Genomic DNA, 144179 nt, shown 5'->3' with positions numbered 1-144179 from the left:
CTAATTGTTGTCATCATTGAAAGAACTATAAGGATAGAATTTCTAATGCCAACCCTAAGCCAAGTCTTCTAAGGATTGATTGTTTGTCTTCTATTTTGCTAAAACCTTCAAAGAATCATAACAAGGCTTTCTAATCAATAAGGTGCACACTCTAGCAATTCCAAGGGAGGACGACTCGGGAGACTAATACTCTCGGTTATAGATTGTAGGATTGTTTGGTGTGAAGTTTAAGTGTCGATTAGGCTATACTCACGATCATACTCATCATTGAATTCTAAATCGACATGCTAAATTTCGTTTATCAATGATTTATAAATGAATGAGATATGTGACCCTAGGTAAGAGGCAGTGGCGTTGTCCACTTGCTACGAGAAAGAGATGAGGAAGAAGAATGATGAAAACTGAGTTTAAATTATGTAATTAAATGAATATGATAAATGAGGATGATTGATGATGAGTATGTCTGCATTTTCTCTCTGGTTGTAAGGGTGACAGGGCACATAATTTCTTTAATGGTAACAGGACACATAATCCCTCTAATAGTGACAGAGCACGTATTCTCTCTAATGGTAATAATGTGCAACAGAGAGACAGTATCCAGATTAGCTACCAGACATGTCGAGTTTGGCTATATAATCGACAAATGATCTTATTAGTCATAGGACAAACATGCATCATACTTGTTTGTGTATATTTGTTTGTGAGAGTGTTTTCTGTGATTGTGGGTGTGCTATATGTTAGTTTGATTTTTGTGTTCTTTATTTGTTAAATCTAAATGTATTCTATTGCCGTTGCTGTTAGCTATGGCAATAAAATGAACATAATTATACACTCTGATCCTACTAAGAACTCCACAGTTCTTACCCCTTATATTTGCCCTTTTCAGCTACAGGTGCAAAGGTTTAGCGCGGAGTTATAAGAGCATAGAAGAGTATGTTTACAAGTTGAGTTTTGAGAATTTATTTTTTCCCTCGCCTTGCTAGTTAGAGTTTTATTTATAGGGGTGGATTTTATAATTAATTTTGTATATAATGTATTGTTAACATTAAGTATGTGAAAATATGTTATTTGTTCTTGTTAAAAAAATTTTAAGTGTTCAGTGAAATCATTGGTGGATTTATGCGTAGAGGCTCATACATTATTATTAAATATACAAGAGTCGTCGTAATACTCTTGGTATTAAAGTGGTACACTCAAAAGCATGACATTCTAATAATAAGAATGTTACAAAACACATATAATTTCATAACATAAACTATTAAATAACATCAATTCATAACATATTAATTCATATAATAGGTTATATCAATGTCCTATCTAATAAATTTAGTTCATAATAAAATGAAATTAAATCAAAATTATAATTAAAATTGAGACTTGAGAGAAAGAAGTACATGTGATTGTAGTTGACAAGAATTTAACTCTAAGTAGTTATAGTGATGTTTTTATTTCTATAAAAAAATTTAAATTAACTTTCAAATATGCTATATTTTTCTTTGGTTTCTCACTTCTCTTTCCTTTTTTATTTTTTGTGTGGCTCTTTTATACCCAAATGAATAAAACATTATTATAAAGCTCTATTCTTACTTGATTATCATTTGTTTTATGTTTAATGAAAAAGTATTATAAAGACAGGCTAATTAGAAGAACTATGAGATTCGATTAGAATAAATATAGGTTTTAGCAACATCAAAATTTGCAAAGCCTTAAAACCATTTTTTAGATGTTTTTAGACAATAATTTTTTATTTTAAATTATTTTAATTTTTAATTCTGATTTAGGGTTGATTTATTTTCTCTGTAATTTTTTTGTAATTTTTTAATATTTATTTCTTAATTTCTAATTTAGTGTGCATGTTAATTTTTGTTATAATTTTTAATGTATTCTTGATTTTTGGTTGGGATATTTTTTGCAATTTTTCATACTTAAATTTTGGCTAAATGGATATTATAATAGCACCCCTAGATCTCATGATACTGAAGCTGCAGGTAATTTCTTTTTCACTTTATATGTATATCTATCAATCTATGTCTGTAATGTACTAATCAATTACGTTACGTTTGTTTTATGTATGTATTAAGACATAGATATTGAGATATAGATATTTGAGACATAGACATAAAATATTTGTGTCTATGTATGCTGTTTGGATATGATAGACATGTTATTAGTATAATGTCTAATATTATGTTTGGTTTACAAAGAACAAGACACTACCTAATTGAAAATGACCGTTTTGTCCTCTTAATTTAAATTAAAAATTAAATAATTAAAAGAAAGAAAAAGGCAAAAGCTATTCAAATTCCCACTTTTCCCAAATTGGTTCGAGGGTTCCCCCTCTATCCCCAGAAATCTCTCTTCTCCTTAGTTGGTGACCTCATTCTTCGCCTTTTTTTAGATCTTTTCGGTGCGGTTCTTCTTCATCAAGGATCAGTCTTCTTCGAGGTGAATCTCTGTGATTCTTCTTCTGCTCTTTTTTTCTTTTTCTCCTTCTTCTTCTTGATTGTTGTGCGGGTGTTCGCAGATCCACTTTTGTTACAGTGCGTTTGATGATTTGTTTCTGGATTTAGGATATCGGGTTCAAGGATGGACTCAATGTGGACCCTTCAAAACTCCAAATTCTCCTGGATTCAGCTGATCTTCCAATAGTTGGGAAGCCTTTATATGGACTTGTTTCTGATTTAATCCACATTTCTGACCAGCATCAAGTTTCCCACACAACCTTTGGAGGTAAGAAGCCAATATTTCGTTTTGTTTTTCTATCTGATATTAGTCACACTAACTCCAAGTTTGGCAATTTGTTAGTTAGGAACTTCAATAATTTGTTTTTAATTTCATGGTATTAGTGAAAACAGAGAGAAAATAAAAGAGATTGCTTTCATGTGATTATTGTTATTGTCATAAGAATTGATTGAAACCACCTCATTAGATGTGATTTTTTGTGGGCTGATTTTGAAAAACACTACTGCATAAAGGAAAAAAAATGGAAAAAAGCATTAGGATTAAGAAACTTATTTGATATTATCTCTTAAATTAAATCTGATTTTTTTTTTGCTATTTTTATTGATGTCTTTTAATACTGTCATATATTGCAATGCAATTAGTCATAATAATATTAAAAAAGGTGTTATGGTTAACACCTCAAAAATCTTGTTTGTGTCTCTACACGATTCATTCCATTTTTCTAATAAGATTAATGTATCTAAACCTACTCTTCTTTTCGCAATTATTTCCTATGTATGTTGGGGTAAATAATTAATCAATTTTGGTGGAAACATCTTTCTAATTTCTAGATTGTTAAATCAGAATTGGATGAAATGTTCATAATACTTTTTCTCTCTATTTAACATCTAAAAGTCTAAAACTGATGCTTTGATTTCTATTAGGTTTTTTGGATTTTGTCCAAGCATCTTCTATGTTGGATAAATATAGATAGTTTTCAATTGAATCAAACAAAAGGCATTCACACTTGTTGTTGCTATATCTATCAAATCTTTGAATTATTTCCATCATTATAGTTTGTTGTATTTTAAGTTTTTACGGATGAAATAACTAATTCCTAAATTCCCATTCACTTCTATATGCAGGTTTCTTGTAGGCATTGTCATGGTTAAATGAGGTCAAAAAGGTATTGGGTAGTTCGCTCTCGGCAGCTGCTAAATCTTCCATGTCAACATCGTCTCTGCCTAAACCCAAGCCACCAGATGTGGCCGCAGCAAATGTAGAGCCCGGTGTGACATCTTCTTCAACATCTTTTTCACTGCATGCATCAAGACCAGTAGCTCTATCATTGTCAAAAATGTTTCCAAGATGTTCAAACAATGAAAATGACTTGCCTGGAGTGTAAAGCGTAACATTGCGACCCTATACCACATAAAAAAAGTGTACATTATAAATGCATATACGTACAATTACATGAAAATTAAAAAATACTTGTAAAAAGAATGATTAAATGTACAAAAATTCACACCTTTTCCCATGCTTCTAATACTTGTTTACTATCCACTTCAACACACATGTTTTCAGAATTCCACCCAAAACCACTACAACTCAACATCTCAGCTACAAACATGTATTTTTCTTTGAGATGCTTGTGTTTATTCCTGATGTGCTTTACAGTGAGACCACATCCAGAAAACTTCTCATTCATTTTGTCCGCCAGCTTTTAAAATGCCCCTAGTTTAAATTGACCGGTATCTGCCCTCTTGTCTTCAACACCAATTCCTCCATGAACACCACAAATTGTTCAGTTTCTTGTTTAGTCTATTGGCGGGGTATGGATGCCATTTGCCGCTACATAATATTTATGCACAATAACAAATAAAGTAAATCATAGCAGTAGAATTATCTTTAAAATTACAGCAAAATTGCTATGCCAATGACAACAAATTTACAACAGATTAAAACAATTAAAATAAACACTTGTCTACTTATATGTTTAATTAGAATACAGGTTATGAATCCAAATTGGCAAATACATATTACACAAAGAAAAAGACTCAAATGAATTCAAATACAATAATTTATAGTCTAGGAAAATTACATACATAACAAAACTAGCAAAGATAAAAACTCTACACGCCACGTTCTCCTTTCCATATTTCCCACATCTCGATTGCTAGGTCCTCATGCCATTGAGTCCACTCATGGCTACTTTCCACAACATCAATTGTGTTAGCTTCGTCAACTATAGTGTCATCTCCTACGGGTATATATTTTGGTAAAAGAGTTGCATCTTCTTTAGGATCAACATCCATGTTCATACGAATAAAATTTTGTAACAAACAACAAGCAATAATAATGTGGCTTTGAACCCTAATAGGATAGAATGAGGGACTTCGTAGAATTGCCCATCTTTTCTTAAGCAACCGAAAATACTGCTCAATCATGTTCTAGCCAAAGAGTGTTTCTTATTAAATAACTTTAGACGATTTTGTGGTGCCCGATGACCTTGAACCCACTCATTCACATGATAGCGGACATTTCTATAAGGAGATAAAAATCCTCTCCCATTAGTATAGCCAGCATCCACTAAGTAATAACACCCTAAAACGGAAGGATGGAGAAATATAAGAAATATATTGTAATTCTCATAATAAATAGTTATTATTCTTTTCAAAAGATTGATTTAGACATACCAACAGGTATTTTCAAGCCATTACGTCGACTAATAGCATCCTTAAGTATCCTTGTATCAGATGTCGATCCTTCCCAACCGCTAAGGACATAGACAAAATTCATGTTCCGATTGCAAACCCCTAAGACATTGGTGGATATTCTAGATTTTCTCGTCCGATATCTAAATTTGTCACTCTTCGGGATTGTGACTTCTATGTAAGTTCCATCTAACGCTCCTAGACAACCCTATCAAATGTAAAAAATAAAAAATAGTTATTACACGCACAGTTAACTTGACCAATAAAAATTGGAGCTACATACACGACCTATCTTGAACCATTTCCATCTTGGATCTACACAATCTTCCAGTACAGGGTCTGCCTTTACAAATAAGATACTTTGGACATGCAAAACCGAACACAATACCTTGTGAAAATACCTACTAATAGTTTCACCAGACCTATAGAACCTAACTTGTAAGCTGCGATTTTTGGTATGGTGAGCTAATATGATTAAGAAAGTAGCTACTTGCTCGCCTATGCCAACATGACCGTCTTCGTCTAATCCACCATGAACTTGTAGCAATTCACATAAAGTTGCAAATGCATTTAAACTCATTCTTAACTCCCATATGCAATTTCTATCTCCACCTTCCCCAATGATATTATATAATACATCTCGCCTTAATGGCAATGTGTTCACTCTTCAACCAATCGAAGTATGACCCCACCTTCTATTCCTAATATACATATATATAAAGTAACTAAAAAAAGCAGCATTAACGTGTCAAATTGCATTTTCACAATCCAGTAATATCCAACACATAACTTAATTTGTTCATGACGATCCATCATTACTTCCTAAGAAACAATAACAAGTAAATACATAAATGGAAAACTCTAATAACTTGAGAGAATAGGAAAAACACTCAATTAAACTAAAAATAGGAAAAATTCACATTACATAAGCATATACTCACAAAATCAAAATCAAAGCATACTAATATATTTCAAAATTAAATACATATCAATAAAAATATCAGCCGAAAAAATAATTACGAGTTTTAATATGTAATTTTATTAAGTAAAATAAAGGAAATAATACTTTAAGATAGGTGATTGATAACTTTCTAAAACAGAATTGATTCTGACTACTATCACAATGAAACAAGATCCAAATTTGTAAATTAACATATCAATTTCTCCAAACAATTAACATTCAACTTATTCAATTTCTACAAACACATAGTACAAACAATTTTATCAACAATTTAGTAAGCAGTTTAATAAGCAATTTTATAAACATAATACAAATAAATTTCCCTCTAGTATTCCTCAAAGATAATAATTAAAAAGCTGACCTATTAATAATTTAATAAGCAATTTCATTAACATATTAATCAGCAATTTGAACAATATTTTTTCTATTAGTTTTATCAACAATCAGGTCTAACAACAAGAGCAGATAGATAGCAGAATTTCATTTATCACAGCAGCAAAAACTCCTTCTACAACTCTTTTTTTAATGACTTAAGCAATTTTCTTAAACAAACGGGCCCATTCTTTTCTTTGTTTAGGCTGTAGTTACACCCAGGAATTCATTGTCTTACAATTCGATAGTCCACATACCCAAACACTAGAATAGCACTCAATCAACAATAACACATATTATCAATAGTCAAAATTAAAACAAAAATATCACAAGAGAAAATATCAGAGGCAACGACACAAAACACAGTTACGAGAAGGCTAATGCGGCTGCGGGACGAAGAGGCAAAGGTGGCAGAGCAGCAACACAAGCTCACCGCTATCGAAGCACAACCCGCAATAATCAGAGAAAAGAGTCGGTGGAAAACGGAGACGATGTGCGACGGTGATACAACTTCAATGGTGGAGAACAATTGCAGAAGAAAAAACACTGGTTAGGGTTTATAAATAAAAAAGGGAGATATTAGGAATTTCAAAAAATGAATAAGGTTAAAATAGTCTAAAAAAAGAATTTTCATCCGTGTCCTTCATCCGAAATTCGTGTCTCACCATTTTCCTGAGACATGAAATACATGTATCTTGTGTATATTTATATGTAAGCGTGTCCTTCTGATTTTTGTATCTCACAAACCAAACAATATATATGTCCTACCGTGTCTATGTCTTGGTAAGACATGTACATTAAACAAACGGAGTCTTAGAGTTGTTATTTTTATTTACTTAAGCATGATGTAGAATAAAATATTTTTTTCAAGTAACAAATGTTGTGTAAATGGACCTATTACAACACATATGACTTATGATTTGAAAGAGTAAGCAATGAGTTACCCCAAATCCTTTTAAATTCACTTCATACACCTACTACATGATTTATTGTATACTTAGCTAAAAAATGCAATAGTAGTATTAGGTATCAAGGTTTTTTAATTAATAGCAATATTAGATATGGTCTTTCTCAATATTTTGAGTATTGAACTAAGTAAGGAGCATCTAGGCCAAATTAAGTATGAAAAACAAGTTATTTTGGTGTTAATAATTGTGTTGTGACGTTAGTTTATGCCTTTTTGAAATTAAATTTGCTATTTTGTTAATTATGTATTAATACCTTGATAACTCTTTCTTTTCCATTTTGATATCTTGTTTCTTATTGTTTTTAACATAACTTGATTGAATTTTAATGATGTTGCTATTATTGCCTTTGAAAAATTGTAATTAATTTCTGCTGTCAATTTTCATATATGTCAATTTCTTTATAACTAAATATATGTAGCACTCCTGTTTTCATGCATAAACACTTGTCCCTTTTATCTAGTAATTTATATTGTATGTCTTGAAACATATACTTAATCTCATTTTTATAAGCATAATTTAGTTTGTTGACTAATGCAACTAAGCTCTTTCTCTTTCTCTCTTTCTTAACAAGCACTGTTAGCATTAGAAAGCTGTAGTTTTATATTTGATTTATTTTTTTTTGTTTTGTTCACAAAAAAATATTTTAAAGAAGAAAAAAAACTTAATTAATGTTATAAAATTTGAAGATCAAATGCCCGAAAGTAAAAGTTATGAAGTTGTGGACATAGTAAACCTATGTACATGCTACTTAATTACTTAAACTCTTTTTGTTATTAAATATTTTGTAAAAATGATATAGTTAGAGGTTGTTATGACTTAAACTAGTATTATGGTATTTTGCAATGATGATCTAATGTATGTGAATTTTATAAAATATTTTTTGAATCGAATTTGATGGTAAATGTTTTATTAGTTTTTTTTAGTAATTTGATTCAAATAGTTAAAGTTATTTATTGACACTAAATTAATAAAAAATTGAAATACTAATTTTAATGCAACATGAGAAAACCATTGGAAATAAAAAAAGAGTAAATTACTAATCATGTCCTTGAATTTGAAAAACACTGATGACAATAATGACCCTAATAATTATTAACGACAATTATACCCTCGAAAATTTTAAAAACGCTAAAAATTTGTCCAACCGTGAGGAGAATCCTTTTACGTTAAACGGAGCTTGGTGATGGGCAAACGGAATTCTAACGTGGCATCCGTTAAGGGCTTCAATCCCATTTCTACTGTATCTCTAATTCATAAAACTCTAATTGCCCAATTCAAATTAAATGACCAAATTAACCTTAAATGAAATACCATATTTAACTATGACTATTTAGGATGCGCGAAACTGAAGAGTTTTTTGGTGGTGGTCTCTGTTTATATTCATCTCTTGTGTCTTTGTATTCGTCTCTTGGAATTGATAACGTCACATGCAATCTCATGTTTGGCATTGATGCTCAGTGAAAAAATCTCCATCGAACAACCAAGGTTTGGGTAAGCATTTTATGTTTCCGTTGTTCTTATTATTAGTTCGTTGGGGTTTGCAATGGAGGTTCGATGATGGTGTTTTGATGTGTTGTTTTATCTGATTATGACTTATTTGATGATTTTTGTTAGATAGCAACTCATATCACATTTGTTTATCACCATCAGGGTTGGTTAGAGAAGGATGCGAATGGTGTGCTGAAGTATAATGGTGGTTTAGTGAGTATCATCGAGAGGGTGCATGTTGATATATGTAATCTATTCCTTGTTGAAGGCTTGTTTCTAGATTTAGGTTATACTATGTATAATGAAGTGTATTGGTTGGAGCCAGGGATGGATTTAGCTAACGGGTTACGGGTGCTGAGAAGGGATACCGATGTGGTTAAGTTGTGTGATGCTGCACTGATGAAAATAGTATCCACTTGTATTTTAAGCATCATGTTGATGCCGACCCAGAGTATGTTAATGAGGCTGAGGTTTTTTATGACGAAGAAGTTGAGGGACCTCTTTCAGAAGATCAGCAAAATCATTACCAGGATCCCCCACAGCATGAGGAGCATGGAGGACCTAACAATATAGAAGTAGAGGAAGCTCCTTCAGAAAATTAAGGAAATCATCAAGATGATCCCCCACAACAGAGCAAAATGTGCTACCCATGAGCTCAGAAGACATGTCAAACTCAGAGCAGGAGAGATTTTGGGAGGAAACCATGGATGCAATAGAAGAGGAGCTCACACAAGGCCACCCACACTTTGAAGCTAATGAAGAGGTAGTACATATCTCAATCACTGCTGTTTACAGTAACTTCACATGTAGTAATTAGAGTTAATTTATTGTAAACCAACATGAACATATCCGATTCAACAAGTCATGGTGCTGGAAGGAGAGCTGCTAGATCCAACCTTGCAAGAAGAGCATCCAGATCTACCAAAAGTGCTACATCAACTCCTAAAACTCCCTCCAATACTGCTGGTGTCACTGCTGCATCTACTACCAGGGAAAGAATCAGGGTAAAGATGCCTATTATGAGGCCCCTATCAGCCCAACCCCATTTGAGGCCCACAGCTATAGCTCCAGCAGCCCAATCCCATGTTAGGCCCACAGCTCCAGGTCCAATAGCCACTCTAATACCCAATCCATCATTTAGGCCCCCACAAATAAGGCCCGTTGCACCTGCTTCAAGTGCTACTACTAGTTCAGGAGTTTCAGACTCCACAAGGACTTTAGTGGTGTCAAATGAAATCATGAATGGAGCAACTAAAGCAACCACTTCTAGATTCTCTAAGTTCATGCCAAATCAGTTAGCTTGAAGGAGACTGCTGTATAATTAGTTCTTCTTTTGGGTTATAAGTTGATGTTTAGTTGCAATGGTTTTTCTACTTCTTGGGTTGTATGTTAAGGTTTAGTATGGATGGTTATTGTCTTTTGTTGGACAATTTGAGTATTTTGGTGTCTGGTATTAAGACTAATTAGCCAGTATACAGTATTTTGGTTGGAACAATTTGTGCTAATGCTTATGTTATGCAGACCAATTATTTTGGTTTTAATCTTGTACTTTTGGCAAATTTAATTTCTTAGGTCTATTTGAACTTAGTTAACATATCTGAGTTTTCCTTTTTAGTTAGTTGCACTTCACTCCATTCATGCTTCTGATAGTGATACAATCGAATTTAAGACACAGATCCACTTCATTAACAAGTAAATAAATAGCCACAACAATGTCAACATAACTTCTAGACAATAATAACACATAACATTCATTAATAAACCCTGTCCTGCATGCATCCCTTGTCCTATCTAACCAAACAAATCAAACTCATAATCAAACTTAGTATAAGTCCACCCAGAATGATACATAGAAGCAATTCAACTCTCTTCACGTGCTCTATCATCATCTTTCGATCTCTGTGTATCGTCTCAGTCTCAACACTGGTAAATATCCCTTTTAAGACTCCACATGCATTGCATACTAGTGTGCCATTCTTAGAGCATTTCTCCACCCCAATTGATTCCTCATTAGTTTCGTCCATCCACTGAAAATAACGACACCCAGTGTTCTTCGTCTGCCCAGCACAAAAGCCATTCATCAAGCTCAATTGTCGATAGGGGAGACAAATGAAGCAGAAAATTCATACATACCTTCCACAGAGGACACCTGAAAATCATCTTCCTGGGTTTCTCCTCGTCTTCGACTTCAACGCCACCACCTGAAGACGGCAGAAGCATGTCCCGTCATATGGCTTGCTCCCATGTTTTTCGAGCCCTTCAGAGCTACTATTTTCCATAGACTGTGTCCTTCGATTATTATTGGACATGCCTCTGCTTCCACTATGCATGGTAATGGTTAGGGTTTTGCTTTCTGGTGAAATTGGGGAAAACGTTCTCTCTCAATTCCATATAAGGGAGAAAAAAGGATTGAATCCCTTAACGGATGCCACGTTGAAATTCCGTTTGCCATATCACCAAGCTCCATTTAACGGAGGTATAATTGTCGTTAACAAATATTAGGGTTATTATTATCAGCGTTTTTCAAATTCGGGGGCATAATTGGTAATTTACTCTAAAAAGTATATATCTATAAAAAATTATTGTCAAAAGTCATAAAAGACAATGGTGTTAAAAATGTTGTCAAAAACAACTACAAAATGCCGATGATATTAAAACCATTCTTAAAAAAAAAGCACAAAAGACAATGATTTTTAAACTGTTGTCCAAATTAGTAATAATATAACGATGTAAAACCATTATCTATCCTATTATATTTGTAAACCATTATTTAAAAATTATTGTAAAAATCGTTGTCTATTAGAGTAATAAGGGCAATAAATTTTTTTGTTGCCGTTGCCTTAAATAAAAAACCGGTCAAAAATCGTCGCCAAAAAATTGCCTAAAATTTTAAGAACGGTTTTTTTGATTTACGCAACGGTTTTCAATCATTGAAAAATTCTTATTTATTGTAGTGTTTTTTTTTATAAAAAATGAGCTATAATAAAGTGAGTCAACAAAAATAACATGAAGAATAAATATGGAATGAATTGTTATATGTGCTACTCTTTTTTAATTTTTTTTTATTTGAATTATAATTAAAAGTAAAAAAATTATGAAATAAAATTAAACAAAATAAATATTTTATTAAAAAGCTTTAAAATTGAAATAATTAATTATTTTAAATATAATAAAACTTAACTCTTATCGAAGAATTATGCAGCAGTCCATATTAAAAGACCATTAAAAATAATAAATGTAATTATAAACTAAAAGTAGTGGATTATTTTTTTTAGAGGAAATTTTCTCAATTTTTTTAATTATTTAATACTTTTTCATATATTTTGTATAGATTCACTTGAAAAATAGAAAACATCCATTCTCGACTACTTCTAATATGGTTCTACCACCTAACCCGAAGAAAAATTCCCTTTTCATATTATATATATATATATATATATATATATATATATATATATATATATATATATGTAAATTGAGGAATTTAATTTAAATCATATCAGATACCACAAATCACTTATTAGAGCGTAGCTTGCACGGCTGAGACACACAAAAATTGGGTGAACTGATTCAGTGCTTTATTACATAAATATAGGAAATAAATTTTTAATTAATTAATATTAGTTAATTTTTTAATTATCAAATTTTTTATTTAAAAAATTTAAAATTTAAAATTAAAATATTTCTACTAAAAAAATTATTTAACATCTATTTATGATCTATTTATTATAAAATATAATTCTACTTCAGTTTTGTATTATAATTATTAAATAAAAAATTAATCTGAATTGGTTGATTGGTTAGTTCATTTGTTTTTTTAAAAAAGTATCAAATATTTAAATTTTATCTTATCTATGTAATAATTTATTAGTTTGTGATAAATTTTTAAATAAAACTTAAATCCGTAATAAATTAGTTTTCATTCTACGAAATTAAAAAATAGAACCAAAAACTATTAAATAAGGACAAAATTATTCGCGAGTTACTGGCCATACTTCCAGTTAGCATCACAATTTGTATTATTAATTAATTGATGCAAAAAATAATAAATTTTAATGATTTTTTAATATACATTGGATGGAATATATTATTAAATTATTAGATTAAAAAAATTAAATTAATAACTAAATAATAATTAAAAGTAATAAATTTTAATGGTTCTAATACTTTTTGTAATAATAATAATAATAATAATAATAATAATAATAATAATACATATATACATAATGCATACATATAATATTAAAGGGACACTTAAATAAAGATGATTATTTTATTTTTTGTTAAAAATATTTTTGTATTATATTTTAATTGATTTCTGTATAATTTATTTGGTATTCTTTGTCACATAGTATTAAATTTTTAAAAAATCTCCTTTTAAAAAATAATAAAAAATATTTAAATTGAGTTAAAACAAAAAAGTAATAGTTTTTTTCTGAAATAAAATAAAAAAATCATTATTTTTCCAAACAAGATTTTTGAATGTTAATTTTCAAAATACGACTTTTTTTTTATTTAAAGCAAGTTCGTTGCATCCCACTGTGAACCATAATTATAAAAACCGGACCAGACCGGCCGGTTCGATCGGAAAACCGGTGAACAGGATTCTATATCAGTCCGGTCCGGTGATTGAACCGAACAAGGAATTGACCCGGTCAAAATCGGTGAAGTGGTTTGACCGAACCGTTTGGGAGAAAATATTTCTAAAATGCTTGAGGTAGAGTTCGAACTCCTATCCTCAAGGAAACCAAGAGGCTCCACAATTACCACACCACTATTTTTTCTATTAAAATTTATGCAAATTATAATACATATAGATATTTTTCATCAAATAGTTTACTTTTATTTAATTTATTTTAATTTTAATTATAAACTCACTCATTCTTAAATTAATTATATTTTTGTTTAACAATAATTATAAACTCATTTATTTTTTTATAATTATATAATATCTATTAATATTATTTTTTAATAAATACTTGTAGTATATAATAGTATAAAAGATATAAAATAATTAATAAATTATTAAAATTTAAAAATAATAGTTATTTTAATATAAAAACAAAATAAAAATATTGATGATAGAGTAAAAATAATAAAATATTTATTGTTCATGTTCAATATTATTTTAAAATAACTTGATATTTTAAAATGTTAGTAAAAATATGTATTTTAAATTTTAATTTTAAACTTTTGACTATTTTTTATTTTTTATTTACATAGGACCGAGTCAACCGGTTCAACCAGTAACCCAACGGTTGAGCTAGTGACCCAGTGACCCAATGACCTGATCGGTTCGATCACCGGTTCGGTTCTGACAACTATGCTGTGAACTCCAAAAAAATGATAGAGTTGGCCTTATCCCTAGCAAACTCTACTCAAATTTTTTAAAACCCACGCTATTAATCCATCATTGTCTCCAAAATAGTATATAGATTTCCAAACAATGTATAAGAATATATAAAAATACACGGACAAGGAATATAGCTTCTTCAAGAATTTTTTTTAATTATAAATTTAAAGAAACAAGCATATTATCATTGTCTCAAAAAAGATAGAGGTGCATCGGAATAAACCATATTTAACAAGAATTTTTTTATTTATAAATTAAATAAATAATTATTTTTCAAAAATAAAATATGATTTATTCGTATTTACTCTGCAGGCGATGATAATGATTACCATTGTTAATACGATTTTTTTTATTTTATTTCAGTGGAAAATCCAGAGTAATAGATTAATTTTTAATTAATTAATATTAGGTGAATGTTATCTTACCCTCCCTAAAATAACATATAAGTTACCCTCTCTGATGTGTCACATTTTAATTGGGTATTTATTTTAACCTGAGTTACATTTTCCACTCTTTCGTCGTCGTTGCGCCTCCCAAGTATCACCGTCTCATTGGTATTTCGTTTTCTCTTCCCAAATCATAGAAAAGGTACTCCAACTCTCTCTAATTGCATTTTCTCCTTCCCACTCTTTTGTCGTCCTCATTACGCCTCCCAAACATCACGGTCTCGTTGTGTATCTTATTTTATCTTCCCAAATCATTCTTCTAGAAAAGGTAATCCAACTCTCTCTAATTGCGTTTACTCCTCCCCATTGTACTTTTTTCATCTTCGTCGTTATGCCTCCCAAACATCACCCTCTCATTAGGTGTTTTGTTTTCTCTTCCCAAATTATTCTTTCAAAAAAGGTATTCCAACTCTCTCTAATTGCGTTTATTCCTCCCCACTTCTTTGTCGTCGTCGTTGTGTCTCCTATGTATCTCCGTCTTATTGGCCGTCACCGTCTTCCACAGATTAAAGTAACTCAGGTTAAAATAAACACCCAATTAAAATATAATATATCAGACAAGATAACTTACATGGTATTTTAGAGATGGTAGATTAACATTCACCTTAATATTAATGTGTTTTAGAGAATTAGAGACAGCATCGCATTCTCAGCATGTGCGTTGACTTGATTTGCTTCACAAAGAAGGTATGAAGTCCCTGTTTACTTCTTCTCTAACTTCCTACGAACTGACAAAAGATCTTCCAGCCTCCTCCTTAAGCTTCCTAAGCCTCAGCTTGTATACTTGAGTCAAAGCATCACTTTTAACCAATCGCTGCTATGTCTTACCAAAACCAAGAATATAATGCATACATTAGTTCCGGATTGTCCTTTCGTGATCCTTTTTTTTCAGGTCTCTATCATGCACTCAAAAGTGTTGGACTGCATGTTTTAGCAGACCACACCGATCCCAAGACTAATAAACTTTTATTATCTGGTGCAATCGAACGATGTAGAGTTTCTATCATAGTTTTCACAATAGCTTATGCTGGATCAACCTTTACTTGCAAGAACTCGTCAAAATATTGGAGTGTCATCGGAGGAAAGATCAGAAGGTTGTGCCCGTGTTCTATTGCTTAGATTCCTCCGAAGTATACAGTCTGAGCGGTTATTTTGGGGTGATTTTGTCGCGAACTCTGCAAGGAATCCCAAGGGATGAAAACAGGATGTTGAGTTATGAGACCGCCCTACGACAAGCTGCTTCCATTTTACCCAGGTTTCTTCCAGATATCTGGTAATTAAATTCTCCCATGTTTTTTAATGCTTTGATCTTTATTCTTGATCAGCCATGACCTTTTGAGTATCTTTGGCTTGTTGGAGACTAGAGTGGAACGTGATTTTGTCATTCAATTCTTATCCTGTTCCTCTGATAAATGTGCATATTGAACAATGTTTGTGAAGGTACCAAAGCTGAGAGGGTTTGAAGAGAGTTGGGAGAGAAAACAAAGATAGAGAGAACGAGTTAAACCAGCAATACTATGTGCCTAACAAAATTTATTATTTTTTTTGTTAACATTTGACTAATTCTAAACTAAATCCTAAACCCTAAATTCTAATTGTATAAAAAATTAAAAATAAAGTGTTGGCCCAAAGTATTGGCTAATATTGATAAAAAATGTTGGCCCCTAACATTTTTCATCTGTTGTTGACGACAATGATTGATGAAAAGTGATTGATACAAGTTGGGTACTTAGTATTTATAGAGGGATTAAGGTGCTGCTAACTAACTTAACAATGGCATAACTAGTGTAAATCTCCATAATAGTCCTTGAGATTTACATGAATACTAATAGTTCTCAAGATTCCAATTTCCTTGTATTAGTCCTCGATAGAGCTCTGAGCACTCATACTGATCTCTAAACATATTTCTGGTGATGAGTCATCATCGAAGTGCTTACGTGACATCGTTTTGCCATGTTGGATGGCTCCAATGGCTAGCTTAACTGGCACGTTCCCAATTTATACCCACGTTGATCCCTCCCTCTATATTTAATCCTAAATTCCAAAATCCAAATCCCTAATCTTCTTGTAGGAGGAAGCTCTCCTGCCATGCTTCCATTGCCCTTGGCTGTCTTTGTGAGCCTTACTATTACCTACAAACTAGAAAGAGATGCGGAACGTTTTCTTAATTTAGCTGGCCCAGCACTCGAGTCCCTTGCTGCAAGTTGTCCATGGTCTTGCATGCCAATTGTGGGTTCCTTGTGGACACAAAAGGCAAAACGTTGGACTGACTTCCTTATCTTCTCAGTATCAAGAACTGTTTTCCTCCACAACACTGACGCAGTTGTCCAACTCCTTAAACGCTGCTTCACAGCTACCCTTGGTATGAACAGCTATCCTTTATCATCCAATGGTGGTGTTGGAGCTCTCCTTGGCCATGGATTTAAATCCCATTTATGTGGAGGGATTTGCCCTGTAGCTCCCGGAATTCTCTATCTACGTGTCTATCGATCAGTTAGAGATGCCGTGTTCCTGACTGAAGAGATTCTCTCAATCTTGATGCACTCGGTGAGGGAAATTGTATCCAGTGGCCTTCCAAGGGAAAAATTGGAAAAGTTGAAAGTAACCAAAGGTGGCACAAAATATGGACAGGTTTCACTTGCTGCATCAATGACCCAGGTGAAGCTTGCAGCTTCCCTAGCAGCTGCTCTAGTGTGGTTATCAGGAGGGTTAATGCTGGTTCAACTACTAATGAAAGAAACTCTTCTTTCATGGTTTATATCTGTTCACCAATCTCAGATGGAAGAGAAATCAGATGGAATGGTTGCAATGCTTGGTGGATATGCACTTGCATACTTTGCAGTACTTTGCGGGGCTTTTTCCTGGGGGGTTGATTCATCTTCATCTGCTTCAAAGCAACGTTCACACATATCAGGCATCCACATGGAGTTTCTGCCAAGTGCAATTGATGGTAAGATATCGCTCGGGTGTGATTCAGCTACTTGGCGAGCTTATGTGTCTGGGTTTGTGATTCAGCTACTGGGAGCTGTTGGAGAAGAAGATTAGGGATTTGGATTTTGGAATTTAGGGTTAAATATAGAGCCAGGGACCAATGTGGGTATGAATTAGAAACGTGCCAGCTAAGCTAGCCGTTGGAGCCATCCAACGGGGCAAAACGACATCACGTAAGTGCTCCAATGATGACTCATCACCAGAAATATGCCCAGGGACCACTATGAGTGCCCGAGCTCTATCTAGAGGACTAATATGAGGAAATTGGGATATTGAGGACTACATTGAGTATTCACGCGAATCACAGGGACTATTACGAGGATTTACTCGGCATAACTACCTAACAGCATAGTGACAGCTATCAATATTTCTAACAAACTTTCTAACTTACTAATATCCCTAATCATTTGTATTATTGGTTAATGATTCTGCTTTATATTTATATTTTTTTCAGGAATAACAGAAGAGTTATGAGCCATATAATTGGACATGTCACATCCTTGATAGATTCAACGAAATTATTCATTGCAAAGCATCCGGTGGGAGTAGACTCTCGTGTGCAAGATTTGATTCAACTCTTAAACAATCAGAAAGCAGATGGTGTCCTCATAATAGCAATATGGGGAATGGCGGTAATAGGTAAAACTACAATTGCCAAAGCCCTCTACAATCAAATTAGCCACAATTTCGAGGTGAGGAAATTTGTCCCAGACATCCAGGATAGGGAGGGGGATTATCCAAGGGGGGAGCTTCTTTCGTTTTTGGGAGACCAAGTTAAAACAAAAGCGCATAACTTTGACTCAAGAAATATATGGTGGGAAGGACTTCGTTGCTTAAAGGTACTTCTTATCCTTGATAATGTGAGAAGTGAAAGAGAGCTGGAGGTTTTGCCAGTAACTCATGAAGTCTTTGGTCCAGGGAGTATAATAATCATCACAACAAGGACTAAACATGATCGACTTCAAGAGACTAGAGTTAATCATATATACAGAGTGAAAGAAATGGACTACAACGAATGTGTTGAGCTTTTTAGTTGGAGCGCATTCAACAAAGCCACTCCTGAAAGAAGTTTTTCTGGTCTTATTAATTATGCAATTGAATATTCTGATGGACTGCCACTGGCTCTTGTGGCTGTTGGCTCTGCTGTGTCTGAAAAAAGTATAGAAGAGTGGGAGAATGTTTTGGACAGCTTCAAAAGATTCCCGTTTCAAGATGTATGGCAGGTTTTAAAAGAAAACATAGATTCTGTTGGATCTGAAGAAAAGGAAATATTTCTTGAACTAGCCTATTTGAGTCATCTCTTAATTGGAGTGGACCGAAATGATATATGTCAGATATTACAAGGAGCTGGACATCCCGATGCATCGAGAGCAATTAAAGGGATTGAAGAGCATAGTCTTGTGTGGTTTGACGAGGACAAGCTTTGCATGAATCGTTTGCTACAAGGCATCGGAAGAGAAATGTATATGAAGGAATCATCGATTAAGCCTCAGGTTTGTAGGATGTTATGGTTTATGAGCACATAAATTGATTTATAGTTGCCATTTGTTTTTGAAACTCTTTTTGGAACATAACAAAGAAAGAAAAAAAAATTGCAACTCCCTTAATCCTGAAATTTCACTCCTCTCCACCCTATTTTTAATAATTATGTGATGTGCATACTGAAAATCAGCCACGAATCAGCCACCCATTTTACCAAAAAAAATTCATTAATAATAAAAATAAACTTTTAATATAATAAATGTTAAAAAACTTTTAATTAAGGTGAATGTATCCTACTATGGAATAAAAACTTTTAATTCAGTTTATAGTGTATGCTGCATAGATTTAATACTTGTCCAAAAGTTAGTTCAGTGTGTTTTATTTTCAACATCTAAAAACTAATGCAGCAAAGGCCATATGATGTATTCTTGAGCTTTCGAGGCAAAGAAACTCACTCAAAGTTCATCTCACATCTTTATGCATCTCTTGAAAATGCTGGTATCTATGTTTTCAAGGATGAAAACGGGCTAGCAAGAGGGGAAAATCTCTCAATCTCGCTTCTGAAAACAATTGGAGAGTCTAAAACTTCTATCATTATTTTGTCACCAAATTATGCATTTTCAAGATGGTGTTTGCAAGAGTTGGAAGACATCATGATATGTTGTAAAAACAAAACTCAAAAGGTGCTGCCAGTATTCTACCATATAGATCCCTCGGAAGTGCGAAATCAGACTGGTAAGTTTGGACAAGCTTTTGATAATCTTATGAAAAGATACCCGGATAAAATAAAAGGCAAGGAGCAGAGTTGGAGGAAAGCACTCCGTGAAGTTGGGTGCATTGCAGGGCTTGTCATCCGAAAATCCAAGTAAATTAATTAATATCCTTCATATTTTGCAGGAATCTCTCTATTCTATCTACAGGTGTTTAAATATATAAAGTTTGGACAAATTCTAAATTTAAGAATTGCATACTAAGATTCTTTTTCTTTAAAATTTCTTCCGATATAAAAGCATTTGAAATTCTTACTGATATAATTCAACTTAATTTTGTCTAACTTGCGTGTGTTTATTTTCTTTAAGCAACATTATACTTACAATGAAACTAAAACACCTTGAGAAAGTTGTAAATCTTCTCTTACTGTGTGTATAATCTCTAGTGCCTACGGTGCAGGAATGAAAGTGAGGATATTAAAAACATTGTTGAACAAGTTACTCATATGCCAATTTATGAAGGAATTGTTCATTGCTAATCATCCCGTAGGAATTGAATCTCGTGTTGAAGAGGTGATTCAACTATTAGAAGACCAGCAACAAGAATATCCTCTACTACTTGGTATATGGGGCATGGGAGGGAGTGGTAAAACAACCATTGCCAAAGCGGTTTATAATAAAATTTTCCCGTGAGTTTGAAGGTCGGTGTTTCCTCCTAAATATAAGTGAAGTTTGGGATCAAGATAATGGAATTCTTCATTTACAACAACAACTTCTTTCTGCTATCTACAAGACAACGAAAATAAAGATTGAAAACACTGAATCTGGAAAATCAATATTAGAGAGAAGACTTGGCCAGAAAAGGATACTTCTTGTACTTGATGATGTGGACAAATTGGAGCAGCTAAATTCCTTAGCTGCAAGTCATAAATGGTTCTGTCCTCGGAGCACAATAATCATCACAACAAGAGATGAACATCTTCTTCGTTGTCTTAGAGTTGATAAGTTATATAGTATGAAAGAGTTAAATGACAAAGAATCCATTGAACTTTTTAGCTGGCATGCATTCAAAGAACCATGTCCAAAAGAAGAGTTTGCTTCACTTGCTAATGAAGTTGTTTCATATTGTGAGAGATTGCCACTGGCTCTTGAGGTAATTGGGTCACATCTGTTTAATAGGAAAGTATATGAATGGAGGAGTGTTTTGAATAAACTCAAAACTATTCCAAACAATGATGTACAGAAGAAGCTTAAAATAAGTTTTGATGGTCTAAGTGATGATAGGGATAGAGAAATATTTTTTGATGTAGCATTTTTCTTTATTGGAATGGACAAAAATGATGTAACTGATATATTAAATGGCTGCGGGCATTCAGCTGAAATTGGAATAAATGTTCTTATGGAACGATGCCTTATTACTGTGGACACTAAGGGAAAACTTGGTATGCATGGTTTGCTGCGAGACATGGGAAGAGAAATTATTCGCGAGAGTTTGCCAATGAAACCTGAGGAACGCAGTAGATTGTGGAATTCAGATGAAGTGCTTAATGTATTATCAAAAGACATGGTAAGAATTTCAAGTATGTTTTCAAATTCATATAACAACAATGATATATTGTGAAAACTTTTGTTTCATCCTTTTTAATTATATTTTCAAACAAGGGAGTGGAACTTCAATTATATTCTATTCTTTTGAATTTTTATCATTCCACCTGATTGGAGTTTTAGTTATTTGACTATCTTTTCAAGTTTTTAGTGCTCTTTTAGCTACCCTTAATCCAATTTTGCTTTTTGGTTCCTATAATTTATAGGGAACAAAAGCTATTGAGGGACTTGCTTTGAACCTGCCAAAGTCACTGAAGGCAACCCACTTAAAGACAGAAGCATTTAAGGAGATGAAGAGACTCAGATTGCTTCAGTTTGCGAATGTGCAACTTATTGGAGACTTTAAATACCTTTCAACAGATCTTCGATGGTTGTGCTGGCATGAATGTCCTCCAGAATATACAACTGCAAACTTTTATCAAGGAAATTTAGTTGCCATTGACTTCAAATATAGCAAACTCGACCTAGTATGGAAGAAGGGTCATGTATAAATTCTGAGTTTTATTTACTTTTGTGGTTGGACATAGCAAACCTCAGACAAAGAAAACTTCAAGAACAAGTGAGAAAAACAAAGCTCATTATCTTTTTAGACATGTTGAAAAATTGGAGAGCTTTGCATTTTTATAGGTGTTTGTTTTGTGTTTTGTTTTTTTATATGGGAACCCTATTCCCCACCTTTTCTGTATTTCTGTTTTCTCATATTAATGAAATTCTTATAAAAAAAGTATATACCTATTAACAAATTTCTAAAAACAATTCAAGTGAATTTTCATATATTCAAATCTAGTTTTTTTTTTTTTTAGTTCTTGAATTCATCTCCTTAAAATTCTTGCAGATGATGAAGAATCTAAAACTTCTCAATCTTAGTCATTCTCAACACTTGACACAAACTCCTGACTTTTCAAATATGCCCAATCTTGAAAAGTTGATACTCAGATATTGCCCAAAGTTGACTTCGGTTTCTCATACCATTGAACATCTCAAGCAAGTTCTTCTAATCAATATGAAAGGGTGTTCAGGGCTTCGTGTACTTCCAAGAAGCATCTACAAGTTGAAATCTCTCAAAACTCTCATTCTTTCAGGATGTTCATTGATTGATAAGCTAGAGGAGGACATAGAACAGATGGAATCATTGGCAACTTTGATGGCAGATAAAACTGCCATAACACAAGTGCCTCATGCACTACTAAGATTAAAGAGCATTGTGTATATTTCTTTGTGCGACTTTGAAGGATTATGGCGCAATGTGTTTCCTTCAATCATTTGGTCATGGACCTCTCCAACAAATAATTTCTCACCCCAAGTGCAAACATTTTTGGACTTGTCAAATATTGTTTCCTTAATAGTTCCAAATAGAAATTCTGAAGGCCTATCATCCATCATCAGAGGGCTTCCACAGGTTCAGAATGTTGGGCTGGAGTGTGGCTCACAACTTCAAATAGCAGATGTAGCTTCTGATACTTTTAAGGTCACAAACTGCAATGAAATGATAGTAACATCAAGTGCTTCAAATGTCTCAAAAAGGAGTACCTTATCATTAGCTGGTTGTTGCAGCAAACATGACATTATTGAAGCTGAAATTTCCTTGAATTTAATTTTAATCCAAATGGGAATGAGTTGTGCTGTCACAGCGGTACTTAGAGATAATATTTTTCAGGTTTGTCTCTATTGTCAACCTATTCACTTGATTCAAACTTTAACTGTATGAGATTTACACCTTATATTTACATTCCAATTCTAAAGTATGTTTTTTTGATTGTGCAGAAATTTAGTGCCAGAGTACCTAGAGATTGTTGGCTTCCTGGCAACAAGAATCCTGATTGGTTAGCATACAGTAGCGAAGATTCTTCTGTAACTTTCCATGTCCCTCAAGTGAATGGGCGTAAGTTAAAGACAGTGTTGTTGTGTATAGTCTATTCTTCTTCCCCAATCAATGTACCGTCAGAAGCCCATATTGTCAAAAATCTGTTTATCATAAATCACACAAAAACCACCCCTTATGTCTATGATGGAGATACACTGGCTTCACTTAAAGATGAGGAGTGGCAGAAGGTAACATCAAACCTTGAAGCTGGTGACAAAGTGCAGATTGTTGTTGTTGCGGGGTTAGGATTCACAGTGAAGAAGATAGCAGTTTATCTCGTATATGCAGATCAACAAGCTGAAGGTATTGTTTGTGCTGATGATATGGTAGCATATGCAAATTTCACTGTTCATGGTGGAGATAACAATGTAAGTGCTAATTGTCTAAGTATCTAGGAACATTATTTTAAAGTATACAATTTATTTTGTCCATGTTATGTTGCAGGCTAAATTTGATAGAGTTTTTAAAGCAAAATTGCACTTTAAGGACCTGGTTATATTTGCATTTTTATTTGACTCCTATATTTTATGTTACTACTACCTTTAAGTTTATCTTGGGAGTGCTGCTACTATTTTGAACTTCAAATTAACTGCTGCTGAAATTATCAACTTGTAGAAAGTCTTTTCTGCTGTCATTAAAAATGTAAAAGTACATTTATTCATTTTGCCACCTTATATAGTATGCTCACACTCGCCTATACTATAAAGAAGTATGTAATTGTTGAAACTTCATATTCAATTACACATTAGTTCTCTCCTCTTTTACTTTCTCTATGCTTTTGTACCTGTTTTGTTAGTTTCCTCTGCTGATTCTGTGTAAAACTAATGCTCATATCTTATTTTCAGAAAAATTTGAACTCACTTGGAAAACGAAATTCCAAAGAGTATGATCATCAAATAGTCAAATAAGCACAACCCACATTAAGTCTTTTCTGAATTAGATTCATGAAGGCCAAGACACAAGTAACGAGCTTCATCTGGATAGAGAAGGTGATAAGATACCTGGCATAATTATCGTTCTCATTTTAAACTACAGCTTGTTTATTTACTTGTTGTTAGATTCGTAGCGAAAATCCATGATACAAGAACCGTGCTGTACGCGCAGCAGGGCTATGAGGCAAGGAGCCCAAGGAGACTCGGCTAGGGGCTTGCCTAACTGGCATCATACCTTGAAAATTAGATCTTAACTTGTTACAATTTTGCTCTGTTGCAGTTGAAGCAATTCAATTTGTCCAACAACTTGAACTACAACAACCAAAATGATAACAATTATGCTTATATCATAAAATAGAACGTAACAAACTTACATCCATGACACTTACTTTTTTATCTGTGCTGGAAACTGAAATCTTATTACTGATTGCAGGTGTAGCATCAACAGCAGGGACACTGAAATTCTTATCTCTCATATCATCAACATTAGAAGCATCTTCTTTCTTACCAACAACCATGCTATTCACAATGACATCTTCTTGGCATTCATCAATGTTTTGGTCGATCGACTCATCATGAATGAGGTAAACTGCAGTGTTCTTCGCAATGATTCCATCCCCCAAAACAACAACCACCTGAACTTTGTCACCAGCTTCAAGATTTGATATGACACTCTGCCAATCTTCATCTCTAAGTGAAAGCAAGGTATCTCCCTCATATAGATAAGGAGTGGTCTTTGTGTGATTAATGATCAACAGATTTTTAAGAATTAGGCCTTCATATGTCATGATATCTGGGGAGGAATAAACAATGCACAATGTCACTGCCTTCAAATTATGCCCTTTCACTTTAGGGACTTCGAAAATCACAGAAGAACCTTCACCATTGAAACTTAACCAATCAGTATTGTTGTCACCAGGGAGCAAACATTCTCCCACCTCGCTGGTACTGTCAGCCAGTTTCTGTATGATTAATGATTCACAATAACATATGCTTGGTTAAGAATACAAATTTCACTTGTTCAAGTAATAAAGTGTATAAGATATGGCAGAGTATATTTTAATGATTTGCAAAGTTAAGTGTTAATTTCTCTTTGCAGTTGATTATATAAACAATTCATTGGTTAGTTTTCTGCAAATAATATTTGTGCCTAAAGTCTTTGTTTGCTCTTGTTTTCTCTCTTTCTAAATACTCTCTAGATTAATTCCAGTTTTACTCACCTAATTCCAAGAGTTAGTTTAAGAGTTGAGAAATGCCTTATAAATATCTTGTAATACTACTTTTGCTAAAATTCTTTATAAAAATAGAAAGAATCTATCTATATATATAGTAAACGAAATAAATTAGAAGAAAATAAAATTTGATAGTATGAAGACAGATATCACAAACCTGTGAAATGCTTTCTCTGAGTATTTTTGTGACAGGACATTTCATTCCCATTTGAATTAAAACGAAACTGACAGTAGCTTTTGATCTAGACATGTCACCTTGACTGTGAAAATCAACTAAGGCTGAGGTATCCATATTTGAAACATGTGATATCGCTGATTGTGCTTCCAGTTCCTTACAATTTTTTATATTGATGGCATCCAAGGTAAAATCTCCGGTTGTTTGTATTTGTGAACCGCTTTCCAACCTGATACCCTGAATATTTGGGAGCTCTCCGATAATGGATGATGTACCATGGAAGCTATTATTTGGCACAGTTAAAGAAACAAGACATGAAACATTTACATATGTTTGCATTTGGGGTGAGAGGTTATTTGTTGGGGAGGTCCATGACCAAATGATTGAAGGAAACACTTCACGGGACAATCCTTCAAAGCCACACAAAGAAACATATACAATGCTTTTCAATCTTATCAATGCATTTGGCACTTGTGTTATAGCAGTTTTATTGGCCATCAAAGTTGTCAAAGATTCCATCTGTTCTAAATCCTCTTCCAACTTGTTAATTTCTGAACATCCAGAAAGAATGAGAGTTTTCAGAGATTTCAACTTGTAGATGCTTCTTGGAAGTATTCGAAGGCTTGTGCAACCTTTCAGATTGACTAGAAGAATTTTTTTAAGATCTCCAATGGTATCGGAAAACAAAGATAGCCTTGAACAATATTTGAGTATTAACTTTTTAAGATTAGGAATGTTTGAAAAGTCAGGAGTCTCTATCAAATATTGAGAATGACTAAGATTGAGAATTTCCAACTTCATTAGCATCTGCAAAAATTTCAATAATAAATAAATAAATAAATGAAGAAGCTACCTGCTCTATACTATACTGGTGGCTGATTTTGGTAGGTGATTTTAAAATACACCTAGCCTAATTGTTTATTAATCGTACCTGCCTCTTCTTCCATACTAGCTGGAGATTGCTATATTTGAAGTCAATGGCAACTAAATTTCCTTGATCAAAACCTATAGTTGTATATTCTGAAGAACATCCATGCCAGGACAACCATCGAAGATCGGTTGAGAGATATTTAAAGTCTCCATCAAGTTGTACACCACCAAGTTGAAGCAATCTTAGTCTCTTCATCTTCCTAAAAGCATTGGTCTTCAAATGAATTGGTTTCATCCTTGACAACTTCAAAGCAAGTCCCTGAATAGCTTTTGTTCCCTTTAAAATAAAATAAACAGAAAAACAAAATGCCATGGTTAGATAATTATTTGTAGCCTCTAGTGAGTTGAAATGATTTTTGAAGAATCAACATACAATTCAAGAATCAAATAAAATCCATGAGATTCATACCATGTCTTTTGATAAGACATCAAGCACTTCTTCTGGATTCCATAATCTACTGCGTTCTTCGGGTAAAGGTAGATTCTCACGAATGATTTCTCTTCCCATATCTCGCAACAAATAATGCATTCTAAGTTTGTTCTTAGAGTCAATTGTTACAAGAGATCGTTCCCTGAGAACACTGATCCCAATTTCAGTAGAATATCCACAGCCATTCAATATATCAATTACTTCGTCTTTGTCCATTCCGATAAAGAAAAAAGCTATATCAAGGAAAATTTCCCTATCTTCATCATCGTTTAAACCATCAAAGCTTATTTTCAGCTTCTTTTGTATTTGCTTGTTGGGAATGTTTTTGAGTTTCTCCAAAACACTTATCCACTCTTGTATTCCCCTTTTAAACAAATGTGATCCAAGAACCTCAAGTGCTAACGGTAATCTCCCACAGTAGGAGACCACTTTACATGTAAACCCGACAAATTCTTCAATAGGAAATGGTTCCTTAAATGCATGCCAACTAAAAAGTTCAACAGATTCTCTGTCACTCAACTTTTCCAGCCTATATACCTTGTCAACTCCAAGCCAATTAAGAAGACGTTGATCTCTTGTTGTGATGATTATTACACTCCCTGGGCAGAACCATTTACGATTTGCAGCCAAAGCATTCAGTTGCTCCAATTTGTCCACGTCATCAAGTACAAAGAGTATCTTCTTTTGGCCAAGTCTTTCCTCTAATATCACTTTTCCAGATTCCACGTTTTGTATCTTTAGTTTCATTGTTTGGTATATACTGGAGAGAAGTTGTTCCTGTAAATGAACTCCGCCATTATCTTGATCCCAAACTTCCCTGATATTTAAGAGGAAGCATCGACCCTCGAATTCACGACAAATTTTGTTGTAAACTGCTTTGGCAATAGTTGTTTTACCGATCCCTCCCATGCCCCATATCCCTAATAATAGAGGATCTTTTGTGTTTTGATTCCTCAACATTTTAATCACCTCTTCAACCCGAAGTTCTACTCCCTACTGGATGGTTAGCAACAAACAGGTCCTTCATGTCTAGCATCCGAGTGACTTGTTCAATACATAATGCACTACATCACTTTTGATACATTTCTTTTTTCCTACTAATGTCATGTCAGCAATATTACTTATTTGACATAACTTTACAATCAACCACTCAATTCTTGCCAAATCAACTATTATTTCCAAGTCAGCAAAAAATTAAAATATACAAATAAAAAACTACAAAATAGAATCCAATAAATTTGTAACATCTAAATATATTGAATTCATATTCCTATATTTATTATATCTTACCATTATAAACAATACAATAAATTTATAACCGCAACAATTAATTTATAAATTAAAAATTTAAAAAATAAAAATTATATTTTATTATTATAATCATTTTAATTTTTGCCAATGAGTTATACCTCAAATGGCATAGTCTCCCATATTGGTCGCGAGTTCGAGTCTCTATATTTTTGGTAAAAAATTAATCATTTTAATTTTTAGAAGTAACACTAGGTACAAAGAATTATTATTGTAGTTTTTACTTATTATTAAAAACAAATTCTATTTTATTTTACCAATATAAATTTTAAAAAGAATATTTGAAAACTAAAAAAAATTTATTAAAAGAGTATCAAAACGAAACCAAAAAACATATGATATTAGACATACATTTTCATATTAGATATATTCGTAGTATATAAAATGCATCATGCATGCATGTTTACCTCAAAACACTAATTAACTATTTTCTTTTTTTTTTTACTAAAAATGTTTAACTTTTAGCTTTTGTTGCATATATTTATACATATAAGATGCATCATGCATGGATACAAATCTAAATATATAATTATTACAATAATTATGTTGACCGCAACTCCATAAGTTTAGGTTATTGACTACGTCAATTGCATTGCCAACTTTAGAATAATTATTATTTGGCACAACTTTAGAATCAACCACTCAATTCTTGTCAAATCAACTATTATTTTTAAATTAGCAAAAAAAAATATACAAATAAAAAACTAAAAAATAGAATCCAATAAATTTGTAACCTCCAAATACATTGAATTCATATTCCTATATTTATTATATCTTATCGTTATATTTATAATCGCAACAATTAATTTATTAATTTTTATAAATAACTCACTAAAGGTAATAAACATCCATATTACAAATGTCATAATAATATTATTAATCATAATAAATTTTACGTTATAAGTATTTAAATTCCATACCATTGAAACTACATATATAAGTCTCTTATCACTATTCCTTCACATAACATCAAATTTAGCACAAAAAAATTATTTTCGAACTGCACATCTCAAACTTACTCAATAAAGCATCATTCTTTCAGAGCAGAACGATTAGAAATCGAATAACTATCCAAGTTCTAATGGTCATGCAATGAGAATCTGATGATCAGGTATGACAAAAAAAAATCACAACATGCATCATACATTCATACTTACTCAAATACCATATACCTAATGATAACATAAATTAAATATTAGAATAGAAAAGGATCTTTACAATTTTAGCAACTATAAACGAAATTGATGACAAATTAGGATGGAACTATGTTAAATGTAAAAAGTGTCAGAAGAAAGCATATAAAAAAAGAAACAACTACATTTGTGGCACATGTAATCAAACACCACAATATCCAACAATAAGGTAACTCTATATACTTTTCATAATCTCATCTATCAAATTATTAGTTGCTAGTCCAATACTTATTTTAGGTTCAGAATTCAATTAAAGGTTTTAAATCAAAGTGTTACAACAACTTTTGTACTATTTGATGGCGACGCAAAAAATTTATTGGGCACAACTGCTTCAAATCTAATGACATTTCAGAAAAATAATGACATTGAAGTACCACCCCATCAAGAGATTAAGGAGAAAGAAAACTATACAAATTCAAAATATATATTTGAAAGAAGCATACATACAAACATGGAACCAAATAACACAATAAAAAGTACATCAAACTTAACAATTCTTAAAGAACATATCTTTGCAAGAACCTACGACAAAAAGAAGAAAATACCAACTCTAACAAACAACAAAAAAAAGGAAGACGAGCGCCACATAAGATGACTAAGTCCATCAACTAAAATAAATGCAAAAATTAAACCACCAAATAAAAATATCACTTTGTACAACTCCAACATCCAAATCTTTTGTACTACAAATTATTTAAAATAAAACACCTTTTAAATTTAAATTCAATTTACATATATTTAATTTATTTCTATAAAATATAATAATTTTTAATATTTATTATATATTATCATTAATTTATCGTCCCACGCATCGCGCGGGTCTCATTCTAGTTATGTTCTTAATAGCCTCACTTTCGTTTCTGTAAAATATAAACCAGATATAAGAGGTACACTTACCACTTTGCATTGGCAACATATATATGATTATGAAATTCTACAAAACCAACATTTTCTCAATAATTGACCAACATACTAAATTCTTTACATTCTCACATTTTCTACGTACATGCACCTGCACTATGAATCTATTTATCCGTCTATCATTTATCTATTATAATATATAAAAAGCGAAAATTTATTTTATACATTAAAATTAATTACCAAAATTAGTCATCATGTATTTATAAATAAATATATGTATAATTTAATTATTTTTAATATATATTTTATATTTTAACTTATATTTTATATTAATAATAACTAATTTTAGTATACACTTAATATAATTATATAAAAAAATTTAAAATAGTGTTATAATAAGTAAATAATATATAAATTTTTAAGTCTCATAAAATTATCGTATATCATCCATAAACTTAGTTTGCAACAACATAAAAAAAAATAACTATCTTAAAATTATATTTATACTGTCATAAAAATTAGTATCTATATCATTAATCTAGCATTAATTTCATAATTTCACACCTTAAATTATCTAATTCTATAAAAAATTGTAGTATAAACAATGTTAATTCATATCAATGATATAAATTCTAATACTATATATCTTATTTAAAGAATAATATATAATAAGAATCAAATAATGACACAATAAACTCTTGACATAATAAATAGCTTTTAATATTTTCATATAAACATTTTAGTAAAATTGTCATTTATAATTTTTTTTATCATCACATCACTTTTTATTCCTCCTACATAGTGTTTAGTCTTACATTTTTATCTCTTTTTATTCTTTATTTCTATGTAAATTACTTTTTGCCTTTAATAGTAATGTTATTTTTCTTTAATAGAATAAATTGGTTAATAAAACCAAATTCATTCTCTTTTTTATTTTCATTTCTTCTTATAGTTACTATATAAATTAACATTCACTTCACACATCTTTTTTATCTCCTTTTATATAATCTTATGCATTTTGCTCTTTTTCCTATATCCTTGCTAATAATTATTTGCACAATTATTTAAAAAATTTAGTTGATAATGACAATTCTTTATTTTAGTTTGTTAAATAATTAGCTCACTATATGTTGGAAAATGAATTCCTAAAATACTATATTGTATGATGTCCTTATAATTTTTTAAGTTCTTTTTTTACCTAATTATGTTTATCAATTATATATTGTTTTTGTCACTTATATATCATTTTTTCAATAATTAATATTTTTAAAATTATTTAATCGCAATAATAATATTAAAAATGCATAATTTCATGATTTATGAAAAAATAGATATTATTTTTAATTATTAAAATATTATATTTATATTTGTATTACATCTAATAACTTTATTCTTGCACTATAGTATTTAAGTTTAATAGACATATATATTAAGTAATAAACTCTTTAAAGCACTAAAATATATAATTTCCTTATAATTTTATTTTTTTTGTTTTACCATTTTTGGCCTAATCGTATCTTTATCAGTTGTCACCTATATATTACAATTTTTTTCAATAACTTATATTTTTTAATTATAATAATATTATTAAAAATATATAATGTCATAAATTATGAAAAATAAAATTAGAAATTGAATATTATTTATACTTGCATTTTGTTTAATATATATTTTTATTTTTTGTACTGTAGTATTTAAATGTAAGCTAAAAAGACAAAAGAGAATAATAAATAAAAGTAATTATTTAAAACAAACAAAGATAAAGATTATACGAAGTCAACTGAGTAAAAAACTATTCAATATTTTCAAAAGTTTACTTATAGATCAATTTATGCATAAATTTTTATTTAAAATTATTGAATTTTAAATTAATTTTATATATTCTATGTATACATTTTCAATTTTAATATTTTCAAAACGTGATTCTAATTAGTGATACTAAGATTCCTTTTACTTCATTTACTCTTTTTAGCAGGGTGAATTTTAATGATGATGATAATAGGTTATGAGAAAATTAACATTAACAATACTTATTAAAATCTAATATAAAGGATAATTATTCAGTGATACTAAAAAATAACAAGAAAGTTTATATTGCTAATTCATTTCTTTGCTGAAAATGATCATTATTTTAGAAAAATTAAACTGGATTTTATTATAAAAATATGAGAAATAAAGACGCAAATTAAACAAGAGGACATCAATTTAACACAATTGTGATTCTAAAATTTTTCGGCAAAAAATTATTCACAATTTATTAATATGTATGTTCTTTTGATAAAAATTACTAATATATTTTAAAATTTTAAATACAAAATTTTACCAAGATAGAAAAATAAAACTTTAATGAAAAATCAATTTAGAAGCATTATAGAAAAATATATAATTTTTAATAAACACTAAAGTTTTTTATTCACAAAGTGTATTTTTTTCTAATTCTTAAAACTAATCATTATTAACATACACATTTATATTTACTAAAATCATATTTAAATTCACAAATTATTTATTTTATGCAGTAATTGATATACTTTATTCTTTAATTTTTTTATGTATAATTACAAATATAAATGCAACTCTATTTCTTTTTTCAATTGCATTTATATATTGATATTATTATTAATATTTTTTATATGAGTAACCATAGTTGATAATATTTATCTAACTAATTATAATTATTTTTACGTTACAAAAAGCCAATAGCATAAATTATTACCTTTAACTTTACAAATATAAACCATTAGTTAATTTATATAATAGTAATTCTAATTAAATATAATTTTTTATATAATTTAATAAAAATATATTTATTTAATATTAATTTTTAAGATTTGTTTATTAAATATTTTTTATATATAACAATTAATTTATTTTAATTTCGTGCAAAGTGTGTAACACTCATTATTTTCGGAAAATTTAATTATGAATAAGTTGTGTTTTATTTTATTAAATTGAACTTTTTATTATGAAAAATTATTTTATTGAAAGTATTTAAATTGATTTTTATGTACTAAAAAAATTAATTATGTTATTTTTAATTTAAAAATTAGAATAGCTATTTAAAATTAATTGACAAATTTTTAAATAAATAGTATTTTCAAAAGTAATTATATCGAACTATATTTGATTTTTAATTATTACTCTACATTACTTTTTTTACCTAATCCTAAACTTCTCTCTCACACACCCTAATCCTAACCCACCCCAGCTGCCAGGCTCACTCCTATTCACTTACACACAGGAACGGACTCAGGAATCTAATTATGGAGGGTCGAAAATTAAAATTTTTTATAATTAAATATAATATTATATATTTGATAATAGATATAATTATAATTAATTTTTAATTAAAAAATTAATAAATACTTGTCAAATAAAAAGAATGATCCCAATCTTTATAATTTTTTCATAATTTTTTATGATTTTACATTTAATAAAATATAAAATTATCTATTTTAAAATATTTTGTTAATTAATTTACTTTAATAAGTATTTATGTGTCACAAATTAAATTTTTATGTTTTATATAATTATAAAATATGACATAAAATAATATAAATTAATTTTACTAATAATTTTGTTATGTAAATTTAAAATATACTAAAGTATTTTTATATAATAATAGAGGTAAAAAGTAGTAATAGAAAAATAATAAAAAAAGAAATAACTAAATTTCCAACTAAAAAAATAATATTATTATAAATAATATTAAAATATTTTTTATATAATTATAGAAGTTAAAATTAATTATAAAAAATAAATATAAAAAGAACTTTAAATTAAATAAAAAAATACAAATAATATAAATGTATATAAATGTATGTAAAAAAATTTAAATTCTAATACATAAAAAATATTAACTCTTTTTATTATTACTACACTATTAAATTTTACTCTATATAATACATCTATTATAATAATATAAATTTAAAATTTGTTGGCAGCCAAGCTATCACTTGCCCCTTTAAATTCGTCCCTGCTCACACACAACGCACTCCACCCACACATATGCGCAGATTAGAAGAGAGGAAGGAAAGGATGGTGCGGTGTTGGCAAGGAGCGTCGTCACCACTACTGTCACGAGAGGGAGAGACGCGACGGACGAAGAAGAGGAGAAGGAGCCTTAGCCGATGCCGTTGAAGTCAGCCTTGCCGTCATTGTCGAGCGACAGTGAAAGAGAGAGCTTGAGGAAGAGAGTAGGCAATGAATTATCCCAAATCCCTTTAAATTCACTTCACATTATATTTATTTTGGCATATTGATCATACACCTACTACATGATTTGTTGTATATTTAGTTAAAAGATGCAATAGCAGTATTAGGTATCAAGGTTTTTTTATTAACAGCAGTATTAGATATGGCCTTTCTCAATATTTGAGTACTGAAATAATTAAGTAAGGAACATCTAGACTAAATTAAGTATGAAAAACAAGTTGTTTTGGTGTTAATAATTGTGTTATGACTTTGAGTTATGCCTTTTTGAAATTGAATTTATTATTTTGTTAATTATGTATTAGTAATTTAGTACCCCGATAACTCTTTCTTTTTCATTTTAATATCTTGTTTTTCATTGCTTTTAATATAGTTTGATTGAATTTCAATGTTGTTGCTGTTATTGCCTTTAAAAAACTGTAATTAATTTCTACTATTAATTTCTGTAGATGTCAATTCCTTTATAACTAAATATATGCAGCACCCCTGTTTTCATGTATAAACACTTGTTCCTTTTATCTAGTGATTTGTATCGTATGTCTTGAAGCATGCACCTAATCTCATTTTCATAAGTTATAATTTGGTTTGATGATTAATGCAACTAAGCTCCTTTTCCTTTTCTTTTTTTTAAGCAAGTATTATTAGCATTAAAAAGGTGTAGTTTTATATTTAATTTACTATTTTTTATTTTATTTTAAAAAAATTATTTTAAAGAGAAAAAAAATTTGATTAATGTTATAAAATTTGAAGTTCAAATGTCAGAAAGTAAAAATCATGAAATTATGGACATAATAATAAACTTAGCTACATATTACTTAATTACTTCAACTCTTTTTGTTATTGAATATTTTGCAAAGATGATATAGTTAAAGGTTGTTATGACTTAGATTAGTGTTATAGTATTTTAGAATAATAATTTAATGTATGTGAATTTTATAGAATGCTTTATGAATCGAATTTGATGGTAAATGTTCTATTAGTTTTTTTTAGTAATTTGCTTTTAATAATTAAAGTTATTTATTGACACTAAATTAGAAAAAAAAGTTAGAATGCTAATTTTAATGCAACCTAAGAAAATCATTAGAAATAAAGAAATACATAACTACAAAAAAATTATTGTCAAAAGTCATAAAAGACAATAATGTTAAAATCATTGTCAAAAACAGCTACAAAATACCAATAATATTAAAACTGTTCTTAAAAAAAAGCACAAAAGCAACGATTTTCAAATTGTTGTCCAAATTAATAATAAAGCTACAACGGCATAAAACCGTTGTCTATCCTATTATAATTTAAATCGTTGGTTGATTTAAAAATTATTGTAAAAATCATTGTCTAATAGAATAACAAGGGCAATAGCTTTTTTTGTTCCTATTACCTTAGGTAAAAAACTGATGTCTATTAACATTGTTAATGGTCGCATATACTACAGGTTAAAAACCGTTGCCAAAACGTTTCTTAAAGTTTTAATAATGGTTTTCTGATCTAGACAACAGTTTTCGACCGTTGTAAAAATTTTTATTTGTTGTAGTGGTTTTATGAAAAATAAGTTATAATGAAGTGAGTCGATAAAAAAACATGAAGAATAAATATGGAATGAATTGTTATATGTGCTACTCCTTTTCAGTTTTTTTTAATTGTATTATAATTAAAAATAAAAAAATTATGAAATAAAATTAAATAAAAGATAAATATTTTCTTTAAAAACTTTAAAATTAAAATAATTAATTATTTTAAATATAATGAAAATTAACTCTTATCGAAGAAGTATATATGCAGTATGTAGTCCATATTAAAAGACTATTAAAAATAATAAATGTAATTATAAACTAAAAGTAGTGGGTTACTCTTTTTTGGAGATAATTATCTCAATGTTTTTAATTGTTTAATAAAATATAATTTTTTATTATTTAATATTTTTTTGTATATTTTTTATAGATTCGCTTAAAAAATATAAATTAAGATATCATATTTTACTAAATAATTAAAAAAAATAGAAAACATCCGTTCTCGACTACTAATATGGTTCTACCACCTAACCCAAAGAAAAATTCCCAATCCATTGATTAGTGATTAGACTATATATATGTAAATTGAGGAATTTAATTTAAATCATATAAGATACCACAAATGGCTTATTAGAGCGTAGCTTGCACGGCTGAGACACACAAAAGTTGGGTGAAGTGATTCACTGCTTTATTATTTTTACCAAAGATAGACAGATAGGAGACTCGAATTCGTAACATCTTAATTGAGTATGAAGAGATTATACTATTTAAGTTATAATTTATTGGCATTCAGTGCTTTATTATATAAATATAGAAAATGAATTTTTAATTAATTAATATTAGTTAATTTTTTAATTATCAAATTTTTTATTTAAAAAATTTAAAATTTATAATTTATAATTTATAATTTAAAATTAAAATATTTTTACTAAAAAATTCTATTTAATATTTATTTATGATTTATTTATCATAAAATATAATTCTATATTAATTTTGGTATTATAAATATTAAATAGAGAATTAATCTGAATTAGTTGATTAGTCATTTCATTTATCCTCTTAAAGAAGTATTAGAAATTTAAATTCCATCTTATATATGCAATAATTCATTAGTTTATGATAATCTTTAAATAAAATTTAGATTCATAATAAATTAGTTTTGGTTCTACAAAGTTTAAATGTAACACCCTACCATACAGAGTCTTATGCTTAAGTCATAAATCAAGATGGCAAAGTATTACGACCTCTAAAAATGAAAATTTAGTACATATAGTAGTATGAATGATTGATTATAATTAGGAGCCTTTGTAGAAAAAGGGATAAACAAAAATCGCAACTCAAAAGCGCAACACTCCGATCGATAACGTAACGAATAAGGATAACCATCGCGACATTATATATATACAAAGGAGTGTCAAAAACAGGAATATCAAGACTCAAAATCCGGATGCGAAGATAACCGGTCCGAGCATAGCAATATATATACATATGATAAAATAAGGAAAACCCCAAAGGAAACCCAAAGGGACACAAATACATAAACCTATTCTCCAAAATCTCCCATAAGAGGAGTCATCACAGTTTGTATTATTTAATGGAGATAAAAGTATCTAAGCAAAACATATAAACTAAACAGAGTCCCCAAGAACAAAGGATCTTCGCTAAACCAGAAGTCTCCAGCAGGCCTCAGCGGAAAACCTCACGTCCTGCATCTGAAAACCACAAAACACGCATGGGTGAGAACCAGAGGTCCCCAGCATGGTAACAACTTCCACATCTATAATACATAATAATGGAGGAAAGCCGAAGGCAATCCTAGAACTTCCTCCAGATAATTCAAAGCTTATAAACAAGCTAAACCATAAAGGGCATCTGACTAAAGATTCTTCAGTCTAACTAATACTTTCCTTTCCAATTCCTTCACACCTCCCAACCACCAATAGGAGTATAATGTAGCAAACACAGTTATAGAGCCAACCCGACAAGTCCTGGTAGCTAACCATTGGACTGTCCCTCTATTACGCATCCCCAACTCGAGTTATACTCATCATAAATTTGATCATAATCATGATCTATATCCATCACCTTCACTGGTGAATATCTACGGGGGCGAGCTCATCCGGGTCTTTCACAGTGTCCGGCCACACTTATGACATAGGGTCAAAAGAGCTTCGAGTCTCAACCTGGAGCACGTGGTGGCTAGCCACTGCTTCCTTCCAGGGAAACTCTCATCTCCAACAGTGGAAGTGCAACATTCACAATTCATTCAACAGCATATATGCATTTATACATAGCCATAATCATGGCTCCGCCGTAACACGGCAATAATCTAGCCATCCGGCTCACGATTAAATCCATAACTAGCCAATCGGCTCACGGTTAAATCCATAACCAACCATGTCATTAACAATTACGGCCTTTCGGCCCATGGCATAACAAGCACTTCCACCGCCATCCTCCGCCTCTCACATAATCATCTTTGATCCTCATTGATCATTCATTTTTCCCTTGCTTCACTCGCAAGTTACCACATCTCCTAGCTCCTTTTCTAATAGCTAGGCATATCATAATGATTTAATATATAAGTGGTGAGATCGGAGGCTTAGAAGTATGAGATTTGGCTTTTAAAACTCAAAAATCAACTTTGGGATGAAAACAGGGCCACGCGTACGCGCACTCCACGCGCACGCGTGGATGGCCACAAAACCCATCGACGCGTAAGCGTCATGCACGCTAACGCGTGGGTTGAAAACTAGCAAATCGACGCGCACACATCAACCACGCGTACGCGTGGGTGCTCTTGTGCCCCAAGCACAAAGTTGGCACAGTTTTGGCACAACTCTCTGGCAAAATGGCTGGGCATTGGGTGCAGCACATCGGCGCGCCTGCGCACATCACGTGCACGCGTGGATGGCACTTTCTGGAAGAATGGCGCGTACGCGCCAAGTGCGCCTATGCGCGAGGGGTCATTCTGCTAAAAAATTTTCTAAGTTAAAAACTGCAGAATTCACAGATTCAACCCCCAATCTTCCGACGGACATAACTTTCTCATTTTAAATCATTTTTCACCCGTTCTTCGAACGGCATGGACATCCCGGATCCAATTTCATTTCTAAACAGATTTGGCATAAAACAGAGATCCGTAGTCCAAGTTATGTCCTGTCAAAGTATGCCCAAAAACCATGTTTTTCATACAAAACCACAAAGTGCCATTTTCAAAACAAGCCATTTTCAACTCTTTTCAAAATCAATCAAAACATGCCAATTTCATCCCTTTTCTTTGAAATCCATCAAAATATATCAAATTCAACATCAAGCCTCCTCAACTCACACATTGACACTTTACCACAATTCACCAAAAACACTATCCCATCATTTTAACCCACTTCACCCAAGTGGCTCAAACTCAAACACATTGATATATCACACACTCTTCCTCATGCCAATTTTCAACAACACCAATTCCAATAAATTATCATTGTACACAATCATTATCATACTCACCATCAACATGGTTCAACCCACAATTCAACCATAACCAATCATCAAGCATATATCACAATATGCATATTTCTCATACATCATACCATCAAGGCATCAATAATCATCATCACATATATGACCACATCATATATATCAACCATTCAACATCATCAACAATTCAATGCCTATCTTAGGGCCTCTAGCCTAAGTATTTCCTACCACATTACATATTAGATACGAGAAACCGAAACTATACCTTAGCCGATTTCCCAAGCTCCACCGGAGCACCTCCAAACCACTTTTCCTCAAGCTCTCAAGGCCTCAACACCTCCAAGAACAGATTTTTCACCACCAAACCCTTTTTCAAGTTTTTCAATATCACCAATCAAGCTCCAATATTCACATATACACAACCTAAGCCACAATCATCACACCCATACACAACATCTCAAAACCCAAACATCATAAAATCACAAATTACACTAGGGTTGAGAATCTTATCACACCCAAGGTCCAAGGAGATAAGATTAACCTTCTCCTTCAAGAGAGTTGGGTCCTATAACATCAAAGAGCCCCAAAATCTCAACATTTTTGCTCATAAAACTCGAAAATAAGACTGGAAATTCGAAGAGCAAAACGTAATTTACCTCAAAATTGATTGTATGGGTTTTGTAGAGCTCTCCGCGGTAAACGCGTGGCCACAAACGGAGCGGCAATCGAAGCTCTAGATCAAAAGTTATGGTGGTTTGAAGATCAAGTGAGAGAAAGAACTTGAGAGAGTGTTCTTCCTCCCTTCTCTTCAATTTTAGCGTGAGTTTGAGTGTTGTGAGGAGAGAGAGTGCTGAAAACTCGGGTTTTGGTTTAGTTATGTTGGGCCAAGGGCCCACTTTGGGTCCGGTTGGCCCGGTTTGGCCCGTTCGGTCCAATCTTGGTCCGAATTCTATAAAATTGGTACCGAAATTCTCGTCTCAATCTCCTCTATCATATTAAGCCATAAAAATCACATTTTAGGCTTTCTAGAATAAATTCTCATTTATGGGTTAATTAGCCATTAATTAACCGGGTTTTACATTCTACCCACCTAATTGGGAATTTTGCCCACAAAATTCAAATGCAATTACCTGAGAATAAGTGCGGGTAATCCGTTCGCATCTCTGACTCAAGTTCCCAAGTGTGTTCCTCAACACCGCCTCGACTCCATGCCACTTTGACTAATGAAACCTCTTTTCCACGCAACCGTTTGATACTAGTATCATCAATTCTGACCGGAGCCACTGGAAGCGTCAAATCTTCTCTTAACTGAACCGATTCAGGTTCCAACACATGGCTAGCATCAGGAGTGTACTTCTGAAGCTGCGACACGTGAAAGACGTCATGTAGGTTTGAAAGATGAGGTGGTAGAGCCATCCGATACGCCACCGGTCCAATCCTCTCCAGGATCTGAAATGGACCAAGGTATCGAGGATTCAACTTCTTTGCTTTAATCGCCCTACCTACTCCCGTGGTCGGAGTAACCTTAAGGAAAACATGGTCTCCTTCCCCAAATTCTAAGGGCTTTCGCCTCTGATCCGCGTAACTCTTTTGACGACTCTACGCCGTAAGCATCCTATCTCGGATTTTCTTGACTTGTTCAGTGGTCTCAGCTATCATCTCCGGCCCCAACAAGCCCTTCTCTCCAGCCTCATACCAACATAGCGGAGATTGACATTTTCTCATATACAAGGCCTCATACGGAGCCATTCCAATGCTCGCATGATAACTATTATTGTATGCAAACTCCACTAATGGCATATACCGATCCCAACTCGCCGGTTGGTCCAAAACACAAGCTCTCAACATATCCTCTAGTGTTTGGATCGTCCTCTCAGATTGACCATCTGTTTGAGGATGGTAAGCCGTGCTCAAGCTTAATCGGGTTCCAAAAGCTTTCTGAAATGCACCCCAAAACCTTGAAGTGAAACGAGGATCTCTATCAGAGATTATAGTAGCAGGTACACCATGAAGTCTCACAATCTCCTTTATGTATAACCGTGCTAGCTCCTCAAGGGTGTAAGTCATACGAATGGGTAGAAAGTGAGCTGACTTCGTCAGTCGGTCCACAATCACCCAGATAGCATCAAAATCAGCCCTAGTCCTTAGCAATCCCGACACAAAGTCCATTGCAATACTTTCCCACTTCCATTGTGGAATCTCTAAGGGTTGTAACATCCCGGACGGTCTTTGATATTCAATCTTTACCTTTTGACAAGTTAAGCACTTTGAAACATATTCCGCCACATCATTCTTCATACCCGGCCACCAGAACATCGCCTTTAAATCATGGTACATCTTAGTACTTCCCGGGTGAATGGAGAATCCGCTTTTGTGTGCCTCCTTTAAAATATCTTGCCTCAAAGTGCCAACATCCAGCACAATGATCCTACCCTTGAATCTCCATAACCCATCTTTTTCTTCCGACACTCTCCACTGTTTTCCTTGCTCAATAGCCGATAACACCTTCCATAACGCTTCATCATTTTGATGAGCCTTTAGGAGTTCAGACTTAAAGTCACTTGAGATTTCTAATCGGTTCAAACATAAGGTTCCGGATACTTCTCGAGCACCAATTTTCAGACTCTCGAACCCCTTGAGTAACTTCTCCTCTTGAAGCATCATCCAAGCCGCATATAACGACTTCCGACTTAACGCATCCGCCACTACGTTCGCCTTTCCCGGATGGTAATTCAACTCAAAGTCGTAGTCCTTCAACAATTCCATCCACCTCCTCTGCCTCATATTAAGCTCTTTCTGATCAAAGAGATATTTCAAGCTCTTATGATCAGAGAAAACTTGGAACTTAACCCTATAGAGGTAATGCCTCCACACCTTCAAGGCAAACACAACCGCAGCAAGTTCCAAATCATGCGTAGGATAGTTAACTTTATGCAGTCTCAACTACCGTGAGGCATACGCCACCACATTATGATGCTGCATCAGTACGCACACCAAACCCTTTAATGAGGCATCACAGTACACCTCAAATGGCTCATTCGGCTCAGGTAACACTAACACAGGTGCAGTGGTCAACTTTTTCTTCAATGTATGAAAGCTCTCCTCGCACTCAGGAGTCCAAACAAACAGAGTGTCTTTGCGGGTTAACTTTGTCATTGGCAAGGCTATCTGTGAAAAGCCCTTGATAAACCTTCGGTAATAGCCAGCTAAGCCCAGAAAACTCCTTATCTCTGTTACTGTGGTTGGTTGCTTCCAATCCATCACAGCCTCCACCTTAGTTGGATCTACGGCTATTCCCTTCTTACTCACCACGTGACCCAAAAACTTCACCTCACTCTTCCAAAACTCGCACTTAGACAATTTTGCATAAAGTTTCTTCTCCTTTAGAATCTGTAACACGGTCCTCAAGTGTTCCGCATGCTCTTCTTCAGTCTTGGAGTAAATCAGTATGCCATCAATGAAGACAACAACGACTTTATCTAGAAACAGACGGAAAACTTTATTCATGTAATCCATAAACACTGCAGGAGCGTTTGTCAATCCAAAGGACATCACAGTGTACTCGTAATGACCATAACAAGTCCTAAAAGCGGTCTTAGGGATATCCTCACCCCTCACCCTTATCTGGTGATAACCGGATCGCAAATCGATCTTGGAGAAAACTCCAACTCCTTACAACTAATCCATGAGATCATCAATCCTCGGCAATGGGTACTTATTCTTTATTGTGACCTTGTTCAGCTGCTTATAATCCACACAGAGCCGCATACTTCCATCTTTCTTCTTTACTAGTAGCACTGGCGCACCCCACGGGGAGACACTTGGTCGTATAAAATTCTTTCCCAACAAATCATCTAACTGAGACTTTAGCTCGTTCATCTCTAACAGTGACATCCTATAAGGAGCACTTGAGATTGGGCCTGCCCCAGGCACCAATTCAATAGCAAACTCAACCTCTCGATTAGGTGGAAACTCATCAATATCATCAGGAAACACTTCCGGAAACTCACACACAACCAGAATCTGCTCCAACCTTTGATCATCACCCGAAACACCCGCGGTTAATAACAGGATACCCTGACATTCGGTTCTGGAACAGTTCACCATCATCGAATTCAAGTAATAATTATTTACCACTACCGGCCCTTCTATATCTTTCGGCATAAAGTACACCGACTTTGTAGAACAATCAAGCAGGACATGGTTCTTAGATAACCAGCCCAATCCCAAGATAAGATCAAGACTGATCATCGGCAAGCAGATTAAATTATGAATAAAATCACGCTTCTTGAACCTAAAGGAAACTTTCGGGCATCCTAGCCTAGTTACCATGGCTTCATGGGTAGCATTATACACTTTTAGGTCATATCCTAAGGTTACGATCTTCAATCCTAACTCATGGGCTTTCTCAAATGCAATGAATGAATGCGATGCTCCCGAATCAAATAAAGCATTTAAAGTTTGACCAGCTATTTCACAGTTACCTCGAATGAGTGTCTCAGATCCCTCAGCACCTATAGCTGAGGTGGTGAACACCCGACCAGTCTGTTGTGCCTTCCCAGCACCTTGTTTCTGCTTCTCCGGACAACTGGCGGCTTTATGCCCCGCCTTTCCATAATTGTAGCACAAACCCCATCCGGCCTTGCATGGTGCTCTCGGATGGTGACTCCCACATCTAGTACAAGCTTGATCATTCTGAGGCTGCTTCCCAAACTTCTTTCCTTGGGAGTTGTTGTTGTTGGGCCTCCTGAAAGAGCTTCCCCTCTTGAAAGACGGACCTCTAGGTGCAAAGCTCTTCCCTCGGTTCAGTGGGAATGATTCTTTGTGACTCCCTTTCTCAGCGGCTACCCTTTTCACACACTCTTCAGCAACCTTACACTTGTTCACCAATTCGGAGAAAGTCCTGATTTCCATTGGTCCTACTGAACTGAAGATATCACTTCGGAGTCCTCCTTCATACTTAACACACTTCCATTCCTCATATTCCACCGGAGTCCCTTGACACATGCGAGAGAACCTGAACAGCTCCTCAAACTTGTCAGTATACTCTGATACGGACATGGTACCCTGCTTCAGCTGTAACAATTCAAGCTCCTTGGCCGTCCTAGCAGAAGTCGGAAAGTACTTCTTATAGAACTCTTCTTGGAAGACATTCCAGGTGATATAGTCATCACCCTGCTGCAGAAGACGTCGGATACCTTGCCACCAATGCGACGCTTCACTGGTGAGCATATAGGTAGCAAAATCGACATGCTGTCCTTCAGGCACCACTTGTGCTTGCAGTGCTCGCTCTATAGCCTGAAACCATGTATCAGCCTCAGTCGGGCTAGTAGTTCTCTTGAACTTAGGTGGATTACCTTCAAAAAGTTTGCCAGTGTCATCGGGCCCTGAGCTCCACCTCCATCATTACCATGGTTGTTCATCTGTTGACCAAGAGTCTCAGCAGTGGCTTGCATAGCAGCAGCCATGTTCTCCAACGCAGTCATAAAGTTCACCGGGTCATTAGGGTTATTCTCCAGCGCACGAGCATTCGTACGACCTCTCACACTACCTCTACCGCGTCTACGAGGCGCCATCTGGTTCCTATACACACCAAACAATCGATATTAAGTTGATCAGTCTCAATATCGGAAGTCTAGTACTTCAAGGTCCCAAATGCATGCTCATGAACGTTTATGCCAATTATATCAAGCAGATATACTAATAGCACATAACACACATACAGAGAATACACAGAAGCATAGTCAGTCCGTCCCTCAGGCTCTACAGGAACGAACTGCTCTGATACTATAATGTAACACCCTACCATACAGAGTCTTATGCTTAAGTCATAAATCAGAGATGGCAAGGTATTACGACCTCTAAAAATGAAAATTTAGTACATATAGTAGTATGAATGATTGATTATAACTAGGAGCCTTTGTAGAAAAAGGGGTAAACAAAAATCGCAACTCAAAAGCGCAACACTCCGATCGATAACGTAACGAATAAGGATAACCATCGCGAGATTATATATATACAAAGGAGTGTCAAAAACAGGAATATCAAGACTCAAAATCCGGATGCGAAGATAACCGGTCCGAGCATAGCAATATATATACATATGATAAAATAAGGAAAACCCCAAAGGAAACCCAAAGGGACACAAATACATAAACCTATTCTCCAAAATCTCCTATAAGAGGAGTCATCACAGTTTGTATTATTTAATGAAGATAAAAGTATCTAAGCAAAACGTATAAACTAAACAAAGTCCCCAAGAACAAAGGATCTTTGCTAAACCAGAAGTCTCCAGCAGGCCTCAGCGGGAAACATCACGTCCTGCATCTGAAAACCATAAAATCCGCATGGGTGAGAACTAGAGGTCCCCAGCATGGTAACAGCTTCCACATCTATAATACATAATAATGGAGGAAAGCCGAAGGCAATCCTAGAACTTCCTCCAGATAATTCAAAGCTTATAAACAAGCTAAACCATAAAGGGCATCTGACTAAAGATTCTTCAGTCTAACTAATACTTCCCTTTCCAATTCCTTCACACCTCCCAACTACCAATAGGAGTATAATGTAGCAAACACAGTTACATCAAACAAGAAATATACAAATAGGAATAATTAAGGCATTTAGACAATTAGCAAGTAATATGCAGTCAAATAGGCAATCTCAAACAATTCATATAGTATGCATATGATGAATGCCTGTCCTTAGTGGCTGATGATATCATCTGTCGGTTATAGAGCCAACCCGACAAGTCCTGGTAGCTAACCATTGGACTGTCCCTCTGTTACGCATCCCCAACTCGAGTTATACTCATCATAAATTTGATCATAATCATGATCTATATCCATCACCTTCACTGGTGAATATTTACGGGGGCGAGCTCATTCGGGTCTTTCACAGTGTCCGGCCACACTTATGACATAGGGTCAAAAGAGCTTCGAGTCTCAACCTGGAGCACGTGGTGGCTAGCCACTGCTTCCTTCCAGGGAAACTCTCATCTCCAACAGTGGAAGTGCAACATTCCCAATTCATTCAACAGCATATATGCATTTATACATAGCCATAATCATGGCTCTGCAGTAACACGGCAATAATTTAGCCATCTGGCTCACGGTTAAATCCATAACCAGCCAATCGGCTCACGGTTAAATCCATAACCAGCCATGTCATTAACAATTACGGCCTTTCGGCCCATGGCATAACAAGCACTTCCACCGCCATCCTCCGCCTCTCACATAATCATCTTTGATCCTCATCATCTTTGATCCTCATGGATGCAATGAAAAAGTGATAATCTTACCTGATATGAATGAAAAGGTGATGCTGCAACTTTCTGCATAAAACCCTTCTGATGAACTTCAAATGCTTGCTAATATAGCCAATGTAATTGCTTTCTGTTTCATACTTTCTTCTCAAATAACTCAGGACTTGCTTAGGGACAAGCAAGTATTAAGTTTGGTGTTGTGATGCCAAGGCATCTTAGGCTAGTTTCACTAGCATTTTTCTGTTAGTTTTAGTTGTTTTATGCATTTTCTTGAGCTTAAAGTAACCAAGAATGGTTAAATGAACAACAAAGCAATGAACCATCCAAACAGTATGATTTTGATGCAAATTCCATGAGTTTTTAGTTATATTACTTGAATGCTATGAATGGAAGATTTCTCATGAAATTTTGCAAGACTTTGATGCAGTTGTTTGGATGATTTCAGGGAAGAAGAGGCTAGGCAAGGAAGCAACAAAATCAATAAAGGAAGCTTGAATATCACATGTGGAGTTTAAGTTCCAGTTTAAGCTTAAACTGGAACTTAAACTGCCAAGCCATATAATGCTGGGAAGTGGCGTTTAAGCTCCAGTTTAAGCTTAAACTGGAGCTTAAACGCCAAAATCATGAAAGCTAAGAAAAGCTGAAAGTGGCGTTTAACCTCCAGTTTAACCTTAAACTGGAAGTTAAACGCCAGAAATGAGAAATGCACCAGGGAGCATTTCCACGTTTAAGCTCCAGTTTAACCTTAAACTGGAGCTTAAATGTGTTCGACCAAAATTCTCCTCCAGGGTTGCTTTCTTCATTTCCACGTTTAAGCTTCAGTTTAACCTTAAACTGAAGCTTAAACGTGTTCGACCAAAATTCTCCTCCAGGGTTACTTTCTTCATTTCCACGTTTAAGCTTCAGTTTAACCTTAAACTGAAGCTTAAACGTGTTCGACCATTCCACACTCCTGGGTTGCTTTCTTCCATTTCCACGTTTAAGCTTCAGTTTAACCTTAAACTGAAGCTTAAACGTGTTCGACTACTTTACGCTCCAGGGTTGTTTTCTTCCATTTCCACGTTTAAGCTTCAGTTTAACCTTAAACTGAAGCTTAAACTGCAACTTAAACGCCATTATTTGAAAAGGTTTATGGGCCAAAGATATTGCAGTTTAAGTTAGCATTTAAGCACAAACATTAACTTAAACGTACTCTGGTATGAAACCCAATTGAATATCATGGTTTATGGGATTGGGCCTGAAGAATTGATGAGTCTGGAATTTCAATTTGTTGAGTCATGTGTCATTACTTGATTATCACTAAGTTGGCTCAATGAATGTTACAGAATTGGATCAGCAGCCTCATCAGGATTATGGATCATAAACCCAAAGCAAAAGGAAATCAGGGAAGGGCCTCAAAGCCCAAGAAACACAACAGAAGCTCAATTTAGAAAGTGTATAAATAGGATAGGATTTAAGTTAAGGGGAGACTTTTGGGAACTTGGGATCATTTTTGCTAGTTTTCATACTTTTGTAATTGAATTCAGAGCTATGACTCACTAAACCCCTTTCATTGGGTTAGGGAGCTCTATTGTAATTCAATGAATCAATAATAGTTTTTATCTTCTTCTTCAATCTTTTCTCTTGAATTTTGTTAGAAAGCTTCTCGATCTAATTCCATTGGTTAGTTGTCTTGGGAAAGAAACTATCCATAATTGGAATCCTTCGGAACCTTGGGAAAGGAATGGAGGATTCATGCTAGAGAAGCTTTCTCACAGTGAATTGGATTGGGGTTTGGATGGATATTGTGACATGTAATCCTACCAAATTGTGGTTCATGAAACTGTGTGGTATAATCAGTGATCGAGCATCATCTCTTCTTATGAACATTTAAACCAAGGGATTGGGAATTTGTTTGTTTTTAGAGAGAATTGGTGAGCCAAGGGATTGGGATCCAATCATATAAGATTGCCAAGCAAAATTCAATGAATGCATTGGTTGAGGAAAGGATAAAAATGTTTTGATTCGGAGATCTCAATATCTCCTGAACCCCAATGAATTCCCCATTTCTGATCTACCACTTTCTCTTTACATTCTGCAATTAAATTCATGCAATCACCCCGATTTTTTTTTTAATTTCAGCAATTTAGCTTCTCGCTCTTTAATTCATGCAATTTAAGATTCCGCAAATTTCAATTTCTTGCCATTTACGTTTCTTGCCAATTTTACATTCCGCAATTCTCATCTAAATCTTGATTCCGCTCAACTAGAACACACTTCTAATCCGAATTGCTCACTCAACCAATCCTTGTGGGATTCGACCTCACTCTATTGTGAGTTTTTACTTGACGATAACCGGTGCACTTGCCGGAAGGAATCTCGTGGTAACAAAAATGTATTGTTCTGAGGTATATCAAGATTCAATCTTCGATTCAGATTTCGTCGACCAATCCTTCCTAATTCACATCGTGCGGCGGTAAAAAAAAACATGCTTTCTTGGAGAGAGATACTATTCCACCAATCGAGTCACAGGTATCTAACATATTGATATCTAACCATTTTCCGCAAAGTGGTGACGAAGGGTATAACTTGTACAAATCTTTCCATTTTCCAATTCGATTCGATCCATTCGTTCGTAGAGCTATTTACTCGATCGCAGACATTTCGGGAACACCTCTAACAGAGCTAGAATTCTAACCTTGTGCCAGGACCTACGGGCCAAGGGACAGTCTCAGGTAGACAGTTTCTATGGGGCGTAGGCCTTCCAAAAGGTAACGGAGGTTTTGCCGATCGTGCAATTTCCTAAAATCGTAGCATCACAATCATCACACCCATACACAACATCTCAAAATCCAAACATCATAAAACCACAAATTACACTAGGATTGAGAATCTTACCACACCCAAGGTCCAAGGAGACAAGATTAACATTTTTCTTCAAGAGAGTTGGGTCCTATAACATCAAAGAGCCCCAAAATCTCAATATTTTTGCTCATGAAACTCGAAAATAAGACTGGAAATTCGAAGATAAAAACGTGGCTTACCTCAAGATTGATTGTATGGGTTTTGTAGAGCTCTCCGCGGTGAACGCGTGGCCGCAAACGGAGCGGCAATCGGAGCTCTAGATCAAAAGTTATGGTGGTTTGAAGATCAAGTGAGAGAAAGAATTTAGAGAGAGTGTTCTTCCTCCATTCTCTTCAATTTCAGCGTGAGTTTGAGTGTTGTGAGGAGAGAGAGTGCTGAAAACTAGGGTTTTGGTTTAGTTATGTTGGGACAAGGGCCCACTTTGGGTCCGGTTGGCCCGGTTTGGCCCGTTCGGTCCAATCTTAGTCCGAATTCTATAAAATTGGTACCGAATTCTCGTCTCAATCTCCTCTATCATATTAAGTCATAAAAATCACATTTTAGGCTTTCTAGATTAAATTCTCATTTATGGGTTAATTAGCCGTTAATTAACCGGATTTTACATTAAAAATATTGTAAACAACAAAAAAATATTAAATAAAGACATAAGTATTTGCAAGTTACTGGCAAATCTTCTAGTTAGCATTAGAATTTATTGGTTAACTGATACTAAAAATAATAAATTTTGATAATTCTCTAATATTCATTGGATAGAATATATTGTTGAGTTATTAAATTAAAAAATTGACTTAATAGTTAAGTAATGACTAAAAATAATAAATTTTAATGGCTCTAATAATAATAATAATAATAATAATAATAATAATAATAATAATAATAATAATAATAATAATAATAATAATAAAATAATGCATACATACATACATAATGCGTACCAACACAACTAGATATCCTTTAAAAATTATCCATTATTCAGTCTTTAGAAAAAAGAGAAACAAAAAAATAAATAACTTTCCATAAAAAAATAACTTCCTATAAAAGTGAGTATTTAAATTAATTAAATAATGTTATTTAAATTAAAAAGTTGGCTAAAAACTAAAAATTTAAAGGACAAGTATAGGGATAGCAATGGGTAGGGTAAGGTAGGGTTTGGATCCAACCCTAACCCTACCAACGGGTTGAGATTTTTATATAAACTCAACCCAACCCTACCCGCGAAGTAACATCTTGAAATTCTTTTTAAAAATAGTTTACATTTGATTTTTTTATTACTATCCAACCCTCCAATTTTATCAAAATTCCTACACTACCTTTATTTATTTTATCAAACCCTAACCCTAATTCCCAAATTAAACCCACTAACACTCACTCTATCACATACACCCCCACCCCATGGACAGAAAACAACAAAAAGAGAGAAAGAGGAAGGAAAGGGAGAGCAATGGAAGAAGGAAGAGAAGAGGGGAAGAGGGAGGCAGCACCGGTGGGAGTCACTGCCATTGCCATCACCATGCTTGAGAGGGGCCAGAGGAGTGCGAGAGAGAGGACGTGATGGCCAGAGAGAGAGCAGTGCCGTTGTCGTCGCTGTTGGGGTTGTCGCGGTGGTTGCCGTCGTCACTGAATGAGCTCGTCGCTGAGCTGCGGTGTTGCCGCTGGAGGAGAGCTCGTCGAAAAGTTGATGTCCTGTCTGGCCGTGCTCTATCCTCCATTCTTCCTCCACTGGTTCCGCCACTATCCTTGCCCTTGAAAATGTCGTAGGAAGCGTTTCACACCTCTGTCAGTTCTATTTCACCACCGTTCTAGCCTGGTTAGTGTTGCTTGTTCTGTTTTGTTTCCGCTATTGTTTGACCACAGCTGTTGAAGTTGTCATCGTTCCTCTGCCTTTAGCCATCGTCGTTTCTGTTCTGTTTGTGCCCAAGTTCACTGTTCTGCTTGCCTGTTGGAGCTGCCGCTGCCTCCGTCCAAATTTTTGCGCTCTTTCGTATCCTTTAGTTTGGTACTTCGGGTTTGGTCTCTTCAGTTCCTTGGAATCAAGCTGTGAGTAGGCTTTATGTTTATAACTATTTGGTTTTACATCTATAATTATTTTGATATATGCTACTTGAATTTATGACTATACTTACAAGTTACCAACAAAGGATTTGAATTTGATTTTAATAATGGATTTATTAGAACTAAATGTTTATTTTCGTGAAATTCATATTTTCAATCTACACATAAGACTGTATACATGTTTGATGAAGTTTTGTATTATTTTAGAATGTTTGATTTTATTTGAATATGTGTTTTTGGAACATTAAAGTATTTTTTATACTTATATACTCTAAATTTGTAAAGTATATTTGACATTTCATATGATTGAAAATGATTTTTAATGAGAAAGTATTATTTGATTTGATTTGATACTGTATATATTTGAAAGATCTAAGATTGGTTGTATTTGAAATTATATGTTTCGAATTGGTTTGGGAGGCTCGTATTAGAAAACCATAGTTAACGGCGGTTATGACGTTAACTTAGATGCATCTGGCTCAGACCTCAGCTAGCAGGGTGATTGCTAGCCTAACGTGTAGGCCACATGTTGGATCTGTTATTTCGTACGGACACACTAGAGGATAGAGGTGGAGCCGCCCAAGTGTGGATTTTTTATTTGACTTCTGTATGAGAACTCCTCATTGATTCACATATTATTATCAACCATTATTTTTCAATTGAAATTACTTTGATAATAATGTTTATACGGTCTCATGTCGATTATAGATGTATTGTCTAGTCACTGAGTTACAAAACTCACCCCGTTTTTCTAAAAGTATTTTTCAGGAACAAATACTTGACTATGTGAGACTTTCTATTCAAGAATAACAATCTGCAATGAGTACCTATTCATTGTCGAGTTCCTAGATGTATATGCTCCATATGCCACAGGTAGGATCCAACAATTCTTAATTATTTTAATTTTGTTAAAAATAAACAATTATTTATTTTAGAACTTGTAAAATATTTATAACTTTCGTATTCAACTTATATTTGAGTCGGTTAGGCTTGCTAGGAAACTATTTTCCTGAGCGCCGGTCATGGCTTATTTTGGGCCCTGACAGAGTGGTATCAGAGCTTTAGGTTAACCTGTGAAATATGGAGCAAGTATCCTATGATAGGATCACAATTATATAAATAGAAGTGCGCCTATTTATACAAATTGTGGCACTATCAGAGGCCTATAGAAATGTCATCCTTGTCATTTTGTCATTCCTGTCTTCTGATTCTTGTCATCATGAGTCATCTGTCGAATCTTGGCACCTCTTTCCTCTTCTTTGTACCCAACCTTGAGTTATTATTTGATAGATTTTCTTGAACTTGCTTTTGCAATGACTTGCTTTTGTGAATATTTGCTTTAATCTTTTTCATCTTCATATTGTTTTTTATGGTTTCCGATTTCAAGATTTTATCCATTATCTAGAACATTAGATATTTGTTGCTGTGAATTATTATCTTATTCCTTTTATAGAACTGTATTTGGATTTGTGGATTGAGGATTTACTTAGTTGCTGGTTGAGATGCTTTGTTCTAGATTTCGATAAAACAAGTGTGTTTTCCTTATGTTGATGATCTTTGAAGTTAACATAATTTTGAACCACTCATGATTCTTTCTTTCAAATCAATAACTTTGAAAACTGTTATTTGATTGCTAAAGTAGAACTACGTGACGAACATATGCATGGAATGTTATTCTTGTTTGCTGGATTGGAATTATAATTTTCTCTATTTAGGTGTGGCAAAACTTTTTTTATGATCTGTGAGTTGAACTGAAGATCTTTTCTGATCTAAAAGTTTGGTTGAGCTTTTTTTTGTTTGATAATCTGTTCTGCTATGGTTATGTTTGTTGAACGTGGCTTTTCTTTCAAGGGCACTATTTCTTCTGGGAATCTTCAAGTTCTTCTGTTTTCAATCTTAGATTCCTTTGATTCTGCTCAGTTACTGACAGCACTTCATATTTTTCATGGTAAGAAGACTCAAAATAGCATGCAAATTATGAGGCATGAATTTTGTACATAGAAATTTATATGTAGTAATCACTTTTTCAAAACTCATGCTTTCTTTTTCTTTTCTTTTTTTTTGTTTTCCTACTGGTTGATGCTGCTTTGGTTTTATACCCTTACCTTGCTGTGAAAAACAACTCAAACCAGTTTAGTTTATTGTGTATTGAATATTGTATTGAATTTCAAAGAAGGGTCTTTCTTTCTTCCTTCATTTGTTTTTCAATCATGTTCTGAAATCTAAGATTCTTTGTTGTTTTTCAACACCCGAGTAGAGCATTGGTTTCAGTACCTTTCAAAAGTTTTGAACTTATACTTGTTAGTTAGTTCTCTCTTTTTATGCATTTTATTTGTTTGATTTTTTAATACTGTAGCATTATTTATTTTATGGAAAAGTGCTTTGAATGTTCAAGCTTCCTTCTTTTATATACCTTTGTTTTAATCAATGAAAGTTTTACCCTTCCGCTTCTGCAATGCTTTGCTTGTTTGAATTTTCATTGAAGATCTTTTACTCACAAGTTCCTAATCCGTTTACTGATTTTCAGTTATTTCCTTGTTCCAAATTTATGATCCAAAAAAAAAACCTTTGCCCATGATCCTTATTAATACTCAATTCATAAATACTGCACCTTTTGTTTCAACTTGAATTTATTTGACGTGATAGCATTTATACTTTTATCATTTCTTTTGAAATGTTCATTTCATATCTTTTCCTCTGAGATTGGAAATGATTCTCTCTTAGTTGTATCAATTATTGATGGATATCCTGCTTGATTGTGTTCCTAATCATTCTCTTAAACCTTCGTGAACATTGCCATCGACTTTAGTGGTCATCTCTTGTGAGCTAGGTACTCTTTTTATTCAGCTTGAATTTGTTTCGATTTAATACTCCATCCTTCTTTTATTGCTTCTATCAAAGTTCCTTGATTCAGATTTTCTTGTTAGGATGCGATTGACTTTCTTTCTGGCACACTTCATTGCTTTTGTACAACTTAATTGCGATCTTATACATCCTTCCAAGTTCTTGCAAACACCATCTATGATGTTTACTTTTCTCTTCGTAAGTTTTGTATCTTTTTTAGTAAACTTGAGCTTGTTTCAGTGTCACGTGCGATTCCTAGATATAGCAAGCGATACGTTAGTGTTTAGGACACAGCTTGTAGGCTCTGAAGGTGAAACTTGTAAGTGTGCGACGTCATAAGAAGATTATGAAGTAGGAGTGTTATGAGGAGGAAGTTAAGGAGATTTTGATACAAGTTGAAAGGTTAGTCCCAATGTTTAACGTTCGGATGTACTTTGGGAGTGATGAACAAACTGAAAAGTGCTATGTATATTTGAGTCAAGGGAACAAGAGTAGATGAATGTCAACCGTGTTGTTTTAACACAAACCTACTCTGTAACTTTTGCATTCCATTATATTTCTTTCTCATGTTTGGTAAAGTGTTAAAACCACATAATATTTTGCATACTATATCAATTTTTGGGGGCAAAAAATTTTATAAGGGGGGTAGAATGTAATGTCCTGAAATTTTTTTTAAAAATAGTTTACATTTGATTTTTTTTTACTATCCAACCCTCCAATTTTATCAAAATTCCTACACTACCCTTATTTATTTTATCAAACCCAAACTCTAATTCCCAAATTACACCTACTAACACTCACTCTATCATATACACCCCCACCCCACGGATAGAAGACAACAAAAAGAGAGAAAGAGGAAGGGAAGGGAGAGTAATGGAGGAAGGAAAAGAAGAGCGGAAGAGAGAGGCGGCGCCGGTGGGAGTCACTGCCACCACCGTCACCATGCTTGAGAGGGGCCAAAGGAGTGGGAGAGAGAGGATGTGATGGCCAGAGAGAGATAGAAGTGTCGTTTCCGTCGTTGTTGGGGCTGTTGCGGTAGTTGCCGTCGTTAGTGAATAAGCTCATCGCTAAGCCGCTGTGTCACTGCCGGAGGAGAGCTCGTCGAAAAGCTGCTATCCTGCCCGGCCGTGCTCTATCCTCCATTCTTCCTCCACTGGTTTCGCCACTATCCTTGCCCTTAAAAATGTCGTAGGAAACGTTTCACACCTCTGTTAGTTCTGTTTCACCATCATTCTAGCCTGGTTAGTGTTGCTTATTCTGTTTTGTTTCTGCTATTATTTTACCACAGTTGTTGATGTTGTCGTCGTTGCTCTACCTTTGACCATCATCGCTTCTATTCTATTTGTGCCCCTGTTCATTGTTCTGCTTGCCTATTGGAGCTGCCGCTGCCTCCGTCCAAATTTTTACGCTCTTTCATATCCTTTAGTTTGTTACTTCGGGTTTGGTCTCTTCAGTCCCTTGGGATCAAGCTGTGAGTAGGCTTTACGTTTATAACTATTTGGTTTTACATCTATAATTATTTTGATATATGCTACTTGAATTTATGACTATACTTACAAGTTACCAACAAAGGATTTGAATTTGATTTTAATAATGGATTTATTAAAACTAAAAGTTTATTTTTGTGAAATTCAGATTTTCAATCTACACATGAGATTGTATACATGTTTGATGAAGTTTTGTATTATTTTAGAATGTTCGATTTTTTTGAATATGTGTTTCTGGAACATTGAAGTATTGTTGATACTTATATACTTTGAATTTGTAAAGTATATTCGACATTTCATATGAATGAAAATGATTTTTAATGAGAAATTATTATTTGATTTGATTTGATACTGTATATATTTGAAAGATCTAAGATTGGTTGTATATGAAATTATATGTTTTGAATTTGTTTGGGAGGCTCATATTAGAAAACTATAGTTAACGGCGGTTATAACATTAACCTAGATGCATCTGGCTCAGATATCAGCTAACAGGGCGTTGCTAGCCTAACGTGTAGGTCACACGTTGGATCTGTTATTCCGTACGGACACACTAGAGGATAGAGGTGGAGTCGCCCAAGTGTGGATTTTTATTTGATTTCTGTATGAGAACTCCCTTATTGATTCACTTATTATTATCAACCATTATTTTCCAATTAAAATTACTTTGATAATAATGTTTATATGGTCTCATGTCGATTATAGATGTATTGTCTAGTCACTGAGTTGCAAAATTTACCCCGTTTTTCTAAAAATATTTTTCAGGAACAAATACTTGACTATGTGAGACTTTCTATTCAAGAATAACGATCTGCAATGAGTACCTATTCTTTGTCGAGCTCCTAGATGTATATGCTCCATATGTCACAGGCAGGATCCAAATTATTTTAATTTTGTTAAAGATGTCCAATTATTTATTTTAGAACTTGTAAAATATTTATAACTTTCGTATTCAACTTATATTTGAGTCGGTTAAGCTTGCTAGGAAACTATTTTCCTGAGTGCCGGTCATGGCTTATTTTGGGCCGTGACACGCGAGTTACAAAAAAGATACCACATTATTATATAACTTGATGATAATTTAAAATAAAATTGATTTTTATGTAAAAAAATATTATATTATCAATTAATGAATTTTTTTAGTGGTTTAAAATCTTTTACATTTAGTGAGAAGTCTTTAGTTCAACATTCACTTAAAACATATTTTTATATAAGTATATAATACATAGATGTATAAAGTGTGGGTTGGTCAGTAGGGTTGAGACTCAACCCGTATCCTACCTGATCCACACGAGATTTGATTGAGACTCAACCCCCATCGCACCTTATCCTATCCGTTGTAGATCGAATTGGCAACCCTATCTGATCGGATGGGATTGGGTTAAATACCCGCAGGTAGGATACACATTGTCATCCTTAGATAAGTAGCATTTTCCAATGCCTATGTATAATATTAGAAGGTTTTCACATGTATCCCTGATATATCATAATTATTTATGGTTCAGATAATGAATTAAATATATGTAACACTGTGATGTAGATAAAAAAATTTTGTATAAGGATGCAAAAATACCGAATATGGTGAGAACTACACGGCTACACCTACTGTTTCCTTAACCCAAAAAGGGAAATTTGAAATGTTGTCTCTGCCCTTTGATAATATGGTTGTCAGTGTGGCTTATGAACAACTCGTGTTTCATGTAGATAGGAGTGGATACTGGATAGTGTTAATTGCTTAGGTTTGTGTAAAAGTGGATATTATCTTAAAAATTTTACATTTGTCTTTATATGAGATACATCTTTTTTTATCATTATAGAATTTGATTTAATATGCTATAAAAGTATTATTTTTTTTAAAGTGTGGCCAAACAAACAAAACACACTTTTAATACAAAACTATTCATAAAAACATGTTTTTAACATCTTCATTTAAATAGGTGCCTTGTGTAAATTGGACCAAAGGTATTAGGCGCTTCTTTAACTGATTTATTCTAGTAAGTTGTCTAGGGAATATTTCAATTAAGATCACTGTTATCTGTATTTATATCTATACTTCTATATTTATCTATACCATATATAATAGAAATACAAGAAAGTTTGATATCCAATTTTTTTTAAAATATCTTTTGTTAAATATAATTTATAAAAATGTTATTTTCAAGATTTTTGTTAAATTATAAAATATTTACTATCTCAACTAATTTAATTTTTATTATTTTTATATAAATTTAAAAGATAGAAATGTATATCAATAGATACGTTAATGTCTATTGATACATTAGTAATTATAATAGACTTTCGAAAAATATTTATGAAGGATTAAACATAGGTGACCGATGAGATAATTTAAAAACAATAATATTTAGGAGACAATAAAAAATCAATTTTTTTCCGGTAAAAATTGGGGCCAACGGCCCAAAAAAAAGAAAAGAAACTAAGGCATCACATGGCGGGTTACAGGAACCTCATTATCATCATTAAGCAAAACATCTTTTAGCCCTTTGGGAGGAAGATTTAGAAATTGGAAGTCAACTTGGCATTGGAGTCTCCTTTGGGCAAGTCAATTAGCCGTTTGATTAGCTTACCTGTAATAGTGGTTGAAACGAATCTCCCAAGGTTTTTGTTCAAAATTGATGATCTCTTGAATGATTGGACTGAAGCTAACTCCTCTAGTTCGTGCTCTCTCAATTCCTTCAATTGCCTCCAGAGAATTTGATTCGAAGATCACTCGACGCATGCCCAAATCCCAAGCCAATCGCATCCCTTGAAGAATGGCCGAGAGCTCTGCCTCTGTTATACTACAGGTATTCATGTTAGCAACAAAACCACTTACCCATTCTCCCATGCTTGTTCTGATTAATCCCCTACACCAAGCTATGTCATCTCCTTCTGTAATTGATGCATCTATATTGAATTTGACCCATCCTTGTGGTGGTGTATGCCATTTGACATGTATAGTGATTTGGTTGTTATGGAGCATGCTATAACTGTTGAAAGCATTTCTAATTTTTTTTCATAGTCTTTAATCACAGTAATTGCATTGGTTGGTCTCTGAAATGGTCTGTTAACAAGTTCTTGGTTTCTCCATCTCCAGACCCACCAAGTTGTGGTCATGAAAAAGTCTTTCCACTCTAGTCCCAGGTTCTGACCTAAGTCATAGTTGAGATTGAAATCTATCCAGGTTTCTAGTTGTGCTGTGAAAAACACTGATAGGGCATTAGGTTGTAGTGCATTTGACCATATTCTGGCTGTGCTTGGGCAGTCTCTTAGAACATGTAAGGCCGTCTCCTCCACTTGTGGACAAAGGTGGCAAAAGGGGAGGGTTCCCATGATCCTTGCACGTCTTTTGGCTGTTAATAACCTGTTGTGGCTCAACTGCCACATGAAGGTTTTGATCCTTTCCGGTCCTTTCCATTCCCATATAGCTTTCCACATTCTGCTTGGTCTCTGTTGCTGATTAGAGAGGTGTTTGTAGGCTGAGGCTACTGTGAATTCTTCATCTGCTTTGTGTTTCCATCTCAACTTGTCTAAACCTTTCTCCGCTGAGGGGGGGTCTTGTTAGGTGATTTTCTGAATGATATCTCTTGGAAGAGTATTAGCCAAAAGCAGTTGATCCCATTCTCCTTGATTGTTTAGGAAAAAATTCATATTTCTATTTTTTAGCTCCTCGGGTATGTATTAAATGGTCTCAGATTGGAGTTGCTTTGTTCCCTCAACCTAATTGTCCTTCCAAAAATTGATTTTAGTTCCATCTCCTATCAACCACTGACAGTGGTCATTTAACTGGCCCCATACCTTTGCAAGATCTTTCCATAAAGGGGAGCTGTTGTTCTTCACCTAATTACCTCATAAGTTGTATTGGCCATTATTTTGAGTAATGACTCTAATCCACAGCGCTTCTGGTTCCGTGAAGATTCTCAACACAAGCTTCATTAAGAACGCATCATTCATAGTGACAAGCTTTTTTAAACCCAAGCCACCCTCTTGTTTGGTGAGACACATAGTATCCCATCCAATATGGTGCATTCGACGTTGGATCTGATTATCTCCCCATGTGAAATTTCTCTGGACTTTTTTTAGTTCTTTGCAGATTCCTGTAGGAACTCTTGTGTGCTGCATATCATAGTTTGCTAGCGGGCTCAGCACACTTTTGGCCAGAGTAATTCTTCCTGCAAAGGATAAACATTGAGACTTCCACCCTTTTAATTTTCCTTTAACCCTATCAATCACCGTTTTAAATTTCTTCTTTCCTTTCCGGTGATTAGTGATCATTGCTCCGAGATATTTTTCGAGGCAGTTGTTTTCTTGATATTGGCAAATTTGCTTTATTGCTGTTCTGTCCCCTTCTACCACATTCCTAGAGAAAACCATCGAAGTTTTAGCTGCATTTATCTTTAACCCGAATGCCGAGCAAAATTCTGTCATCTTCTGAATTATTATCCGAATTTGTTCCGGTTGTGCTTGAGCAAACACCATCAAATCGTCAGCAAATAGTAAATGTGAAATCGTAGGTCTAGATCTGCCTACTCTGATAGCTTTCCACTCCTCTGTTTCCAGCGACGCCTCTATTAGTTGGGAGAGTCTGTCCATTGCAATGACAAAAATATAGGGGGAAAGAGGGTCCCCTTGTCTCAATCCCCTCATAGGTTTAAAATCTTCTGTTTTATCTCCATTCCATAGTAGGTTGTAGGAAACCGATTCAATGCACCTCATAGTGATATTTAGAAGTTTATCTGGCACCCGAAAGCTCTTCAGACACTCTTCAATAAAGGACCACCTTAGCCTATCATAGGCTTTTTCAAAATCAAATTTGATAGCCATGAAACCTGGCCCTTTTTCATTCTTTTCGTAGCATGAATCAATTCTTTGGCAATGATAATATTATCATGTATTTTTCTTCCTGGCACAAAGCTTGATTGGTGAGGAGCAATACGATTTTTGAGGATGGGTTTCAGTCTTTCAACTATAAGCTTGGAGAGGCCCTTGTAAACCACATTGCACAAAGCAACTGGTCTAAATTGGGTCATGAATTATGGGTTTGATACCTTTGGAATAAGGGAAATTAGAGTTCCGTTCTGTTCCTTATCCTCTCTGGCTCCTCCCACATTAATATGATATAATCCACAATACTATCTTTCATGGTGCTCCAGTTTTCTTTGAAGAAGAGAGCTGGAAATCCATCCTCTCTAGGCGCCTTCAAGGATCCTATATTAAAAATTGCTCTTTTAATCTTTGGCTCTATAGGGATGTTATCAATTCCTTCCTTTATGGATGGGTTGAGGGATGGGTAGTTATTAACAAGGCTAATATCATTCTGATTATCGTCCTCTTCTATGTAAAGCCTTTTGAAATAATTAATTGCCATCCTTTCCAGGTCTTTAGCATCTTCCACCCATTTTCCTGCATGATTTCTGAGTTTCAACACCTTTTTTCTCCTTCTTCTAATAATCGTTCTGGTGTGGTAGTATTTTGTGTTCCGATCCCCTTCGACTAGCCATTTTTCTCTGGACTTTTGCAGCCACATGACCTCTTCTCTGTTTAGAATCTCTTCCAAATTTTCCCTCAACCTCTTCTCTAGATTCTACAGAAAAGAGTTGGTGGCAGAGTCACTTGCTCTCTGAATACCACCAATCCTGTTTAAAAGTCTTCTCTTTTGTCTACCCACATGCCCGAATACTTCAGAATTCCATTGTTTCAGCTTTTCAGTTAGGGAAACCAACGCAATGGAAAAAGGTTCCCCCTAACTCCAATGATCCTTAATGACTTCATCAAAATTCGGATGCATCTTCCACATTGCTTCATAGCGAAACGGCCTATTTTTATTTGTTGGGAGGGGAGGTTCTGTTGTTATCAATAGAGGATGATGATCCGAGTTGGTTCTTGGCAGCACCTCCACCCTGGCTCCTTCAAATCTGATTCTCCAACCTCCATTTGAGAGTGCTCTATCCATTCGTTTATAAACTCTTTCCAAGCCTATCCATTGTGGGCCTCTCCATGTGTATTTTGAGCCAATATAACCCAGATCAATGAGGCAGCAATTGCTAATCCAGCTTTTAAAAAGCTCACATTCTCGCCGATTAGTTCGGCCACCTCCCTTTTTTTTAGTAGGGCAGGCTATTTCATTAAAGTCCCCTACAAGCAACCATTCCCCATTTAAGTTACCAGCCATGGATTTTATCTCCCCCCATGCCTGCCTCCTAATTATTTCATTTGGGCTTGCATACACAGCCGTCATGAACCAGGATCTAGAATTATTAGTTGAGACTTTCATGTGGACATACTGCTTGGTAGAGTTTTTAATAACAACTGAGATGTCTGGGTCCTTCCAAAGGATCCAAATACCACCACTAAACCCTTGGACTTCTTCAATATGGCTATAAATGAAGCCATTTTTATTAACCACCCTTCTCGTATGATTTCTACTACACCTTATTTGTAACAAAATAACAATATCCGGACTATATAGTCTGACATATTCTTTAAGCGTGCGAGTAAAAGCATCACTCGCAGCGCCTCTACAATTCCAGCTAAATATTATCATAAGAACAGCCAAAAAACCAAAACGAGAAACAAACCTCAATGCTCCAAGAGCATCTCATCGTCTCTGAGGGCTGCCTCTCCCTCCTTTCCTTCTTTCATTTCTCCATCACTATCCTCTTCTTCCTCTCTTCCTACGTCTCCTTCCTCCATAAGCAAATCCTCTTCTTTCTTACCATATTGGTTGATGTTTCTTTCATAGAGCATAGCCGCTTCAGCCATAATGTTAGACTCTATAGAGTGTAGGTCTGGTGGTTTAAGTTCAGGAGTCTCCTCAATATCCTCTTCCATCTCAACTGTTTTCGGAATGGTGGTTCCTTCATCATATTGGTCATGGGGTAGGTGTTGCTGTTGGGGGGAAAGCATAAGGTGATTTGAGGAGTTGAGCTGTTGGTGTTTTATGTGTTGGTTCGAGATGGTTATACATAAGGGTTCAGGGCTGGTTGTAACATGGGTTGGGGTGGAGATTTGTTGGGTCTTTTCAGAGATGGGTTGGGACTTTGGGGGGCATTTTGATTTTCTTTGTTTTGGACTAGAGAACTCTGAGAAACGGTTGTGGGCTTTATTTTGTTGGATCTTTTTTCATCATTATGGGCTTGGGTTGGGGGAGTAGCAGTGTTCTTTGTTATGGATTCAGGTTGGAGAACTTGCTTTGTCTTTTGTGGAGGAACTCTCTTTGGCATCTTATCAATAGAGGATGTTTCCTCTGGGACTTGTTCTCCTAAAACTGTAAACCTTGTACCTGTCACATTCTACTTTTCCTTCCCTTCTGATTCTCCATTCACCCCACTACTTGTACCAGCATCAGGTTTTTTTCCTTTGCCCCGTACCAGTTTCTGTACCACCATCCAGGGTCCATTATTGTCCTTGTCCTTTATGGAAGTGCCATTATTTCCCTTGTCTGTTTTGCTTCCTTCCTTGCTAGCCTCCATGCCACTGTTGTCTCCTTCAACTGCCGCTTCTTTATCTGGCACTGGTGCCGCCACCACAGAATTTAACTTAGGACATTGAGTTTTCTCATGTCCCACCATTCCGCAAGCAAAACAAATGTTATAGATGCCTTCATACTCTACGTAGTATTTTATTCCATTAATGGAATATTGAGAAACAAGAGGCTCAGCTAAATCAAGCTCCACACACAACCTTGCAAACTTGCCTTTACACTTTTCTGCTGTGTTAGAGTCAACCTTCAAGGTTCTTCCCAAGATATTCCCAATTCGTTTCAGTATTTCATCCTCGTAATACTCTATAGCCAATCCGGGTAATCTGACCTAGGCTGTAACAGCCTCAATGGTAGCTTAGAGCGGGATAAAGTTTGGTTTCCAGAACCTCATAGTGAGATAATGGTCATGAATTCTCCATGGACCCCCAGTTAGAGCAAAATCCAGGTCTTCTTGAGAAAAAAATTTAACAATAAAAAAATTATTTCCTAAATCTATAACTTCAATGCTTCTATTTTTTCCCCCACATAATTTCTAACCTTCTATTTAGGGCTGCCAATGATATTTTTCTACCCAAGAGCTTGACAACGAGAGTGTCCCACCAAGGATGCCTTAAGTTTTTCATTGCTGCATCATTGATAACAAAGTTGTAGATTTCATTTATCTTCTCTACTGTAATTTCAGGTTCATATCATGTTGCTTGTCATTGATCCAGTTTCTTGTCTCATTCTCTACTGATCTTTTCTTCTTGTCACCTTGTGTCTCGTTAACCACAGCGTCTGATCTTCTTTCTTCTACCATAAGTATTGGTGTCTTTCCTCCTTTTACAGCTTGACTAAAGGATCTCCTGTCAACTGTAGCATTCTGTTGTTGTCTTTCTTCTTCCTCCATCATCCATTCCTCTTCCCTTGGCGCTAAAGATACAGTACCAGTGAAATCCATATCCTCTTCCCCCACTCTAACATTCTTCCTGTATTGCTTTGTAGGGTCTCTATCTCATGGACTTGAAGGCTCATGGGAACGAGAGTGTCCCCCCCCAGACGTAGCCACCTCTCATGGCCAAGATCAAATGATAGAAAACCTCTTTGTTACTCACAGCAGAGAAAAGATATCTTTGTTAAACCCACTAACACTCATTCTATCACATACACCCCCACCCCACGGATAGAAGACAACAAAAAGAGAGAAAGAGGAAGGGAAGGGAGAGTAATGGAGGAAGGAAAAGAAGAGCGGAAGAGAGAGGCGGCGCCGGTGGGAGTCACTGCCACCGCCGTCACCATGCTTGAGAGGGGCCAAAGGAGTGGGAGAGAGAGTATGTGATGGCCAGAGAGAGATAGAAGTGCCGTTTCCGTCGTTGTTGGGGCTGTTGCGGTGGTTGCCGTCGTTAGTGAATAAGCTCGTCGCTAAGCTGCTGTGTCACTGCCGGAGGAGAGCTCGTCGAAAAGCTGCTATCCTGCCCGGCCGTGCTCTATCCTCCATTCTTCCTCCACTGGTTTCGCCACTATCCTTGCCCTTGAAAATGTCGTAGGAAACGTTTCACACCTCTGTTAGTTCTATTTCACCATCATTCTAGCCTGCTTAGTGTTGCTTGTTCTGTTTTGTTTCTGCTATTATTTTACCATAGTTGTTGATGTTGTCGTCGTTGCTCTACCTTTAGCCATCATCGCTTCTATTCTGTTTGTGCCCCTGTTCATTGTTCTGCTTGCCTATTGGAGCTGCCGCTGCCTCCGTCCAAATTTTTACGCTCTTTCATATCCTTTAGTTTGTTACTTCGGGTTTGGTCTCTTCAGTCCCTTGGGATCAAGCTGTGAGTAGGCTTTACGTTTATAACTATTTGGTTTTACATCTATAATTATTTTGATATATGCTACTTGAATTTATGACTATACTTACAAGTTACCAACAAAGGATTTGAATTTGATTTTAATAATGGATTTATTAAAACTAAAAGTTTATTTTTGTGAAATTCAGATTTTCAATCTACACATGAGATTGTATACATGTTTGATGAAGTTTTGTATTATTTTAGAATGTTCGATTTTTTTGAATATGTGTTTCTGGAACATTGAAGTATTGTTGATACTTATATACTTTGAATTTGTAAAGTATATTCGACATTTCATATGATTGAAAATGATTTTTAATGAGAAATTATTATTTGATTTGATTTGATACTGTATATATTTAAAAGATCTAAGATTGGTTGTATATGAAATTATATGTTTTGAATTTGTTTAGGAGGCTCATATTAGAAAACTATAGTTAACGGCGGTTATAACATTAACCTAGATGCATCTGGCTCAGATCTCAGCTAACAGGGCGTTGCTAGCCTAACTTGTAGGCCACACGTTATATCTGTTATTCCGTACGGACACACTAGAGGATAGGGGTGGAGTCGCCCAAGTGTGGATTTTTATTTGATTTCTGTATGAGAACTCCCTTATTGATTCACTTATTATTATCAACCATTATTTTTCAATTAAAATTACTTTGATAATAATGTTTATATGGTCTCATGTCGATTATAGATGTATTGTCTAGTCACTGAGTTGCAAAATTCACCCTATTTTTCTAAAAATATTTTTCAGGAACAAATACTTGACTATGTGAGACTTTCTATTCAAGAATAACGATCTACAATGAGTACCTATTCTTTGTCGAGTTCCTAGATGTATATGCTCCATATGTCACAAGCAGGATCCAACCACTCTTAATTATTTTAATTTTGTTAAAGATGTCCAATTATTTATTTTAGAACTTGTAAAATATTTATAACTTTCGTATTCAACTTATATTTGAGTCGGTTAAGCTTGCTAGGAAACTATTTTCCTGAGTGCCGGTCATGGCTTATTTTGGGCCGTGACACGCGAGTTACAAAAAAGATACCACATTATTATATAACTTGATGATAATTTAAAATAAAATTAATTTTTATGTAAAAAATATTATAGTATCAATTAATGAATTTTTTTAGTGGTTAAAAATATTTTACATTTAGTGAGAAGTCTTTAGTTCAACATTCACTTAAAACATATTTTTATATAAGTATATAATACATAGATGTATAAAGTGTGGGTTGGTCAATAGGGTTGAGACTCAACCTGTATCCTACCTGATCCACACGAGATTTGATTAAGACTCAACCCCATCGCACCTTATCCTATCCGTTGTAGATCGAATTGGCAACCCTATCTGATCGGATGGGATTGGGTTAAATACCCGCAGGTAGGATACATATTGTCATCCTTAGATAAGTAGCATTTTCCAATGCCTACGTATAATATTAGAAGATTTTCACATGTACCTTTGATATATCATAATTATTTATGGTTCAGATAATGAATTAAATATATGTAACACTGTGATGTAGTTAAAAATTTTTTGTATAAGGATGCAAAAATACTAAATATGGTGAGAACTACACAGCTACACCTACTGTTTTCTTAACTCAAAAAGGGAGATTTGAAATGTTGTCTTTGCCCTTTGATAATATGGTTGTCAGCGTGGCTTATGAACGACTCGTGTTTCAGCTAGATAGGAGTGGATACTGGATAGTGTTAATTGCTTAGGTTTGTGTAAAAGTGGATATTATCTTAAAAATTTTACAATTATCTTTATATGAGATACATCTTTTTTATCATTATAGAATTTGATTTAATATGCTATAAAAGTATTATTTTTTTAAAGTGTGGCCAAACAAATAAAACACACTTTTAATACAAGACTCTTCATAAAAACATATTTTTAACATCTTCATTTAAATAGGTGCCTTGTGTAAAATGGACCAAAGTATTAGACGCTTCTTTAACTGATTTATTCTAGTAAGTTGTCTAGGGAATATTTCAATTAAGATCACTGTTATCTGTATTTATATCTATACTTCTATATTTATCTATACCATATATAATAGAAATACAAGAAAATTTGATATCCAATTTTTTAAAAATATCTTTTGTTATATATAATTTATAAAAAATGTTATTTTCAAGATTTTTGTTAAATTATAAAATATTTACTATATCAACTAATTTAATTTTTATTATTTTTATATAAATTTAAAAGATAGAAATGTATATCAATAGATACGTTAATGTTTATTGATACATTAGTAATTATAATAGACTTTCAAAAAATATTTATGAAGGATTAAACATAGGTGACTGATGAGATAATTCAAAAACAATAATATTTAGGAGACAATAAAAAATCAGTTTAAACAGTCAAAATGTGTGTTATTTAATAGAGGCCTACTACACATACAAGCCTTTTTGGCTTACAAGCTATACAAGTTGGTCCAAATAAAAAAAAAACATGTGCACCACTCTTTTAAATTCGAGTGTCCAACGCATGCGCCTTAATCTACGTTCATTATGTTGTGTTCTTCCTCTTCTTCCTCAATCAAAACGCAAACCGTCAAGATTCAACCGACATTCGAAACAAACTACGATTCTGAAGAAACGTTCCAACTCCTCGGAAAGAGTAGAAGAAATCAAGAAGAAAAAAATACAAATCTCCATAAAAAATCACCATGAAAAACGAAGAAACATTATTCAAGGTACTGTTTTACTGTTCTTCTAGGTTTTTTTTCTAGATTGTCTCTGCCATGTGCTTCATCCTTAACCAGCAAAATATTAAAAGATTTCAAGAAGAAATATACTGTCTCCCCCCTGATATTGAGTGTATTTCTTAAATCCTTTGGGTGTATTTCTGTAATCGTTTTATTTATTTCTGTAACCATTTAGGTGTATTTCTTTAATCGTTTGGGTGTATTTCTGAAGTTCCATTATCTTCAAAACAATTTCAAAGCTTGATTCAGAAACCAAGAAAATCGAAAAAATAAATCGAAGGAGATCGAAGGCAAAGAGAGAACGCACGAAGGAGATTGAACAAATTTGGCAAGAAACTCAAAAAAGGAAACAAAATCTTTTAAAAAATGAAAGTTATATATTCACGTGTTAATTGATTTGAATTGATTTAAAATTCTGTTAAGGAAGCACGTAACATAAGCAGCGCGTTTAGGGAGTTTCGTTCTCTTTAGACTTGTAAAGCTTATAAGCGCAAAACACTTGTATGTAGAGATTAATCCTATTTAATATTTATTAATTGTTGTTAGAATTAATAAATATTAAATAAAATAAATTTGGGTTGATTTTTTATTATCTTTCTAGTTGTAAGATCTTTTCCTTTCTTAATTTTTATTTCCTCAGTAAAATATTAATCATGCTCCAAAAATTACAATTTAAAAATAATTTAATACAACAAAAACTCAAATAAAAGAAAAATTTTAAAATACGTATGTCATAAATAAATAAATTTTGTGTTATTGATAATTTGGTATAATAATTTAATTATATATTTTAAAATCATAAAATATTAGAAGTAGTATTTATTATATTTGTAACTGATTTATTATATATAATAAATTATAATATAATTCATATTTGAATTTAATCTACTTTAACGTCTTTTTATTTAAAACGTCTATAGTTTCAACCTATCCACTACAACTAAATTTTTATTCTTTTTCCCCTATCGACTTAATTTATCTTATATATTTCACAAATTATTTTGTTTCACAAATTTATCTTAATAAAAATACTTTATTTAAAGAAAATGACATGGTATAAATTGACAAAAACGTTAAGGATAAATTGAAAAATGAGTTATAAAAATATAAGATTTTAGTCTTTTTTTTCATACTCAATATTATTTATACCTTTTAATGAAAATATAAGATTTTAAAATTAAATTGAGTTTGTTTTACTGTACATATTATAACTTTTTTAAAACATATTAGTATTATTTAAAACCTTTTCTATATTATAAATATGATTTGAAATAAATTAACTCAGTACAACTCCATTATTGTATATATAATGTCTTGGAAATTTTATTAAAAATAATAGTATGTATAATTTTAATATTAATTCATCAATCATTATTATCAATCTTAAAAATACACATATATATAATAGATTACAGTTATGCCATATTTTATCCCAAGTCATTTTTAACTTTATGTTGTCTGTTCTCTTAACACGAGTACATAGTGGTGGAAAATATTTAAAGTTTGTCCATTATTCACTTTTATTTTCTACAGAATTTGGTAAAAATCTAAAAGAACAAATGGCCCATCCACCCCAACCCATTTAGCTCAAGTCACTTTCACCTTTATTGGCTACACTTAGCTAAAACAAGCTGTTGACGGAGTCATCCTCTAATAACCACATATATGTTGCTGCAGTCTAACCCTTTAAGTAATTTTAACTTGCAAAACAGGAATATTTCTGGTATTTCCAAACACACACCACGAGACGACAAAATAATGACAAACAATCGAACCGTACATGTGATACCGGTAGGCCAATAAAGTAATTGACACATGTGAAACGTTTCCTAAGTCCCAACCGTGTCATAGTGAGTAGTGACCGCCGACTACTATCATTCACTTGATTTGCTTCACAAAGAAGGTATCAACTATCAAGTCCCTGTTTACTTCTCTAACTTCCTACGAACTGACAAAAGATCTTCCAGCCTCCTCCATAAGCCTAAGCCTTAGCTTGTATATGACTTGAGTCAGAGCATCACTTTTAATCAATCGCTGCTATGTCTTCCCAAAACCAAGAATATGATGCGTACATTAGTTCCGGATTGCAGTTCTTTCATCCTTTTATTTCAGATCTCTATGATGAACTCAAAAATGTTGGACTGCATGTTTTAAAAGACCGCACCGAGCCCAAGACTAATATATATGGCGCAATCGAACGATGCAGAGCTTCTATCATAGTTTTCACAATAGATTATGCTGAATCAACCTTGTACTTGCAAGAACTCGTGAAAATAATGGAGTGTCATCGGAGGAAAGATCAGAATGTTGTGCCCGTGTTCTATTGCTTAGATCCCTCCCAAGTATGCAATCTGAGCGGTCATTTTGGGGAGATTTTGTCTTATACTCTGCAAGGAACGGATGAAAACATGATGTTGAGTTATGCGACCGCGCTTCGACAAGCTGCTTTCATTTCACCCAGGTTTCTTCCGGAAATGGGGTAATTAAATACTCCCATGCTGTTTTGTAATGCTTTGATCTTTATTCTTGATCAGCCATGACCTTTTGAGTATCTTTGGCTTGTTGGAGACTAGAGTGGAACGTGATTTTGTCATTCAATTCTTATCCTGTTCCTCCGATAAATGTGCATATTGAACAATGTTTGTGAAGGTACCAGAGAGTGAGAGGGTTCGAAGAGAGAGTTGAGACTTGGGAGAGAAAACAAAGATAGAGAGAAAGAGTAATCGAGCAATGCTACATGAGTAACAAAATTTATTATTTTTTGCTAATATTTGTCTAATTTTAGACTAAATTCTAAACCCTAAATTCTAATTTTATAAAAATAAAGTGTTGGTTAATATTGATAAAAAGTGTTGACCCCTAACATTTTTCATCTGATTTTGACGATGATGATGATGATGAAAAGTGATTGATACAAGTTGGGTAATTAGTATTTATAGAGGGATTAGGGTTCTGCTAACTAACTTAACAATGGCATAACTACCTAACAGCATAGTGACAGCTATCAATATTTCTAACAAACTTTCTAACTTAACTAATATCCCTAATCATTTGTATTATTTGTTAATGATTATGCTTTATATTTATATTTTTTTCAGGAATGACAGAGAAGTTATGAGCCATATAGTTGGACATGTTACATCCTTGATAGATTCAACGAAATTATTCATTGAGCATCCGGTGGGAGTAGAGTCTCGTGTGCAAGATTTGATTCAACTCTTAAACAATAAGAAAGCAGATGGTGTCCTCATAATAGCAATATGGGGAATGGCGGGAATAGGTAAAACTACAATTGCCAAAGCCCTCTACAATCAAATTAGCCACAATTTCGAGGTGAGGAGATTTGTCCCAGAAATCCAGGGTAGGGAGGCGGATTATCTGAGGGAGCTTCTTTTGTTTTTGAAAGACCAAGTTAAAACAAAAGCGCATAACTTTGACTCAACAAGAAAAATATGGTGGGAACGACTTCGTTGCTTAAAGGTACTTCTTATCCTTGATAATGTGAGAAGTGAAAGAGAGCTGGAGGTTTTGCCAGTACCTGTTGAATGCTTTGGTCCAGGGAGTATAATAATCACCACGACAAGGACTAAACATGGAGTTAATCATATATATAGAGTGAAAGAAATGGACTACAACGAATGTGTTGAGCTTTTTAGTTGGAGCGCATTCAACAAAGCCACTCCTGAAAGAAGTTTTTCTGGTCTTATTAATTATGCAATTGAATATTCTGATGGACTGCCACTGGCTCTTGTGGCTGTTGGCTCTGCTGTGTCTGAAAAAAGTATAGAAGAGTGGGAGAATGTTTTGGACAGCTTCAAAAGATTCCCGTTTCAAGATGTATGGCAGGTTTTAAAAGAAAACATAGATTCTGTTGGATCTGAAGAAAAGAAAATATTCCTTGAAATAGCTTATTGGAGACATCTCTTTATTGGAAAGAATCGAAATGATATTAGTCAGATATTACAAGAAGCTGGACGTAATGCCGCACCAAGAGCAATTAAAGGACTTGAAGAGCATAGTCTTGTGTGGTTTGATGAGGACAAGCTTTGCATGAATCGTTTGCTACAAGACATCGGAAGAGAAATGTATATGAAGGAATCATCGATTGAGCCTCAGGTTTGTAGGATCTTATGGTTTATGAGCACATAAATTGATTTATAGTTGCCATTTGTTTTTGAAACTCTTTTTGGAACATAACAAAGAAAGAAAAAAAAAATTGCAACTCAATAAAATCATTAATAATAAAAATAAAATTTTTAATATAATAAATTCTTAAAAAAACTTCTACTTAAGGTGAATGTATCCTACTATGGAATAAAAAACTTTTGATTCAGTTTATAGTGTATGCTGCATAGATTTAATACTTGTCCAAAAGTTAGTTCAGTGTGTTTTATTTTAACATTTAAAAACTTATGCAGCAAAGGCCATATGATGTATTCTTGAGCTTTCGAGGGAAAGAAACTCGCTCAAAGTTCATCTCACATCTTTATGCATCTCTTGAAAATGCATCTCTTGTAATAATAATAATAAATAATGCATACATACATAATGCGTACATATCATCGCATTCCCAAGTCCCAAACGTGTCATAGAGAGTAGTGACTACTATCATTGACTTGATTTGCTTCACAAAGAAGGTATGAAGTCCCTGTTTACTTCTTCTCTAACTTCCTACGAACTGACAAAACATCTTCCAGCCTCCTCCATAAGCCTCCTAAGCCTCAGCTTGTATATGATTTGAGTCAGAGCATCACTTTTAACCAGTCGCTGCTATGTCTTCCCAAAACCAGGAACCCCAATTCATATATGATGCGTACATTAGTTCCGGATTGCAGTTCCGTCATCCTTTTATCTCAGGTCTCTATGATGCACTCAAAGGTGTTGGACTGTATGTTTTAGCAGACCGCACCGAGCCCAAGACTAATATATATGGCGCAATCGAACGATGCAGAGTTTCTATCATAGTTTTCACAATAGATTATGCTGAATCAACCTTGTACTTGCAAGAACTCGTGAAAATAATGGAGTGTCATCGGAGGAAAGATCAGAAGGTTTTGCCCGTGTTCTATTGCTTCGATCCCTCCCAAGTATGCAATCTGAGCGGTCATTTTAGGGAGGCCTTGTCGCTAACTCTGCAAGGAATCTCAACGGATGAAAACAGGATGTTGAGTTATGAGACCGCCCTACGACAAGCTGCTTCCATTTTACCCAGGTTTCTTCCAGATATCTGGTAATTAAATTCTCCCATGTTTTTTAATGCTTTGATCTTTATTCTTGATCAGCCATGACCTTTTGAGTATCTTTGGCTTGTTGGAGACTAGAGTGGAACGTGATTTTGTCATTCAATTCTTATCCTGTTCCTCTGATAAATGTGCATATTGAACAATGTTTGTGAAGGTACCAAAGCTGAGAGGGTTTGAAGAGAGTTGGGAGAGAAAACAAAGATAGAGAGAACGAGTAAAACGAGGACTAACAAAATTTATTATTTTTTTGACGGCATTTGGCTAATCCTAAACTAAATTCTAGATTCTAAATTCTAATTGTATAAAAAAAAATTAAAATTTAGAGAAAATGATAAATCGATTCCTAACTTTTCGCCTTTTTGGTGTGCGGATATTTAAGTTTAAGGATTTAAAAATACATTTAATTTCTTGATCTTTTTAAAATCTGTACACATCGATCGATCTCTGGGTCTATTTTGTTCCATTTTAAAATCTCTCACGTGTGCATCTCTGTATCAACCAGGTCATACAACGCAAGTTTGATTTTTCCCTTGAGTTTGGCAGACTCAAATGAACATGAGGGATCAATATGTCTAGGTTTTGAAAAAGGTCAAAAATTTAAATATTTTTTTAAATATTCAAAGACTTAAATATCGGTGGATCAAAAAGTCAAAGACCTATTTATTTTTTTCTCCAAAATTTATTATTTGTTACCATCACTTAGTCATAAAATCAATTTCTTTATTCTAGTTTCTTTAATTTAGTAATCCAACAACATACTTTATATTATAACTAGAATGAGACCTGCGATACGTGGGACGGGACGGTAAATTAATGGTAGTATATAATAAATATTAAAAATTGTTATATTTTGTAGAATTAAATTAAATATGTGTAAACTAAAGTTAAATTTAAAAGGTGTTTTATTTAAAATAATTTGTAGCACAAAAGATTTGGATGGTGAAGTTATACAAAATGATATTTTTATTTGGTGGTTTAATTTTTGCATTTGTTTTAGTGGATGGATTTAGTTCTTATGTGGCGATTGTCCTTTATTTTTTATTGGTTGTTGTTAGAGTTGTTACTTTCTTTTTTCTGTCGTAGGTTCTTGGAAATACATGTTCTTTATGAATTGTTGAGTTGTATGCACTTTCTATTATGTTATTTGTTCTATCTTTACATGTATGTTTTTCTTCCGAAAATGTGTCTTGAATTTGTATGATTTTCTTTCTCCTTAATCTCTTGATGGGTATGTGATATTCGTCTGATGATATTAGTGTTGGCGAAGTTGGTTCCTATAATCAATGAATAATGTAAATTAGAAATAAAAATGATGTCTTGAATAAGGGATTTTTTTTAGCTTGTTTTATTTGTTGTAAGGTGTTGAGGTTTAGTGTTTTTGGTTGGAACAAAATCATTTATTTTGAATTCAAATATAAGTGTAAGGGTGCACAAATTTTTCAAATTGATGTGGTGCTTCAATGTCATTACTTTTCTGGAGTGTCATTAGATTTGAAGCAGTTGTGCCCTACAATTTTTTTTTCTTCGCCATCAAATAGTACAAAAATTGTTGTAGCACTTTGATATGAAATAAGTATTGGGTTAGTAATTAATAATTTGATAGATGGGATTATGAAAAGTATAAAGAGTTACCTTATTGTTGGATATTGTGGTGTTTGATTATATGTGCCACAAATGTAGTTGTCTTCTTTTCATCTAATATAATTATTTCTAAGCAAAGAGGCTACTTTTCATTTGTGGTTGTTAATGTTTTTCATAGACGAATTACGCAAACTTTGATAAACCAATTGTCTGTTTGTTTAGTAATATTGTCCAATGAATTATGTTCCATTAAGTAAGTTTGAGATGTTGTGTAGTTCGAAAATAAATTTTTTGTGCTAAATTTTATGTTATTTAAAGGAATAGTGATAAGAAACTTATATAAGTAAGTCAAATAGTATGAAATTTGAATATTTGTAACATAAAATTTATTATGATTAATAATAGGAGAATGCTAGGTAAACAATGGTTATCTTGAACAACATGAACAACCACCAATCAAATAAAAATACATTACATTCTAATTTAATGCTATTAATTAAATTTACTCTTTTAACCTTATTAATTCACATTGTTCAAAAAAATTGTTGATTACCTATACTTTTCCTTAATAATATTATTGTGACATTTGTAATGTAATATGGATGTTTATTATATTTAATGAGTTATTTATAGAAATTAATTATTGGGGGTTATAAATTTATTGTATTGCTGATATGGCATTAGTACGAGGAGAAATATGTCTTAAAAATAATGTTGATAAGTTTATCCATCTACTTTTATATATTAAAAATAGATAGATTTTAAACATAGATAAGGGCAAAACAATAAATTCTAATGGAGTAATGGTCCTCTAACATTCCTCTATCCTTAATAATTTGTATTATTGGTTAATGATTATGCTTTATATTTATGTCTTTCAGCAATAACAGAGAAGTTATGAGCCATATAGTTGAACATGTTACATCCTTGATGGATTCAGCAAAATTATTCATTGCAAAGCATCCGGTGGGAGTAGAGTCTCGTGTGCAAGATTTGATTCAACTCTTAAACAATAAGAAAGCAGATGGTGTCCTCATAATAGCAATATGGGGAATGGCGGGAATAGGTAAAACTACAACTGCCAAAGCCCTCTACAATCAAATTAGCCACAATTTCGAGGTGAGAAAATTTGTCGAAGGCATCCAGGATGTGAAGGGGGATTATCCAATATGGTTGGCTTCCAAATTTATAGAAGAGAGGCTTCTTTTGTTTTTGAAAGACCAAGTTAAAACAAAAGCGCAAAACTTCGACTCAACAACAAATATATGGAAGGAAGGACTTCGTTGCTTAAAGGTACTTCTTATACTTGATAATGTGAGAAGTGAAAGAGAGCTGGAGGTTTTGCCAGTAACTACTGAATGCTTTGGTCCTGGGAGTATAATAATCATCACGACAAGGACTAAACATGATCGACTTCATGAGATTGGAGTTAATCATATATATAGAGCGAAAGAAATGGACTACAACGAATGTGTTGAGCTTTTTAGTTGGAGCGCATTCAACAAAGCCACTCCTGAAAGAAGTTTTTCTGGTCTTATTAATTATGCAATTGAATATTCTGATGGACTGCCACTGGCTCTTGTGGCTGTTGGCTCTGCTGTATCTGAAAAAAGTATAGAAGAGTGGGAGAATGTATTGGACAGCTTCAAAAGATTCCCCTTTCAAGTTGTATGGCAGGTTTTAAAAGAAAACATAGATTCTGTTGGATCTGAAGAAAAGAAAATATTCCTTGAACTAGCTTATTTGAAACACCTCTTTATTGGAATGAATCGAAATGATATAAGTCAGATATTACAAGAAGCTGGACATAATGCCGCACCAAGAGCAATTAAAGGACTTGAAGAGCATAGTCTTGTGTGGTTTGATGAGGACAAGCTTTGCATGAATCGTTTGCTAAAAGACATCGGAAGAGAAATGTATATGAAGCAATCATCGATTGAGCCTCAGGTTTGTAGGATGTTATGGTTTATGAGCACATAAATTGGTTTATAGTTGCCATTTGTTTTTGAAATTCTTTTTGGAACATAACAAAGAAAGAAAAAAATTGCAACTCAATAAATTCATTAATAATAAAAATAATTTTTTTAATATAATAAATTGTTAAAAAACTTTTAATTAAGGTGAATGTATCCTACTATGGAATAAAAAACTTTTAATTCAGTTTATAGTGTATGCTGCATAGATTTAATACTTGTCTGAAAGTTAGTTCAGTGTGTTTTATTTTCACATTTAAAAACTTATGCAGCAAAGGCCATATGATGTATTCTTGAGCTTTCGAGGGAAAGAAACTCGCTCAAAGTTCATCTCACATCTTTATGCATCTCTTGAAAATGCTGGTATCTATGTTTTCAAGGATGAAAACGGGCTAGCAAGAGGGGAAGAACTCTCAATCTCGCTTCTGAAAGCAATTGGAGAGTCTAAAACTTCTATCATTATTCTGTCACCAAATTATGCATTTTCAAGATGGTGTTTGCAAGAGTTGGAAGACATCATGATATGTTGTAAAAATAAAACTCAAAAGGTGCTGCCAGTATTCTACCATATAGATCCCTCGGAAGTGCGAAATCAGACTGGTAAGTTTGGACAAGCTTTTGATAATCTTATGAGAAGATACCCGGACAAAATAAAAGGCAAGGAGCAGAGTTGGAGGAAAGCACTCCGTGAAGTTGGGTGCATTGCAGGGTTTGTCATCCGAAAATCCAAGTAAATTAATTAATATCCTTCATATTTTGCAGGAATCTCTCTATTCTATCTACAGGTGTTTAAATATATAAAGTTTGGACAAATTCTAAATTTAGGAATTGCATACTAAGATTCTTTTTCTTTAAAATTTCTTCCGATATAAAAGCATATGAAATTCTTACTGATATAATTCAACTTAATTTTGTCTAACTTGCGTGTGTTTATTTACTTTAAGCAACATTATACTTAGAATGAAACTAAAACACCTTGAGAAAGTTGTAAATCTTCAATTACTGTGTGTATAATCTCTAGTGCCTACGGTGCAGGAATGAAAGTGAGGATATTAAGAACATTGTTGAACAAGTTACTCATATGCTGGAAATGAAGGAATTGTTCGTTGCTAATCATCCCGTAGGTGTTGAATCTCGTGTTGAAGAGGTGATTCAACTATTAAAAGACCAGCAACAAGAAAATCCTCTACTACTTGGTATATGGGGCATGGGAGGGAGTGGTAAAACAACCATTGCCAAAGCGGTTTATAATAAAATTTTCCGTGAGTTTGAAGGTCGGTGTTTCCTCCTAAATATAAGAGAAGTTTGGGATCAAGATAATGGAATTCTTCATTTACAACAACAACTTCTTTCTGCTATCTACAAGACAACGAAAATAAAGATTGAAAACACTGAATCTGGAAAATCAATATTAGAGAGAAGACTTGGCCAGAAAAGGATACTTCTTGTACTTGATGATGTGGACAAATTGGAGCAGCTAAATTCTTTAGCTGCAAGCCGTAAATGGTTCTGTCCCGGTAGCATAATAATCATCACGACAAGAGACGAGCATCTTCTACGTTGCCTTAGAATTGACAAGTTATATAGTATGAAAGAGTTAAATGACAAAGAATCCATTGAACTTTTTAGCTGGCATGCATTTTAAGAACCATGTCCAAAAGAAGAGTTTGCTTCACTTGCTAATGAAGTTGCTTCATATTGTGAGAGATTGCCACTGGCTCTTGAGGTAATTGGGTCACATCTGTTTAATAGGAAAGTATATGAATGGAGGAGTGTTTTGAATAAACTCAAAACTATTCCAAACAATGATGTACAGAAGAAGCTTAAAATAAGTTTTGATGGTCTAAGTGATGATAGGGATAGAGAAATATTTCTTGATGTAGCATTTTTCTTTATTGGAATGGACAAAAATGATGTAATTCATATAATAAATGGCTGCGGGCATTCAGCTGAAATTGGAATAAATGTTCTTATGGAACGATGCCTTATTACTGTGGACACCAAGGGAAAACTTGGCATGCATGGTTTGCTGCGAGACATGGGAAGAGAAATTATTCGCGAGAGTTTGCCAATGAAACCTGAGGAACGTAGTAGGTTGTGGAATCCAGATGAAGTGCTTAATGTATTATCAAAAGACATGGTAAGAATTTCAAGTATGTTTTCAAATTCATATAACAACAATGATATATTGTGAAAACTTTTGTTTCATCCTTTTTAATTATATTTTCAAACAAGTGAGTGGAACTTCAATTATATTCTATTCTCTTGAATTTTTATCATTCCACCTGATTGGAGTTTTAGTTATTTGACTATCTTTTCAAATTTTTAGTGCTCTTTTAGCTACCCTTAATCCAATTTTACCTTTTGGTTCATATAATTTATAGGGAACAAAAGCTATTGAGGGACTTGCTTTGAACCTGCCAAAGTCATTGAATCCAACTCAGTTAAAGACAGAAGCATTTAAGGAGATGAAGAGACTGAGATTGCTTCAGTTTGCAAATGTGCAACTTGTTGGAGACTTTAAATACCTTTCAACAGATCTTCGATGGTTGTGCTGGCATGAATGTCCTTCAGAATATACAACTGCAAACTTTGATCAAGGAAATTTAGTTGCTATTGACTTCAAATATAGCAAACTCGACCTTGTATGGAAGAAGGGTCAGGTATAAATTCTGAGTTTTATTTACTTTTGTGGTTGGACATAGCAAACCTCTAACAAAGAAAACTTCATGAACAAGTGAGAAAAACGAAGCTCATGATCTTTTTAGACATGTTAAAAGATTGGAGAGCTTTGCATTTTTATAGGTGTTTGTTTTGTGTTTTGTTTTTTTATATGGGAACCCTATTCCCCCACCTTTTCTGTATTTCTGTCTTCTCAAATTAATGAAATTCTTATAAAAAAAAAGTATGTACCTATTAACAAATTTCTAAAAACAATTCAAGTGAATTTTCATATATTCATATCTAGTTTTTTGTTTAGTTCTTGAATTCATCTCCTTAAAATTCTTGCAGATGATGAGGAATCTAAAAATTCTCAATCTTAGTCATTCTCAACACTTGACACAAACTCCTGACTTTTCAAATATGCCCAATCTTGAAAAGTTAATACTCAAATATTGCCCAAAGTTGACTTCGGTTTCTCATACCATTGAACATCTCAAGCAAGTTCTTCTAATCAATTTGAAAGGGTGTTCAGGGCTTCGTGTACTTCCAAGAAGCATCTACAAGTTGAAATCTCTCAAAACTCTCATTCTTTCAGGATGTTCATCGATTGATAAGTTAGAAGAAGACATAGAACAAATGGAATCATTGACAACTTTGATGGCAGATAAAACTGCCATAACACAAGTGCCTCATGCACTACTAAGATTAAAGAGTATTGTGTATATTTCTTTGTGCGACTTTAAAGGATTATCGCGCAATGTGTTTCCTTCAATCATTTGGTCATGGACCTCTCCAACAAATAACTTCTCACCCCAAGTGCAAACATTTTTGGACTTGTCAAATCTTGTTTCCTTAATAGTACCAAATAGCAACTCTCAAGGTCTATCATCCATCATCAGAGAGCTTCCACAGGTCCAGAATGTTAGGCTGGAATGTGGCTCACAACTTCAAATTATTGGAGATGTAGTTTCTAATACTTTTGATGTCACAAACTGCAATGAAATGAAAGTAACATCAAGTGCATCAAATATCTCAAAAGGGAGTAGCTCATCATTAATTGGTTACTGCAGTGAAGGTGACATTATTGAATCAGAAAATTCCTTGAATTCAATTTTAATTCAAATGGGAATGAGTTGTTCAGTCACAGAGTTACTTAGGGAAAATATTTTTCAGGTTTGTTTCTATCTTTTTCTACCAATTTACCCTTTGGTTCTATCATCAAAATAGTTTAACATCTCTATCTTTTTTTAAATATTTTAGAAGGTATTTCAAAATATTAGAAAATGCTAATATATGATATGGTCCATCCTAAAACTCAGAATTAAATTATTTTATCTCATTCATTTTTTTAAGAAAATAAAAATGATATCTTGTATCTTTATTTTATCACATAATAATAGAAAAATCTCTCTTTCATGTACTGCCAAAATATGTACCCGAAAGATTTTGACCCTGATAAAATGGATTTCTAAAGAATTAAAGTCCCTTGTGGTTCTCCAAAATATTATGGGTGTTTGACAAAATAATCTAAGCAGGTGTAAATTTTTATTGAACAACTTTTGTTCTTTTGCAGTCTATTTTTTCATAGTCAAAATATTTAGGGTACTGTCTTTGCATCTTAATCGTTACAAATGTATATAATTCACCTAATTCAAACTAAGTCATGAAATAAACTATTTATACCTAATACTTAAAATTCCAATACTGAAGTATGTTTTTCATTATACAGAAGTTTAATGCAAGAGTACCTGGAGATTGCTTGCTTCCTGGCAACAAGAATCCTGATTGGTTAACATTCAGTTGTGAAGGTTCTTTTGTAATTTTTGACATCCCTCAGGTGAATGGGCATAAGTTAAAGTCAGTGATGTTGTGTATCATCTATTCTTCTTCCTCAAACATTGTACCTTTAGAAGGCCCTATCATTAAAAATTTGTGTATCATAAATCATACAAAGACCACCCCTTTTCTCTACGATGGAGATACACTGGCTTCACTTAGAGATGATGAATGGCAGAAAGTAATAGCGAACCTTGAAGCTGGTGACAAAGTGCAGATTGTTGTTGCCTCCGGATTAAGATTCACTGTGAAGAAGACAGCAGTTTATCTCATATATGCAGAGCAACAAGCTGAAGGTATTGTTTGTGGTGATGATATGGTAGCAGATGGAAATATCATTGTTCATGATGATGAAGAAAATGATTTACTTCAAGGAGTAAACAAGAATTTCTCAAAAGTAAGTGCTCATTGTCTAAATATCTACAAATGTTATTTTAAAAACACAATTTAGTTCTGTCCATATTTTTTAAAAACATAATTTCTAAAAGGTATTTTTTGTGCTTCTTTTTTGTTCATTTGCTAATTGTCTAATGTTCATATCTTATTTTCAGAAAAATTTGAAGTCACATACAAAACGAAAATTCAAAGAGTATGATGATACCAATCATTAATAGGGTGAAGATGTTTTTAGATGATCAAGGACTATTGGCACTTACGAGTTGAAGATGCACATAAGAATAAGCCAAAGAAAGATAAAATTTATCAGTAGTTTTAGTATAATTTTATATTTATTAATTTCTATTAAAGCTATATCATTAAACGGTTTTAAACTTTTAATGTATGATGCACTAAGTTATGTTTACACACTTTGTATATCATGTAAAATTGATGGCAGGGGTAATACAAGTATTGGCTCCATAGATGATGCAACATGAGATGCACTTAACTTTTAGACTGCTACTAACTAGTACATTTTAATGAGAGAATCAGGAAATCTTGCTCAAGCCATTAGCCAACCTAATCAATAGTCTTAACTTTGACATACCAAGATAAAAGAGATTGTGCAGATATATGCATAGCATTTTATTTTTCTATATATAATGTATATAGTTCAAAACCGTCGCCTTGCAAATTTGTATTTGTTTTCTCGGTTTAAATAAAGCTCTATCTAGACCCTGTAAATCTAATTATATGGATGAGTCATTTTAGTTGACAAAATTGTCAACCATGAACCAAGTTAGTTTAACCGAGTTAGCTCCAATCCAACTTTTCCCTAGACCCCCTGATAAAACTGCAACAAAATTTTGAAAATGTACTTTACAGGAGTCAAATATGTTATTGCATTCTAGTATGAGGAGATAAAAGATCTTCCACAGCCAAGTTAAAACCATGCTATGGCAGGTTAAGAATCACTAGATGTGTTAGACAAAGTATTAAAAGGAGACTTCTGATTCTACCAAGAAAATTATGAAAGCTGACCTCAAACTTGCTTCAACATCCAAATACAACGCATTTGAAGAGACTGCAAAGACAACACAATCTCTTTCAGAGGATAAAACTCATCTGCGTTTATCTGTGGGGACAAGGACAAAAGAATTAAGGATCACCTGTTAACTACCTCTTTCAAATCTTAGATTGAATACAAATCAAAATGCTGTTTCCATTTTGACATATGTTTCTTCAGTAGATTATATGCCTTTAAACCTCGAGGTTCAGAGATTTTCAATGGAGTATTAAGACTCAACTCAACAGGGCAATGATCATCAAATACCTCTTGTCCGAGAGGTTTTGTCTGCTCCCTGGACTTGGGCATGGAATATAAATGTATCATAAATTTCATCACTATAGACAGAGTTCCCTGTAACAAAATCTTTGGTGGAGCAATTGAATGAAATTGGCTGATATGAAAAAAATGATTTTTCCTTTCAAGGAAACCATCCCAAGCTTCCTCTTGATCATCAGAAAGAGATACTCCATGATCATTGATGTCTGTAGAGCAAGTAGTTGAATAAATTAATTTATGAATAAATTATTTTATATTTAGTTTTTTAATTTTAAAAGTATTTATTTTAAAAAAAATATAATAAAAAGTTTTTTATTATAAGAAAAGTCATTTTTTTAACTTCTCTGTAAGCACTTAGTGCATGTTTGGGCGCCATTATTTTGTTAAAAAAAGATCTTTTTTCAATGAAAAAATATCTTTTTTTATTTTTTAACGTGTTTGGTAAATTTCTAGTAGTAAAAGTAAAAGCACTAGTAAAATCAAAAAAAGATCTTTTTTGAGAAGCTGTAATTTACATCTTTTTTTAAAAGATCTTTTTTCCTTAAAAAAAAGATGTTTTTCATGTAATAAATAAACAAAAAGTACTTTTATATTGTTATACCCAAACATAATTGATAGATAAAAAGACCTTTTTACATGAGATATCCAAATATAAAATTACTTTTACTTCTCTATAAGATCTTTTAAAAAAAGATAACTCAAAAAAAGATCTTTTCTTAGAAGCTCACCCAAACAAGCCCTTAAATAGCTTTTTAAAAAACTACAATTTGATTTTAAAAATTATACCAGACATTAATACTACTACTTCTCATAAATCAAAAGCTCAAAAAAATAACTTTTGAAAAATCTCAAACGAGTTTTTAATACTTTATTACATAAATATAGGAAATGAAATTTTGATTAATTAATATTAGTTAATTTTTTAATTCTCACTTTTTTTATTTAAAAATTTTAAAATTTAGAATTTAGAATTTAGAATTTAGAATTAAAATATTTCGACTAAAAAATTCTATTTAATATCTATTTATGATCTATTTGTCATAAAATATAACTCTACATCAGTTTTTGTATTATAAATATTAAATAGATAATTAACCTGAATTGGTTGATTGTTCAGCTCACTTGTCTTTTTAAAAAAGTGTCAGAAATTTAAATTCCATTTTATATATGCAATAACTCATTATTTTGTGCTAAATCTTTAAATAGAGCTTAGATACGTAATAAATTAGTCTTCATTCTACAAAATAAAAAATATCGTAGACAACAAACAAATATTAAATAAGGACAAGAGTATTCACGAGTTACTGGCAAAACCTCCCGTTAGCATCAGAATTCGTATTATTGGTTAACTGATGGTAAAAAATAATAAATTTTGATGATCCTCTAATATTCTAATATTCATCGGATAAAATATGTTGTTAAATTACTAGACTAAAAAAATTGAATTAATAACTAACTAATGACTAAAAACAATGAATTCTAATGACTCTAATAATAATAATAATAATAATAATAATAATAATAATAATAATAATAATAATAATAATAATAATAATAATAATGCTTTGCATCCAAGTTATATTATCAACAAAGTCCAACTAAATTATTTAGGTACATGCGTGCATGTTTTTTCTTGTGCTTCCGTTGCCGCTTTTTCTTCTTCTTTTTCTTTTTTCAAATTCGTACACGTAGGTTCTTCTTTCCTGCTCTCCTCCTCCTCCTTCTTCTTCTTTTGCTTTTTTTGTTATTTTTCTCTTTTGTTATCGTCATCTTCAACAATTTTAAATTGAATAGAATGAAATAGAGTCTAATATAATTGAATAAAGTATTAATGAATAATTTCATCATTCTTTGCTAAGAACAGTTTTCTGAGTTTATAGTATTAATTAAATAAAGTATTAATGGATTGCTAGCCACCATCAAATCAATTTCTTTATTCTAGTATCTTTAATTTAGTAATCCAATAACATATCTATTTATAATACATAAAAAATGATACTAACTTTTTTTGTAATGAATTTAAGCCATCTTTTTTTTGCTAATGATGTCACATCAGCAATTCTAATGATTTGGCAAAAGATTAAAATCAACCAATCACTGTTTAGTAAAATATTTTTAAAAAATTAAAACAAAAAAATTTTATCTATTATTATTCAATTGAAACATTAAGTACTAATTAAATGTAATAAATATACATTAAAAATGTCATAATAATAATAATTATAAAAAATTCAGTTACAAATATTCAAATTCTACAACTTATATACATATTAAGACTCTTACTACTCTTTATTTCTTAATCTCTTATATTAATTGTTAAAAATTTCTTAAATTTAATATAACATTTTTATATGTTTTTCATTCTCATTCATTCTTTTTTTAATTATTTACAAAAAAACGCAAGAGGTAGGAAATTAGAATTCCAAGGGTTAATGAATACAAAACACATTACTATAAAAAATAGTAGGAAATTAAAAAAATATTTTAAGTAAAGGTTAAAAAATATCAATTTATGTCCCAAACATTTAAAGAATGAAAATAACATTAATATATGTAAACATATAAATAGAATGCAAACAAATAAAAAAATAAAAAAAATATTTTTTAATAAACAAATTGATTATATAAAATAAAATATAATTGATGATAAGACATAGTATTTGTATGATATGATTATTAAAATAATAAATAAAAATAACATTATTTTATCATAAAAATATGATTTTTTTAAACTAATATATATATATATATATATATATATATATATATATATATATATATATATATATATATATATGGTATCATATACCATTTGAATTATAACTTATTGGCAAGAAAAATCCTTGTGATTTAAAATTACAACTGAAGTTGCTAAATTAAAACGAGTAATCTATTTTTAAAATATGGGAAATCAGTGCTTGTGTGAAGCCAACTCCACAATGAGTGCATCTAAATCAGAGTACGATGATCCTCCCCTTTCCACAGCACTCTTAGCCAACTGAGACAACACTTTAGCCTTATTCCTCATTTCCTCTGCTTCTTCTCCTACCATTATTTTCTTCACACCTTTCTCCACTGCCTCCCATTTAACCGTATCCCCTATCAATCTCAACCATTTTTTCGCGCCAATGGGCACTCCGATTTTAAGAATCTCAGTCACCAATTTCTCATTATAAAACTGCTCTGCCGCAATAGGCCAAGTTACCATTGGCACCCCAGCAGTCACTGCTTCTAAAGTCGAATTCCAACCACAATGAGTAACAAAGGCTCCGATTGCTTGGTGCTCAAGAATCAACACTTGTGGCGCCCAACCTCTTATGATTAGTCCCTTTCCTTCCATTCTCTTCTCGAACCCCTCTGGTAGCCACTCATCTCCATCTTCCTTGCTTTTCTTCACTACCCAAATGAAATGTTGCCCCGACGCCTCGAGACCAATAGCAATGTCTCTTAGCTGAGAATCCGGAAAATTCGCAATGCTTCCAAAGCAAACATAAACAATTGAATTGGGCTTCTTTGTGTCAAGCCACTTCAAACACTCGTTTTCATCAATAGATGCATCTTTTCTTCTTTGAGCTTTGTCTTGAGTGTCGTCCTTGTTTATAAGAAACAAAGGTCCAATATGCCATGCTTTTCTTCCAAGAACATTCCTGAAATGATCTGCATAATCTTTCTCCAGTTCGTAGAAACTATTAACCACTGTTCCATAGCTCTTCTTCTCTGATTCGATTGCTTCCTTCGACAATTTGGCGATGGGGTGCGTGCCTTTTCCTTCGTTGTGCAAAGCGAAAGGCGGCATCTGCATCCTTGTCATTTTAATCTCATCCGGTAGATTAGGAATGACAAAGTATTCCGAATCGGAAGAAACATTCTTGTGAGGCTCATAGAGTCTGGTAGATTCACTAACACACATGAAGAAGAAATTAGTTCCATGAAACATAATCCTAGGAATCCCAAACTTAGCAGCAGAATCAGTAGTCCATGGATAGAACATATCAGAGACAACACAATCAGGATTATGCTGAATCAATAACCGCTCAAATGGTTCTTGTAGAAACCTAGTGGCTTCAAAGAACTGAGGAATCTTATCCGATGAACGAATAAAGTCAACGTTATCGCAACCTTCAGGTAAACCAAAGTCAACGGGGCGAAACTCGACGGTTTTGATGTGGATACTACCTTTGCCATGAGTCTTAGCTTTTTCTATGGTTTTGAAGATGAAAGGTTCGTTTATTGGTGTGGTGATTATGGTGGCTTTGGCTCCTCTTGAAGCAAAGAGTTTGGCCATGTCAACGGTGGGAATCATGTGGCCATGAGCTAAGAAAGGAAAGAAGAATATGTGCAAATTACACTCTTCACTACCCATGTTAAGCAAAAATTGTTTAATTTCGCAGATAAATTGTTGAGTTTAATTTAGAAGTAAGAAAGAAGGTTAAAGTGAAGGGATTGCCATTATGGTTTTGAGTGTGAGGAGTGAATAGGAATGGAGTTTTGTGCAATTATTATAGAGGCCATTCTGCTCATCGAGCTTCTAAATGAATTAGAAAATTGCTATGGTTTTCACCAATCATAATTACCGGTTTAAATGATGACGGAGAAATTTGAAACTTCTTATCTACGACTTGTGCTTGCAGATTATTCAAAGTCCTCGCCACTAGACCAAAGTGATTGAAATGATTGGTTTCGGTTTGAAAATAAGCTCTCTTAAATAATAACTATAACTTGAAAAAAGAAAGAAAAGGGAAAAAGGTTAAAATTTTATATCAAGATAAATCAATATGAAACGATATAAGACAAACTGGAATAATGTGTGGGTAACAATTTCCACACCCACTGTATTGACCAATTTGGGCCATTTTGGCATAAACGTCATGGTATACGTAGAAGCCCTTGGTCCCCCTTTGCTTCTAGAAGCTTGCTGTCGTTTTCAGATAACCCAACTGGGTGTATTGGACAAATAAGTTATTAATAAATTATATTATAAGATAATTATGTTCTCAAAACCTACGATTTAAGATAAATTAATTTTTTTAAAATGACACAAAAATTAATTTTTCTAATAAAAATAATTTTTAAAAATTTTTAAAACAATTTTTTATTAAAAATTAAAATGTCTAGTTTTATCTTATAATTTTAAACATTAATAGCTAACTAATGGCCAAAACAATAAATTCTCACTGTCTTCTAACATTCCTCTATCCTTAATAATTTGTATTATTGGTTAATGATTATGCTTTATATTTATATTTTTTCAGTAATAACAGAAAAGTTATGAGCCATATAGTTGGACATGTTACATCCTTGATATAGATTCAGCAAAATTATTCATTGCAAAGCATCCGGTGGGAGTAGACTCTCGTGTGAAAGATTTGATTCAACTCTTAAACAATCAGAAAGCAGATGGTGTCCTCATAATAGCAATATGGGGAATGGCGGGAATAGGTAAAACTACAATTGCCAAAGCCCTCTACAATCAAATTAGCCACAATTTCGAGGTGAGGACATTTGTCCCACACATCCAGGATAGGGAGGAGGATTATCTAAGGAGGGAGCTTCTTTTGTTTTTGAGAGACCAAGTTAAAAGAAAAGCGCATAACTTTGACTCAACAAGAAAGTTATGGTGGGAAGGAGTTCGTTGCTTAAAGGTACTTCTTATACTTGATAATGTGAGAAGTGAAAGAGAGCTGGAGGTTTTGCCAGTAACTCGTGAAGGCTTTGGTCCAGGGAGTATAATAATCATCACGACAAGGACTAAACATGATCGACATCAAGAGATTGGAGTTAATCATATATACAGAGTGAAAGAAATGGACTACAACGAATGTGTTGAGCTTCTTAGTTGGAGCGCATTCAACAAAGCCACTCCTGAAAGAAGTTTTTCTGGTCTTATTAATTATGCAATTGAATATTCTGATGGACTGCCGCTGGCTCTTGTGTGTGTTAGCTCTGCTGTTTCTGAAAAAAGTGTAGAAGAGTGGGAGAATGTATTGGACAACTTCAAACGATTACCCTTTCAAGATGTATGGCACTGGCAGGTTTTAAAAGAAAACATAGATTCTGTTGGATATGCAGAAAAGGAAATATTTCTTGAACTAGCTTATTTGAGACATCTCTTTATTGGAATGAATCGAAATGATATAAATCAGATATTACAAGAAGCTGGACGTAATGCCGCACCAAGAGCAATTAAAGGACTTGAAGAGCATAGTCTTGTGTGGTTTGATGAGGACAAGCTTTGCATGAATCGTTTGCTAAAAGACATCGGAAGAGAAATGTATATGAAGGAATTATCGATTGAGCCTCAGGTTTGTAGGATGTTATGGTTTATGAGCACATAAATTGATTTATAGTTGCCATTTGTTTTTGAAACTCTTTTGGGAACATAACAAAGAAAGAAAAAAAATTGCAACTCAATTTATTCATTAATAATAAAAATAAAATTTTTAATATAATAAATTGTTAAAAAAACTTTTAATTAAGGTGAATGTATCCTACTATGGAATAAAAAACTTTTAATTCAGTTTATAGTGTATGCTGCATAGATTTAATACTTGTCCAAAAGTTAGTTCAGTGTGTTTTATTTTCACATTTAAAAACTTATGCAGCAAAGGCCATATGATGTATTCTTGAGCTTTCGAGGCAAAGAAACTCCTCAAAGTTCATCTCACATCTTTATGCATCTCTTGAAAATGCTGGTATCTATGTTTTTAAGGATGAAAACCGCCTAGCAAGAGGGGAAAAACTCTCAATCTCGCTTCTGAAAGCAATTGGAGAGTCTAAAACTTCTATCATTATTCTGTCACCAAATTATGCATTTTCAAGATGGTGTTTGCAAGAGTTGGAAGACATCATGATATGTTGTAAAAACAAAACTCAAAAGGTGCTGCCAGTATTCTACCATATAGATCCCTCGGAAGTGCGAAATCAGACTGGTAAGTTTGGACAAGCTTTGATAATCTTATGAAAAGAAACCCGGACAAAATAAAAGGCAAGGAGCAGAGTTGGAGGAAAGCACTCCGTGAAGTTGGGTGCATTGCAGGGTTTGTCATCCGAAAATCCAAGTAAATTAATTAATATCCTTCATATTTTGCAGGAATCTCTCTATTCTATCTACAGGTGTTTAAATATATAAAGTTTGGACAAATTCTAAATTTAGGAATTGCATACTAAGATTCTTTTTCTTTAAAATTTCTTCCGATATAAAAGCATATGAAATTCTTACTGATATAATTCAACTTAATTTTGTCTAACTTGCGTGTGTTTATTTTCTTTAAGCAACATTATACTTACAATGAAACTAAAACACCTTGAGAAAGTTGTAAATCTTCTCTTACTGTGTGTATAATCTCTAGTGCCTACGGTGCAGGAATGAAAGTGAGGATATTAAGAACATTGTTGAACAAGTTACTCATATGCTGGAAATGAAGGAATTGTTCGTTGCTAATCATCCCGTAGGTGTTGAATCTCGTGTTGAAGAGGTGATTCAACTATTAAAAGACCAGCAACAAGAAAATCCTCTACTACTTGGTATATGGGGCATGGGAGGGAGTGGTAAAACAACCATTGCCAAAGCGGTTTATAATAAAATTTTCCGTGAGTTTGAAGGTCGGTGTTTCCTCCTAAATATAAGAGAAGTTTGGGATCAAGATAATGGAATTCTTCATTTACAACAACAACTTCTTTCTGCTATCTACAAGACAACGAAAATAAAGATTGAAAACACTGAATCTGGAAAATCAATATTAGAGAGAAGACTTGGCCAGAAAAGGATACTTCTTGTACTTGATGATGTGGACAAATTGGAGCAGCTAAATTCTTTAGCTGCAAGCCGTAAATGGTTCTGTCCCGGTAGCATAATAATCATCACGACAAGAGACGAGCATCTTCTACGTTGCCTTAGAATTGACAAGTTATATAGTATGAAAGAGTTAAATGACAAAGAATCCATTGAACTTTTTAGCTGGCATGCATTTTAAGAACCATGTCCAAAAGAAGAGTTTGCTTCACTTGCTAATGAAGTTGCTTCATATTGTGAGAGATTGCCACTGGCTCTTGAGGTAATTGGGTCACATCTGTTTAATAGGAAAGTATATGAATGGAGGAGTGTTTTGAATAAACTCAAAACTATTCCAAACAATGATGTACAGAAGAAGCTTAAAATAAGTTTTGATGGTCTAAGTGATGATAGGAATAGAGAAATATTTCTTGATGTAGCATTTTTCTTTATTGGAATGGACAAAAATGATGTAACTGATATATTAAATGGCTGCGGGCATTCAGCTGAAATTGGAATAAATGTTCTTATGGAACGATGCCTTATTACTGTGGACACCAAGGGAAAACTTGGCATGCATGGTTTGCTGCGAGACATGGGAAGAGAAATTATTCGCGAGAGTTTGCCAATGAAACCTGAGGAACGTAGTAGGTTGTGGAATTCAGATGAAGTGCTTAATGTATTATCAAAGGACATGGTAAGAATTTCAAGTATGTTTTCAAATTCATATAACAACAATGATATATTGTGAATACTTTTGTTTCATCCTTTTTAATTATATTTTCAAACAAGGGAGTGGAACTTCAATTATATTCTATTCTCTTGAATTTTTATCATTCCACCTGATTGGAGTTTTAGTTATTTGACTATCTTTTCAAGTTTTTAGTGCTCTTTTAGCTACCCTTATAATATATGAATGAAATATTTTAGTTGACAAATTGTGAATCTTGAGCCAAATTAGTTCTCACTAAAGGTAATATGATGGAAAACATTTGAACCTTTGAAGTACTAATAATTTAACCTATAGTTGACAATGTCACCTGCTTAAAATTAAAAGGGAAAGTATGGAGAGCCAATGGGATGAGTGGTATCATGACATGGTATTAGAACTTTAGATCTGAAAGGTCAATAGTTCGATATACATAACATTATAATAAATTTTATAATAAAAATATTATGTTTACATAAAAAATTAGTTATTAAATAATCTACTATAAATTTATGTATAAATACATATATCATTTAACTTATTTTTAATATGTATTTTATATTTCAAAATTTATATCTTAAGATTTATTCTGTACAAGTGATTATTTTATGTATACGTAGCATAATTATTGTTATAATTATATTTTGTTATTATAAAATATGATTATGTTTCAAAATATCTAATTACAAATTAAAATACTAAAATAATAATTTAAATAATAACATATAATTTAAAATTTAATTTTTCATATTTCATATTTTGAAACCTTACAATATAATTAAAATATTTTTTTTTGTATATGTCGTTAAACAATTATTTAAAACTCAACTTTTATACAATTAGCTCTTGATGATATTCATAGTTGAAAACATTCATTTAATTAGTGTAGTTATTATGAAAAAAAAAAACTAAAGTTAATTTTAAAAGAAGAAACACAAATGAATAAATAATATTCGTTCTAGTCAATTTCTAAGAAAGAACATCAATTTTATTTAAATTTGAAAATTGATCATTATAGTGGACATCTAATATGAAATTCTCAAATTGGCTATCAAGTGTCGAAAGTTGAATAAAAAATTATTGTGGGGTCAAATTTAATAATTTAGCGGGAACAAATAAATATTATTATTATATACTATTCAATAAAATTTTAAATTATAGTGGGGGCATTTGCTTCCCACACCCATATAAGTGGATCCGTCCCTCATATATAATCTATCTTAAGTCTTGTGATACCAAATATGTTGCACCTGATGCTCAGGCTCTAAGGTAGCGTTTGGTGGAGAGATAGAGACGGAAAGACTGAGACTGAGACTGAGAGACAGAGAATAAGAGACAGTGATGGAAATAAATCTCAGTATTCTGTTTGGTGCAAAATAAGAGACATGAATTGAAACAAGAATGAAACTCTAATTTAATTTACACAAAGGATAAAATTAGAATTAATTAATTGAAATGAAAGTATTTTAGGTATAAAATGTTATTAAAATTTCAATCTCCATCTTTAAAAACTTCAGTCCCTGTGTCCCTACTTTTTGGAAGTACTGAAATACTGAAATTTTAGAGACAGAGACAGAAATTTTAGTACTAGTTTTTAAACTAACAAACACAATACTGAGTCTCAGTCTTTCAGTCTCTGTCTCAGTATCTCAAAACAAACACTACCTAACATCTTATATAACCTCTCTGTTTTAAAGCATCATTTGCCATCCAGCCAGTTACATAGTTACCTGATATCTGAATTACACTTGGCTGAATCTCCCAGTTCCTCTGATTAATCTCATGATGGAATTGGAACCCATCTGGCTCTATCTGGTGCCTTGAAAGATCCCATTTTCATAATAATTATTCTCACCTTATCTTTAGAAACATTTTTAAGAAGATTTCTACAACCAATTGGGGGAGTTACTGCTCTGCCAAGACTTGTAAATCAATCGGTTCAATTGATGAGAATAATTGTTGGAAGAAAAGATTGACCTCTCTCCCTAAATCTTCAGATTCGGTAGATCAGGATCCATCTTCAAGAAGTAAAAACCATGATGAGAAACCGATACTGCTTGGAACCTGAGCCGATGATCACCCTAGCTTTGCTTGGATTTCCATTACTGGTTGGACATAACCACTTCAATGTAACGGATTCAAATTCAACAATAATTGCTTGAAAAAAAGAATCAATGAAGTGGACAGAGAGCATAGTTGCAGTTGTCAGAAACCAAATTCCACACTTTTTGGAACAAACAATGGGTTTCTAAAACATAAATATAGACTGTTTATATCTCCTAATTAGCTCTTTATTGGAATGAGAGATAAATTCATCAAACTTCTACCTTTTTTGTTCCAAAATGGTTTGCTCCATTGTCTCCTTGTTGCTATGCTTGGCTTCATCAAATTGGTCGCTTTTAGCATTGTCGATGCCTCCATTTGCATAAATAGCCAGGTCAACAAATTCATCACCTTCCTCAATTGTGTAACAATCCAAAATGAGTCATGATTAATAGTCAGAAAAATAATTTCATAGTAACACTAATGGACTCAAATATATAAGTTGAATAAAAAAGTTATAAATATTTTATAAATTCTAAAATAAATAATTATACATTATTAACAAAAGTTAAGATAATTAAGAATAGTTGAATCCTGCCGGTAACATATAGAGCATATAACATCTAAAAACTTAACAAAAAATAAATACGCATTACTAATTGTTATTATTGAATAAAAAATGAAAAGTGAGTAAAATGTTGGTGTTGTTGGTGATGAGAATAATAAAAGAAGAAGAAGAACGGTCTTTTATTTTAGAGCGCGAAGAACAACGTTGGAGATTTTGAGCGCGTGTACATACTCTTTTAATGAGAATAATTTTTGTTGGTGTTGGGTCTACTTGGTCGAACTTAGGTGACAATAAAACTTTTTGGCCACATGTAACTAGCAAATGAAAAGTGAGCAATTCCACACCATTGGATAAAATCTCACATTATTAAAATCATCATTGATAGCTACTTGATCGTTATAAATCACAAAAGTTGCTTGGCACTACCACTCCTTAATAATAAATAATGCATACATACATAATGCTTACATATAATATTAATCTGTTATAGAGACAGCATCGCATTCCCAAGTCCGAACCGTGTCATAGTGAGTAGTGACTACTATCATTGACTTGATTTGCTTCACAAAGAAGGTATCAAGTCCCTATTTACTTCTTCTCTAACTTCCTACTAACTGACAAAAGATCTAACTTCCTACTAACTGACAAAAGATCTTCCAGCCTCCTCCATAACTCCATAAGCCTCCTAAGCCTCAGCTTGTATATGTTTGAGTCAGAGCATCACTTTTAACCAGTCGCTGCTATGTCTTCCCAAAACCAAGAATATGATGCGTACATTAGTTCCGGATTGCAGTTCCTTCATCCTTTTATTTCAGGTCTCTATGATGCACTCAAAAGAGTTGGACTGCATGTTTTAGCAGACCGCACCGAGCCCAAGACTAATAAAATTTTATTATCTGGCGCAATCGAACGATGCAGAGTTTCTATCATAGTTTTCACAACAGCTTATGCTGAATCAACCTTAAAATTGCAAGACCTCGTGAAAATAATGGAGTGTCATCGGAGGAAAGATCAGAAGGTTGTGCCCGTGTTCTATTGCTTAGATCCCTCCCAAGTATGCAATCTGAGCGGCTATTTTGGGGAGATTTTGTCGCGAACTCTGCAAGGAATCTTGAGGGATGAAAACAGGATGTTGAGTTATGAGACCGCCCTTCGACAAGCTGCTTCCATTTTACCCAGGTTTCTTTCAGATATCTGGTAATTAAATTCTCCCATGTTTTTTAATGCTTTGATCTTTATTCTTGATCAGCCATGACCTTTTGAGTATCTTTGGCTTGTTGGAAAGTAGAGTGGAACGTGATTTTGTCATTCAATTCTTATCCTGTTCCTCTGATAAATGTGCATATTGAACAATGTTTGTGAAGGTTCCAGAGACTGAGAGGGTTTGAAGATAGTTGGGAGAGAAAACAAAGACAGAGAGAACGAGTAAAACCAGCAATACCACGTGACTAACAAATTTTTTTTTGGTTAAAATTTAATTAATTATAGACTAAATTCTAAACCCTAAATTCTAATTGTATAAAAAATTAAAAATAGAAAAAAGGACAATTTAGTCCCTGACCTTTTAACCTGCAGACATTTTCGTCCTTGAGTATTGTAAAATACATTTAAATCCCTGACGTTCCTAAAAATAAGACCGATCACTCCCTCCGTCCATAAAACACCTTCAGTGCAGACGGAAAATACTGACTCCCTTTATGCTTACCTGGCTCAACGGCGTTCTCACGTGACACGTTAGTGGGATGGAGGTTTTGAAAACGGGACACATAAATCCCTCTCACTCAAGTAATTTTAGTAAAATGACTGCATTGCCTTTAACCATAATTCTATCCTCACCGCCTCTCTCCTCTTCACCTGCGCAGCCCCCAACCTTCCTCTCCTCACTCTTTCTGCCTTCTCAATCATACACACACAAAACAAATGCATTCACACACATGGAAGAGAGATCCGAGAAGGGAGATGCGTCGCCAGTAGGGTGTGGGCCGCCGTCACGCCATCGTCAAGCTGGAGGGAGGAGCTGTCGCCGCCACGCCTCACCGTCGAATCCCCACGCCGTTGTCGCTGCCGCTCCTGAAGAGAGGCGCCGCTGGAGGGTCCTCGCCACCGTTTTCGTGCTTCATCATCGCCGTTTACCTTCCATCCAGTCCAAGCCGCCGCACAAGGGAGCCAAGGAAGAAGTAGCCGCCACTGTGCCATGCATCGCCGCCGACCTGCCTTGAAGTTGCCATCGCGGATCAGATCTGAGGCAAGAGAGAGAGAGAGACGAAGAAGGGAATCGCACGCTGCCATCGTCGCCATTACTGAAATCTGAACAAGTCTTCTCCTCACCACTAGCCGCCACCATGAATGAACGACCCAAACGAATTTTAGTATTAGGGCAGCACTCAAAACGACGTCGTTTTGAGTGAGAGGGACTTATGTGTCTCGTTTTCAAAACCTCCATCCCACTAACGTGCCACGTGGGAACACCGTTGAGCCAAGTAAGCATAGGGGGGAGCCAGTTCAGCATTTTCCGTCCGCTCTGAGGGTGACTCAGGGACGGAGGGACTGATCGGTCTTATTTTCAGGAACGTCAGGAATTTAAATATATTTTACAATGCTCAGAGACGAAAATGTCTGCAGATTAAAAAGTCAAGGACTAAATTGTCCTTTTCTCAGATTAAAGTGTTGGCCCAAAGGATTGGCTAATATTGATAAAAAATGTTGGCTCCTAACATTTTTCATCTGTTGTTGACGATGACTATTGATGAAAAGTGATTGATATAAGTTGGGTACTTAGTATTTATAGAGGGATTAGGGTGCTGCTAACTAACTTAACAATGGCATAACTACCTAACAGCATAGTGACAGCTATCAATATTTCTAACAAACTTTCTAACTTAACTAATATCCCTAATCATTTGTATTATCGGTTAATGATTATTTTTTATATTTATATTTTTTTCAGGAAAAACAGAAATGTTGAGAGCCATATAGTTGGACGTGTTACATCCTTGATAGATTCAACGAAATTATTCATTGCAAAGCATCCGGTGGGAGTAGACTCTCGTGTGAAAGATTTGATTCAACTCTTAAACAATCAGAAAGCAGATGGTGTCCTCATAATAGCAATATGGGGAATGGCGGGAATAGGTAAAACTACAATTGCCAAAGCCCTCTACAATCAAATTAGCCACAATTTCGAGGTGAGGACATTTGTCCCAGACATCCAGGATAGCGTGGCGGATTATACAAGGAGGCGGCTTCATTTCATTTTGAGAGATCCAGATGAAACACAAGCGCATAACTTTGACTCAACAAGAAAGTTATGGTGGGAAGGACTTCGTTGCATAAAGGTACTTCTTATACTTGATAATGTGAGAAGTGACCTGGAGCTGGGGTTTTTGGCAGTAACTCGTGAAATTTTTGGTCCAGAGAGTATAATAATCATCACGACAAGAACTAAACATGATCGACTTCAAGAGATTGGAGTTAATCATATATATAGAGTGAAAGAAATGGACTACAATGAATGTGTTGAGCTTTTTAGTTGGAGCGCATTCAACAAAGCCACTCCTGAAAGAAGTTTTTCTGGTCTTATTAATTATGCAATTGAATATTCTGATGGACTGCCACTGGCTCTTGTGGCTGTTGGCTCTGCTGTATCTGAAAAAAGTATAGAAGAGTGGGAGAATGTTTTGGACAGCTTCAAAAGATTCCCCTTTCAAGATGTATGGCAGGTTTTAAAAGAAAACATAGATTCTGTTGGATCTGAAGAAAAGAAAATATTTCTTGAACTAGCTTATTTGAGTCATCTCTTTATTGGAGTTGACCGAAATGATATATGTCAGATATTACAAGGAGCTGGACATCACGATGCATCGAGGGCAATTAAAGGGATTGAAGAGCATAGTCTTGTGTGGTTTGACAAGGACAAGCTTTGCATGAATCGTTTGCTACAAGACATCGGAAGAGAAATAATGTATATGAAGGAATCATCGATTGAACCTCAGGTTTGTAGGATGTTATGGTTTATGTGCACATAAATTGATTTATAGTTGCCATTTGTTTTTGAAACTCTTTTTGGAATATAACAAAGAAAAAAAAATTGCAACTCCCTTAATCCTGAAATTTCACACCTCTCCACCCTATTTTTAATAATTATGTAATGTGCATACTGAAAATCAGCCACGAATCAGCCACCCGTTTTACCAAAATAAATTCATTAATAATAAAAATAAATTTTTTAATATAATAAATTGTTAAAAAAACTTTTAATTAAGGTGAATGTATCCTAGTATGGAATAAAAAACTTTTAATTCAGTTTATAGTGTATGCTGCATAGATTTAATGCTTGTCCAAAAGTTAGTTCAGTGTGTTTTATTTTCAAATTTAAAAACTTATGCAGCAAAGGCCATATGATGTATTCTTGAGCTTTCGAGGGAAAGAAACTCGCTCAAAGTTCATCTCACATCTTTATGTATCTCTTGAAAATGCTGGTATCTATGTTTTCAAGGATGAAAACAGGCTAGCAAGAGGGGAAAATCTCTCAATCTCGCTTCTGAAAGCAATTGGAGAGTCTAAAACTTCTATCATTATTTTGTCACCAAATTATGCATTTTCAAGATGGTGTTTGCAAGAGTTGGAAGACATCATGATATGTTGTAGAAACAAAACTCAAAAGGTGCTGCCAGTATTCTACCATATAGATCCCTCAGAAGTGCGAAATCAAACTGGTAAGTTTGGACAAGCTTTTGATAACCTTATGAAAAGATATCCGGATAAAATAAAAGGCAAGGAGCAGAGTTGGAGGAAAGCACTCCGTGAAGTCGGGTGTATTGCAGGGTTTGTCATCCGAAAATCCAGGTAAATTAATTAATATCCTTCATATTTTGGAGAAATCTCTATTCAACAGGTGTTTAAATATGTAAAGTTTTTTTTTAGCAAGTTTGTATAAATTCTAAATTTTGGAATTGCATACTAAAATTCTTTTTCTTTAACTTCTTCCAATATAAATGCCTATGAAATTCTTACTGATATAATTCAACTTAATTTTGTCTAACTTGCATGTATTTATTTACTTTAAGCAACATTATACTTACAATGAAACTAAAACAACTTGAGAAAGTTGTAAATCTTCTCCTACTGTCTGTATAATCTCTAGTACCTATGGTCCAGGAATGAAAGTGAGGATATTAAGAACATTGTTGAACATATTACTCATATGCTGGACATGAAGGAACTGTTTGTTGCTAATCATCCGGTAGGAGTTGAATCTCGTGTTGAAGAGGTGATTGAACTGTTAAAAGACCAGCAGCAAGAAAATCCTCTACTACTTGGTATATGGGGCATGGGAGGGAGTGGTAAAACAACCATTAGCAAAGCGATTTATAATAAACTTTTCCGCGAGTTTGAAGGTCGGTGCTTCCTCCTAAATATAAGAGAAGTTTGGGATCAAGATAATGGAATTCTTTATTTACAACAGCAACTTCTTTCTTCTATTTTTAAGACAACGAAAATAAAGGTAGAAAACATTGAATCTGGAAAGTCAATATTGGAAAAGAGACTTGGCCAGAAAAAGATTCTTCTTGTACTTGATGATGTGGACAAATTGGAGCAGCTAAATTCTTTAGCTGCAAGCCGTAAATGGTTCTGTCCCGGTAGCATAATAATCATCACAACAAGAGACGAGCATCTTCTACGTTGTCTTAGAATTGACAAGTTATATAGTATGAAAGAGTTAAATGACAAAGAATCCATTGAACTTTTTAGCTGGCATGCATTCAAAGAACCGTGTCCAAAAGAGGAGTTCGATTCACTTGCTAATGAAGTTATTTCATATTGTGAGAGATTGCCACTGGCTCTTGAGGTAATTGGGTCACATCTGTTTAATAGGAAAGTATATGAATGGAGGAGTGTTTTGAATAAACTCAAAACTATTCCAAACAATGATGTACAGAAGAAGCTTAAAATAAGTTTTGATGGTCTAAGTGATGATAGGGATAGAGAAATATTTCTTGATGTAGCATTTTTCTTTATTGGAATGGACAAAAATGATGTAATTCATATAATAAATGGCTGCGGGCATTCAGCTGAAATTGGAATAAATGTTCTTATGGAACGATGCCTTATTACTGTGGACACCAAGGGAAAACTTGGCATGCATGGTTTGCTGCGAGACATGGGAAGAGAAATTATTCGCGAGAGTTTGCCAATGAAACCTGAGGAACGCAGTAGGTTGTGGAATCCAGATGAAGTGCTTAATGTATTATCAAAAGACATGGTAAGAATTTCAAGTATGTTTTCAAATTCATATAACAACAATGATATATTGTGAAAACTTTTGTTTCATCCTTTTCAATTATATTTTCAAACATGGGAGTGGAATTTCAATTATATTCTATTCTCTTGAATTTTTATCATTCCACCTGATTGGAGTTTTAGTTATTTGACTATCTTTTCAAATTTTTAGTGCTCTTTTAGCTACCCTTAATCCAAGTTTACTTTTTGGTTCCTATAATTTGTAGGGAACAAAAGGTATTGAGGGACTTGCTTTGAACCTGCCAAAGTCATTGAATCCAACTCAGTTAAAGACAGAAGCATTTAAGGAGATGAAGAGACTGAGATTGCTTCAGTTTGCAAATGTGCAACTTGTTGGAGACTTTAAATACCTTTCAACAGATCTTCGATGGTTGTGCTGGCATGAATGTCCTCCAGAATATACAACTGCAAAATTTTATCAAGGAAATTTAGTTGCCATTGACTTCAAATATAGCAAACTCGACCTAGTATGGAAGAAGGGTCAGGTATAAATTCTGAGTTTTATTTACTTTTGTGGTTGGACATAGCAAACCTCAAACAAAGAAAACTTCAATAACAAGTGAGAAAAACAAAGCTCATGATCTTTTTGTACATGTTGAAAGATTGGAGAGCTTTGCATTTTTATAGGTGTTTGTCTTGTGTTTTGTTTTTTTATATGGGAACCCTATTCCCCCACCTTTTCTGTATTTCTGTTTTCTCATATTAATGAAATTCTTATAAAAAAAAGTATATACCTATTGACAAATTTCTAAAAACAATTCAAGTGAATTTTCATATATTCAAATCTAGTTTTTTTTAGTTCTTGAATTCATCTCCTTAAAATTCTTGCAGATGATGAAGAATCTAAAAATTCTCAATCTTAGTCATTCTCAACACTTGACACAAACTCCTGACTTTTCAAATATGCCCAATCTTGAAAAGTTAATACTCAAATATTGCCTAAAGTTGACTTCGGTTTCTCATACCATTGAGCATCTCAAGCAAGTTCTTCTAATCAATTTGAAAGGGTGTTCAGGGCTTCGTTTACTTCCAAGCAGCATCTACAAGTTGAAATCTCTCAACTTTCATTCTATCAGGATGTTCATCGATTGATAAGTTAGAAGAAGACATAGAACAAATGGAATCATTAACAACTTTGATGGCAGATAAAACTGCCATAACACAAGTGCCTCATGCACTACTAAGATTAAAGAGCATTGTGTATATTTCTTTGTGTGACTTTGAAGGATTATCGCGCAATGTGTTTCCTTCAATCATTTGGTCTTGGACCTCTCCAACAAATAATTTCTCACGCCAAGTGCAAACACTTCTGGACTTGTCAAATCTTGTTTCCTTAATAGTCCCAAATAGAAATTCTCAAGGCCTATCCTCCATTATCAGAGAGCTTCCACAGGTTCAGAATGTTAGGATGGAGTGTGGCTCACAACTCCAAATAACAGGAGATGTAGCTTCAGATACTTGTAATGTCACAAACTGCGATGAAATGATAGTATCATCATGTGCATCATCACTTGGTTGTTGCAGTGAAGGTGATGTTACTGAATCAGAAAATTCCTTGAATTCAATTTTAATCCAAATGGGAATGAATTGTTCTGTCACAAAGGTACTCAGAGAGAATATTTTGCAGGTTTGTCTATATCTTTGTTCTATCATTTTTTTTCTTTGTTTTTGTAACTCTTGAGATTGAAATATGCTAAAATGGTTGTATATCATCAAAATAGTTTATAATTTCTTTCCTTTTTTATAATTTTTTTAGGTATTTCAAAATATTGTTGGAAATGCTGACCATTGAAATTCATACATGCTAAAGCTCAGCCATATATTAAATTATTTTCTATAACCATTGGATCACCTTTTAAGGTCCATGAATTTACGGGTCTTTAATTATAAATGAGTAACCACCACCAGAATTGTAACTCAAAAGATTTTCGATGCCACAAGAAACTTTTTTCTTTTGTTATTTTGTAGCCTATTTTGTCAACATCAAAATCCTTAGGATACTATTTTGATGTTTTGCTCATACAAATATATATTATTCACTTATTCAAAGTTAACTCGTGAAAATTACAACTAATACTTAAACTTCGAATACTAAAGTATGTTTTGATTATGCAGAAATTTAATGCCAGAGTACCTGGAGAATGTTTGCTTCCAGGCAATAATAATCCTGATTGGTTAATATTCAGTGGAAAAGGTTCTTTTGTAAATTTCGATGTCCCTCATGTGAATGGATGCAAGTTAAAAACAATGATGTTGTGTGTCTCCTACTCTTCATCTCCAAGCATCAAAGCATCTGAAGGCCATATTATTAAAAATCTGTTTATCATAAATCTCACAAAGACCACTCATTATCTCTACGATGGAGATACATTGGCTTCACTTAGAGAAGAGGAATGGCATAAAGTGATTTCAAACCTTGAAGCTGGAGACAAAGTACAGATTGTTGTTGTTGCTAGGTTAGGAATCATAGTGAAGAAGATAGTAGTTTATCTCATATATGGTGAACCAATTGATATTGTTTGTGGTGATGATATGGTAGCATTTGGAAATGTCACTGTTCATGGTGGAGATGAAAAAGTAAGTGCTAATTCTCAAGGTATCTAGAAACGTTATTTTAAAATATGAAATTTATGTCCATATTATGTTGCAGGCTGATTTTGATAGAGCTTTTAATATCTGTTTTATATTTGACTCCTATACTTTATGTTACTATCTTTAAGTTTATCAGGAGCGGTTCTACTATTTTGAACTTCAAATTAAGTGCTGTGAAATTATCAACATTTAGAAAGTCTTTCTTGTTTAGAAATGTAAAAGCACATTTCTTCCTTTTGCCACCTTATATAGTGTGCTATTACTTATCTATACTATAAAGCAAGTATGCAATTATTGAAACTTCATATTCAATCACACATTAGTTCTTTCCTCTTTTAGTTTCTCTCCATTTGTATGCTTACTTTTTGTTCATTTTCTCTGCTGATCTGTGTATAAAACTAATGTTCATATATTTTTTCAGAAAAATTTGAAGTCACTTGGAAAACGAAAACTCCAGAGAGTATGATCACCAAAGAGTATTGTGTGACTTGTCAATTTGAGTTGAAACTGTGGGTAAGTGTAGGCTAAGAAAGGTAAGATTTAATTTGTTGCCTAGATCTAATTATAAGTTTTCCTTCTAACCTCAGATATCATTTTTCAAAAAACTTCTGCACATACTTTTCCCCGAACAATGGTTCAATGCACGATACTCTTAAAGGTTTTAGTAAAATTTTATGCTTATTGATTTCTATTAAATCTATATCATTAAATGGTTTTAATTTATCAGGCACCAAGTTAATAATTCATGCAAGTCATTCACTTTTTCTGGTACCCAACTTTACACAAACTGTTTATGTAATGTGAAATTGATGACAGGGATGTAAGTATTGGCTCCAGAGAGGATGCAACAAGAGGTGCACATGACTTTTAGAATGCTATTAAGTAGTAGAATACATTTTAATGATGGAATCAAAAGATCTTATTCAAGCCATGTCTGATTTATAATCTAAACTTTTCCACCCAAGAAGATTGAGTTCTACATACGAAATGAGTATAAAGGAGATTGTGCATATCTATGTATAGCATTTTACTATTCATATTTAGATTATGATCCGAGGCTCTATAAATAATGTATATAGTTCAAAAACCATTGCAAAAAAAATAAATAAATAAAACATAAAAAAAGATAAAAAAAAAAAAACATTTTCTTCTTGGTTGAAAAAGCTCTAATTAGTCCCTGTAAACATATAATATATGAATGAATCATTTTAGTTGACAAATTGTGAATCTTGAGCCAAATTAGTTCTCACTAAAGGTAATATGATGGAAAACATTTGAACCTTTGAAGTACTAATAATTTAGGCGAATTCTTCGGTATAGACAGGAAAACAAATCTATACATGTAGATTTGTGCTGTTTGAATTTTAGAGTGACAAAAATGTCTATTGAATAGATAAAGTAAATGGGACAAATTCTGTGGCTGTTTCAGTTGCAGCAGTACTTGCACCAGTGGTTATCAGAAAAAGGAAGGTGTTACTTTTTGAGATTAATAAAAAAGTTATTAGACTAATTAGAAATAGTGCAATTAAGAAGTAATTGGACTTATTCACTTTATATTGTGTTAGGTATTTTATTGGGCCTATAAAAAAAAGAATAATTTAAAACAACTTGAACAATATGTCTTAGGCCTTTTATAAGATAAAAATCAAAACACATATATAATGATTAATAATATCAAATAAAAAATTAAATAAAAATAAATTAATATAGAATAATTAATTATCCTGATAGATTATAATTTTCACAACGTGAAAGAATAATAAAATTATATTATTATATGTTTATTTAAAAATATCGAAAATAATATGCTATAATGATTAATTTTAACAAATTGCATATCTTAGCTGAATATATTAATAATAATTTATTTTAGTATATATTTGAAATTTATGATAATATATATATAAATGAGAGAATATGTAAAAATCATTGCATAAGAATTAGTCAGGACAGGAAATAATTACTCATAAATACTTATATTATTAACGTCTTTTCTTAATTAGGGATATAAGTAATTTTTTTATAAATTTTTATTTTTAATTCATATTAAAAAAATTTAAATTTTACCAAAACGTAAAACCATTAGATATAAAATAACACAAAATTTTAAATCTCAGTAATGAATAAAAAATTCCTCCTAAAAATTAACTCCAATAATTAAAAATTTATTTTAAAGGTGCAATCAATTAAAAATTTATTTCAAAGTTAAAATAAATTAAAATAAAATTATAAATAAAATAGGTCTACAAAAATTAACCTTTATTTTTTGTAGAGCAATTTAAAACAAAAAAATTAGTTTTTGTAGGTCTATTTTATTTATTATTTTATTTTATTTTATTGTAACTTTGAAATAAATTTTTAATTTATTGCACCTTTAAAATAATTTTTTAATTATTGGAGTTAATTTTTAGGAGGAATTTTTTTATTTATTATTGAGATTTAAAATTTTGTGTTATTTTATATGCAGTCAATTGAAAATAAAAATTTATAAAAAATTTACTTATATCCCTAATTAAGAAAAGACGTTAATAATATAAGTATTTATGAGTAATTATTTCCTGCCATGACTAATTCTTATGCAATATTTTTTACATATTCTCTCATATATATATATATATATATATATATATATATATATATATATATATTATCATAAATTTTAAATACATACCGTAACAAATTATTATTAATATATTCAGCTAAGATATACAATTTGTTAGAATTAATCATTGTAGCATATCATTTTTTTTCAAATAAATATTAATGATAGGTCCTTATTATTCTTTCACGTTGCGAGTGAAATTTATATTAATTTATTTTTGTTTAGTTTTTTATTTGATATGATTAATCATTATATATGTGTTTTGATTTTCATCTTACAAAAGGCCTAAGAGATATTGTTTTTTTTTTTTATCAGAGTGAGAGATTAGGAATTTTGTAACATCATAGATAGATAGCACTTTCAGTAATCAGAGTGTGGCTCAAGAACCCTAACCCTCTAAGAGATATTGTTTAAGTTGTTTTAAATTATTCTTCTTCTTATAGGCCTAATAAAATACCCAACATAATAAAAGTGAATAGGCCCAACTATTTCCTAATTGTACTACTTCTAATTAGTCTAATAACTTTTCTATTAATCTCAAAAAGTAACACCCCCTTTTTTCTGATAACCACTGGTGCAACTGTGCAAGTACTCCTGCAACTGAAGTAGCCGCAAAATTTGTCCCATTTACTTTACCCATTTAATAGACACTTGTCACTCTAAAATTCAAACAGCACATATCTATATGTGTAGATTTGTCCCCTTGTCTATACCGAAGAATTCGCCAATAATTTAACCTATAGTTGACAATGTCACCTGCTTAAAATTAAAATTACATTAATCAGCTCTTTCTGTTGGATTTTCTTTTTTTAGGTGTACAACAAATTAAAAAAAGAAATTGATAGATATATAATCTATCTTTAAGTCTTGTGATACCAAATATGTTGCACCTGATGCTCAGGCTCTAACCATCTTATATAGCCCCTCTGCTGTTTTAATGCATCATTTGCCATCCAGCCAGTTAAATAGTTAATACTTAGCTGCATCTCCCAGTTCCTCCGATTAATCTCATGATGGAATTGGAACCATCTGGCTCTATCTGGTGCCTTGAAAGATCCCATTTTCATAATAGTTGTTCTCACCTTATCTTTAGAAACATTTTAAAGAAGATTTCTACAACCAATTGGAGGGAGTTGCTGCTCTGCCAAGACTTGTAAATCAATCGGTTCAATTGATGAGAATAATTGTTGGAAGAAAAGATTGGCTTCTCTCCCTAAGTCTTCAGATTCAGTAGACCTGGATCCATCTTCAAGAAGTAAAAACCATGATGAGAAACCGATACTGCTTGGAACCACTTCAATGTTGCCATAAATGCTCTCTTACTTGAGGGATTGGATTTCCATTACCGGTTGGACATAACCACTTCAATGGAACGGAATCAAATTCAACAATAATTGCTTGAAAAAAAGAACCAATGAAGTGGACAGCGAGCTTAGTTGCAGAAACTAAATTCCACACTTTTTGGAACAAACTATGGGTTTCTAAAACCATAAATATAGACGATTTATATCTCCTAATTAGCTCTTTATTGGAATGAGAGATAAATTCATCAAACTTCTACTTTTTTTGTTCCAAAATGGTTTGCCCCATTGTCTCCTTGTTGACCTTGTTATCCTGATGTCCATGTTCTCATTGCTGCTATGTTTGGCTTCATCAAATTGGTCGCTTTTAGCATTGTCGATGCCTCCATTTGCATAAATAGCCAGGTCAACAAAATCATCACCTTCCAATTGTGTCACAATCCAAAATGAGACATGACCAAAATAATCTGATAACAAGAACAACAAACTCAAATATAAGTTGAATAAAGTTACAAATATTTTACAAATTTTAAAATAAATAATTATACATTTTTAACAAAAATTAAGATAATTAAGAATGGTTAGATCCTGTCTGAATCGTATAGAGCATATAATATCTAGAAACTTCACAACAATTATTTTTGGTTATTTTGTTAATTTTATTTATTCTGATTTTTGAGTTGCTGGTTGCTAATTTTTCTAATTCTCAATTGTTGATAATGCTATGGTACAGTGCTTCACTACATTATTTATGTTGGAATTTTTCTGATTCTGAGTTGTTTATGCTATGATTCTGATTCTGAATTGTTTATACTAATTTTTCTGATTTGTTAATTCTGGTTGTTGATGTTATTGTGCCATGGTATGCTTCACTCCATTGTTTATGCTGGAATTTTTTAAATTCTGAATTGCTTATACTGATTTTTTTAATCTAGAGTTGTTAATTTTTGTTGCTGATTTTTTTTATTTTGTTATTATTTTTTTTATAATTTTTATGAAACTAAAATAACTGTTAGTGGTAAAACATTATGTTTTTGTCGTTTACGAGCATGAGCATGAGCATTTCGATTTTTTTTAATTATAAATATTGATGATTAAAATTATTTGTGAATTTTTAATAACAAATTAATGGGTAATTTATTAAGTAAAATTATAAATTTTAAATTTTATCATCTTAAAAATAATTAAATTTAAATATTTAAATTATATATTAAATTTTTAATAATTTTATTTTATATTTAATTAAATTAGTTGTACTTCACTCAGTCTTAGCAGAGCCGCTCCTCTGCCTCCTCGTCGCCTCAGCCTCCTCATCGCTGACTTGCTACCTCGCCGCCTTAGCCTCCTCATTGCTGCGTCGTCGCTTCACCTCAGCTTGATTTCTTTCCTCTCGCCGCCCCGTCACCGCGCTGCTCGCATCTTCCTCTGCGTCACCGCGCCACACGCGTCTTCCTCTGTGTTATCTTACCGCACGCGTCCCGTTGTGCTTATGCTGTGCCGCCGGCCGTGGCTCGGTTGTCTGTCTCCCTCTTCTCTGTGTTATCAAGGTGAGTTTTTTTCAATTTTTTTTAGTTATTCAATCATTAATTTTTAATGATTTGGCCATTTGGATGATTGTTGGTGCTGATTTTGTTTTAATGCAGCTGCAATGGTTATCTTTTGCTGATTTTGACCATCTCTGCCTTGTGCCTCTTCTGGCTTTTGTTCTGTGATCGAAATACTACATTTTATTGGAACACTAAGCTTTGGTTATGTTTCTGGACTTATGCAGAGGTGAGTTTTTATTTTATTATTTTTTCAATGTAGTGTAGAGTGTAGAATAGATAAAGAGATGTTAGTTGGAATTTGTATTTGTATAGAATGACACTTGATAGCAAATTTGAAAGCAATTGGAATTTGTGTATAAATTGTTGCTGTTGTGTTAATGCAAGTTTAAAATAGAAATTTGATGCTAATTGAAATTTGTATAGAATACTTGATTGTTGTCATTGATTGTTGCTATTTTAATGCTTGATTATTGCTGTTTTAATGTAGGTTTAATACTTGATTGATATTGTTTTAATGTAGGTTTAATTATGGGGGTTTATGGATCGGATAGTATCTGCAGATCCGCGGTAAATATCTGCTTTTGATCCGAAAATTATGGATACGATCCGATCCGCAGATCCGCACATTAATAACTAAAATAAATAAATATATATATGTTTGGTATTATATTTACTTATTTGTATGTTTTAGTTAGTAATTATTATTTATATATTGTATCATTTTATTTTTGTTATTTAGGAATAAATAAGTTTAAAAGGTGTGAAAGAAATATTTTTATTGAATTTTTTACATAGAAATATGATTAAAAAGAAAATATTCAATTATGCGGATATATCCGATATTCGATCCGACACTAAAAAAACGCGAATATCATATCCGATGCGATCCGATGGAAATTGTGTAGATCGGATCGAATTTTCGGCCATATTCGATCCGCGTACACCCCTAGGTTTAATATTTGATTGTTATTCTTATTTAATTGTTTTAATGTAAGTTTAATGCTAATTGAAATTTTTCTATTAGGTATTTTTAGAAATTGATAATTGATGGTTGTCATGTATTTTATATTAATTTAGGTTTAATAATTGTTGATTGATTATTTTATATTTTTTATTTATGTAGGATTGATTTTATTGGTTCAACCAGTGATTTAGTGATTAAACCAATAAACTAATAATTTGACCGATTCGATCAACCAATAATTTGACCGATTCGATCATCGATTTGATTTTGACAACTATGGTAATTAGTTCATTACAACATCGTACAATCTTGGATCTAACACTTTACGCCATTGCGTAAATGGGATTTTCATGGACCAAGTTAAAACCATTATAATCAAATCAAAGTTACTATCTTTACATAACCCATTTCCAGAAACAGATTCATTTACTTGAAAGGTAAAACCTTTTGTAAATTTTGTTGGCCCTTTCAAATAATGCCGCCCCCAAAGCTCTACAACGCATTGCAAAATTCTATATTATCCAAATCTTTCACTCTCATGCGTTTTCTCACCTTCCAAATTCGTTCACTTTCATCAACTTCTTCTGCTTCTACTCCTGCTACCCTATCACAGGACCATGTCTGCCACCTAATTCTTGAACAGAAATCCGCTTCCAAGGCCATTGAAACTTTCAGATGGGCCTCCTCACTACCCAACTTCACCCACTCTCAATCCACATACCGTGCCTTGATCCATAAGCTATGTACTTTCCGCCGTTTCGACAATGTTAAGCAACTGCTCGACGAAATGCCTGACTCAATCGGCACCCCTCCTGGCGATGAAATCTTCGTCACAATTGTTCGGGGGTTCGGCCGTGCCAGCATGACTCGTGCAGTCATCAAGGTCCTGCACTTGGTGTACAAGTTTCATAGCAGCCCTTCCTTGAAGATATACAACTCCATTCTTGATGTCCTTGTGAAGGAGGACATTGACATAGCTAGGGAGTTTTATAGGAAGAGTATGATGGAGTCTGGGGTAGTCGGGGATGATTATACTTTTGGGATCTTGATGAAAGGGCTCTGCTTGACCAATAGGATTGGTGAGGGCTTTAAGCTCTTGCAAATGATAAAGTCTAGTAGAGGGGTCACACCAAACACTGTGATTTACAACACCTTGCTTCATGCACTTTGTAGAAATGGAAAAGTTGGGAGGGCTAGAAGCTTGATGTATGAGATGGTGGAACCGAATGATGTCACGTTTAACATTTTAATATCCGGGTATTGCAAAGAGGAGAATTTAGTTCAGGCTTTAGTGATGCTGGAGAAGAGCTTTGCCATGGATTTTGTTCCTGATATTGTCTCCGTGACTAAGGTTGTGGAAGGTCTTTGCAAGGCCGGCCGTTTAACGGAGGCTGCTGAGGTTTTGGACAGAGTTGAGTGCATGGGGGCTTCACTTGATGTTGTGGCTTATAACACCTTGATAAAGGGGTTTTGTGGAGTAGGGAAAGTAAAACTTGGGATTCATTTCCTGAAGCAAATGGAGAGTAGAGGGTGTCTTCCAAATGTAGACACTTGTAACATACTCATATCTGGTTTTTGTTATTCTGGGATGTTAGATTTGGCCTTGGATCTTTTTAATGACATGAAAACAGATGGGATCAAATGGAACTTTGCTACATTCGACACGATAATTAGAGGGTTGTGTTCAAAAGGAAGAATCAATGAAGGTTTTTCAATTTTGGAGCTGATGGAGGAAAGCAAAGAAGGCTCTAGAGGGCACATTAGTCCTTATAATAGCATAATATATGGTCTATTCAAGCAGAACCGTTTTGATGAAGCAGTTGAATTTCTAACAAAGTTAGGAAAGATGTTTCCAAGAGCTGTTGACAGAAGCATGACGATTTTCAAACATTGTAAGCAGGGGAGTATTGAGGATGCAAAGAGGGTCTATGATCAGATGATTGATGAAGGTGGAGTTCCAAGTATTCTAGTTTATGATTGCCTAGTTCGCAGATTATCTGAAGACGGTTGCATCCGAGAAGCGGTTGAGCTTATGAATGAAATGACTGCCAATAACTGCTTTCCAGTTCCATCTACATTTAATGCAATCATTGCAGGTTTTTGCAGACAAGAAAAAGTTGAAAGTGCATTGAAGTTCATGGAAGATATCACTGCAAGAGAGTGTGAAACCAATGCAGAAACTTATGGTCCTTTGATTAATGTTACATGTAAGAAGGGTGATCTTCAGAAAGCCTTGCAACTCTTCCTAGAAATGGTAGAAAAAGGCATCATTCCTAACTATTTTATTTGGAATTCACTGCTATTGAATCTAAGCCAAGAAAATTATTTCAAAAATAAGAATATGATCAACGTACATGACCTACTATAGTATTCTTTGTGTTTGTTTGGGCGCCATTATTCTGATAAAAAAATCTTTTTTTAATGAAAAAAATATCTTTTTTTATTTTTTAGCGTGTTTGGCAAATTTTTAGTAGTAAAAGTAAAAGAACTAGAAAAATTAAAAAAAGATCTTTTTTGAGAAGCTATAATTTACATCTTTTTTTAAAAGATCTTTTTTTCTTAAAAAAAAGATGTTTTTCATGTAATAAATAAATAAAAAAGTACTTTTATATTGTTATACCCAAATATAATTGATAAATAAAAAGATCTTTTTGTATGAGATATCCAAACATAAAATTACTTTTACTTTTTCATAAGATCTTTTAAAAAAAGATAACTCAAAAAAAGATCTTTCCTCTAGTGGTTTAAAATTATTGCATCATTTTTTATGCAATCAATAGCATTTTTTGTTTATTGGTTTTGATGTTATCGAGATGCATTTTTATCTAGATCCATAATACTTTTAATGTCACAAAATGCAATGAAATTGTAGTAACATCAGGTGCATCAAATATCTCAAGAGGGAGTACCTCATCAATACATGGTTGTCTCAGTGAAGGTGACATCATTGAATCAGAAAATTCCTTGAATTCAATTTTAATCCAAAAGGGAATGAATTGTTCAGTCACAGAGGTACTTAGAGAGAATATTTGCAGGTTTGTCTCTCTATTTATTCTATCAACTTGTTCACCTGATTAAACCTAAACTGTATGAGATTTAGGCATAACACTTAAAATTCCAAAACTAAAGAATGTTTCCATTATCCAAAAGGAAAAGTCTTGGGGGCAGCAACTTTATTAAATTCTGGCCAGCATGTAACCAGCAAAAAAAAGTAAGTCATTGATGAAATCTCACACCATTAAAATCATCATTGATGGCTACTTGATGGCTACAAATCACAAAAGTTGCTGGCCCCTAGCACTCTTCTATGCAGAAATTTAGTGCCAGAGTAACTCGAGATTGTTTTCTTCCTGGCAATAGGAATCCTGATTGGTTAACATTCGTTGGTGAAGATTCTTTTGTAACTTTCCATGTCCCTCAAGTGAATGGGTGGAAGTTAAAGACAATGTTGTTATGAATAGTCTATTCTTCTTCCCCAAACAATGTACCATCACAAGGCCCTATTGTCGAAAATCTGTTTATCATAAATCACACGAAGACCATCTCTTATGTCTACGATGGAGATACACTGGCTTCACTTAGAGATGAGGAATGGCAGAAAGTAATATCAAACCTTGAAGCTGGTGACAAAGTGCAGATTGTTGTTGCTGGGTTAGGATTCACAATGAAGAAGACCAGTTTATCTCATATATGCTTAACAAGTTGACCAAACCAGAGAGCAACAAGGTGAAGGTATTGTTTCTGGTGATAATATGGTAGAAGATGCAAATTTCACTGTTCATGGTGGAGATGAAAAAGTAAGTGCTAATAGTCTAAGTATCTATAAACATTATTTTGAAATATAAAATTTATTTATGTCCATGTTATCTTGCAGGCTGAATTTGATAGAGCTTTTAAAGCAAAATTGCACTTCATGGACCTGATTAATATATGTTTTCTATTTGACTCCTATACTCTATGTATGCTATCAGTTACTACCTTTAAGTTTATCTTGGAGTGTTGCTACTATTTTGCACCAAATTAACTGCTACTATTTTAGGATGCTATTAAGTAGCGCTTTAATGGGAGAATAAAATAAATCTTGCTCAAGCCATCTCTGATTAATAGTCTAAACTTTTCCACCCAATGAAGATTAAATTCTGCATAATAAAGACTATAAAGGAGACACTGCAGATCTCTGATCTTTATAGCATTTTACTATTCTGCGTTTAAATTATGTTTGATGCTTTCTATATAATGAGAATGAGACCCGCGGACTCAAATAAATAACAGTAGCGATTAATAAATATTATAAAATAAATTAAAATACATAATTATGAATATGAATAGAAAAATATTTTTTGAAATAATAAAAATTTAATCACAAAAATATACATCGTAAATCTATAATTATTTATATAGTGTCTAAGATTATCTTTACCAAAATGCTATATATACATAATTAGTCATTAAATTTACATATAAATATTTGTATAAAGATGTGATTGATCTTGGTTATAGCTAACGGATCACTTGGTATTTTGAGCATTTTTCTATTCCCCTCCTATCTTCAAAAGTTGCTTAAAGATGTAAATTTTTTGTGCAACGTTTAAAATCTAAATTTAGCAAATGCATACTAAAATTCATTTTCTTTAATTCATTCCTATGTAAAAGCATACGAGATTCTTACTTGTATATAATTCAACTTAATTTTATCTAATTTGCATGTATTTATTTACTTTAAGCAACATTATACCTACAAAGTAACTAGAAACTATAACAATTTGAGAAAATTGTAAATCTTATTTACTGTGTGTATAATCTCTAGTCCCTACCGTGCAGGAATGAAAGCGACGATATCAAGAACATTGTTGAACATGTTACTCATATGCTAGACATGAAGGAACTGTTTGTTGAATGACAAAGAATCCATTGAAATTTTTAGCTGGCATGCATTCAAAGAACCATGTCTGAAAGAAGAGTTTGCTTTATTTGCTAAGGAAGTTGTTTCATATTGTGAGAGATTGCCACTGGCTCTTGAGGTGATTGGGTCCCATTTGTTTATTAGGAAAGTATATGAATGGAGGAGTGTTTTGAAGAAACTCAACTATTCCAAACAACGATGTACAGAAGAAGCTTAATTAAGATAAGTTTTGATGGTCTAAGTGATGATAGGTATAGAGATATTTCTTGATGTAGCATTTTTCTTTATTGGAATGGACACAAATGATGTAATTAATATACTAAATGGTTGTGGGCATTTTGCTGAAATTGAAATAAATGTTCTTATGAAAAGATGCCTTATTACTGTGAACACTAAGAGGAAACTTGGCATGCATGGTTTGCTGCGAGACATGGGAAGAGAAATTATTCGCAAGAGTTTGCCAACAAAACCTAAGAAACGGAGTAGGTTGTGGAATCCAGAGGAAGTGCTTAATGTATTATCAAAAGACATGGTAAGAATTTCAAGTATGTTTTTTAAATTCATGTAACAGTGATATATGGTGAAAATATCTGTTTCACCCTTTTCAAATATATTTACAAACAAGGTCCTGAATCTTGATCAGTCCACCTGTTTGTAGTTTCTGTTATTTGAGTTTTATAAATTATTTAACGCTCTTTAAGCTACCGTTAATATAATTTTACTTTTTGGTTCCTATAATCTATAGGGAGCAAAAGCTATTGAGGGACTTGCTTTGAACGTTCCAAAGCTATTTGAGTTTCATTTACATTTTGTAGTTGAAAAAACATCAATCAAAAAACTTCAAGAACAAGAGAAAAAAACAATGCTTAGCATTTATTTGGAGTAAAACTCATGATCATTTTGGACATGTTGAGAGATTGGACAGCTTTGCTTTCTTTTTTTATAAAGGTCTTTGTTTTGTGTTTTTGCTTTTCTATAGGAGAAATCTAATCCACCACCATTTTTTTTTCTGTTTTTTCTCACCTTTATGGAATTCTTATTTTATCTAAAAAGAAAAGAAAAGCACACCTGTTTACAAATTTGTAAGAATAATTTAAATGAAATATCACATGTTTACATCTATATTTTTCAGGTTCTTTAATTTTTTCACCTTTAAATTCTTGCAGATGATGAAGCAGCTAAAAATACTCAATCTTAGTCATTCTCAACACTTGACACAAACTCCTGACTTTTCAAATATGCCCAATCTTGAAAAGTTAATACTCAAATATTATGCTTTATATATAATGTATATAGTTCAAAACCATCGCCTTGCAAATTTGTCTGTTTTCTCGGTTTAAATAAAGCTCTATCTAGTACCTGTAAATCTAGATATATGAATGAGTCATTTTAGTTGACAAAATTGTCAACCATAAACTAAGTTGGTTTATGTTATAGCCTGACAATTTAACATTTTCGGATTTCATTTCCTCTAACACAAACCCAGCTCCAACCCAACTCTCCAGCAGACCCCTGCCTCACCGTCCTCGATTTTGAAAATGCACTTTACAAAAGTCAAATATGTTATTGAATTCTAGTATCTGTTAGTAAAATATGAGGAGCTAAAAGATAGCCCATAGCTAAGTTATGGTATGGCAGATTAAGAATCACTAGATGTGTTAAAGTACTAAAAAGATCCGCCTGATTGTACCAAGAAAATTATGAAAGCTGACCTCAAACTTGCTTCAACACCCAAAAAGGGAAAAAGGTATATACAATGCATCGCATATTTGATATTTTCCCGAAGAATCAGCCAAGAGCATATTTTTCAGAGGATAAAACTCATTTACGTTTATCTATGGGGACAAGGACAAAAAATGAAGGAACACCTGTTAACTACCACTTTCAAATCTAGATTGGATACAAAACTCCTTATACAAATCAAAATGTTGTTCCCATTTTGACATATGTTTCTTCAGTAGATTATATGCTTTTAAACCTTGAGGTTCAGAGATTTCTAATGGAGCATGAAGACTCAACTCAACAGGGCAATGATCATCAAATACCTCTTGTCCAAGAGGCTTTGTCTGCTCCCTGGACTTCCGGACATGGAATATAAATGTATCATAAATTTCATCACTATAAACAGAGTTCCCTGTAACAAAATCTTTGGCAGAGCAATTGAATGCCATTGGCCGATATGAAAAAAAAGATTTTCGTTTCAAGGAACCATCCCAAGCTTCCTCTTGATCCTCAGAAAGAGATATCTCCGTAGAGCAATCAGTTGAAACAGTTATGTTACTAGCCACCTTCATTACTTCATTGTACTTGAGGCCAAGCTCTGCTTCTATAGAAAACTCGTCATCTTCCAAAGTTGAGCACCCGTTGTAAAATTCATTTAGCACAAGTAGAAATGGAAATGGCCTAACTGGACCCACAATGTCATCATTGTCGTGGTGTGAAGATTTCCGTAAGAAGAATGGAGGCAACTGAGGAAGGTCAGGTAAAGCTAAGAAATCTAAAGCTACCTTATGCTTGTTTACAACTTGCGGACACTGAGAATAATTTAAAAATGCCAATTGCAACACCTCCATAGGCAAGTCAGCCCAAAGTCTCCTTAAAGCAACTTCATGAAGGCTTGTTGGTGGTTTTATATCTTTAAAGACAGCAGCAGTTGCAGCAGATGATCTTAACCGACCAAACCCACAAGCATTTAATTTCTCACACAAAAACTCATGCACTTTACTCGCAGAAGATTCCTTCTGTCGAGTTTGCATGTGACTCTTTTCTAGTTTCCTGTGTAGCAATTTAGAAAGACTATCACTAACATATGCCTGAAGGTAAGCCAATTTTAGGTGATGAAATCTTTTTGGAAATTTGTATTCCTCCTCACTGAAGGGATGCAAGTGTTTGTCCAGCCATAATTCTTCTTTGTGGCAATGATCTAAGTTCCTAGTTGGAGCCCGACAAGCATGATATCTTTGCAATTCAAACTTTCCAGATGACAACAGCCTTATCAGTGTAAATCCACCATTTTCATCTGGTTCACAAAGTAGGGCAGCCAGGTCACTGCTTAAAATTCCAAAACCCATGACAATCTCTTTCTTCAGCTGCCAATCAATCCATTCAGGAAGAGCGTCCTTTGACAGCTCTTCCCTTAAGAGACAATCTCCACAATGACACTTGCAGCCAGATAAATCAATATCAGACGGAAGCTCCCAGGCACAGAATGCTTTGTTAATATTTGAAAGCTTCGAAGCAATATATCCTTTTCGGAATGGCAATTCAGGTCCATAACAGAAGAGATTAAACTCACAATTCCAAAATGATCCCAGTATAATGCAATATCCAGACTCAGAAGCCAACTTGAAACCATCTTCCCTTGAGTTGGACCTCAAGGTAGACAAGCTTAGCACAGTTACATAACAAGGCTCATCAATATTATGCATCCATTGTAACACTGGCATCATAGGCTTCCTCACATCAATGAGAAGTAAAAGACTGCTAGAAGCCACTGCGCAGAAGAAATGGTTAGGACCTGCCTTTGACAAGGCAAGAAACTGCTCGATTTCGCTTGGAGCATACATACGGAACATATCAATCTTCATTAGGCAACTCACGTTACATTCCTTGGATCTCAAGTCAACTAAGAAAACAGCATCAGAGCGAGCAACCACCAAAATCCGAGGATGCCAACTAAATTCACAGCTCACCCACACACAATCACTACAATAACCCGAATCATTCCACAGAACTTTCAACCTAGTCCCCTTAAAAGAAGTACTCAAACCATGATAATGAGACTCCAAATCAAACAAGAACAATTGACCACTTTCTAACAACACCACACTCTCTTCCAATATATGAGGGCTCCAACAAGCATGAACAACGGAAGAACTCTTGAAAACTTTACCGCCCACATATAACATAACAGGCCTATCGAAAATAGAACTATGCTTCACAATGAACCAGTGCACAGAATAGAGAGTACAAGCCGACAAATACCCAATAACAGGAGAAGAGGAATCATTACCCGAATAGGGAGGAGGTTCAAGAATAGGGTTCACCAAAATTTTCAGTATATGGTGAGCAGAGGAGGATCCCATCTCCGCACGGAAAATATCATCGTTTCCGTCAAGGTGGACTTGCAACTTGGAGTCTGTGACGGAGAGCATGAAAAACCCGATTTTGTCATCGTTCGGCCCAGTGGGGAAGAAAACAATGGCAGTTTTGCGATCTGGATAAGTGAGGAGGTGGAGGCGGTTAGTAAGGAAATAGGAGGACGGGGAAATGGCATTGTTTTGGGCGAAGGAGGAGAGAGAAGAAGCAGTTGAAGGGAGGAGGGAATGGGAAGAGAGAAAACGGGAGGGTGAGAGAATGGGAGGAAGGTGAAGGAGAGAGGGGAAGACAGAAAAGGAGAAGAGAGGATTGAGGGAGTTAGTGTCAGGGTTGAATTTGAGGGGGCCTAAAGTGGTGGTGGTTGGTTCAGAAAGGAGAAGAGGGGCGCCACCAGGTGTTCCGATTGGGAAGAAGGACCTCCATTCCTGTGATAACTCCATTGTTGATTATTATTCATGAATCAATTTTCAAATTATTCATCGTCTGCACTGAATGCTGCCAATTAAGAAGAAACTTGATCATTTCTGCCACAAAGCATAGGAATAATACATGACAGCAAAATCCAGAATAGAAATGGTGTTATGGGTGAAAAAGTACAGGAGGTAAGAAGATATCTTACCTTGTCAGAAGCATGGAGTATGTACCGGAGAGACTGAGAAAGAGAGGGGACCTTTGCCGTCACTGGTTGGTGGTCAGGAACTGGTGGAGTGGCAGCTGCAACACCAAAGCAAGATGAGTGAGTAATATCTTACCTTGTCAGAAGCATGGAATGTGAACCGGAGAGGCTGAGAAGGAGAGGGGACCTTTGCCGTCACTGGTTGGTGGTCAGGAACTTGCAGAGTGGCAGCTGCAACACCAAAGCAAGATGAGTGAGTAATATTTTATATTTCAGTAGCAAAGGGGTAAAAAGGAAAATGAAGCAACAAAGCAAAAGCTACATAACACAGTGTTGAGAGAGACAAAGCAACAAAGTATAAGCAATATTTTATATGATAAATTACATGACTTGCATTATTTGTACTTTCTCTTGATCCACCTCTCGTATATATCCTCCATAATCTAAAATCCCCCAAACAATAAAATCTCGGTGTGATCACAAGGTCACGGATTCAAGCCATGGAAACAGTCATTGATGTAATTATCACGTTAGACTGCGTACATTACACTCTTTGGGTGCAGCCCTTCCCCGAACCCTGCGTTAACGTGGGATGCTTGTGCACCGGGCTATCCCTTTGCCCTTTAATTAATCCTGGCAACAAAATTAGATACAAGATAGGTAGAATCATGTACCTTATAGCAGAGATGCTTTCACATCCAAGCAGCTCCTGAAGCTTTTTATCGCATAATATCACCCTTCCTACCTACAAACAAGTGTAAATAAAACAATCAGCTACCATCTTAAATAATTTTTTATTTTATCTTTAGTTTCCACCTTCCACCACATGGTTAAGATAAATCCAACTGTACAATAGATTTTTGGTTCACCTACTGCAACTTAAAAGCAAAGACCTATTCTTTTTTCTTTTTGTCCCTTTATTATTCTAATATAATAAAAAATTTAAAAAAAAAAAGAAGTGAAATGATTGAATATTTCAGAAATGCCTCCCACATGCTATTAAAGGTTGAATCCCTTCAAGGGATATACAAAGATCAATTACGCCAAATACATAGCAAAGAAGATAAAAACATAACCATTAGTATTTTGCTTGAACTCAATGACTCTTAACCACACCATGTTCTAAACTTTTACCCAATGATTCAAAGTTCAAACTGAGAACTTTTGACTCATTTAACTAAACTGATGAGTGATCAATTTAGTTTTAAAGCAGAAAAGAAATACGAAAAAGAAAAATTGTAAACCAGAAAAGGGGTGAAAAAATTTCATTCATCAGCAACAAGTTTTCTCACAATTAGCATAGTTTCTTTTTGCTTTGACATCATAAAGAAAGAATGAAAGATGTTCACCTTTGACTTAAGAACAAGAACACAAGAGCTTAAGACTTAAAACAATTTCAGAGAAACTCCCCAGAGATATGAAGGGAAAGTATGTTTTTAACTCTGATGCCAAAACAACAAAATAAAGAACTCGTGAAACAAATCAACTCAATTATACAGCTAGAACAAATAATGAATACTAAATCAGAATTGGAATATATAAGTTCTTCAAAATATTTTTCTTGAATTCTTGTCTTCTTCACATAAATCTTAATCTGAATTGTGAATTTTCAGAGAAGCAACACATGTCTGCTTAAGATTTGTAGTTTCAAGAAGCTGCAACAACTCCTAGTCCTACAAGATTAGCAGTAAGTTGAGTGAAAATGCTTCAAAGTACTATTAAAAAAAATTAAAATCTATAGATAGAAGCTTATTATGCCATTGTTGTGAAGAGTAGATAGACATATAAATCAATTACAATAACGTTTATTAGGATTTAGTGACTTATTACAAGTAACCTTCTTTGGATTGATCTTGTTAGTATGTATCTAGTCTTAGCTTTCTCAAGGTTCAAGAACAAACAAAGGCTTGCAAAGCACTCAAGTTCTCCATGAAAATCATGCAAACCAAGAAGAACACTTAGCAGGTTAAGAAAAACCAGAGAAAGACCAGGAAAAACACATATCAGAGACGCACATACGTCAAGACAATCTGCCATCTATAAACTAAACACCACATAAGTCGCAACACCTTTATATATATTATGACAATCAAGTAGACAACAATATCACAATGGCAGCAGAGACAGCTCAATATACATACAGAGAATAAAAAGTTTGCAAAGAAAGAAAGTTAAATAGGAACATGAAATTGGAGAGAGAGATAGAGAGGGGGGGAGGAGGGGAGGGAGGGAGTGAGACCTAAGGCAGTGCGGAAGAGACAGTTGAGCTTGTCAGCAGCGGTCAGGAGGGCTGACTTCATCCTCCTCGTGGGGAGTAGAGGTACGGCAACAGGAAAGGATTGAAGGCTAGGCAGAAGATGAGCAAGGCAGGACGGCATAGAACATGGCGAAACGGCGTGCAGAATTGGTGGCAATGTCGATGGCGAGAGTAAGCTGTGGCTGCAGTGGCAAGAGGACCACACTCTGTGAGCAGCAACAGGGAAAAGGCTCAAGGCTGGCGCAAGGCTCCGGCGACGGCAAGGCTAGACAAATACCAAGTGAGGACCAGAGAAATAAAGAGGAAACACAAAAACACAGTGATTGAGATGAAATAAAGAGGAAGGAGGAAGAACAGAAGTCCCATCCTGAATCTAGCTAACTAAGTGCAACAAAACCAATAGTTCAATGATTCCTTAGTCACAACGCTAACATCAAAAGAGAGACAACCAGAACCAACTTGAGCCAATCCCATGGTATAAATCAATGCTCGCTTAACTCAATTTGCATTCAAGTTCCATTCTATACAAATCCAATTAGCATCAATTTATCTATTCTAAACCTACATTAAAACAGCAACAATCAATTACTAAAAATTAATATAGAATAACTAAAAATAAAAATAAAAACTCACCTGTACACTGCAGAAGCAGAAGCAAAGTCACGGCAGAGAAGGCGGAGGCAGAGAAGCGAGCCACCGCGAAGCACACTGCAGAGGCAGACGAGGCAGAGAAGACAAGCTACGGCGGGGCCAAGACGGCTGAGACGACACAGACGGAGGCGAGCAGAGGTACGCAGGGACGCGGAAGCAGAGGCGAGCAGAGACTAAGGGCGCACATACAAGGCAGAGGAGCCGGCGAGAGGCGCGGAGATGAGGCGGTGACCGTGCAATAGCGGTGAGCGAGGTACAGAGGTAGAGACATCTTAATATATAAAATTTGATAAAGAGGACCATCTCTATCACGAAATTTGAAAATGTTAAAAAATTATTGATTTCTTAAAAGTAATTTCTACGTCTCCAAACAATTTTACATCTAAATTTATTCAAGTAATTTCAGTTATGTTTTTTATTTTTTTTATTTTTTTCTTTTTTTATACTTCTCCTTCTTCTTCTTATTTTAAATTTATTCTACTTCTTCTTCTCTACTCTGAATACTATGTCTTCTTCTTCTTCTCCTTTTTTATTATTTTTTAATTTCATTACAGTCACACCAATAATATCTCTTCCTCTTTTTCTTTCTCCTCCGATTAGAATTTCGTCACCTCCTTCATTTTCATCCTTCTCCTCTATCATCATCACCGAATTCGAATTTATATAATGGACAATGTTCGGTTCATTTAGTATTATATAATGGTTTCGTTTTGATAATATTTTCGGTTCATTCGAGACGCACGTATTTTTTAATTCAAATTTATATAATAAACCATTTTCAGTTCATTTGGTATTATACAATGATTTTGCTTTGATAATATTTTCGGTTCATTCGATCACCACAGAGAATCAGAATCAATAAAGATGTTAGCAAAATATTGGTCATGACGATAATGATGATGGAGGAAAAAGAAAAAAAAGGAGGAGATCAAAGAAATTCAAATAAAAAAGAAACAGGAGGAGGAGGAGGAGGAAGAGGAGATGGATGTGGTGGTATGGTGGTGGTGACGATTACGATAATGAAAAAAAAGATGAAGAAAAAGGAGAAGAAGAAGAAGTAGTAGTAGGAGGTAGTGATCGGGACATCAACCAACTGAATGAGACTTGACATTACGCCGGGGGCATAGGACTCTGAGGTTAGTTTTGTTATCTTAACTTTTATGTAATCCCGTATAAATATATATGTATATATATAGCCATGGTTAGGACACTTGCCAAGAACTAGAATACGGTTTGTATCACTAGGAATAGGTCATTGATTGAAATTTGGAACTCTAGTTTATTTTTCTTGTATTAGGTTGTTACTACATAATTATTAATTTAGTTAGTAACTAGCGAAGGCTGATAATTAGAATATTAAGTTAAGTAAGACTTTGTTGGTTACATTATTAATAACTTTATTAAATGTTTGTAATCCATGTAACGGAATGAGAAAATGTGTATTAGTTAAGAAAGTACATAGTCACAGATAATGTCGTGTCGGCATAAATCCAGCTAGTACATACATGTAAGATTCTGTTAGGGTTATGTATAGAATAATGAAGACAATTTGTTACGTGGATGGACCTATCCAGTTATTTATTTTTTAACAATTGTGTATATATATTTTTTAGTTAGAGGCCTCGCCTTCTCCTTTCTCGATGAGTGAATCATACCCTTCCTCCACCCAACGCCATCTTCCGATATTTGAGGGAGGCCGGATTCAGCGACATGGTGCCTCTCAGGGATTTCACATTCGACAATTCCCTGATTACGGCATTCGTGGAGCGATGGCATCCGGAGACCTACACGTTCCATCTCCCGTGGGGTGAGGCCACCATCACCCTGCAGGACGTGACATACCACCTCGGGCTACGCGCACACGGGGACTCGGTTGGAGGTGCTTCCGTGACTTCTACAGGTGGTACTGCACGGAGACGTGGGAGATGGTGGAGCGGATACTCGGTGACAGGCCTCTGGTGGTTCCACAGCAGGCAGTACAGAGGAAGGAGTCGTTCTCGTCGAAGCTTATATGGCTGTGGGACAATGTCCACCAGATGTCTCCGACAGACAAATGGAGACCCTCTGACAGTATGCTAGATGTTACATCAAGTTACTGATCAAAGGCTATCGATGACGGACAAGTCGAACAACTTGCTCCATCTACGTTGGCTGCCGCTGCTTCAAGACTTTGGGTGGTGCCGGGCACAGTCTTGGGGCTCGGTTGTGCTGGCCTGAACGTACCAGTCACTGTGCTCGATAGCACACCGAGGCGTCACGAACATCGTGGCTGTACTCCACTCTTGATCTCCTAGATATACCAGAGGTTTCCCCAGTAGTATCCACCAGAGCGAGGGATTTTCATGTATCCTATGACTGCGAGATAACAACTGTTTATGAATTTACTGTGTTATCAATTTGTAACATTTTCCTGTTTTTCTGCATAATAAACTGTTGTTATTCTGTTAATTTGTGTCAGGTTGATAAGATTGCAGCAACAGAGCAGAGACCAGCATGAGAGGAGGGTTCTGCACTGGAGAGTGGAAATAGACCGATTACGATTCGACGAGGTTAGTACCTGATGAGCGGATAATTTATACGCTTTTTGGCATTGTTTTTAGGTAGTTTTTAGTAAGTTTGAGCTACTTTTAGGGATGTTTTCATTAGTTTTTATGTTAAATTCACATTTCTGGACTTTACTATGAGTTTGTGTGTTTTTCTGTAATTTCAGGTAAATTCTGGCTGAAATTGAGGGACTTGAGCAAAACTCTGAAAAAGGCTAACAAAAGGACTGTTGATGCTGTTGGAATCTGACCTCCCTGCACTCGAAATGAATTTTCTGGAGCTACAGAACTCCAATTGGCGCGCTCTCAACGGCGTTGGAAAGTAAACATCCAGGGCTTTCCAGCAATATATAATAGTCCATGCTTTATTCGGAAAATGACGACGTAACTTGGCGTTGAACGCCAAGTACATGCTGCTGTCTGGAGTTAAACGCCAGAAAAACGTCATAATCCAGAGTTGAACGCCCAAAACACGTCATAACTCGGAGTTCAACTCCAAGAGAAGCCTCAGCTCGTGAATTGATCAAGCTCAGCCCAAACATACACCAAGTGGGCCCCGGAAGTGGATTTATGCATCAATTACTCACTCATGTAAACCCTAGTAGCTAGTCTAGTATAAATAGGATAAGTTACTATTGTATTAGACATCTTTAGTCTCAGTTTTGTTTTATTCTTCATCTTAAGAGGCTATTGATCACGTTTTAGGGGGCTGGCCATTCGGCCATGCCTGAACCTTTACTTATGTATTTTCAACAGTGGAGTTTCTGCACACCATAGATTAAGGGTGTGGAGCTCTACTGTACCTCAAGTATTAATGCAATTCTATTTTCTTTTATTCAAATCTCTCTTATTCTTATTCCAAGATATTCATTCGCACCCAAGAACATGATGAATGTGATGATTAAGTGAAGCTCATTATCATTCTCACTTATGAACGCACGTGATTGACAACCACTTCCGTTCTACATGCAACAGAGCTTGAATGTATATCTCTTAGATTCCCCAACAGAATCTTTGTGGTATAAGCTAGATAGATGGCGGCATTTATGAGGATCCGGAAAGTCTAACCTTGTCTGTGGTATTCCGAGTAGGATCCTGGGAATCCAGAAAATCTAACCTTGTCTGTGGTATTCCGAGTAGGATTCTGGTAATGAATGACTGTGACGTGCTTCAGACTCGCAAGTGCTGGGCGTTAGTGACAGACGCAAAAGAATCAAGGGATTCTATTCCAGTAGGAGCGGGAACCAACCAGTGATTAGCCGTGCTGTGACAGAGCGCGTGAGCGTAGTTTTCACTGCGAGGATGGGATGTAGCCATCAACCATGGGTGATGCCTCCAGACGATTAGCCATGCGAGTGACAGCCGCAGAGGATCATTTTCCCGAGAGGATTGAAAGTAGCCACCGCTGATGGTGAACCCCTATACACAGCTTGCCATGGAAAAGAGTAAGAAAGATTGAGTGAAGCAGTAGGAAAGCAGGCGTCCCTGAGCCATACAGTATCTCCATATGCTTATCTGAAATTCCCACTATTGATTTACATAAGTATTCTATCCCTTTTACTATCTATTCTCTTATTTCTATTTTCGAAAACCCATAACCAATTTAATCCGCCTAACTGAGATTTACAAGGTGACCATAGCTTGCTTCATACCAACAATCTCTGTGGGATCGACCCTTACTCGCGTAAGGTTTATTACTTGGACGACCCAGTACACTTGCTGGTTAGTTGAACGGAGTTGTGAATTCAACTGGTGCCACAATAATAATTTCATACAAGTACAAAAGAATATGGATCACAATTTCGTCCACCAAGTTTTTGGCGCCGTTGCTGGGGATTGTTCGAGTATGGACAACTGACGGTTCATCTTGTTGCTCAGATTAGGTAATTTTCTTTTCAAAAACTTTTTCAAAAATTTTCTTTTCTTTTTCGTTTTTTTAAAATATATTTTCGAAAAATTTTTTAATAAAAATCCAAAAAAAAATAGAAAATCATAAAAATTAAAAATATTTTGTGTTTCTTGTTTGAGTCTTGAGTCAAATTTTAAGTTTGGTATCAATTGCATGCTTTAAAAATTTTTCTTGCATTTTTCGAAAACTCCATGCATTCATAGTGTTCTTCATGATCTTCAAGTTGTTCTTGACAAGTCTTCTTGTTTGATCTTGATGATTTCTTGTTTTGTGTTGTTTGTTGTTTTTCATATGCATTTTTCATTTGTTAGAGTCCATGCATTAAAGATTTCTAAGTTTGGTGTCTTGCATGTTTTCTTTGCATCAAAAATTTTTCAAAATTATGTTCTTGATGTTCATCATGATCTTCAAAGTGTTCTTGGTGTTCATCTTGACATTCATAGCACTCTTGCATGCATCTTGTGTTTTGATCCAAAATTTTCATGTTTTGGGTCATTTTTGTGTTTTTCTTTAAAAATTCAAAAATAAAAAAAATATCTTTTCCTTATTTCCCTCCAAAATTTCGAAATTTTGGGTTGACTTGGTCAAAAATTTTTAAAATTAGTTGTTTCTTACAAGTCAAGTCAAAATTTCAATTTTAAAAATCTTATCTTTTTAAAATCTTTTTCAAAAATCATATCTTTTTCATTTTTTTTATCATTTTCGAAAATTTCAAAAATCTTTTTTTCAAAATATTTTCAAAATCTTTTTCTTATCTTTATATCATATTTTCGAAAATTAGCTAACAATTAATGTGATTGGTTCAAAAATTTGAAGTTTGTTACTTTCTTGTTAAGAAAGGTTCAATCTTTAAGTTCTAGAATCTTATCTTGTAGTTTCTTGTTAGTAAAGTAAATAATTTCAAATTTTTAAATTTAAATCTTTTTATCTTGTGTCTTATCTTTTTCAAAAATTTTTATCTTTTTCAAAATTTGATTTCAAAATATCTTATCTAACTTCTTATCTTCTTATCTTTTTAAAAAATTTGATTTCAAATCTTTTTCAATCAACCAACTAACTTTTTGTTTGTTTCTTATCTTTTTCAAAACTACCTAACTACTTTTCCCTCTCTAATTTTTGAAAATGCCTCTCTCTTTTTCAAAAATTCTTTTTAATTAACTAACTGTTTCAAGTATTAACTAACTGTTTCAAGTTTTAATTTCAATTTTAATTCATCTTTAATTTTCGAAAATACTAACCCCTTTTCAAAAATTATTTTCGAATTTTTCTCCCTCTCTTCTCTTCTTCTATTTAATTAATTAATTACTAACACTTCTCTTCACCTCTCTTCATCTACGAATCCGAACTTCTTATATCTCTTGTGTTTGGATTCTTCCATCCCTTTCTCTTTCTACTAACATAAAGGAATCTCTATACTGTGACATAGAGGATTCCTCTTTCTTTTCTTGTTTTCCTCTCTTTCATATGAGCAGGAACAAGGAAAAAGGCACTATTGTTGAAATTGATCCAGAACCTAAAAGGACTCTGAAGAGAAACTTAAGAGAAGCTAAATTACAACAATCCAGAAATAACCTTTCAGAAATTTTCGAACAGGAAAAGGAGATGGCAGCCAAAAATAATAATAATAATAATGCAAGGAGAATGCTTGGTGACTTCACAAAGCCAACATCCAAGTTTGATGGAAGAAGCATCTCCATTCCTGCCATTGGAGCCAATAACTTTGAGCTTAAGCCTCAACTAGTTGCTTTAATGCAACAAAACTGCAAGTTTTATGGACTTCCATCTGAAGATCCTTATCAGTTTTTAACTGAGTTCTTGCAGATCTGTGAGACTGTAAAGATGAATGGAGTTGATCCTGAAGTCTACAGACTCATGCTTTTCCCTTTTGCTGTAAGAGACAGAGCTAGAATATGGTTGGACTCACAACCTAAGGATAGCCTGGACTCCTGGGATAAGCTGGTCACTACCTTCTTGGATAAATTCTTCCCTCCTCAAAAGCTGAGCAAGCTGAGAGTGGATGTTCAAACCTTCAAACAAAAAGATGGTGAATCCCTCTATGAAGCTTGGGAAAGATACAAGCAGTTGACTAAAAGATGTCCATCTGACATGTTTTCAGAATGGACCCTATTAGATATATTCTATTATGGTCTCTCTGAATTTTCGAAAATGTCATTGGACCATTCTGCAGGTGGATCTATTCACCTGAAGAAAACGCCTGAAGAGGCTCAAGAACTCATTGACATGGTTGCAAACAACCAATTCATGTATACCTCTGAGAGGAATTCCGTGAATAATGGGATACCTCAGAAGAAAGGAGTTCTTGAAATAGATACTCTGAATGCCATATTGGCTCAGAACAAAGTGTTGACTCAACAGGTCAACATGATCTCTCAAAATCTGAATGGATTGCAACATGCATCCAACAGTACTAGAGAGGCAGCTTCTGAAGAAGCTTATGATCCTGAGAACCCTGCCATGGCAGAGGTTAATTACATGGGTGAACCATATGGAAACACCTACAACCCATCATGGAGAAATCACCCAAATTTCTCCTGGAAGGATCAACAAAAGCCTCAACAAGGCTTTAACAATGGTGGACACAATAGGCTAAGCAATAGCAAGCCATATCCATCATCTTCTCAGCAACAGACAGAGAATTCTGAACAAAACAATTCTAATTTAGCCAATATAGTCTCTGATCTGTCAAAGGCCACTTTCAGTTTCATGAATGAAACAAGATCCTCCATCAGAAATCTGGAGGCACAAGTGGGCCAGCTGAGTAAGAAAGTAATTGAAACTCCTCCCAGTATTCTCCCAAGCAATACAGAAGAGAATCCAAAAGGAGAGTGCAAGGCCATTGACGTGATCAATGTGGCCGAATGCACAAGGGAGGAGGAGGACGAAAATCCTAGTGAGGAAGACCTCCTGGGACGTCCCTCAAGCAAGAAGGAGTTTCCTATTAAGGATCCAAAGGAATCTGAGGCTCACATAGAGACCATAGAGATTCCATTAAATCTCCTTCTGCCATTCATGAGCTCTGAAGACTATTCTTCCTCTGAAGAGGATGAAGATGTGACTGGAGAGCAAGTTGCTCAATATTTAGGAGCTATCATGAAGCTGAATGCCAAGTTGTTTGGTAATGAGACTTGGGAAAGTGAACCTCCCTTGCTCATTAGTGAACTGGATACCTGGATTCAGAAAACTCTACCTCAAAAGAAACAAGATCCTGGCACGTTCCTAATACCTTGTACCATAGGCACCATGAGCTTTGAAAAAGCTCTATGTGATCTGGGGTCAGGGATAAATCTTATGCCACTCTCTGTAATGGAGAAGCTGGGGATTATTGAGGTACAACCTGCCTTGTTCTCATTACAATTGGCAGATAAGTCATTGAGACAAGCTTATGGAATAGTAGAGGACGTGTTGGTAAAGGTTGAAGGCCTTTACATCCCTGCTGATTTCATAATCTTAGACAATAGGAAAGAAGAGGATGATAGCATCATCCTTGGAAGACCTTTCCTAGCCACAGCAGAAGCTGTGATAGATGTCAACAGAGGTGAGTTAGTCCTTCAATTGAATGGGGACTACCTTGTGTTTAAGGCACATGGCCATCCCTCTATGACAAAAGAGAGTAAGCATGAAGAGCTTCTCTCAGTTCAAGGTCAAGAAGAGCCCACACAGTCAAACTCTAAGTTTGGTGTTGTGAGACCACAACCAAACTCTAAGTTTGGTGTTAAGACCCCATATCCAAACTCTAAGTTTGGTGTTGGCAACTATACAACATTGACCTGATCACCTTGTGGCTCCATGAGAGCCACTGTCAAGCTATTGACATTAAAGAAGCGCTTGTTGGGAGGCAACCCAATTTTATTTATCTAATTTTATTTTATTTTGTTTTATTGTTATTTTGTGTTTAATTAGGTACATGATCATGAGGAGTCACGAAAAAAATCAAAAAAATTAAAAACAGAGTCAAAAACAGAAGAAAAAAAATTTTTCACCCTGGAGGACGCACGGGCTGGCGTTCAACGCCAGTAAGGTGCATCTGGCTGGCGTTCAACGCCAGAACAGAGCACCATTCTGGCGCTGAACGCCAGAAACAAGCAACAACCTGGCGCTGAACGCCAGGAATGTGCACAGAGAGGACAAACTGGCGCTGAACGCCAGTAACAAGCATGAAACTGGCGTTCAACGCCAGAAACATGCTTTACATGGGCGTTGAACGCCCAGAACGTGCACCAATGGGCGTTTGAACGCCAGAATGATGCACGAAGGCATTTTGCATGCCTATTTGGTGAAGGAATGGTATTTCTTTACACCTCAGGATCTGTGGACCCCACAGGATCACCTCAGGATCTGTGGACCCCACAGGATCCCCACCTACCATAATCCTAATCACACTCTCCTAATCCTAATCTCATTTTCACTCTTCCCCGTATCACACTTCCCAAAAACCTTCACCAATCACCTCAATTCCTTTTCCCAATTACCCCATTCACCATTCACATCAACCCACTCTTCCCCATAAACCCTACCTACCTTCATAAAATTCAAATTCAATTTCCCACCCATTCCCACCCAAAATGGCCGAAACTATAGCCTCCCCTCTCCCTATAAATACCCTTCCATTCTTCTTCATTTTCACACAACACAAACCCATCTTCTCCCACTTAGCCGAACCTACTTCTCTCCCTCTCACCCATATTCTCCTCTTCTTCTTCTTCTCTTCTTTTCTTTCTTACTCGAGGGCGAGCAATATTTTAAGTTTGGTGTGGTAAAAGCATAAGATTTTTGTTTTTCCATTACCATCAATGGCACCTAAGGCCGGAGTATCCTCTAGAAAAGGGAAAGGGAAGACAAAAGCTTCCACCTCCGAGTCATGGGAGATGAAAAGATTCATCTCCAAAAGCCATCAAGACCACTTCTATGATGTTGTGGCAAAGAAGAAGGTGATCCCTGAGGTCCCTTTCAAGCTCAAGAAGAATGAGTATCCGGAGATCCGACATGAGATCCAAAGAAGAGGGTGGGAAGTCATAACCAACCCCATACAACAAGTCGGAATCCTAATGGTCCAAGAGTTCTATGCCAATGCATGGATCACTAGGAACCATGATCAAAGTATGAACCCGAGTCCAAAGAATTATCTCACAATGGTTCGGGGGAAATACTTAGATTTTAGTCCGGAAAATGTGAGGTTGGCGTTTCACTTGCCCATGATGCAAGGAGATGAACGCCCCTACACTAGAAGGGTCAACTTTAATCAAAGGTTGGACCACGTCCTAATGGACATATGTGTGGAAGGAGCCCAATGGAGAATAGACTCCAAAGGCAAGCCAGTTCAACTAAGAAGACTGGATCTCAAGCCTGTGGCTAGAGGATGGTTGGAGTTCATCCAAAGATCCATCATTCCTACTAGCAACCGATCTAAAGTTACTGTGGATCGGGCCATCATGATTCACAGCATCATGATTGGAGAGGAAATAGAAGTTCATGAGATCATCTCCAATGAACTCTACAAAATAGCCGACAAGCCCTCACCTATGGCACGGCTAGCCTTCCCTCACCTTATTTGCCATCTATGCTACTCAGCTGGAGTTATCATAGAAGGAGATATCCCCATTGAAGAGGATAAGCCCATCACCAAGAAGAGGATGGAGCAAGCAAGAGAAACCATGCACGGTTCTCAAGAGATGCATGAGGAAACTCATCACCAACAAATCCCTGAGATGCCTCAAGGGATGCACTTTCCTCCCAACAAATATTGGGAGCAACTCAACACCTCCTTAGAAGATTTGAGCCACAATGTGGAACAATTAAGGGTGGAACATCATGAGCACTCCATCATTCTCCAAGAAATAAGAGAAGAACAAAGAGCAATGAGGGAGGAGCAACAAAGGCAAGGAAGGGACATAGAAGAGCTTAAGGACATTGTTGGTCCTTCAAGAAGAAGACGCCACTAAAGGTGGATTCATTCCTTGTTCTTTATTTCTTTCTGTTTCGGTTTTTAATGTTGTGTTTATTTATGTTTTGTGTCTTTACTTCATGATCATTAGTATGTAACCATGCCTTAAAGCTATGAATAAATCCATTAGTCCTTCACCTCTCTTAAATGAAAAATGTTTTAATTCAAAAGAACAAGAAGTACATGAATTTCGAATTTATCCTTGAATTTAATTTAATTATATTGATGTGGTGACAATACTTTTTGTTTTCTGAATGAATGCTTGAACAGTGCATATGTCTTTTGATATTGTTGTTTATGAGTGTTAAAATTGTTGGCTCTTGAAAGAATGATGAACAAAGAGAAATGTTATTGATGATCTGAAAAAAATCATGAAATTGATTCTTGAAGCAAGAAAAAGCAGTGAAAAAGAAAGCTTGCGGAAAAAAAAAAAAAGAAAAAAAAATTGGCGAAAAAAAAAATATAGTAAGAAAAAGAAAAAGCAAGCAGAAAAAGCCAATAGCCCTTAAAACCAAAAGGCAAGGGTAGCAAGGATCCAAGGCTTTGAGCATCAATGGATAGGAGGGCCCAAGGAAATAAAATCCAGGCCTAAGCGGCTAAATCAAGCTGTCCCTAACCATGTGCTTGTGTCATGAAGGTCCAAGTGAAAAGCTTGAGACTGAGTGGTTAAAGTCGTGATCCAAAGCAAAAGAGTGTGCTTAAGAGATCTGGACACCACTAACTGGGGACTCTAGCAAAGCTAAGTCACAATCTGAAAAGGTTCACCCAGTTATGTGTCTGTGGCAATTATGTATCCGGTGGTAATACTGGAAAACAAAGTGCTTAGGGCCACGGCCAAGACTCATAAGTAGCTGTGTTCAAGAATCAACATGCTTAACTAGGAAAGTCAATAACACTATCCAAATTCTAAGTTCCTAAGAGACGCCAATCACTCTAAACTACAAAGGAAAAAGTGAGATGCCAAAACTGTTCAGAAGCAAAAAGCTACAAGTCCCGCTCATCTAATTAAATTAATATTCATTGATATTTTAGAATTTATAGTATATTCTCTTCTTTTTATCCTAATTGATTTTCAGTTGCTTGGGGACAAGCAACAATTTAAGTTTGATGTTGTGATGAGCGGATAATTTATACGCTTTTTGGCATTGTTTTTAGGAAGTTTTTAGTAAGTTTGAGCTACTTTTAGGGATGTTTTCATTAGTTTTTATGTTAAATTCACATTTCTGGACTTTACTATGAGTTTGTGTGTTTTTCTGTAATTTCAGGTAAATTCTGGCTGAAATTGAGGGACTTGAGCAAAACTCTGAAAAAGGCTGACAAAAGGACTGCTGATGCTGTTGGAATCTGACCTCCCTGCACTCGAAATGAATTTTCTGGAGCTACAGAACTCCAATTGGCGCGCTCTCAAACGGCGTTGGAAACTAAACATCCAGGGCTTTCCAGCAATATATAATAGTCCATGCTTTATTCGGAAAATGACGACGTAACTTGGCGTTGAACGCCAAGTACATGCTGCTGTCTGGAGTTAAACGCCAGAAAAACGTCATAATCCGGAGTTGAACGCCCAAAACACGTCATAACTCGGAGTTCAACTCCAAGAGAAGCCTCAGCTCGTGAATTGATCAAGCTCAGCCCAAACATACACCAAGTGGGCCCCGAAAGTGGATTTATGCATCAATTACTCACTCATGTAAACCCTAGTAGCTAGTCTAGTATAAATAGGATAAGTTACTATTGTATTAGACATCTTTAGTCTCAGTTTTGTTTTATTCTTCATCTTAAGAGGCTATTGATCACGTTTTAGGGGGCTGGCCATTCGGCCATGCCTGAACCTTTACTTATGTATTTTCAACAGTGGAGTTTCTGCACACCATAGATTAAGGGTGTGGAGCTCTACTGTACCTCAAATATTAATGCAATTCTATTTTCTTTTATTCAAATCTCTCTTATTCTTATTCCAAGATATTCATTCGCACCCAAGAACATGATGAATGTGATGATTAAGTGAAGCTCATTATCATTCTCACTTATGAACGCACGTGATTGACAACCACTTCCGTTCTACATGCAACAGAGCTTGAATGTATATCTCTTAGATTCCCCAACAGAATCTTTGTGGTATAAGCTAGATAGATGGTGGCATTTATGAGGATCCGGAAAGTCTAACCTTGTCTGTGGTATTCCGAGTAGGATCCTGGGAATCCGGAAAGTCTAACCTTGTCTGTGGTATTCCGAGTAGGATTCCGGTAATGAATGACTGTGACGTGCTTCAGACTCGCAAGTGCTGGGCGTTAGTGACAGACGCAAAAGAATCAAGGGATTCTATTCCAGTAGGAGCGGGAACCAACCAGTGATTAGCCGTGCTGTGACAGAGCGCGTGAGCGTAGTTTTCACTGTGAGGATGGGATGTAGCCATCAACCATGGGTGATGCCTCCAGACGATTAGCCATGCGAGTGACAGCCGCAGAGGATCATTTTTCCGAGAGGATTGAAAGTAGCCACCGCTGATGGTGAACCCCTATACACAGCTTGCCATGGAAAAGAGTAAGAAAGATTGAGTGAAGCAGTAGGAAAGCAGGCGTCCCTGAGCCATACAGTATCTCCATATGCTTATCTGAAATTCCCACTATTGATTTACATAAGTATTCTATCCCTTTTACTATCTATTCTCTTATTTCTATTTTCAAAAACCCATAACCAATTTAATCCGCCTAACTGAGATTTACAAGGTGACCATAGCTTGCTTCATACCAACAATCTTTGTGGGATCGACCCTTACTCGCGTAAGGTTTATTACTTGGACGACCCAATACACTTGCTGGTTAGTTGAACGGAGTTGTGAATTCAACTGGTGCCACAATAATGATTTCATACAAGTAGAAAAGAATATGGATCACAATTTCGTCCACCAGTACCACAGTTGACACCACCTCTTTTTTAATTTAGTGGTTTACTTAAATTTCGTTTTTCATGTAAATCATAAGTTAGTACGCACTTACTGAATTATTAGGTTTTGAACATTATTAACCTTTTGGGATATCAAATATTTATACATTCTCTACTATAACTGTTGGTTCAGTTTATCTAGACGGCGTACGACGACCTTGCTCTGCAGGCTCTGTGCCCCCCTTGGTTCTTCGGGGAGGAAGAGTAGGGGACATGGATGTCAGTCATCCACCTTGTCTGCTTCAACACCGTCCAATTTCACCAGGTTGATCGGGTGAAGTGCTAGTTCAATGGAGAGCAGCCGATTCTTGGGGGAGGTAAAACATGGCGCACCGCTGTCTCAGCAGGCGTCTCCGGTACAAACTCCTCCTCATTGTCCCCTTCAGAGAAGTCACTATCGGCACTATCGGCAACGTACTCTTCGTCGGAGTATTCCTCATCCCCCTCCATATCTTCCACTGGAATGGTGACATGAATGGGTGGTGGTGCGAGAGGTCGGTCATTCTGTACATAGGTCGAGTGTACAGAACCACCACCACCAACATCTCCAACCTCGGCAGACAGCTCCATCTCTTGTTTTGCCATGATTCTTCCATGGATGTCAAACATGAGTCACACACGGTCGTCCCCCATAAGCCAAAATAGTCAAAACCAGAAAATTCTATTACCCAACGGTGCTAGCAACCTATACCTCACCCTTTCGACCTCCCTCGTTCATGTGCCACCAAAGTTCCTCAATATCAAACTTTTCAACTCGGACAACGAACTTACACACTGAGTGCGCAAGAGTATCGGATTCTCACACTCAAATATCACCCCATTATTGCCATTTCTCATACGACAATTGGGATAAACACACACAACATGTATAAGCTTTTACTGGCCATTTTTTGCCTTCTTTTCATGAGAAAAACGAGAGAGAAAAATATATGAAATATATGTGGAGAATGCCAACGATTGCACATCCTTTTATAGCTGCTGAAAATTTGTCTTACTGTATCTCGTTTACACGCTAAACGCATTGATTTAACACGTATATAAAAATTATTTATTCCAATAATTAATACATTTATTTAATTTATTTAAATAAAAAATCCTTATATATATATATATTAATTACAAATTAAGTTATTTCATATTAAATGACTTATATAATAGTGATCTCATTTATTGCCATAAATGCTGAATTGAATAAGTCATAGTTACTTTTGATTTGGAATTAAATGAAAATAAAATCAAAGATACTATTTTATTGAGCTTTAGATTTTAATAGGTGCCACAGTCAAATACAAATAGTGATTTAGAATTTTAGCCCTCAATACATCAAAGGTGCCTCTATAGCTCTTTTCCCATTAGAAGAGTTGCAATTTAGCACTATCAGGGATACAGAAGGCTATAGTTGAGTAAGATCAAAGAACCAAACTCTTTTAATCATGCTTATGAATTCTAGTACGCTTCTACATCCAAATATTTCTTTCTCAATAATGATTTGACATGGAGAGTCTTGGGTTTGAGAAATCCTAGAATTTCTAACAAAATATGCCGACACATCTATCCATAGAAGAAGATTTGTAACCATAAAATACAGGTTTCGCATAATAAAATTACCTAAATATTAAAAAATCACATAAAAACCTCAAATTACTTTTATCATCACCACTTTTACCATCATCCTCTCTCTCTCTCTCTCTCTCTCTCTCTCTCTCTCTCTCTCCCTTTTTTTTATTTTTCTTACACCTTCTCTTCCACCTCCCAAGGCCTTCGATCTCTCTCCCTTTGTCACTCTCGATCTGTTTCGCCGAGAAGCAAACCCTATCTCTGTGTCCAAAAATCTTGAACTTGCTAGACTCCTTGAAGCACTGTCGCACGACCTCCATCATCTATAGCGACTTCAATTCACCAACCATCAGCATCATCGCGGGACCTTCACCAGCCATGACAAGCCGACGTTGCAGAGTGTGAGGACGTGGTCTCCAACGAGGACTGGACTCCATGGCTTCACAAGAAGGTTGGAGGAGAATTTCATCCACGGGTGGTTGTTGTCACTGGAGAACCAGAGGGCGAAAATTTTGCTGAGGACCATCACCGATAATTTTAACACCTAGTTTTGCAATGGTACCCTTCAAATTCTTCATCTCTTCTCTCATTTTTTGTTTCTGTTACCCCTTCATCATTGTTGTTGGTGTTGTTGTTGTTGTTGGAGAATGAGAAAAAGAACAGAGACAAAGTGGTAGACTTGTGGTGCGGTATTTTATAACCCACAAACTAACCGGCAAGTGCACCGGGTCGTACCAAGTAATACCTTACGTGAGTAAAGGTCGATCCCACGAGGATTGATGAATTAAGCAACAATAGTGTTTGATAGACTTAGTTAGACAAGCAAAAAAGGGTTTTGAGATATTCAAAAGGTTTAAATTCGAACTCAAAATATCAAAAGGAAAAATAAATAAGTTGGGAATAAAATATGGAGAAGATGGTTAAGGTTTCAGAGTTATCTATTTTTCCGGATTTACTTTTCTTACTAACTATTTTAATTATGTAGGATTTAATTTATGGCAAACCATATGTGACTAGACCCTAATTCCTTAGACCTTCCTAGTCTCCTCTAAAATTCATTAACTGCCAATTCCTTGGTCAATTAATTCCAATTAGAGGGTGATAATCAATATCTAGTTTATATGCCACAAAAAGTTCTAATTACCCAAGAAATAAAAAGATTATATGTCACGTATCCTGTTAAATTCAGATCATTAAAATTTAGGAGAATTTATTTTCAAGCTGTTGTTTAAGTATAGAGCTTTTCCAAGTTATACAAGAACTCAAATAGAAAGAGCGTCATACTTCCGTTCCACCCAAATTCATAAGATAAAGAACGAAAACAATTCTTAAATATAAATCCAAAACATAAATTAAAATAGAAAGAGCAAATGAATCAATCCATACAAATAGACAGAGCTTCTAACCTTAACAATGGGAGGATTAGTTGCTCATGGAATGTGGAATGTAAATTTGTATAGAATTCCCTAATGGAATTCCCCTAATGGAATGTCCAACGGAAGAGAAGTCTCTCCTTTTTATAACTAATCCTAATTAATTTAAAATCTAATTTCTAAAATTAAAATAATATCTTTTCCTATTTTCAAATTTAAATTTGAATTTAAATCAGAATTAACTAACTACTCCACGTCTTGTAACGTGGGGACCACTTGACTTCACTGGATCCGCGCCTAACTTGGGTGCTAAAATGGGGCCCAGAAATCACCCCCAGTGTTTTTTGCGTTTTCTACACGTGGCGCATGTCACGCGTTTGCGTCAGTCATGCGTACGCGTCGATGGTCTTTTTCGCAAGTCACGCGGACGCGTCGGTCACGCGCACGCGTCGCTGTGCAATTCTTCAAATCACGCGTACCCGTCTGTCGCGCGCACGCGTCGCCATGGAAAGCTCCAAATCACGCGTACGCGTCGCTCTTCGCTGCCATCTCCTTTTGTTCTTGTACTGCAGAAACTCTATCAAATCGAGCCGAATGCTACATAAAATAAACAAAATTGCAAAAGACTCAAAGTAGCATCCATATTGGCTAAAAGATAATTAATTCTTTATTAAACTCAATAAATTAAATGTAAATTCACTAGGAAAAGATACGAAAGATGCTCACGCATCAACTTACACCTTGTGGATTGAATTTGTGGCCTTGAGAGAGAGAGAGAGAGAGAGAGAGAGAGAGAGAGAGAGAGAGAGAGAGAGAGAGAGAGAGAGAGAGAGAGAGAGAGAGAGAGAGAGAGAGAGAGAGAGAGAGAGAGTGTGTGATGATGATGATGATGATGATGATGATGATGATGATGATGCAGATGATGATAAGGGTAATTTGGAATTTGTAGGTAATTTTTTTGTGTTTAGATCATTTTATTATGTGGAACCGATGTTTTATGGGTACAAATAGTAATTTTCTTCTTCTATAGATAGATGTATCAATGTTTTCAAGTTTTCTTTTAGATATATGACACATTTATTACACAAATATACGGTAATTAATTTGATGATTGATTTTAGTATGCATATAATATTTTGAGTTTTTAACATTTCAAAAATATTTTTTTAATATTATTTCTCTATTAAAATTAATAATAAACGATTACTTAATCTTTTTTAAAAATAAAATTTGTCTATGTCTTTTCTAAGATTTTTATAACAAAATAAATATAAAACAAAATTACACAATAACTCTAAATTGAATTTGGTTGCCACATGTCATTTTTTTTAGTAAATGCTCAATCTGGTCCCTAACCATTAGAACGAAGGGCAAAGCGCCCCTTGAAGATATGAAATTGATCCACCGAATCCCAACCACATATGAAACTGCTTACAGCGGACCCTGCAACCGGATGGGAGAAGGTGGAGCGATGACATGTCATTTTCTTTGCCACATGGATATTGTCTTCCTCCAAATTGAGACCAATCCTCCCAATTTCAAAAACGGCGTCATCAAGGCTGGATTGAATCTCCTCCAAATTAGGGTTCAAATATTTGGTGGAGCTACATTTGAGGATTACTATATGCAAGTCATGACTGAAAAAGATGGTTGCTACTCACGAAGCAAAACCGAGATGGGTGCCGATGCACAAAGTGAGGATTCAAGTGCGATGTTGGGCTCGATCAGTAGCTTCCGGAAAGCTGCAAACAGTAGGAAGAAAAATTTACAATACCTGCATGTAACTGTGGAACATATGCCATACTGTTTGAATCAAGCACCATAGACAATCCAAAGAAACTCTTCTTCAGGTGCGCCTATTTTAAGGTAAAACATATTGAAGTGGGATATTCTCCAATTTCACTTTCTTTATTTCTTTCTTTCTTTCTTTCTTGTGTTAGCAAGTTCATCTATTATTGCAGACCAGAACTCCTCACTGTAAATTCTTTACTTGGCTGAATGAATATGTGACATCTTCCCATGCTAAAGATGTTAGTTCTAATGAATTGGTGGACCAAGTTAAGAGATTGGAAGAGAAGTTGGAATCCATGGAGTTGTTGATGGCAAAGCATAGAGCAGGAATGAAATCTAAGAGTACTAAATGCAAAACTATTATAACATTCTTGGTTGGAATTACAATGGCACTGTCATTTTGGGTCTTATTCAGTGAATTGTATGGTTGAAAAATTTGGTTCTTAGTTTATAAGTGTAAGAAGTGAAAATAATTAACGATTAAATAACGTAAAAATAATAAATTAATAATTCAAAATAGGTTCTAAAAATTTCGAATGTTAATTAGAAAATTTAAATATGATATTTGGACTCAGTAGATTTTTCTGAGTTGGAAAATGTAATTTTCTTTGAAAAATTGCGTAAAAATGCATACTGGTAAATTAACCAGCAGTACCGGCTTAAATTAACCGGCAGTACCGGCTTAAATATGTTCGATACTGTGCGAGAATGATAAAAACTGTAGAAAACTTAGGAAAATAATTAAAGTTAAAAATCGGACACTAATTTAAAAGGTTTGGCCCAAAGTTGGGCGAAAAACACTAACGTGTTGGACCGGGCCCAGGTTGAGCCCAAACCCAAAATATATACCCATTTAAATGAACCCACATTCAGCCATTTCATCCTCATAAACAAAAACAACACAGCTCCACAAGTGAGGAGAGAGGTGAGAGCTTTTCCCCCTTTTGTTACTATTCATCCTCCACTTTCGGTGGCCATATCTTGAGCTACGGTGCTCCGATTCGTGTGCCATCAGTGGCTACACGAAACTCTCGCCAAACCAGTTAGTTCTATGTAAGATTTTGAATCTCATCCCCATTCAGCTGCTCTAAGAAATTTGAAGTTCTAGATTTTGGTTTTGAATGGATTTTGTGTTTTCAATTGATTAGGTGGTATCTAAGGTTAGTCAATTGGTGGTTTGTACCCCCAAACACCATCAGAAAAGATAAGAAAACTCTTTACCTTGTGAATTTGTGTATTTAGAAACCCTAGGTATTGATTTATGGTAATTTATATGGTTTTAGTTAAGTTCTTGCACTTGTTGGAGTTTATTTGGAGCTTGGAACGTGAGTTGGTGATTTGCTTGTGATTGGAAGCTTGTTTAGACTCAAAATTTGGGTGTTGTGCATATTGAAAATTGGCTAAGGTATGATTTCGATTTTTTCTATGTAATATGTAATATTTTTGGACACTTAGACTAGTGGACTTTAGGATAAGATTGAAATTGAATGATGATAATTGTGATGTCTGATAGTTTTGATGATGGTAATTATTTTGGTAAATAATGATGTTGATGTATGATGTGGGATTGGGATAATGATGATTGGTAGATTGCTAATGAATGAAGATGCTTGTTGATGGTGATAGAGGATCGTGGAATGAGAGTTTGTGATGTAAATTGTTGAAATTGTGAGTTTACAAGTAGAAGTTGGTGTATGGAATGGATGATTTCCTGTGTTGCTAAGTTATGAAATAAACAAAGGTGTATGAATATAAATTAGGTACATTAGGACCATTTTGAATGAGGAATAAGTGATTTTGGACTGAGAATTTAGCAAAATTGAGGTTTAGAGAATTTTGGAAAAAAAATATATTTTTGGTGAACTTCGACGGATCATATCATGAGCTACAGTTTTTGAAATTTATTGAGTTTTGTATCAAATTAAAGATAATTCAAAGGGCTTTAAAATAGTATAGATTTTGTAGAAATATGAATTTTGTAGAGAAAGATATGATAGTTGGAAGTTGGTGTCAAAAATCTGAATTCTGTGATGTTGCAGAATTTGTGATTTCTGGTTTGTGTGCACACGCACACTGCTGTGCACGCGCTCTGAATATTGTGCGCACGCACACCCCTGCGATTTTCAGAAAACGTGCGTACGCACACACAGGGAGATGCCTACTATTGAGAGCGATCGCACACTCTGGTTTGCACACACACCTTGTGAAATTTGCAAGTTGTGCGTACGCACAAAATCGTGCGCACGCACACGCTAGGAGGTGCATTCTGTTGAGGGTGTTCACATGTATCTGTGCGTGTACGTAGAATGGAAACTTTTACTTACTATGTGTACGCACACCTCTATACGCACGCACACTTTTAGAAAACTCTTTGGGGAGTGCGTACGCATAACCCTATGCATACGCACACTACCCTATTTTTCAATGAAAATCTTGTTTTTAATTGTTTTACCTTCACAGCAAGCTTGTAAACTTCCGTAACACTTATTTAAGATTCTTTAACTTGATTTTAGGCTTTGAAACATAGAGAATACCATAAGTCGGTAAACTAGATAATTTCAGATAAAAAGTTTAGAAGACGGAGTCTTAGGATTCTAGAGTACTGAAGACAGATTAGTTGAGTGAGATGGCAGAGTACTGTAATGATGATTAATGTGATCAGTTGGGGGAATGATGACTGTACTGAGTACTGAAAAATGTTCTCTGAAAATCCTTGATATATTGTTTTCTATTGAAATTGTTGAGATGCTACGCGCTTGGCAGGGACGGTTTGGTTAATCCTGCCTGTCGAGGTCGCGGCGGCGGCATAAGGGCAGTGGTTAGTCCCGCTTACGTTGAGATGTCAGGTTTAAGGTAGAGTATCCCGCTCGCATCCATTCAGATCACAAGAGTGTGTCCGACACTATATCCTGGGGGTCCCACTTTTATTCGTGACCGGAAGGCGACATCTCCATGGAGATGTGTCGGGTTGGCAGTTGAACCGATAATATGATATCACAGCCAAATAAGACAGGCATTCATCATGTGCATATACTATCTGTTTTGTTTGCTTTGCCGACTTGTATTATTTGCCTAAGTGTTTAACATGTCTAATTGCTCATTGAATTACTTGATATGCATGCTTATACTTGTGCTTTACTTGCATTGTTGTTATCTGTGTATTCTATTGGGATTGAGGAGGTTCAGAAGGCGGCGGCGATGGGATCTCATAGCGGTTAGGCTGGCGAAGGCTGTGGGACAGCGGTGAATTATTAGATTAGAAATCCACTATGTTAGATTACCCTTTTTCATTGTGGTTTTAAAGTTAATGTTTTAAATTTTACTTATGGTTTAAGCTTGAATCTTGTGATGGATATGAAGCTCTAGGATTTCCTCTGGCGTCCCGGGGTCTTATATCTTACATTACCAGGCACTATTACCATACTAAGAACCTCCAATTCTCATTCCATACTTTGTTGTTATTTTTCAGATGTAGGGCACAACCCACCTCGATGAGTTGCTTGATAGTGACAGAGCGGAGGATCCTTACTATGTTTTGGGAGTCTTTTGGTTATTTTGATTAGTTCTCTCACTTTTGTATTTATTTTTGCCTTAGAGGCTTACTTTGAACAAGATATTCTGTATACGTTGTTTTAACTTTCAAAACTCTGCATGTCTGTATATAACTATCCAGCTTAAACTCTGCGAGTTGCGGCTAGTACTTTATGACTATTCTACTTATATATCTATATATGTCTTGATGTCTCGTATCTTTATCTTGTGCCTCGATGCGTGTAGCTTCGTGTGAACGTTTTGCGCTTTTGAAACTCTGTTTTGAGCTTATTTATTCATCGGGCTTCTAGAACTACTATTTCTTTCTATATATATTATATATAAGCCTTAGAATTGTCGTGACCTTTAATTAACCTTTACTTTACGACTAAAGGTAAGGTTTAGGGTAATTAGGATGTTACAATAAGAACTAGGTTA

General features: G+C 34.2%; 11 protein-coding genes, 1 long non-coding RNA gene, 1 other non-coding gene and 1 pseudogene across 20 annotated transcripts; 7 read left to right on the top strand and 7 right to left on the bottom strand.

The window, feature by feature from the left end:
* Positions 1 to 4885: 4885 nt before the first annotated feature.
* Positions 4886 to 5736, bottom strand: LOC140177203 (uncharacterized). The gene is made up of 4 exons (XM_072210175.1): positions 5545 to 5736; positions 5440 to 5499; positions 5139 to 5364; positions 4886 to 5046 (listed from the first exon to the last, which is right to left on the bottom strand). Exons 1-4 carry the CDS (start codon positions 5734 to 5736, stop codon positions 4886 to 4888), a joined length of 639 nt encoding a protein of 212 aa, XP_072066276.1.
* A 9716-nt stretch (positions 5737 to 15452) lies between these two features.
* On the top strand, positions 15453 to 25483 carry LOC112749552 (disease resistance protein RPP2A). The gene is given in 11 exon segments (XM_072219507.1): positions 15453 to 16017; positions 18190 to 19228; positions 19625 to 20082; positions 20388 to 20433; positions 20435 to 20611; positions 20613 to 21494; positions 21739 to 22017; positions 22368 to 23189; positions 23297 to 23764; positions 24242 to 24385; positions 24762 to 25483. Coding segments are annotated over 10 exon segments (4302 nt in total). The 5' UTR covers positions 15453 to 15949; the 3' UTR covers positions 24305 to 24385; positions 24762 to 25483.
* Positions 16799 to 18487, top strand: LOC140179744 (mediator of RNA polymerase II transcription subunit 33A-like). The gene has a single exon (XM_072219483.1). The coding sequence runs from the start codon at positions 16833 to 16835 to the stop codon at positions 17787 to 17789; it is 957 nt and encodes a 318-aa protein (XP_072075584.1). The 5' UTR covers positions 16799 to 16832; the 3' UTR covers positions 17790 to 18487.
* LOC112727487 (disease resistance protein RPV1-like) lies at positions 24587 to 28131 on the bottom strand (annotated as a pseudogene).
* Positions 28132 to 61882: 33751 nt separating this feature from the next.
* On the bottom strand, positions 61883 to 62377 carry LOC140177198 (uncharacterized). Its single transcript, XM_072210155.1, has one exon. The coding sequence runs from the start codon at positions 62375 to 62377 to the stop codon at positions 61883 to 61885; it is 495 nt and encodes a 164-aa protein (XP_072066256.1).
* Positions 62378 to 70018: 7641 nt separating this feature from the next.
* LOC112749536 (disease resistance protein RPP2A-like) lies at positions 70019 to 82354 on the top strand. The gene is given in 10 exon segments (XM_072219452.1): positions 70019 to 70666; positions 71286 to 72303; positions 72978 to 73417; positions 75893 to 76958; positions 77257 to 77714; positions 78020 to 79124; positions 79369 to 79647; positions 79997 to 80821; positions 81378 to 81881; positions 82036 to 82354. Coding segments are annotated over 10 exon segments (6195 nt in total). The 5' UTR covers positions 70019 to 70226; the 3' UTR covers positions 82096 to 82354.
* Positions 82355 to 86034: 3680 nt separating this feature from the next.
* On the bottom strand, positions 86035 to 88572 carry LOC112749568 (scopoletin glucosyltransferase). The gene has a single exon (XM_025797858.3). The coding sequence runs from the start codon at positions 87568 to 87570 to the stop codon at positions 86119 to 86121; it is 1452 nt and encodes a 483-aa protein (XP_025653643.1). The 5' UTR covers positions 87571 to 88572; the 3' UTR covers positions 86035 to 86118.
* On the top strand, positions 87983 to 91814 carry LOC140177197 (disease resistance protein Roq1-like). The gene is made up of 3 exons (XM_072210153.1): positions 87983 to 88078; positions 88469 to 89509; positions 89917 to 91814. The coding sequence occupies exons 1-3, from the start codon at positions 87983 to 87985 to the stop codon at positions 90166 to 90168; spliced, it is 1389 nt and encodes a 462-aa protein (XP_072066254.1). The 3' UTR covers positions 90169 to 91814.
* LOC140177195 (disease resistance protein RUN1-like) lies at positions 90626 to 91729 on the top strand. Its single transcript, XM_072210150.1, has 3 exons — positions 90626 to 91034; positions 91182 to 91261; positions 91352 to 91729. Exons 1-3 carry the CDS (start codon positions 90626 to 90628, stop codon positions 91727 to 91729), a joined length of 867 nt encoding a protein of 288 aa, XP_072066251.1.
* A 2832-nt stretch (positions 91815 to 94646) lies between the features above and the next one.
* LOC112749608 (uncharacterized) lies at positions 94647 to 96655 on the bottom strand. The gene is made up of 2 exons (XR_003175131.3): positions 95860 to 96655; positions 94647 to 95627 (listed from the first exon to the last, which is right to left on the bottom strand). It is a non-coding gene; the product is annotated as an uncharacterized lncRNA (long non-coding RNA).
* Positions 94659 to 103886, top strand: LOC112749528 (disease resistance protein RPP2A-like). The gene is given in 9 exon segments (XM_072219439.1): positions 94659 to 95495; positions 97246 to 98290; positions 98686 to 99143; positions 99456 to 100560; positions 100805 to 101083; positions 101430 to 101656; positions 101658 to 102225; positions 102714 to 103175; positions 103612 to 103886. Coding segments are annotated over 9 exon segments (4644 nt in total). The 5' UTR covers positions 94659 to 95040; the 3' UTR covers positions 103657 to 103886.
* A 4460-nt stretch (positions 103887 to 108346) lies between these two features.
* Positions 108347 to 114663, top strand: LOC112749494 (pentatricopeptide repeat-containing protein At2g17525, mitochondrial-like). Of its 3 annotated transcripts, XR_011873576.1 has the most exons (4): positions 109944 to 111811; positions 112477 to 112639; positions 112965 to 113401; positions 114426 to 114663. XR_011873576.1 is itself a non-coding variant. In XM_025797757.3 (3 exons), the coding sequence occupies exon 3, from the start codon at positions 110080 to 110082 to the stop codon at positions 111970 to 111972; it is 1893 nt and encodes a 630-aa protein (XP_025653542.1). In that variant the 5' UTR covers positions 108347 to 108640; positions 108737 to 108866; positions 109764 to 110079; the 3' UTR covers positions 111973 to 112197. The 3 variants fall into 3 exon arrangements, 1 of the variants encoding a protein (XP_025653542.1); XM_025797757.3 differs by lacking the exons at positions 112477 to 112639; positions 112965 to 113401; positions 114426 to 114663 and adding exons at positions 108347 to 108640; positions 108737 to 108866 and having other exon boundaries at positions 109764 to 112197; XR_003175114.3 differs by lacking the exon at positions 114426 to 114663 and having other exon boundaries at positions 109944 to 111858; positions 112965 to 113336.
* A 1542-nt stretch (positions 114664 to 116205) lies between these two features.
* On the bottom strand, positions 116206 to 122569 carry LOC112749462 (uncharacterized). 6 transcript variants are annotated; one of them, XM_025797712.3, is made up of 6 exons: positions 122112 to 122491; positions 121461 to 121743; positions 119896 to 119966; positions 119409 to 119452; positions 119225 to 119319; positions 116206 to 119100 (listed from the first exon to the last, which is right to left on the bottom strand). In XM_025797712.3, the coding sequence occupies exon 6, from the start codon at positions 119043 to 119045 to the stop codon at positions 116379 to 116381; it is 2667 nt and encodes an 888-aa protein (XP_025653497.1). In that variant the 5' UTR covers positions 119046 to 119100; positions 119225 to 119319; positions 119409 to 119452; positions 119896 to 119966; positions 121461 to 121743; positions 122112 to 122491; the 3' UTR covers positions 116206 to 116378. The 6 variants fall into 6 exon arrangements, with proteins under 6 accessions (XP_025653497.1, XP_072075519.1, XP_072075515.1 ...); XM_072219418.1 differs by having other exon boundaries at positions 121461 to 122039; positions 122112 to 122379; XM_072219414.1 differs by having other exon boundaries at positions 119225 to 119452.
* Positions 122570 to 128585: 6016 nt separating this feature from the next.
* On the bottom strand, positions 128586 to 128689 carry LOC112762892 (small nucleolar RNA R71). Its single transcript, XR_003182781.1, has one exon. It is a non-coding gene; the product is annotated as a small nucleolar RNA R71 (small nucleolar RNA).
* Between the last annotated feature and the right edge of the window lie 15490 nt (positions 128690 to 144179).

The sequence above is a fragment of the Arachis hypogaea genome, chromosome 2, assembly GCF_003086295.3.
Source record: "Arachis hypogaea cultivar Tifrunner chromosome 2, arahy.Tifrunner.gnm2.J5K5, whole genome shotgun sequence".
Lineage (NCBI taxonomy): Eukaryota > Viridiplantae > Streptophyta > Magnoliopsida > Fabales > Fabaceae > Arachis > Arachis hypogaea.
The sequence above is the reverse complement of the archived record's forward strand: the minus strand, read 5'-3'. Positions and strand labels throughout refer to the sequence as shown.

What these genes read in the sequence shown, in the direction of transcription:
- LOC140177195 (XM_072210150.1), top strand. Translation starts at nt 90,626, where the DNA reads ATGAAGGAATTGTTCGTTGCTAATCATCCCGTAGGTGTTGAATCTCGT. An exon ending in AAATTCTTTAGCTGCAAGCC is followed by an intron (nt 91,035 to 91,181) that starts GTAAATGGTTCT and finishes ATGCATTTTAAG; the next exon opens with AACCATGTCCAAAAGAAGAG. An exon ending in GATTGCCACTGGCTCTTGAG is followed by an intron (nt 91,262 to 91,351) that starts GTAATTGGGTCA and finishes AATGATGTACAG; the next exon opens with AAGAAGCTTAAAATAAGTTT.
- LOC140177198 (XM_072210155.1), bottom strand. Translation starts at nt 62,377, where the DNA reads ATGACGGCTGTGTATGCAAGCCCAAATGAAATAATTAGGAGGCAGGCA.
- LOC112749568 (XM_025797858.3), bottom strand. Translation starts at nt 87,570, where the DNA reads ATGGGTAGTGAAGAGTGTAATTTGCACATATTCTTCTTTCCTTTCTTA.
- LOC140179744 (XM_072219483.1), top strand. Translation starts at nt 16,833, where the DNA reads ATGCTTCCATTGCCCTTGGCTGTCTTTGTGAGCCTTACTATTACCTAC.
- LOC140177197 (XM_072210153.1), top strand. Translation starts at nt 87,983, where the DNA reads ATGAAACGATATAAGACAAACTGGAATAATGTGTGGGTAACAATTTCC. An exon ending in ATTTTGGCATAAACGTCATG is followed by an intron (nt 88,079 to 88,468) that starts GTATACGTAGAA and finishes CAGTAATAACAG; the next exon opens with AAAAGTTATGAGCCATATAG. An exon ending in AATTATCGATTGAGCCTCAG is followed by an intron (nt 89,510 to 89,916) that starts GTTTGTAGGATG and finishes TATGTTTTTAAG; the next exon opens with GATGAAAACCGCCTAGCAAG.
- LOC140177203 (XM_072210175.1), bottom strand. Translation starts at nt 5,736, where the DNA reads ATGAGTTTAAATGCATTTGCAACTTTATGTGAATTGCTACAAGTTCAT. An exon ending in AATGGTTCAAGATAGGTCGT is followed by an intron (nt 5,365 to 5,439) that starts GTATGTAGCTCC and finishes TACATTTGATAG; the next exon opens with GGTTGTCTAGGAGCGTTAGA. An exon ending in TGGCTTGAAAATACCTGTTG is followed by an intron (nt 5,047 to 5,138) that starts GTATGTCTAAAT and finishes CTTCCGTTTTAG; the next exon opens with GGTGTTATTACTTAGTGGAT.
- LOC112749462 (XM_025797719.3), bottom strand. Translation starts at nt 119,045, where the DNA reads ATGGAGTTATCACAGGAATGGAGGTCCTTCTTCCCAATCGGAACACCT.
- LOC112749494 (XM_025797757.3), top strand. Translation starts at nt 110,080, where the DNA reads ATGCCGCCCCCAAAGCTCTACAACGCATTGCAAAATTCTATATTATCC.